Below are 144,179 nucleotides of genomic sequence, written 5' to 3' on the forward strand. Positions count from 1 at the left end.
CTGTGTGCTTGCGTGAACCGCCGCGTGTCTTAAATTTATTATATATTTATTGGGCTTTAATTTCCTGCCAGGCGAGCGCCTCTCTCTCTCTCTCTCTCTCTCTCCCCTCTGCCTGCCTGCCTGCATGCATGCAAACGGCAGTGCTGGCCGGAGCAGCAGCAACCGCAATTTGCGACCCCCCCTTTTTTTGCAAAGAGGAAGGGCTCTATCCTGCCCCTAAGCTAACGTAGGGAGACTATTTTAAGGGAAGAGAGGAGGAGGAAGAAGAGGAGGAGGGGAAAAAAGAAAAGAAAAGTAGGAGGGGAAGCAGAAGAAGAAGAAGAAGGGAGGAAGCTGAGCTGTTATTTTGGATTCCAAGAGGAGGGAAGGAGGAAGCGAGCGAGGGAGGGGAAGGCATCACCACCAGAACCACACCAACCCTAAAGCGGGGTGGGGGGTGGGGAGGAAAACAAAAAACAAACAAACCCCAAAGCGAGGAAGGACAACCCCAGAAAAGGACTCACTTTGCTTGATGACTCAACGCAACTAATAATCATTTGTCTCCTCTCTGGCGAATCCCTCGTGTTGCTGCTTCTGCTGCTGCTGCTCTCACTGCCTGGCTGAGGGAGAGATTGAAAGTGACACATCGGGCGCTGCTTGCTTGCTCGGCGGCCACCAGAGCACCGGCTCCTGCTGCCTCTTCTCCTCGTTCGGGATAGCTTCTCTCTCTCCCCTCTTTAGAGGCAGCCTCTCCACCCCCTTCCCCCCTCCCCTCTTTGATTTCTCTCCCCCCACCACCTTTTTTTTTTGCTGAAGGTGAGAGAAATTAGTGTTTCCCTCCCTCTCTTCCTCGTCGATCCCACGGCTCTCTCGCGTCTTCTTTCGCATTCACTTCAACCTCGGGTGCCCTTTCGGGAAGAGCTCTTTCCTCAAAGCACCCAAGCCGACTCTGGCGCAAGACGGCGAGGCATCCTGACCTGGGAGCGCAAGCCTCTCCCCAAAAACCGTCGGGACTTGAGGTGGCGGTGGGTTGGGGGAGGCGAAATAGACGAGAAGAGAATAATAACGTGCAGAGAGGAACCAAGAAAACTTTCCACCCTGGATTCTCTACTTTTGATCCATGGACAGAGCCCAACTCAGCCAAGTTACGGACAGACTATAAGCAGTAAGTACTCCAGGAAAGCTCTCCGATATTCGCGGTGGTTGTCCTGAAAGATTTCTCTTAAGCAGCTAGGTCAAAGCAAACAAAATAATTTACGGATGTCTCTAGCTGTGACTGAGGTGCTTTTGGCTGAAATGTTGCTATTCTACATTACACTCCCATTTGTTTGTTTCTGTGTGACTCCGCAAACTGTTCTAGCCGTGGCTTTTCTCTTTTTTGGTTTTTGCTGCGCTACGTTGTGTAATCAAGCTTGAAAACTCAATCTGCTTGAGATAGCAGTTCGGCACAAAATATCGAACCGACCTGCCAATGCACATTCTAGCAAAGGGGAAATCCCGGAGGATGCAGGGATTTGCTCCTTGCCGAGCAAATTTGTACTTTCATGTTCCTTTGCCTAAGAATAAACAAAACAAAGCGGGAAAGAAGCAGCAAATAATAGACTTAAGGCATCGATTTCTAAGTGTGTTTAAAAGCAGAGAGGAAGATGCCTGGCACAACGCAGTATTTTTTTTTTAAAAAAATGCTTTTTAAAAATTAAGTTTGGAAGTGGGGTTACATTTTTAAGTGTCCTTAGGTGTCAAAATAGGTCTGCCTGCTATTCCTTCCTAGTTCTCCCGGTACAGGACCCATTTTTAAATGTATTATTAGGTACCTAATTGAACCTCTTTACTGGTTCACACACCATCTGAAATGCATTAGTCTATTGAATACAGTACTGCGTACTCGCTTCTAAATAGATTTGTTTGCCCAAGCCCCTTGCTTTTCTAAATTGCACTCAACCCCAAAGACCGTAACCTGTAAATAGCTTCGGTACTAGCAATAGCTTGGTTTATAAAGCTGAAGTTGAATGAATGATCAACTTCCGTGACCCTTACTTGTTAGCTGCCGGCTTGCAAGCAGCAGCATCGGAAGCGTGTTCACAAGTCAGGTGCAAAAGCGAAGCCTTCTGGCTAAGGTCCTCCATGCTTATGCAGATCGTTTTAATTCTGGCTTGAAGTACTCTTCCTTTTTTAATGTATATGTGATTAATTGATACATTCAGTTTGCATACTTATGAAGTAGTACTGCTCATTTCTTTTCTCCCTCTTCTTCTCTCTTTCTAGGTCCTTGCTCATTTTATTGTGATCTGCCTGTGGGAACATTGTCTCCAACTCAAAGTAGTATGGACCGGAGAAGTGAGAGTCCCTGTCTAAGGGACAGCCCAGACAGAGGGAGCGGCAGCCCTGATGTCAAAGGTCCTCCCCCTGTGAAGGTGGCCAGACTTGAACAGAATGGCAGCCCTATGGGAGCCCGAGGGAGGCCCAATGGCTCTGTCACCAAATCAGTGGGAGGTAACAAAACTAGTAGAACTAATGTATACATAACAGGCTGACGGCTGTGTTACAATGGCACAGGGTGTCAGGGTTCAGGTTGGTGAAGCTTGAGTGTCTCTTGGTGTAGGGTTACAGGAAGAAAGTCAGTGGCAGACTGCTAATGTCCCTCTTGCTTCTTTCATCAGTAACCAACAGCCTCATTATGGTTAAACAGGAAAGTGGTTTATACAGAAGGTGGCATATTTTGGGCATGTTGCCACTGTGTATGAGGTGTTAGCTGGTTATGTCACTGTTAGAGTTCTTAGCTTTTCCTGGAAAGCTTAAAGGTGTTCCGTTCTCAGCCCCTGTGTTAGAAGGACAAATAAAATGTTTTGGGGTTTTTGTTTTTTGTTTTGCTTTTGTTCTGGGTTGCTTTCTAAATACTGTAGTGGCTTTTTTGCATTGTTACTGTATTTGGATCATGGGACAAAGATATTAGTTCTTTAACTCAATTAAAAAGGATCTTAATTATATCCCCAGTATTTTACAGTATAACTGGAAGCTAATTTATAATATTTTATAGAAGTTTTGGAATTGTAAAGTTAAACTTATCTTACTTGTATCTCAGAAAGCGGGTTTTTTTTAGTCTTGTAACGGGGAAAATCTAGTCATTTTCGTAGCTAAGAATGCATGGAGAAAAAGAATTCGTTCTTCAATAGTTTATGAATGGCGCGTTTCCAAATAGGAGTAAATTGCTGTACTATACACCTTATGAGTCTAGTTTATTTGCCGTACTGTTACAGTACCTATTACTAGTCTAGCTTATTTGAGGTTTATGGACTCTAGCTGAGTAGCTTAATGATGTTCTAGGGTTGTGATCCCAACATGCTTACTTGGAAGAAAACTTTACATAGCAATCAGTAGAATATAATACCAAGTAAATGTACAAGATAATAACTTTAAAGAATACTCTCCGAAACAAAATGATATATATTTTTCCTTTTATGGACGGTTGCTAGAGTGATTTTTTAAATGCACTGATAGAATTGTTGGACAGTGTATATATCATTTTTTTCTAGATACTCTTTCTTCCTTTTTCTGTGGTGTGATTTCAGTGTCTCAAGTAGATGACTTAAAATCCCAAACATGCAGCTGCTTAAAGATCTTTAGTTCTAAATGTCATGATTTCTCACTTCTTTTACCTTATCTTTGGACCCAGATATAAGTGCAGGATCTAATATTTCTGCACAGTTTCTAAAGAAGAAGAAATGCATATAAAACAGGTTGTTCTGCAAAATATGTTAACATATTATAATGCTTATGGTCAAAAATCTTATTGCATAGGAAGAAATGCAAGAAAACAGAGCATAATACCATCACACTGCTTTTAACTAAACATTTCTTGCCCAGTGGGATTAGTAATCGCCAAAGATTGTTAAGAAGCTGTAGCTTGAGGTTATCTTCTTCCCCTAAGTTAGTTATCTGTACATTCTAAGATAATCTTGAGTAAAGACAGCTAATAGTGGATGCAAAAGTTTAGACAAAGCTTAGAGAGTTGGTGAATGAATCTTTTTCTCACTGTTGCTCTTATCAATTTGTGTTTAATTAAATATTATGTTAGAAAGAAAGTTTAAAAAGTAATAATGGAGTACTTGTGGATTTACTGCTGACTAAATCTTTCTGTAAATCTTTCGAGATATGCCCTGCAATAGCAGGGGGCTATTTGAAGCATTATTGCTTTTTAAGAAATGGTTTGCGGGTTTGCGTTAATGTCTTTTGGGCTTCTAATTTACCCTGAGGTGTGTGTGGGAGGCTTATTTTTAAATTTTGGCCTATGTATGTTTCCAAATTGTTTCAGTGCTTTGCCACAAGAAGGTTACAACAGTTTGTGATATCAAACTGTTCAAACTGTAGACGTTCAGTCTTGTGATGTTGGATAGGGGATTTTATTCAGTTTTACATGAAGACTTTCATTACTCAAGGCCAGCTCCTAAGGGGTTATCTTTTTATGAACTGCTGATACATTTTTTCTGTTAACTTCTTATTTCATAAAGTTTCTTGTAGTCCTTGTTGGCTAGTGTTCCATTTTTATGTAAGAATGAATTTTTTTTATTTCTCAACTCAGCAATACATATTTTTAAAAGTAATTTTAAGTCCTACATCTTGGTATGGCAATGTTTGTTTTATATTGATCATCATTTTATATTAAACTCTTTTAGGATAACTAGCTTAACTGTCTCATGAAAGGCTTTTTGCTACAGCCCTTTATAAAACTATTTTAGAAAAAATTGACCACACTTTTCAGTACAAATCACAACATGGCTTTAAAAGATGTATTGCAATGGTATGAAAGTTGTACCTTTACTGTAACTGTAACACTCAAATATGATTTTTATAGAGGTGAAAATAGTTATACCAGAAAGGAAAACTAAGGCCATATGTAAAAATCTCTGGCCTATGAAAGTTAGTTAACAAGATAATATCTAGTTATGTTAATATTCAACATGTAGTATAGTTAAAAGACTTTCCAAGATTTTTCATCTATGGTGGGTTTGATATTTAATGAAAAGCTGAGGAAAGTTCCTGAATTTCACATTAAAAATAGCATGACTATAGAATCTTAGTTCTCTTGTGTCTCTTTGGGGGGAAAGTAGATAACACATGGATTATCACTATGTTCTATTTGATTAATGAGTTAAATGATCTGAAGACACAGCCAAGTGATGAACTTATATTGCTAGACTTATTATTTTTAGAATTCCTTATTCTTTATAATGATATCTCTAAGCAAAGGCAAAAACTGGTAAGGATATGCAATTGTACTTCACTGTTTTTTTGGGAGGGGAAGGCATGGTAAATGAGATTTTACGGGAAGTTGTTCTGAAACTAGTGGCATAATAGCTGTTCTAGAGTGAAACATTTTTTGACATTGGGAAGAGAGATAAAAGTCTTGAAAAATCCTAAACAAATGTTAAGCAGGGTGTGGTAGAAGTAAGTTTTCCTGGGGGCTTAAAAACCTTTTACTATTTACAGTGTTAATTTTAGTTGAAGTAGTCAGGGTTAACTTTTTTTGCCTTAGGTATTCTAGCACGTCCCGCAGTTACCTAAGTAGTCTGTTTTAAACATCTATGTAATAAAACAGAAGTGCTGTGATACTCATGATTGGCAGTTTTTATAGTGAGACTGTGGGAGAAAAAGGCGAATATCTCTTTAAAACACATATGACGCCTGGGAGAGAGGTTAAAGCAAGCAAGAGCTCTGTGGTGTTGACAGCTTTATATCCCTGCTGGGTAACATTCACTTACTAGAATTGGCGTCCCCTCTCAGTTAGTAATTCGCTCCATAAGGATTTTGAAAAAGGATGATTAATGGCCAGGAAACTCAGATTTGTAAAAATCCTGATTAAAATGTATCTGTGTTCACGATTCTTCAATTCTCATGTGTATTTACATTTTATTAGTCTTTAAGAGATGGAAAATCAGTCTGAAGAACTGAAGTAAAAACTGTGCTTAATAATTAAGGCTATGATCCTAACTTTACTGATTTAGAAGTGAGTTCTGTTAAAATCAGTGGGGGTTACTTAAGACAAATCTTCTATTTTGTCCTTTGGTGAAATAAACTGAAATATAGAATCCACTAGCGCCAAATGCTGATAGTATATAGTATATAATAGTAGGATATTTCACCTGTATCAATTGATTCCTATAGTGGTGGTAGAAGCTTGAAGTGCATCTTTTTTACAATGTTAATACTGATTAAAAAAACTATTAGAAATTTACCTAAATAGAAGTTGAGGGGCGGTTAATATTTTATTGGAAGACCAACCTTTTGTGATTTCTCAGTGGGCTATATAAAATAAATGATATCCTTTACAGTTTAAATGCTAAGAGAAATACTGTACACCTATTTTGATACAGCTGTTTTGATTCAGTTCCTGTCTTTTTGGAAGTTAAATATAGGTACACTTCTTAATCTGGTTCAGTGTTTATCAGATAATTATGTTTTAAAAAGCTAGCAGAATAATTTATAGCTAGGCCTTATTGGTGTTAACTCAGAATAAAAGTCCCAGTGCATTCAGTGGGAGTTACTTCAAGAGAAGTTTGAACATGGTTGCAGTGTTAGATACCAAACATGAAGCCCAGTCTTATGAATATTTCCTTAAGTGTCATTGAAGCCAGTGTTTCTTACATCCAAGTAGAATTACATCCTTTGTTTTCAGGCCTAGCATACTACTGTTGACAGCAGTAACATATAAGTAATTACTACTACTAGTAGAACCAGGTGTAGGAGTAGGTTGTGACCCTTTATTACTGTTGACAAATATAATGATGGGGAAATCAAGGTTAATGTTTGAAGCATTCATATAGAACACATTGATCAGAGCATTGATATAACTTGTGTGACAACTGTTAATGTGATTTACTGGTAGAGAATAATACTTTGTATTTCATTACTGTTCCTTCTATTCATTGTAACTGTGTGAGAGGTCTATTGCATTTCCTTATATTTCTAAAGGTTGAATATACCTTGATAATGAAAGCTAGTTCAAATGACAAAGACAGATTTACTCTTGCAGAAATCTGGATTACATGAATTTTATATAATATAACGTTTTTGGGTAATACACATTTTTTTTAAAAAATAGTGCATGTTAACATTTTAAAAAGTATTGATTCATATATATATATATATATATATATATATATATATATATATATATATATATGTTACAAAACTAAACCCTCTAAAGGGTATTGCTCTTTAGATAGTATAATGTGTTCTATACTTTTTTACATCCGTCTTTCTTTTAAACATGAACATTGCATACACTTGGTGTCACCTAGTATGCCATCTTCTTTCTCCCAGTGAGAGAATAGTTTTCTGTGATTTCTGTACTAATAGCAAATCTGTAGTTGATTTGGTTTCAAAATATTTGCAGCTCAACATCCACAGAAATATAAAATATCATCCAATGAGGAGTCATCTAGGATCATTTTGGAACATTTTACTTGCAATGTTCTTCATAAAGTTGTAACCATAAGAGATTTGAAACATTAGTATGTTTGCTTATACTTTGGGAAAATTGGATCAGATACTTACTTGGAAGTAAATCCCAGTGATTTCAATAGAATGTATGACTGTTAATGTTTTGAGAAACACAGTCATGTTTTGGATTTAGGTGCAGAGTAAATTGTCTAGTCAGGCTTTACATTGCTTGTCTATCTGCATGTGCATTAAATTCACGTGATTAGAAGTGTAGCTGAGTTGACTGGGAGAAGCATGCTTAGGATCAAGACCATTATAATATTTTTCCAAACTTCTCTGTTAATCAGAGCCCATTAACTCCTTTATTTCCCTAGAAAGTGAGCAGATCTGTAGGGTATTTTTGTATGGATAGCTGTAGGAAGAGGAGTAAGGAGTCCAAGTCTACTGTTCATGCATTCTGATGCTAACATCTATTTTAAGTTTAAATGATTTCTTAGTACATAGCAGTGGGGCTCTAGTGTCAGCAGAAGTACATGGAGTAGACTAACTCTGTGCCTTCCACTCTTGCACTAAAAAATTAACTCTATTAGTAGCTTATCTGCTGAAAAGTGGTCAATGTAGCCTATCTGTGTATACAATAAAGTATACAAAGGGTAACATTTTCTCCAATGCACATTAACGTGATAGTGGAATGCATTGTATCACCTGTGCAAGTACCGGTAATGTATTTTAATAATGCTTTATAAATCTTGATGTTAATTTTTTACACTGAAACTGTGCACTTAGAAGTTGGAGAAAAAAAGTGGTGCTTTGTAAAAGGTATACTGTATAATATTTTGACAGACCTATATTCTGTAGGACTTCAGAGCTGGGCAAAGTGCGACAGTAATGGCAATATAATGTAGAATGTATGCTGTTATAATTCTGAGCTAATTTATTGTTACCAAAGCAAGCCACAGAAAAAACCCCTGACGGTAGTATAGTAAGCATGAAAGTGCAACAATGAAACAATGCATCATCATTATTGTTAATGAAATTCATTTTCTCTTTGGGAATAACTGAAAATTATGTGGAATAAGTGAAAATTATTAGGAAAGCATTAGGCCATTATAACCGAAGACATTAAGTAGACTAATCTAGTTCCATATCATATGACGTTGGGTTACTCCTACGGATTATTTACCGGGTGCTTTTCAGTAACGGTCAACAGCATTTTAAGATTAAAATACCATCTTTTAGGGTACTAGGGCTCAGCTCTTGCCTGTCTAATGGTGCTTTACAATCCAAGATAGTGCTCAGCTGACACAACGTGTGTACAGTATGTGACAGCACCCTCTGAAAGAGAAAGTGCTCATTTGGCAACACAGAATATTAACTTTGAACTATAGTGTGTGCTTAGCTGCCCCCCCGATAAATGATGAATCAATCCTATGTTAATTGATTCCTACTGTATAAACTCCTCAGAAACAGATGCACTTTCATATGAAGACATTCTATAAGTGAAACTGTTTTAAGAGTTAAAGCCGCAGCTGACAAACATTTGAGAAACTAAAGATTTCAGAGAAATGTACTTAATTATCTCTCCCCTGCTGCATTTTCCCACCATATTTAAGTTGAGCATTCATCAGGGAGTATTAAGCATTGATCTTGTGTTTGTGAAGAATAAGTTTCAGTTAATTTGGAATGCAGAAAAAGAGGATCCGCATTGTGCAAGGCTTCCTCTATTATCATATCTTTTTAAAGATTAGCACTAATATTTTCTTTTAGGGCCTTCATTATGTCAAATGTATTAACAGTATCAATTATAAAATTAGTATATTTATGTCAATTTTGCAACAGTATTGGGGAAATAAGTTCAGTAGGCTTTCTATTCTCTAAACTTACTTTGATTGCTTTGAACGTATTGTCTCTGCTTGTTCATAGCAATGCATGAGTTGTCCAACAAATTGATTCCCCAAGTGATATAATATTTACTTTGTACCAAATAATTCCCCCCCCTCTATAACTTTTAATTTTTACAAGTGTTTGATGCAAAAATATTTAAGATTAAAAATTAATTTTGCTAATGAGACAAGTAGAGGATATTTTTAGAGGTGTTCTGCTCTTTAGGGATTTAACACAACTGTCTTACAGTAATGTCAATAATTTAATGAAAATCTGTGCAATCTTAGACACAAAAGCCGTAGAATATAAGTTACAGGTAGGTAGCCGTGTTGGTCTGGCGTAGTCGAAACAAAATAAAAAAATTCCTTCCAGTAGCACCTTAGAGACCAACTAAGTTCGTCATTGGTATGAGCTTTCGTGTGTCTGAAGAAGTGTGCATGCACATGAAAGCTCATCATACCAATGACAAACTTAGTTGGTCTCTAAGGTGCTACAGGAAGGAATTTTTTTTATTTTGTTTACAATATAAGGACTGTTTTACATGTAATGGGTTAGGGAAATGAATGAGTTTACCACATGTTTTAGTGAGTAAAAAGTAAAGTGCAAGGCAGCTGTGTGTGTATACACATGTGCATGTTCTGTGCAGAGCTACAGTTAGCATTGTGTGTTAGTGGTAGTGAAACTAATGTAGGCATTTTTCAAGTTATGGCATTCACTGGAAAAATGCAGTAAACTGGTTTGTGTACTGCTTTGAGATACAAACCATTTATTGGTGGATGTTTGATGCAGTTAGAATTGTTTACATGTCTCAATAAAAAATGAATTGGACCGTTTCCCCAGGTTTTAGGTTGTTAAAGATTGCTGTGCTGTTAGAAATTGATAATTCTATGTGTGTTCAGTAGGACTAGAAATATACTTGCTATCATATGACTTGCTTCTTTGCAGTTTATGAGCAGTCATTCATGCCTTTCAGTAGTTATTACTGAAACTGTGGTCAAATGTTCCTATGTTGTATCTAGAGATAGCAGGATTATGCATAATATAATATAATATTTACAACTGCACAAAATAGAATTTCAGTTAAAGATGAAACATACAAAAGGAGTCTTAGGGTGGTATCCAATAATGCACTTCCATTAGTACAATATTTCCCACTCATGCAGCACAACTTCCCCTCCCTCTCCACTACCCATGCACCCTTCCTAAATTTGGTACAAATTTAGGGAGTGCATAGAGCGGGGGAGTTTTGTTGAATAGACGAAAATCTATTTGCTAACAGAAGCACATTGATGCATTCTACTCCTTAAACAATAGCTGGTTGACATAATACATCACCCCCAATGATTCCAGATGTGAATCAGGTAGATATGGATATGGAAGACATTTGTTTTCCAGCAGTTTTTCTAACTGGTTTACTGCCCTGTTCCCATATTAGCCTGGTTTGCGTATAATGCTAAACCATGGTTTAGAGCAGGCATCCCCAAACTTCGGCACTCCAGATGTTTTGGACTACAATTCCCATCATCCCTGACCACTGGTCCTGTTAGCTAGGGATCATGGGAGTTGTAGGCCCAAACATCTGGAGGGCCGCAATTTGGGGATGCCTGGTTTAGAGTTATATATGCATAAGCAGGAAGGAACCTTGCTCTTGCATAGTTCCTCACTTCCTGCCTCCTGTGCAACTGCAAGAAGGACTTAACAGGTATTTAGTTTCAATTTTCAATTTATCCTGACTTGTGTCATATGTACCAGAGATAGTGGTTTAAAACAAACTCTACTTAGTTAAACAAGCCAGCTTCAAAACCCATAGTTCCAAGTTGGTTTGTTTTGATGCTGACCAGAATTTGTTTTAAACCATGAACGTTGGTTCCTCTGATATGACAAGCTAGGATTAGTGGAAAGTGAAACTAAACTCTGTTAAAGTCTTCTCCCAAGCTCAAGGGAGAAAGAAGGAAGAAAGCATTTGAGCCTGAGACTTTCCTTAGGTTCCTTCCTGATTGTGCAAGTGGTGCCAAGCTGTGGTCATTATGTTGATCCATGCAAATGTGCACCCATGGGCAGTCTGTGTACATGGAGAACAAATGTATTGTGTGAGCTAACTCTTAGTATCCACACCCATATTTTATATAATCATTCTGCATAGTAAAATTGGAGATGTATGGAGACTTCGATGAAAAGAAACTTGAGTCCTAGGAAATATGTTTAAGATCATAACCTACAACCGTATAGCTGGAAGTTAGTTACATTTAAAACAATGGAAATAGGTTCCCACATCACATTTTTAAAGATACAAGGTGTCATTGTTATCTGGCTAATATTTACTTGATACATGACACTGTTTCTTTGGTAAACAAATAAACTTGTTTTCAATAACTTGATTTGCAGTTTTTCATAACATGTAAGTGTTGGGCCTAGAAGCTACTTAGTTTAGCTCTAAGATATGTGGTTTAGGCTGCAAACCTATTCACATTTACGTAGGTGTAAGACACATTGAAATTAGTGTGGCATTAGTTCTGAGTTTATGTGGGCAGGATTGCACTGTTAGTTGGACTAATATTAGACAATATAATAAAAGTATTGTGAGAAAATTTTCTTTGTTGTTTAGCATATTTATTTGTCAATAGGTTTCTGGGTTTTTATTTCATTCCATGTAAAGGTATTTAGGATTATGTTTAGGATCTTCCTTTTAAAAGATAAATATTGCTGATGCAGTCATACTACAAATGAAGCATGCCCTTTGAATAACCTATATTTTAAAAAGGAAAATAAAATCATATTTTTATGTGATGTGCCTTTCCATTATTTATATGTTTCAACTGAATATGCATCTCTCTTAGATTTGCTATTTTGTATTTTATTGGCTATTAAGGAATAAAATTCTCACTTATGAGTTATGCATTACTTTGCAGTAAAAGGTGCCTTTCATAATGTCTTTTCCCAACTTACAAATAACTTTTTTGCCATAATACTCACATGCTAGCAGAGCAACATGATAGATGTCTCCTTAAGTGTCGTAGTAAAAGAAAATGACTTGAATTTTGAGGCTGTGGATAGTTTATGTTGTTTTGGACCAATTTCCCAAGCAGTGATCGAAAACAGATTACAATAACAATTATACAGTCAGAAGATGCAATATCCATTTCTGTTTTAATTGGGTGAAAGAATAATAAAAACATCATTAAGAAAAATGAGATGGACCTGTCACATAGTCTACCAATTTTTAGACTTTGAGAAAATACAGAGTAACTGAACTGATGTTTAGTTTACTTCATCTTGTTAGCTAAAATCTGTATTTATGGTAGAAAATATGTGACGTGCTCACAGACATGGACAAGTTTTTAGTAACTGCTGTTATTAAGATTTTAAAGTAGAGGTGAAATAATTGGGCTTATGCCTTTCACATTCAGTGAGAGGAAGCACTTCCTGTTGCCAGTTTAATTCCCCCTCCCCTTTGTTCATTACAACTTGATCCATTTGTTATCTGCCAGCTTTATGAAATGGAAGGAATATCTGAGTGGTGGAGACAGTGAAGTTTTCTTCCCAAAATGTTTGGATCCTAACTTTTGTTCCATGAATAGAAAATAATTCAAATTCATGGGACAGGGCTATTCTGCCTTACCCATCCCTCTGCAGACTCCAGGTCCCTGAAAATATGCTCCTGGTTGTTGGATGGTGCAGGATTTGGTGCAGCAAGCTACAGATGGATGGAGAGTTCATAAAAACGTATCCTTATTACACAAACAGAGGAGCAACTAGGATGTAAACTATTGTACACTATTCTTAGCTCTTTGTACTAATTCATGCAGGTACTTTTTGTGCTCCATCTCTCCACCCCACCACTGCAACCTTTCTCTCCACAAATGTACAGTGTGAAAGCTGTTGTCTGAGTGGACTCAGTTCCCAGTTTAGTGGGCTCAGTTCCCAGTTTAGTATGGTATTGCAAACTGTTGAAGTACTGAAGCTGCGCCTGCCTGTGGTGTAGCATTCAGCTGACCTCTTGACCAGTGACTACCTGCATTTTTCCTCTGTGGGGATAGAAGAAAAGCTCTCAAAGTGGTGGCTATAAACAAGTCCTGCATCTAGATCAACTGAATTAATAATAATTAGGCATAAAGTAAGTTCCCTGGCAAACTGTAAGCTTTGTTATGATGAAGTTATTTGCAAACTTCCCAGTAAAGTGGGTGTGCTTGCTTATTTCAGAGATTTCCAAACTTTTTATGTTGGTGAAACATTTTTAGACATGCATCATTTCATGACACAGTAATTCAGTTTTACTAGCAAATCGGAGGTTAAACTTACCCTTTTCCAGCCCCAGGAGGAGCATGGGGAGCATTCGCGCGACACACCTACACACTGCAGCCGACAGACAAACGTGTCTCGACAGACTGTTTGGAAAGCTTTGGCTTATTTGTTGGTTGAACTCTGTAAGCCCTTAAAACTGACATGATCCTCCCCAATCTCTTAAAAATAGTATTTGCCAAACTGTACACCAGAAAATTGTAATACGTGCAATATTCAGTTATGATGCAATAATTTACCAGTATCATACAGCATAACAAAAGTGTTGTGCTGGAAATAAAGGGTGATTATTTCTCATAAAATAGGGAAAATGAAAGATATTAAAGCTATCTTATTACTAACAGATTCTATTAATACCACATAAGGATGTAGTACATCTTGTACTTTATTGTACTTCATTATTCTAATACAAAATAAAAAGGCTCAGTTTCTCTATAAAGGTACAACTTGCTGCCTGCTTTCTCTGACTTTTGCTGTGTTTTAGTTTGGACATGCACACTGTATCCCAAATTCTTATAAACTATTAATCAATATCAGATCAATAGGGTTTGCTTTTCTCCTAACTAAGAGATTGCCATACATGTTGCTTTTGAGAGATGAGTCTTTTATATACCAATTCTATCCCTTTTGAGATTACAAGAGGATCATTTGGAATGTTATATCTAGTAGTATTTTGGATTTCTGTTATTTCCAAATTTCGATGTATTAGTCTAGGAGTATGTCCAAAAATGTAAAACATTGCCCTCAAAGCCCTAGAGTGTCAACATTTATCACTGACATTTGGGAATATTGTACTTAATTGTGTTGGTGTAAATACTAACTAAATAACAATGTGTAGAAATTCCCCTTAAAGTTTATAAGCATTTTCCCAAATCCATTTTCAGATTTCCTGTTGCATTTCTTTTGCAAGATCCCTTTTGTTTGATCTGAATTTATAGTTGGTTCCAAATTAGCTTGAATTTTATCCATACAACCTAATGCATTGTTTGATTGCCCAGAATTATTATTTCAAGTTCCGTGCAGTATCACAATAAACCCATATATTACTAATGATTGTATAATTATGTATTTGACTTGATATTGAAAGGTGAGGTATGTGTTGATTTCTTCCTGAATTGACTTTTAAGTGTTCCTGCCACTTAGAAAAATGGTGCCATGAGAGGGCAAGATTAGGAAGAAAGGAGCCTTCCCATTGGGGTGTTTAGACTGCAGAATATATGGTGGCTCAGAATATGATTTAGTGTAGCGTTCCTTGGTTCCTAGGCTGGCAAAGTATAGAACCATATTTTACTTGTGATCTAAAATGAGGCCTTTCAGAATACCAATTTCCTTGTACAGTAATCCAAGATCTTTATAGCACAGTTCAGGTGGAGACTAGGCAGAGATAAAAGCAGGTTGTATAGTATGAAGGTGATCTCATGGAACATTTATCCTTACATTTCAGGCTAGGAGCTTTTGGAGTCTAGAAACAGAATTGTTTAGTGTATTGTGCAGATGATTCAGATCATAATGGCAGTACTTTGTGAGCAAACTCGTCACAGTTAATTTGAGGATATTTCTACAAGCAACAGCATTATGCACATACCAGCAAACTGATTTTCTGAATGTTCATATACATATCGTAGTTCACAATATGTATGTTGCTGTTCATTCAGCTTGCATAGAACTGAACGATAATAATACTTTGAATCCTTTGATGAAAAGTTAACTAATAAACTTTTGTTTGCAAATTCAAGGACTCTCACAAGTTAAATGAACAAGGTGTGAAATGAATGTTATTAACATCTGTTGCTGCAAGACCATTACCTATAGGGAAAATAGGGTAATAGTCTTCGAAATTGATTATAGTAGCTGCCATATAATGTCTGGCTTTTTTATTTTTCATTTTGGGGAAGTAGACATAGAACATAGTGACTGATAGGCAAATACATGTATGTTTGGAGTAAAAAAACTTTTAAAATATAAATTCTTCAGGATCATGCTTGGCACCATAAATATGCAGAGCTAAGACTCACCTTGGTAAAGTATACAAGAGTGCCCCTGAGGATTTATTTTTTATATGCATTGGACTCAATAAACCTCTGTGCACCTGGAGGCTTTCTCCCTTCTTTTCCTGTTCTTGATATCTTCCCATGTTTTCCTTTTTCTCTGTTAGGTAAATATAACCTAGTTTACATATGTATAACTGAATTGTGCCAAGGCAGCCATAAGCTTGGGAGCAATGGTGAGAGGAGAGTAGGAAGAGATAAAGAATTACTGCCCAACCTAGGGCCAGACCCTGGTAACCATGCAGTTCAGATGGCTTAGAAGCAACTCAAGGGACAAAGCAAAATAATTAGTATTTGGAATATATTAATTGGGTTGGTTTATATGTAATGACAAAAGCACTTTGAGATTTTTTTCTTTAAAATATGAAGCGGTACTGTATAGAAATGAAATGGGGGGGGGGATTGTAGTATGGCATTAAGTGATCAAGCTCTATGCTTATGTGCTTCTTTCTTCCCTTGGATAGGTTGCCCAACTTTGGATGTAATGACAGACTCTGGTTTGACACTAAATTGGAAGGGAGGAGGGAGGGAGAGGGAGAAAATTGGAGTATGTGAAGAGAGAAGGGGACACATGTGCTAAGGCCAACGATGTGGGTTTTCTTGAAATTTTTGGATAGAAAAAAATGCCAGAAAACCTTTCTTTTCAAATTAACATAATTAATGTAATTTGCACCATAAGTTTTTTAGTTTGCATCAGAAATTTTTCTGATGCCCTAGAGCATGAACTAATTTAGCATGTTTATTTTACTTGTATTCAGTAAACAAAGCTAAAAACTTTGAAACTCGTTAAAGTTAAGAACATTGCTACTAACAATATACCACAGTTTCTATAGCCTACATATAGTAGGGGTATTTAAAATGAGAGCCATCATAGCAATCCACAGTTAAATGTAGAAGTTTGTAAATATGTCCTCTTTTTTCAAAGTATAGCAACCCTAACACTGGAAAATCTTCCACTCCACATTGCTGACTATAGCCTAATGATAAAGCTCTGTAGCCATCATGCTATGACTGTACCAACATGCTCCAAATCATGCTTTATTGTTGCATTTAAAATGGCCCACAGTGCTCTAAATTAATAGTGCTTCCCTTCATCACTTCACTTACCGGTACATTTCCTTCTCATGAGCCATATGCCTTCATTAGGTTCTATTTTACTGCTGGGTGCTATGTAGTCATTGGTCAAATACAATCAGGTATTTAAAGCAGGAGTGTTTTTAGAAGTCCTTAATTGTTTTTAAATATGTTTTTATTTTATTGTTACTTGTACTGTTTTACCACCATGTTTTGCCGTTGTGTGCTCTTTTGGAAAGAAAGACAGGATAGAAGTTTAATAAAAATAAAATAAAATACCCTTGGTTTTGGAGCCTGAACAAGCCCCCTCAGCTAAATTTTCTGCCTCCCACCCCAATTTTTGTGATAGTGGGAAAAGTTATATTTAAAAGTAGACATATTGGTAGGGTGTGCTAATCTCAGGGCCCCAATGCAGTTGTAAATCTCTCTTTCCCTCAGATTGATTGAGTAGAAAGGGGGCAATAGCCCCCTCAGCTGATTTGCACAGGATTGTGTCTCTGTGTGTATGTTTACCTGTGTATGTGTTTGTGTGTGACCATACCCACCCCTGGCATGTGGCACCCAGAGGGTTGGTCAAAGACTAATGTTGTTCTTAGACTAAAAAGGGTTAGCCACCACTGAGTTAAATCACCATTTAAAAATAATTATGACAAAGGATATGAGTTGCAAAACCAAATGAAGTTGATTGTTTTGGAACAATGAAATCAAATTTCTGTACTTTTGTAATCAACCATTATTTACATTTTTTGTAGCAAATAGAGCTTGGTTTTTATTAGAATGGTAGGAGATACTTAAACAGCTGCAATTTTATTTCAACTGAAATTCAGCTAACAAAGCACACAACATCCATAAAAGGCTTCAGTTTTTAAATGTGATGGTGTCTTAAGGCATAGAGCAGAGGGTGCCTGCTCCTAAACAAAGTGTGTATACATGTATACATACCCAGATTCCTGCAGGTATGGAAAGCAAGGGACCCTTAATCTTGCCTTTGTTGAGGTCATATCATGTTAAAAATAAATAATTAGACACCAATGATATGAGAGCATTATGACTAAGATAAAATACCACCAAACTACAGTACATCATGAGCAACACAATGCTCTTGGACTTGGGGTAGCAGGCCCACATGGAAGACAAGGATGAAAAGAATGTGTGGGGGGTGTTGTGTGTGAATTATGGGTTGGTGAAGAGGGGGATTTCCATTTCAATTGCTTTGGAAGGAGGAGCAGGGATGCTGGCTCTCCCTCTGACCTTGCTGCGGAGTTGAGAGGGCTTTGATCAGTGGAGTGGGGAAGCTGTTGCAGTCCTGTTGCCTGGAACCAGGTGCCACGTTTGCAGATGGGAGCAGACCCACCCACCCACTTGAAAACTCGACATTCCCACAAGGCAAGAGAGCCTCATGAGTGAACGTGTCATACCTTGTCTTTAAAAGCTTGGCAGGAGGGATGGGGAAACTTGGTGGGCCATCTTTGTCATTTCCCTTCAGTTTGGAACTTTCTGCCCTGCTCCTGAGTGCACTGTGTCTGCTGCTGAGCTTGTGCCATCACTTGCCTGAATAAAGATCTATTTGTTTTGCTCTTTCAGGTAAAACACCTGTGTCTGGATTTGTTGGGTGGGAGCCAGGACCTAGTATTTGTCTGGGGAGTTTGGTAGTTCAGTCCCCCAGATTCTCTACTTGTTGTTGGACTACAGCTCCTATCCTCCCTGACCATTGGCCATGCAGGCTGGAGATGTTGGGAATTTTAGTCCAACAATACATGGAGTGCCAAAGGTTTTTTTCCCAACCCTGCAATATAATATATTGTATAGTAGAAAAATCTGCTAATAATAATAATTCACTAAACTTGCTTTTTAAAATCAACAGGGTATTCTAGTCTCTTAAGATGTGGATAGTTTCTTCACTTTTCTTTCTTTCGGAAAAAGCTTTTACTGTAAACTTACATATGATGACATCCTAATATTTCAGTACAAGGTCTATTTGTAGTTGCACTTTTAAGACATTGTAACATGACCATTAAAATTAATTGTGGGTAGAATCTGGCATAGAAATTGGCATTTAAAAATTATAGCTGTGCAGGGAATTCTCTTTAATTCTCTCACCCTGAACCATTTTTTTAAATGCCATGGGCATCAAAAGCACTAGTATATATTAAATAGGAGGTTTTATAAAAACATCTAAGGTACGGTACTAGTTCTAAAATGGCGTCACTCTTTTGAAGTGAAATATTAGTATATTTTCCATTAGTTCATGTTATTATATATAGTAGTGTGGGATATTTGTAAAACAACAAATGAAATGGCTAAGTTGTATTAAGAAATAACTAATGTTATGTTATGTTATGTTATGTTATGTTATGTTATGTTATGTTTTTAACATGCATTTTTTCAGGGCCATAGCCTTCCTTTGCATGTGGAGACCCTCTATCCCAGGCCTAGAAATAAATTCAGACATGACTCGTATTTTTGGTTTGGTTTTTGGCAGAATTTAGGCCACAACTTTATTGATTACAAATCAAATGAGTGGTTGCATAGGCTCTGGTTCGACTAGCTACCTAGGGTAGCACTGACTCAGGGCACACCTGGAGTCAGCAGCCAGGTACACACCTGGGGCGGGGTTAACCGATTGGCGTGCGCCAGCCGGACCCTGATTCCCCCACGTGTGCCCAGAACACTGGATTAGGGCACCCCTGCTTGGGGGGATACCAACCATCGGTCCATGGATTCCCTTAAGAGGAATACCTGAATATATAATTATAGGATGGTAAGGGATCATACCGCCCTATCAGCATGAACCAGAGCCTATCTGCCAACCTTACAAGTTGTGACAATTTGCTATGCGGCAGGTGAAACCCAAATGGCAACAGCCAATCAGCCAAGTGGGGAAAATTCTTGTCGTGCCCCTGCAGCAATGGCAGACGACACACGACGGCATAGCAAGGTCAAGCGAAAGCCCTAAAATTAGGGAGCGGTGGTCGGGTGTTCTCAACCGGAGAAGGAGGGTCTCTACGGTGAGCTCAGCATTTAAGTACTGGTCCATCTGACTCTTTGATTGGCAAGCCCTCAGCCCAATTGCACCCTGTCAGATGGACCACCAATAGGGTGTTGTGGCTGCTCCAATTGTCCCGCCCCAACACCTAGACCTGGGACCCACCGCAACACGTGCCCTCTCTTGCAGGGAGGACCTGATTTAACATAAATGGAGAAGTTGGGTTTGACAGGGTTTTTTTTTTCCTGGTAAGGAATTACATTTTCAGAGGAAAATAAAGATAGTAGCAATATGTATGCTATTTTTTCTTTATAATGATGTTTTTTATCCAAAGGTGTAGCACAGTTGATTGTAAGGCTTCTGTTAGCAGAATGGGGTGGCATGCAATTTTTAGCAATTTCCTCTGTCCCCAGATTCTGTTTTACAGCATCTTGCAACCCTCTGGAGTTGGTGAGGGAAGTGTGGAGGGCTGCAGGTGGGAGACATATTGCTGAATATTGCTTCCATCTCTGTTCCGCTGATGGAAGTCATAATATCAATTGAGTGGAAACATTGGATATACAGTATTTTCCTGTGTGTGTGTGTGTGTGAGAGAGAGAGAGAGAGAGAGAGAGAGAGAGAGAGAGGAGAATGAATGGGTGAGGGGAAGGAAGAGAGTGAGCTAGTAAGATTTTTTGCACTAGTCATATGGAAAAAATCATGAGTGTGTGTTTTCTCAGATACTAAAGTACCAGTATGTGTTGGACAGTACAGTATCTTAAAGAGCAGCAACTTTTCAGTTTGTGAACCATTTGTCTATGAACTTGCTTTTTTAAAAGAGCTATGGCTTGCCTCTGAGGCTGATTAGCTTGAAACAGCTGAACATTGCCTTGCTTTTGATCAGGGATGAAATAATTAGGAAAACTGAGACTATCATTTATAGTGTTGTCACTTTCTTAGTATGCAGTGCTATGCATGACTGTCTACTTGTGTGTGGACAATGCAACTGTGACCTTGAGGCAATACCTCTTCTCCATTTGGCTCTTACAGGTTCTTTGCTTTTATCTTTTATCTTTGTGGTAGAAAATATGTGAATCTTAATAATAATAGAAGATAAGTTAATCATTTGACACTGAATTTTCTCTTTATACAGTACTAGGAAATAGTGTTTTTTCTCTAACAAGTGCCATCCTGTTGTCTTACCTTTTTTGTCCATTTTTTTGGGTACTTACTGAGTTGTTTTTGGTTTTTATTTGCTTTTGCAGGGAAAAAAAACAAAGGGGGAAAAAGCAAATCCCATCGGATAAATGAGCTTTACTTCCAGGTTTATAGGTCTGCAATATCAGGCTACTGGACAAAATGAATTATTACTTGCCTTGGATTTTGGCTGCTTCTCATAACTACGCATACACTAAAGATACTAGAAAGAAAAATATTCCCCCCATTTCAGTTATATTAAAGTTACAATTGTAGACTCACTTATTAACAAGTCCCACTAAATGAATTGTGGCTTAATTCTGAGTAAACATGTACAGAATTGCACTGAAAGTGTATTTTTTTTAAAAAAAGAGTAAAACCTGAATATAGCCAGCTACATTAATGTCTATATTTCTCATCTCTTCCAACTAAAGCCATGACCTCTCTGTCAAACCCATTGGACTCTATGGATACAACACCTAGACACATAGACACATTGCTCAATCATTTCTCCATCTCCACCTTTGACCTATATGTATGCAGTGAGAATGACAGGCTCTAAGGGTGTATTGAGAAGTTTCTATATGCCCTCTATTGCCCCCTCCAGCCCTCTTATCTACTTAGTGCATGTTATTCAGTTCTTTATCCTCTTTTACCCTCTCTGATTCTGGCTTAGACACCAGATGACTACCGTATATACTTTTTCAGAAGTAAACAGGAATATCAGCATTTCCTGAGATACGGAGCCTGTTGTATCCCCTTTATTCCTATGCTCTCCCAATCTACCTTTGACTTGTTGATTATGTTTTTGTGTTGGCTTTTATAGACAGAAGAGTCTTTAGAAAACACATAGCATTTGTTTCAACTTGAAACTTGTTCAAATAATATGACAACCATATTAATTTGCCAATTGATAAATAAGTTGTTCATATTACAGATGATTGACCCAAATAATTTTGTAATATATGGCTGTTGTGTAGTGCAGTCCTATCCATGACTACTCAGAAGTATGCTATGTTGAGTTCAGTGGGCCTAATGTGGGATGGTACCCCTAATGTCATGTGTCAAAAGTGGACCAGCATTGCAGTGGACTGCTAGTATAATCTCTGGCTGTTGTATTTCTAGAGTGTTATTGGCTGAGGGAGCCGGTGTACAGCTTCCAGGTCATGTGGCCAGCATGAGAAAGCCGCTTCTGGCGAACCAGAGCAGCGAACGGAAATGCCGTTTACCTTCCCGCTTGGAGCAGTACCTATTTATCTACTTGCATTTTGATGTGCTTTCAAGCTGCTAGGTTGGCAGGAGCTGGGACCAAGCAATGGGAGCTCCCCCCGTCACAAGGATTCGAACTGCCAACCTTCTGATCAGCAAGCCCTAGGCTCTGTGGTTTAACCCACAGCACCACCTGCGTCCCTAGAGAAAAGGGTAGCTGTGATTTAATGGAAAACACATGATTTTGACCTTCATAATTCCTATGAGAAAAATGATAAGGAATGATAACTTAATAGATCACAGGAGTGGGTGCCCGGCCCCTTCATGGGAAATTTTGTTGGTGCTCAGGCACTCAGGCACTCAGGGCTCCTGGGAGTTGGAAAGCTTTTGGGCAATCATTTAAGGAAGCCACACTGGTGGTGGTGGTGGTGGTGTTAGTTGAGGCATGTTCAGGTTCTGCTTCTATTCCAAACTGAGACCCTGTTACAAATTCTTGTTGTTAACATCTCCTCTCTTTAGGCAAACATTTGCACTGCTGTATTTGTCTTAAATTTATCATACATTGGTATTAAACATAATTTTAGAATTGGGTACAAGTGTGTGTGTGTGTGTGCGCGCGCGCACGCACGCATTGCCTAATTAGTTGCTCTGCTTGTGAGGTTCTCAAATCAGCATTGTGAGCATCTCCATTCCAATTGAAGGTAGCATCTCATGGATCAATACTTTTCACTGGCCATTTTAATAGCATGAAGCTATATCTTCATGCAACAGAAGTAAGGGAGCCATTGACCAAACTTCATAACACATGGCTGAAAATTTCTGAAACTGACCAGTGTTTGTGATAAACCACAGCAAGTTCATGTAGCTCATAGTTATTCTGTTCTGGGGACTTCTATAAGCTTGGCCTTGTGTACTTGAAAAACCACCTGGTTCCATATAAGCCTACTTGACTGTTCAGATCCTCTTGGAAGGTGCTCCTCAGAGTGTCTCTGTCTTTTTGAAGGTGGCAATGTAGTCTTCTCAGTTGTTGTACCTTCTTATCTTTGTAACTTCCCACCCCTGTTGGTTTGTTAAGTGCCCACCCTAGCTGCTTCTAACCAACAGTTTAAAACATTTCTATTCTTTCTAGATTTTAATGGAATTTGATCTTATGGCTGTTTGAACTGATTTCTTGTTTATTGTTCTTCTTTAGTATAATTTTAATAGATATGTATAAAATGTTTTATCTGCCTTGGGAGTCCTTGACTGAGAGGTGGGATAAGACTATTTCAGTTTGGTGATGAACACTAGCTTAGATTGCTTTTTTAAATGGTTAGAGAAAATCCATAGATATTATGTCTGCTAGCGAAATGGAAACTCCAATGTTAAGAGGCAGTGCACTTCTGAAACCTCAGTGCTTCTGGGTGTACAGCAAGGGAGGGCTGTTTCTTTAGGACTTGCTTGTAGGCCTCCCAAAGGCATCTAGGATCCTGGATTACCTGGAGCTTTGGTCTGATACAATAGCTATGGTCTCTAATTGTGGATTCAACCATCTTTCCCCCTCCAGGTTTGATGATTCCTGTCTTTTGTGTGGTGGAGCAGCTGGACACTTCTCTCGAATATGATAATCGAGAAGAACATGCAGAGTTTGTTCTGGTTCGCAAAGATGTGCTTTTTAGTCAGCTGGTGGAGACAGCACTCCTGGCTCTTGGATATTCTCACAGCTCTGCTGCTCAGGCACAAGGTACTGCATAAAAGTATTTGATTGTTTGGTCACTAGCATGCAGTAAGTTCTTCCATAGTCTCAGAATGTATTCTAAAGGCAAATAAGGAAGCTAATAGTAAACCTAAAAACCTGCTTAAACGGAGGAAATCCCACTGAACAAAAGCCACTTTTCTCCTTTTTGCTGCTGTGCAAAACTGAGCAATGCCAGCTTTTAGTTTAGTTTGTCATCTGAACCCAGGCTCATGCTTAAGCTCCCTGCATTCTAACCATGAACTGTTAACCAACGTTTGTTCTTGGTTACAACATGTGGTTAGTTTGGAGAGGGCATAACCATGGGCCCAGGCTAAGTCAAATCTTGGCTTAGCTGGTGGTGGCAGCAAAAAGGACTGGAATGAATAAAGTCACTGTGAGCATCTCTTCAGGAGTCCACACATGCACTCTAAGCCAAAGTTTGGCTTTACAGTATATGATATGTAGACCAAGCCATTAGCAGATGTTCGTGATAAATATAAAGACTTTATAATAACATAAATTTATTCCTTCAATAGAAACGTTATAGCTAATTGTTTCCTAACAATTAGTGAGACAAATTAGTGAGGCAAAGGAAATCTACTTCAGTTGACTGGTTAGATTTAGATTATAAAAATACTAGATTTGAGCGACCTTTCTATGAAGGAAAAAATGAGTAAGAAACAAAGCCAAACTTTGAAACTTACAGTCCAGAACTGAATATATTAATTGTTGTAACAGATGAATGTTTTGAACCTTATGTGTTATGCAGATTGACGTGCCTTTTGTTTTCAGCGTATGCATTTACCTGGAGAGAAGCTGAACATTCCCTTACAATTTTAGATGTCTTTCTTTCTTTCTTTCTTTCTTTCTTTCTTTCTTTCTTTCTTTCTTTCTTTCTTTCTTTCTTTCTTTCTTCTCTCTCTCTCTCTCTCTCTCTCTCTCTCTCTCTCTCTCTCTCTCTCTCTCTCTCTCTCTCTCTCATCTGTCACCCAGTTAAACAAATCTTGGTTGTTCACAACTGATTAAATTTTCATAAATTGAATGAGTGAAAACAATTACAAGAAGCATACTTAGTTTTTAGATGATGTATAGATGTATATGTGTATTATAGCCGGCATCCTATTAGAAAAGGCATTGCCTTCCATGAGTGAGAAAAGTGAGAAAAGTGAGAAAATGTTTATTTTAATCCGTAGCTTTAGAAATACTTTAATATATATGGTATTTTTAAAGTCTGCTACCCAATTTATTCACAGTACCTTTTTTGTAGACCATAGGTACTGTTTATTCATCCCTGTTTAGGGAAGCTTTTAATGTTTGATGGATTTCTGTATTTTAATATTTTGTTGGAAGCCGCCCAGAGTGGCTGGGGGAACCTGGCCAGATGGGCGGGGTATAAATAATAAATTATTATTATTATTATTATTATTATTATTATTATTATTATTAATTTATTATTATTTATTTACTTACTTATTTATTTATTATTATTATTATAAATGATTAATCATTTAACAGTATAATCCTTTACATCTTTATTTGGCGGTAAGTCCCATTTTGTCCAATGGGACTTACTCTACTTTTTAGGATTGAAGCTCTAACCAGCATCACCCCACCCTAAAAAGAAGTTGCTGAAATAATTTATCTCTGCATTTTAGTAGATTATTTATAAAGGAGTGGAATGATACTTCTTGAGTCAAGAAAAATCATTGGTCTTTGCTTTTTTTGATAAATAATTTGGATGGTTTGCACAGTTATACTAATTTAAGGCTGTGATTCTAAGCATGTTTACTTGCAAATTAATTTCACTTAATTCAGTAGGAATTGCTGCTTAGCAAAGCTGGTTAGACTTGGACTACAAGTGGTTTATAAATAGTTTTGGGGCACAAACTAGTATTTTCATTATTTACTTTAAAAATGCACCTGAGAAATTTGGATATATTCTGTAAGAGTTTTGGTTGCCAATAAAATCTAGCTATTCTGGAAAATGGACTACTAATAAAACAGAATTTGAATGATTTTATAAAAATCAAAGCAGTGTGATAAAGAATATGAATCATCACCAGCTTTATGAGCGAGCTTAAGGGTCTAACTGGAAATAAAGCATATGTGTAGTAATAGTCTAGCAATGTTGCACTCAGTTACCAAACATGAAAAAGCAAGGAAAGTGTTTTAAAAGAACCACTTCATGCCATTTTAAGGACATTTCTTTTTGAATATAAAGGTCACTATATCCCACTGCTTCTGTCATGCTGAACCAGCTTCCTCTTTGACAGCACTATCCATCTTGGTTAACACAGTTGCTTAACATGTTGTGAGCTAACATGTGGAACATTCTGAATTAAGCAGCCAAGGCATCATTCTTGGCATCTACAAAGGGAAGGAGATCCCAGGAAAGGGTGCTTTATGGAGGCATGCAGCTTCATTCACTGACCCACACACTTGCTGAGCATTTCACTAGGGGAAGTATATGGGAACTCATGTGGAGGAAGAGAGATTGACTCAAATAGGCTACTGCCTGTTTCATCCTTAGGAAACAGTAGCTAGGCCAACAGGTTAAACATTTATTTTCTTGGCTTGCATATTTTGTATCTGTCATGGTCCAGAGACTGCTCTGTGTTAATCCAGATGCTTCTACGCACATTGGAGTTACTTAAAAAAAATACTTGGAGGTAAGGCTAAGTGCTACATTTTATTCTGGGGCCTAACATTAGTAGTTGCCACCACATCACACTTTTAAAAGCACTTTACTTCTAGGCATCCTCTGTGAAGCAGCTGCTTTGAGTTTCTGCAGAATTTGCTTACCATATAAGCTGACTTTCCAATTCACCATTTATCTGTAAATGGACTGTATGCTATTTTTTCCATGGATAAATGCCTTTCAAAATTTCAGTACCTTTTTTTGAATGAGGTGTGGAGTTGAGAGAATAGAAACTCAGGTGATATGACTGAGCTGCTGGGTTAAGAAGGGAAGATATTTCAGTTTTGATACTTGGTTTGTGGTCATAGGCAAACTGCTTGTCTCAATCTTTCCCAGAAGGCAGTTTCTGGTAGGCCAGTGCCAAACACCTCTCTGGGAAGTTTACAAGCAGTCTCAATAGACAGGGGAGAGGATCCAATAGTTAGCTTGGCAGTGTGAGTGAGACTGGCACCTTCACCTCTTGGAGGGGTGTCCTGATTCCCCCCCCCTACTTGCCTGCAGGTAAAGGATAATAATAGCTATTCAGACAGTACTAATGGGAATGTTTAAGGTCAGGTGTCTGATGTTTCTATCTAGATAGAAATTAAAATGTGGATTAAAATGACTCAATGAAGAGTTTTTGCTGTCCCAAGCAATTGCGTCTATCTCTGTAGGGAAGTCTGCTTCACATATTATGAAATTCCTGGATGGAAGACACATCTGAATAGGAATTATCATTACATTCATGCAGGCTGTCACATACAAAGGTCATACAGGGTGAGTCCTTTAAAAGAAGCCCCATGCATACAGAGTACACTTGTTCCATGGGGCCTCTTTTAAAAGATTAACCCTGTATATGCGAGTAGTACATACAGCTGTTGAGAACGTCTTGCAGGGTACACACTGAATACATAATAAATCCCCTGCTTCTCCCCTGAGAAGAGGGGCTGCAGTGGTTGTCCATGGAGCTGTGTACTCTGGTCCACGAAGCTTTGCATGTAGAATCAGGCTTTCAAGGACATGGGTGGATCAGAAGTGAGAGGGCATAAACTGGATAATAATAATAATAATAATAATAATAATAATAATATATTATTTATACCCCGCCCATCTGGCTGGGTTTCCCCAGCCACTCTGGGCGTCTTCCAACCGAATATTAAAAACAGTACAGCATCAAACATTAAAAACTTCACCCCAATACACACCCCAATGTGCATTTGAGTGCTGATGCTCTCTAATCACATTACAGTTTTTTCAATGGATAGACATCTCTGCTTGGATGCATATTTAGATATGCATCCAGTTTTAGCCTGTTCCTGATCCAGCTAAAGAGATCAGCACTTGGATGTCCATTTCCAATGCAGATCTCCTTCGTTGGACTGGAGGGAGGTGTGGGGTAAAGAAGGAAGCTGAAAGGGGATTAATGCATCTTCCTTGTGACCTGGCTTACTTTTCCCTAATTGTGTGGGTTTTTTTATGTGTTCACATTTATAAATAGAAAGGCAATATTTTAAAATTAAAATTAAGAAACAGAAGGAAACATTGTATTTTGATATACCAGATTTTCCATTCATTTGCCGCATTTTAATAGTTAGGGGGTAGGGAGATAGGTTGTAATGTAATAATATAAGAAGATATGAGCAAAATAAACCATGAAATGTTTTCATCGGGCTACATTTGTATATTTTATTTTTTCGATTATTTTGTATGTCTTTGTTATATTCTCCTTCCTCCCAGTGTTAGGGTGAAGGGTTAAACTTCACACAATCTTCCTTTGCATCCTCTTATAGCTGCTTAGGAAAAATGCCCTGAACTGGCATGGGAACCACAGTTTGTTACAATCCAGCCCAGGAATGGGGAGCCTGTGTCCCTCCAAGATGTTCTTGGACTACAGCTTCTATATACCTGATAATTGGCCATGCTGTCTAGGGCTGTTGGAGTTCTACAACAGCTGGAGAGCCACAGTTCCCCCACCCCACCCCAATCTAGCGATAGCAAAGACCTCAATGTTTTTGGATAATTGTTCATGTACAGCAAAGAGAATCTGAGAGACTGAGAATTAGTCTGAAAAAAAATGTATGAGTGCTTCGGCATACTGCAGTCATTTTTATTTACACAATAACACTACGACCGGAGTGTGGATAATGAAATTGTATCTCAAGTGGCATCTGAAAGACTAATCCACGAAAGCCTATGACATTATAACTTTGTTAGAGTTCACTTCATCAAATGCAAATGAAGTCTAGTCTATGAAAGCTCTTGCCATAATAAACTTTGCTCTCTGGAAATTATATCTCAAGCGTCAACCATGTAATGCAAGCAGTTGATAGAGCAGGGATTCCCCCCCCCCAATCAACAAGGGTACTGTTGTTAAATCCCTTTATTTTTGTTTATACTGTTTTCATTTTAGTATCAAATGAACACTGATTGAAAAGTCACCTTTATTAACACCCTGTCTAGTCAAGTAATGGTTTAAAAACACTATCACTCTTCAATAGCAAAAAAAAAATTCCTTCCAGTAGCACCTTAGAGACCAACTAAGTTTGTCATTGGTATGAGCACGGCAGATCAACACGGCTACCTATCTGTAACTCTTCAATAGCACATACACCCATTTCTATTTTCCAGCACAACCAGAGTTGCTGATGGTCAAACAAAGGTAGAAAATTATTTCAGGAAAAAAATCATAGAGCCATTTATAAACAATCTCATAAGTTCCCAATCAGCCTCATTGAATGTTGCAGGTGTCCTTGTATCTATTTTACTGCGAGATTATACTTGACACCTATGTATTTGTTGGTACGGAAGAGAAAATTTTTAGTTGTGACTTTTTCTTTATCATAAAATCAGTTTGTAATGTTAAAACAAATTCTTGTTGAAGTAACTTTGATTATTCATGTGCTGTTTACAAGATCCTTGTTATAGCCCCAACCATTGGCCAGCTACTTCAGGAGCTTGTGTCCCTCTTCCTTCCCCATTCCCTTTCCTTTTGGATTGCATGTTTATTAGACTATGACCCTGCTGGTAGGAACTATCTTATCTTCTAATATATGTACACTGCTTAGACAATTTTGGGCCTTTTTATAAACATAGTAATAGACGATACTTAAGTTAAATTTATTATTTAATAATTATAAAGTTTTCTCAACTAAGAAATTTCCCCCCCTATCCTGCATACACCTGAGTAGTATAAGTAATTCACACTGCAATCTTATTTAGAAGCGAGCTGCATTGACCTCAGTGGGACTTGATCCCAGCCAGATAAGTATGGTATGTATAGGATTATAGTCTCACAATAAACCTGCAATTTATGTGTGATTGACTTACATGATTGTAGCTTTGTACGGGTGGTGAATGAATGAATGAATGAATGAATAAATAAATAAATAAATGGAGAGCTGAGGGAAACAGTTGGAGGGGGCTGTCAAAGATCTTGTGTGAACTTCCCAGAGTTCAGTAAGGAAGGTGGAGGGCTTAAAAAGTTCTTTATGCACTAGCTTTTCCTACTGCAGAGTTTTTAAATTCTCCTCCACCTTGCTTACAGGGCACTGGGAAGGTCACATAAGCTTCTTGAAGGCTGTGGGATGCTCCTGTGGGTCTTCCAGAGGCCTTCTGCAACCTTCCCAGAGCTCAGCAAAAAGAGGGATAGCCATGTGGGGGTGGTTCCAGGGGTCCTTCTGACTGCAATTTTGCCTTTGCACATGCCCATGGAACCCCTGTGTAGGTTGCGGGGCTCTTGTATTTGTGTTTGAGCAGCTTAAAGCAGAGCAACTGGCAGGCAATCAACCCATGCTTTTCTTTTCCACTTGGCTTCTCTGCTGTAGCAAAACAGTATATAGTTCACTCACTATATATTTATGTTGGGTAGGTTCTTACTATAAACTTAAACACAATTTTTGTGAAGTCTGCTCAACTGATTCATATGAAATTTATTGACAAGCATGTTTTAAAAAACACTTACCACTACCCACTACCTCTGCAAACGGATGCATTAATTGACATTGGTAATAATGCACCCTGGATGGAAGGTGTCAAGTGGGTAATTGGTTTAAAATTACAATACTAATACTAATAAATTTCTGATATAATCCATGAAATGAACCTTGTGTATTTGATCTTAACAATAGGCACTATAGCTTTTTTTGGGGGGGGGGAATGAGAGATTTTCATGCTGATCTTGTGCTGAACACCAGATTAGTATATTAAATACATACATATTTAAAATGCATTTCCCTGACAGAATGCTTAAAAATAGTTGGATGGCTTAGAATTTTAAGATAAACTTAAGGCTTACTACTTTAAATATATTTGTACACTTGGAAAAAGGTTGGTCTCGCACTGGGGAAAATAATGTTTTAATACTGTTCAGCCACCATATTTTCTACTCATTATGTTTTCATGTTAATTGTACATTATTCTTACTCAAATGAGTTCAGAGAAGTTTTAACATAGTAGTTTGGCCAGGGCCAGCATGTTGCTATATAATTTTAAGCTCTAAAGTTTTGTAAGTGTACTATAATTTTAAGTGATGGTGTGTGTTAGTTTTGTCAGTTATCTCTAACCATTTTTTTGTACGTGTGAGGTTGAAAGAGAATGTGGGTGCCATTCATGACTCTATGTTTCCCCTATTTTAAGACACCGTCTTATATTTATTTTACTCAAAAAAATAAGCCTATGGCCTATGGCTTATTTTCGGGGGGTGTCTTTTTTATTATTATTAAGCAATCTACATTTGGACCTCTTGGTGTGAGATTGACAGCCCCGGCGTTGAGGGTGGTGGTGTGGAAGCGGAGGCACCTTATTCCCTAAATGTATGGATTTGACAAGCTCTGGCCTTTTGAACATAAGCTTTTTTTTGTGTGTGTACATAACCCTCTGGAAAGTGGGGCTTCTGCTGCCTCTTCCTCCTAGATGCAGAGATATCCCGGGGACTTGAAAGGAAGCTGGTGGACTCAGGGGAGGGAGAGGAAGGGCGAGCGCCGCGGGAACGGACAGGGAGGGGTCACGTGTGTCGCATACCTTTTCACTGGCTACGTGCCCGGCAAGCGCGGCCAGAGCCAGGAGTGCACACAGCGCCACCTGTGCTCCTCCCGGGGCCACCATGCCCAACTCCCGTGCCCAGCCAACCCAGAGACCCTCCCCTTATCGCCGCCGACACCGCGGGGCATTCCTTTCCCGAAAAGGAATGCTGCAGCAGCCGCCGCCGCCAGTTCCGGGCGCCTGCCTCCTCCTGCCGTGCCTGGCATTGCTGCTGCTGGGTCCCACTGGCTCGGGGCGCTCGGCGCTCTCTTCCGCACGGCACTGCTGGGTGCTTTGTCGGCCCCGAGCCAGCAGGACCCAGCAGCAGCAACGCCAGCCACGGCAGGAGGAGGCAGGTGCCCGGAACTGGCTGCTGCAATGCCAACAAAGCGCCCAGCAATGCCGCGCGGAAGAGAGTGCCAAGTGTCCCGAGCCAGTGGGACTCAGCCACTGCAGCAGCAGCCGCCATTTCTGGCTGCCTGCCTTCTCCTGCCGCGGCCGGCCTTGCTGCTGCTGGGTCCCGCTGGCTCCTACTCGTGCGCCTATCACTATGTCTTATTTTTGGGGTATGGCTTATATTGCACGAATGCTTAAAAACCCTGCTATGGCTTATTTTATGACTATGCCTTAAAATAAGGGAAACACGGTAGCTTTGTCCCCCCCCCTTGCATATTTTGTTTTTGTAATATATTAACTGCATAAACATGGTTGGCAGAGTTCTCCTTCAGCTCCAGATAAAAATCATTAGTGGACTAAGTAGTAGATACTTCCTACTTACATTCCTAATGGAAACCCATGCTAAAAATGTTGTTCATCCCAACAACCGTTAACAGGGTGTTGTCTTTCCAAGTCTGTAGCTTTTCAGCACCCTGAATTGTGTGAATTGTGTGAAATACTTGTGAGAGAAACGGTGAGGGAAAATGTTTATTTTAAACACTATCTGGCAGAGATCAAATTCTGGGCAAAGAGGGCTTGCCAAGTAGCAAACTGAGTACCATAACAGGGAAAATCTTAAATTTTTACTATTACTTAAATTTTTTAATACTTGAAATAAATTATTAATCTATACACTGTTTAGTGAAAGTAAAATTGTTGTTTTAGCAAGCAGTTTCAATTCAACAGCCCCCCTCGCATGCAAGTCATGTGCTTTTAGTGTTTCATCCTTATAAATAAATAGGTAATTTGGCAGTAACTTGTAATGTCGTTACAGTAAGAGTGGCATTTAAAAACATTATTTGTGAAGCATTTTGAGATTCTGGTTAAAAAACAACAACATGCATCTGGTGAAGTGGACTCTAGTCCACAAAAGTTTATGCCATAATAAAAGTTGTTCCAATTTAGAGCTAAAGATAAGGTTTTCCCTGGGAAGGGAGCGGGGCAGGGGGAAAACCACCCAGACTGTCCCTAGAAAGCATGGGTCAAGTGGAAAACCACTTGGACCAGCACTTTCTAAGCATGGGATAAGTAGAAGTGTAGGTGAGCCCCAATCCTGCAATCCAAACCCCTTTGCTCCGGGATGGGTGTGTGTTGGATTGGGTGGCAATTAGCCTGTGGAAAACCCCTAAATGGGGTGTTCTGGGAGAGAATCTGAGCCAGTCCAGGGTCCACTGGATGCTCAGCAGGCCCCACTGTCATCACTAGATAGTACTAGGCCTGAAATAGGAGCATGCTCCACCCATGCCTTTTGCCCCATTCTGTATTGGTGATGGGGCTACAGATGTGATTATTTGGCTCCTGATTTATTGACATGTATCTATAGAACACAACTTATTAAAACATGCTTTCTGTTTTCAGCTTTGTATTCTTTAGGTGTACACTTATAAGTGTGGTGTGTAATGTAGTCTTGTGATTGTCCTTTTGTACAGACTCCCCACCCCTCACAATCCCCAGAGAACTGAATTATTGTGTGGGTCTAAAGGACCATGTTCAGCAAAACAAGTAGAGTAGTATCTTGGACGTTTAAAAAATGCAAGTATTTAGCAGAAGACTTTCAAATGGTTCATAAATAGGCAGCTTTGATTCACTTTGTTTAATTTCTTAACAAGATGATTATAGGGAAAAGTCACTATGGACTTGAAAAGTCATGTGACTTTATGATGCTATATGATGTCAGTACACCGGAATGCCTGGCTTTCTAAAATTTGAGGGAGACCACCTCTGTAACTCTCATATGAAGAATAGAGCATTTATTCATGTATTCTAAACAGCAGCACAAAATATTCCACAATCCTTAAAATGGGACCACATGATTGCTTATGGATAAGCAGCGCAAAGCATCACCAAGGCAGATATAGCGGTTTATAGAATCACATTTATTTTGCTTATGATACATTTTTAGGATACAAGTATTAGGGTGGGTTTTTTTTTTGCTAACTCTTTCTGTAGGGAGTGACTGAAGATAAGTGTGAAGAACTTGTTGCAACAACAAATGCAATATGTAATTTCTTTCACCCTGAAACTCCATTGTAGATAAGGAGTAGCTTCACAATTGGGTTTGCAGGATTTTTGTGAATGACTGAAGAGAAGCCAAACAGTGCTTTGTTTATAAAGCTCAAATAGTTGACTTCATCAATACTGGGCTATTTGAATGATGGGAGGGAGGAGGAAAAAGCAAACTGAGACACTAGTTCTTGTAATGACCAGCTGGAATGAAAAGAGTTCAAGGAGAAGAGGAGCAAAAAGGTCCTGGTCTCTCAGCACAGCTGATGGAGAGGCTCTGCAGTCACATCTCTCCCTTTGCTATAGCCAGATGGATATGCTCATTCATATCTCCAGAATTCTCCCCCCCCCACCTTTTGTTATTACTCCAAATATGTTGTTAATGGATGCATTGCCCATTTCATCCATTCTTCATTGCATGGGGACATTTCTCATCAACTAAATGGTCATGATTTCAAATAAAATGCCTTGGATTGATTGTATTAACATCTGAGTTCAGATGCATATGAGCAAAAGAAAAAAAATGTCCTTCGGGATTTTGGAGCAATGAAGTCTCCTTCTTTAGTATTTTTCTACAACATATGCCTTCCTGTTAGAAGTGATTACTTGGAGGGTAAGGTGTGTGTGTGTGTATGTTTAATTTATATGTCATGAAGTTGTAGTTTGCGGAGGAGAAAAGCATTTTAAAGAAGTACTTTTTTTGAATGGCAGCCAATTCAATTTGGAATATTGCTTATTACAATTAACCAGACAGATTCTGCTTGTTTCTTTGTCACTGAATCTTGCCCCTCCCAGAGTTGGAATTTTGGTGTTCTCTGTTTAAGCTAGATGCAGACCAGATCCATATGTGAGTTAGAGCAAAGATCTCCCTCTTTATACCAGAGCTTAAAATTTTCCTTTCCGCGGCCCATCCCCCAGGGGCATCCATATCCATCTCTTACTTTCCTAGCAATTTTCAACCATTATTTAGAAAAGATTGATTTCAATGATACATTTTAATGAAATTTACCATTTGTACTTCAAATGCTTGCTTGCTTCCCACAAGCATCTGGTTGGCTATTGTGAGCACTGGATGCTGCAGTAGATGAGTCATTGACCTGATCCAGCAGGCCCCTTCTTATGTTCTTACATATTCCTGACCAAATGTGCATATGAATTGCTAATGTTTTTAGTTTAAATTAAATGCACATTTTAACAATAGTTTTTGTTTAATTAATTAATTGTATATATTTTACCCTGCCATTTTGAAAAAGAATGTTTTTGAGGTGGCTTAAAAATAGTAAAAGTAAATATTAACAGACTAATCCTAACTGGGGCCAGTGACAATCATAGCAGTGGAGTCATCACTGCATCCAAATCCCTGTCATCCTCCTGCCAGTAGAGCAGAAGTTAGAGGGATAGTTTTACGTCAGTTTTTGTGGCGCCAGCTCCAGGATGGGCACAGCTGAAGCCCTACAGATCCAAAGCCTCTGGCACCCTGTCCCCAAATAACCGACTATGGGGCTTTGCATAGGTTATTGCTGGTGGGAGGACTACCAACAGTAGCTTGCTACCCACTTGTGTAGAGTTTTGACTTTCACCTCAGTGGACTGCACCCCCCCACCAATGGAGGCTGGTAAGGAGGCAACTGTGCTCAGTGGCGGAGCTTCATGCGTGGTGCGTGTCCTGGGGTGGGAGGCACGTTCTGGAGGTGGGGTGCCCAGCATGGGCGGGTGGGGCAGCCGTGATGGAACCCCACTCGGATTGCGCTGCCGGGGCGGTGCACTTCCCCCGCACTCCTCTTCCTCCGCCAGTGACTGTGCTGTTTTCTAATCTTCCTCCGCTGTCTCTAGCATCATCAATATTAGTGGAGTAGGATTTCAGCCTAAAACATCCAATAAACCACTGCAAAATAAAACACCAGGAAGGCATTAAAAATTGCAACAAGGCATTTAAACTTGGAGTATACAATTTAAAAGAGATAAAATCAATCTGCCAAATCTCAAATTCTAAAGTGGCAACCAATAAAATTAAAGATACATTATGAATTTTTAAAACCAGCTTGAATAATATAATTTATATTTGCATGGACTCAGGAGTAGGAAATATTATTTATATTTGCATGGACTCAGGAGTAGGAAATGGGTGTATGGAACAATATGGAGCCTTCCAAAGATGGGGTGCCACTATGGAGAAGGCTTGCTTTACTGTCATTGTCTGGCTAACCTCCACAGGTAGTGGTACCTTGCATAATGGGTGGGGTCATATTGGAAAAAGGGACCTTGAGGTGTCTTGGTTTCAGATTGTGTACAGCTTTATAGTCAAATACCAACATTTTGAATTGTGCCCAGAAATGCATGGGAAACCAGTGTGATTCTTGTAAAAGTGGTGAGATTGCTCTATGTAACCCAAGTCTCAAAATAGAGTCTGAAATATTATTTGTGTTGTCTCTATATCTTGGCCAATATTTTGACTATTCTTTGGGGACAAAACCTTTGAAATTAAATAACTGCTCCTAAAATAAACAGCTTCAGAAAGCTTTATTTAATTCTTGGACTAATTGTGTTCTCTTCATAGAGTATTTATTAATTCAGTCTAGTTACTTAGATTAGATTAATTTAATATAATCTCTGAGTTAGGGCTCTGTCATAATATTTCCCAAATGTGAAGCGGCATCTATTACATGAGACTAATCTTCATGCAACAAAATGCAAAACTTCTATATAAAGTTACATGGCACTGAACTGAGACTGATAGTATACATTGGTTGAAGGGGATGGTGGAAAAGAATGCAATCTTCTATACATGCCTACTCAGGAGTAAGCACCATTGAGTTTACTATTGGCTAAATGCATATTTGATTGCAATGTAAGCCATATATCAGTGCAACTGTGAAAGATAAAAGCAGCAATGTTAAGCACTTCCCATTCCTATGTGGAGATTTCAAGAATTGAGTGGAAGACCTTCTGTATGATCTGTGGTCCTACGTGTTATATATGTTCACATAATATTAACATGAGTAGGCTACTCTGTTCTCTTCAGCTTTGTGTTACTGTCAAATGAGCATTTTCTTTAAATAAAGGAAATACAGCTATGTGGGAACTACATGCAAACCAGAACTCAGCTTTCTTACTGCTTCAGAACTAGTTATACCACAGCAGAACTGTGTTGGGTTCCTCAGCAGGCTGTTCATTCAGCTCATGGGTCAATTTGTGTGGGATTGTGGGAATATTCCACTCTGTTAATGACTTGGAGACATTGCAGCTTGCATAGCTGAGCCAGTTTTTCTGTAGCTTTCTTCTACCTAGGGGTAACAGCTATATTAGGACATTTCTTTGAAGTGGAAAGTCAGTGAGACCACAATCAGACTATTCCTCAGAACTTACAACAGAACCTCTCTTGCATGGACTGACAAAGTTGTCTAGGATGAGAAGGTTTTGGTTCTGCTCAAGGCTCATTGTTTACAATAGGAAGGGAGGAGGTGTCAAAGGAGAATCACATGCCTATGCCTGCACACACCCCTCTGCAGTATTACAATCATGATAAACATCATCTTAACATTTGCTGCTTTGATTATGATCCACAAATGTGTCTGTAATACTCCCCTTTAGCACATCAGCTGCCTGCTGGCCTGTATCTATGTGTGTCATTATTTAAATTGTGATCCATTAATAAAAGAGAAAAGACAGAGAAGGAAACTATTTTGTAGTTGCGCTGACCAGTTTGAGCAATATGGCAAGCCCTTTGCTTATTGTTTGCATTTAAATCTCTTCTAAAGTTTATAACATGATAACTTGACATGCCGACATATCTTGGCAATCTTTAGCCAGTTTGGCAGCAATTCTATCTTTTATTGAAATTTTGATCAGAAATGAACTCCGACAGGATTCTTTTAGAAGACAAAAAACAAATGTTAAGTTTGGGATGCTTAACCAAGTGAAGGGCCTAGTTTATTGATTCATAATAAAACTGATGGTTCTAGCTGGAGAATGACCTGTTTTTAATCCTTAGAATTTAAGTTCTACTCAATAATATTGAGCCTAGATATATAAAAGTATACTTTAGAACAGCGATTTAGTGATTGGAAGAGAACCAAAGTTCCCAGTCCAACAAAGCTAAAAGTATCCAGGAAATGAATGCTAAATACTTATCCTGTAACTGAAGGTCACCCTTCTGTTCTGTTCATAAATTGAAGCCTCTGAGTCAAGCACATTGGTTAAAGTGTAATTCACTATGTGTGGTTTTCCAGGTGATTTGTAGGTGCATATGTCACTGTTATCACATTGTTTATTCCTGTTTGTACACTAAATTATTTATTATAGTAGACCTGAGGCTTATGTGGTGAATGTGGGGTGGGGACGGCTCCTTTTGTATTGACATTATCATAGTAATTTGCAGCACACAATAAACATAATCATAAATCAATGCATTGGTGAGCATAATGCTTTCCTTGGAGAGAAATTATGAGGTTTAATTAATTAATGTTGGTAAAGTGTTTTGAGATCCTCTGTTCCAAAGCAGTCTGGAACAGCAAAGCGTTGTTGAAGTAAAACCCTATAATCTATTCTTACCTTATCATCAGGGCCGGCCCTATGATAAGACAAAGTGAGGCAGCTGCCTCTGGTGGCAGATGCTGAGGTGCAGAGAGGGGACAGAGCTATGAGTGCCATGTAGCCTGCCTGGTACCTCCTGCTCCCCTTAAGTACAGTAGAAGATACTGTCCTACTTTCACCAGTATTGCAGTAAGATTTCAACAGTGAAATTGGCTTTTGTACATGCTGGGGGAGGCTGCCATCTTGTCCTTTGCCTCAGGTAGCAAAATATATTGAGCTGGCCCTGCTTATCATGCAGACAGTGCCATATGCAGAATTATAAAGTGCAGATACTTCGTAGCATTCATTCAGTTGCTACACAAGTGCTAAACTCTATCGGGTGCCTTGCTGAGAAATAGTGGCACTTTAAGTGCAGCGAGAACCTTTGTGGCAGTTCATGAGTGTAGGGGAAGGAAGTTGATACTAACCCTTGCTTTCCTGATCAGCAACACTGAGCCAGGTAGTATAGATTTATTATTTGCTATGCATTTTATAGTATGCAATCAACCTGCTAGAACTGTGAGCCCCTTAACTGATATAATGAACATTAGTTAGTTTTTGTACCATTTGGTGTAGTACTGCCATGTAGTGGCTGCTGGTTATATTGTTGATATTGTTGACATGTGATTCTATTAGAATCAGAGGTGCCATCTTGCACCTAAGATTGGGGGGCCCTGGCATGTGATGTTGCATCATTGGGAGGAGGCTGAGCACGGAGCTCAGCGTGGAGTGGCTTCCTCTCTCATGCTCGGGAGAAGCTGGCATAAGAGTATTATCTTAAAGATGTCAAAATAAAACATTACAAAGGCGATCAACTACAGAGTATCCTATCTACATTATCTATAGAAGCAACAACACTTTTTGGGGTGTTCAGGTTATTACAGAAAGCATAATCTTCTTTTGTAGCATATCTAAAGTAAGAGCCATGTAATTGAATGCTGCACTTACTGAACCACATTTATTTTATGTTATTTATGTATTTATTTATGGATTCCATTTTACAGCAAACACATTCAAAACTTAGTTCCCCAAAGAGAATTTAATATTAATCTTAAGAACTTTCACAGGTATGGTACTTTTGCAAGGGAAACATAACAACATAATCAATGGGAACACTTAAAATGAAGTGTACTACTATGACTTAAGCAAATGTTTAAAACAGAGTAGACTACCCTAAACTTGTACAACTGTAGGATACAATCTGCTTATCTTTCAAATTTGAAATGGAAAGAGGTGCTAAAATATCGTTTGTACATTCTTCTGCTATGATAAAGTCTTAGACTGAGGACATGCAATCGTCTGCTATTTTATGAGAATCATTTGCAGTAATGAGTGGCCTGTGATGATTAAGAAGTATTTGAAATTCATTGATAAACTTGTATCTGTTGCTTGAGTATGCTGATACTACTATTCTAATTTCAGACCTGTTCTTCACATAGGTCAGGAAAGCAGGTATTTTATTTGTATTTATTTAATTAAAATATTTGTACCCTGTCTTTCAATTCCATAAGAAACCCTAAAGGCAGCTAGCCACAAAATTTGAAAAATAATGTGTCAGCAAAATAAATCCAGAATGGAGAATCACCATTACAGTATACTGTTCATCAATCAGATCTACAGAGAATGGCAGAAAATGAATTCGATCAAAAGGCTTGCAAAACAAAAAGCTATTTACAGCATGCTGGAATCTCAGTAAAGATGAGGCAAATCAGGTCTCATGAGGAAGGGAGCTACACAATCTGGGTATCTCAACTGAAACAGCGTATAGCAGAAAGGCTGAAAACCAGCTTTAAGGCTAGCTTAATTTCGTAATTCTTACAGGTTTAGTATGATTTGGACCAAAATATGCAAACATGCACACATACCATATCACATGTTGTGATAGGAGTAAAGTTTGAATGACGGGAGTTTGGAAAATGAACATCTCAAGAAACGGCCCCTCTCCATTGCAAGTTGTGCCTGGTCACTTGGAGTTTGTCGTCCTTGCAATGGAGTTTGCTGCTGTTCTTCTTGCCAGTCCCTTGCCCACTTCATAAGTACTAAAAAGTCTTACATTGGAGAGGTGGAGGGGTTCCCTAGTAAGAAGGAGGGCAAAGCCTTCACAGCTCTCTGCTTAACTGGAGATCCCCATGTCCAGGAACATGATTTCCTGCCAGAGAGCATGCATTTGTACTTTCCTTAGCCTTCCAGGGCCAAGTAAACTATTGTCCCATGATACAGGAAACCTATGATGGGTGGTTTTAGAAGCATCACTTCTAGTAAAGAAGAGGGCTAGCAAATCCTTTTCTGACTCAAGCAGGTGATGCCTCCTGTTGATGACTGCCTCTTTCTTCTCAAAAGCAAGGGTATTTTTGTGCCTGAAAAGGTTATAGGGTGGGGGAAAACATTCCTAACCCTCATATTTTTTTCTCGCTCTTCTTGTGAGCACTTGAAAGGTCTGTCAGATACTTAAAAAGATCTGCAAGGAAAGCCTGTAAACCATAACTGAAAATCAGTGAGCTAATCACATAGCACTGGCTGAAGGAATAGTATGCATTTTCAGTACAGTAACAAAGAGAGAGGACTTGGAGCAGGTGTTAATGTGCAAAAAGCACTGAGCGTTATGGTAACACCTGTGTTTCTGTACTGTTAGCCAATACAATTTCTTCTTCATTTGTAAGGAAGAAGAGGAAATTCTGTCTTAAAGCACTGGTAGCAACAGAAACTAGCATTATGTCTTCTGCATTGCTTTTGTGCTAATTTCATAAAACAGTTCTTAGTTCTGAAACGTTCACTGTTTGTTTCCTCCCCAGTGTTGTTGCTTTAAACTTTATGGATAATATTGCCACAGAAATTTCTTTTATTGACTTAAGAGAAAAGCCCATTGAGTCATATAACCACAGAGGCTCTACATACTGTATTATTATCCACATGCACTATGTATTTTAAATATAGGAAGTCAGGTGTCTTCCAGCACTACACAGTTTTATGATTCTTTGTAGAACTTTTTAAAAGATTGTGTTGCTTACTCTAGCAAACATAAAAAGTAAAACAGCTCGAATAATTAGGAAGTCAATTAGTTGGCATACGGTATATAATGTAGCAAGTGCATAGATATGTCACTCTCTTGGTTCTATCTTATTTTAAATGTAGTGTACTCTTTTATTACAGAATATGTTATTGTTTCTTCTGTCCTGTTAAAAGTCAAGATCAAACCTATATTTTACCCAGTAAAGTATATGGATTTATTTCAAGCTGAACTTTATAATTCCAATAAGAAATTGAAACCTTCAATTTATCTATGCACTTGTCTTATCCTATTTTTTAATTTGGTTGTATAGGCTATGTCCCATATTCTTTTTTAAAATGATTTTTTGTTAAAAGTTTTCAAAATAAAGTACAATAAAAGACAAACTAATCTGGAGAAAATAAGAAAGAAGCAAGAATAAGAAAAAAGAAGAAAATAAAAAGAAGTAATAAAATAAAATAAAATAAATACAAGGCCCTCTATCACAATTATATCTTAACCCTTATTCTACACACAGAAGAGTGAACCCTCCCAGCTCTTACCTGGGAGCTTCCCCCTCTTCCCCCAGCATCCCATTCTAGAGATCCTCTCTCCCCTGCTCCTTATGCAGGGCCCTTCATCTACTATGCTCCATATTCTTATTGGCCATGCACCAGTTGAGGGTGGGTACATCTTTAAGACATCTTTACTAGGTAATATTCCCTTCAGATATCCAAGTGTATTGCTAAGGGATCGTTAGATAGGTGGCAGACAATACCATAAGTTCTTGATCTTTGGTCAGGTCCATTTCCCTCCCCCCCAAACATTCATCTTTATTAACATATATTCATCTTGCTTGATTATTACCTACTAGAATAAGAAAGTACTCTGTAATCTATCCTTAGGATAATATTTTATTCTTTGCTAATTATACTATTTTAAATGTGCATTTTATATTTGACTTTCTTTAGTAATGTTTTCTTTTGAAATCTTTAAGATGATTTTTTTTGTTAACTTTGCTGCACTCTGTAGTTGACCTCTTTAGTAATGCTTTACAGTATTTTGAAATCTTTAAGATAATATTTTAGCTCCCTGTTAATTATGTTGCTTTGAACATATACTTTGTATTTGCCTTTCTTCAGTAACATTTTATTCTGGGTTGTTTTATTTGATGTTTTAATGTAGGTTGTGAACCACGTTGAAATTTTTTTCTTAAAAATTTAAAGTGGTATAGAAATGAAATGACCTGATGATGATGATGATGATGATGATGATAATAATAATAATTAGTATAGACCCTTAGCAGTCATAAATGAAGCATATACGCATATTACGTTATTACAGTTGTGCTTTATGTATTTCTTACTGCCCTAACAAGATACAAAGGACTTTCTTCCACAGTCATATTGAGTTATGAAAATGCTATAGTTGTCTGTAGTCCAGACCTTTAACATGTACAGAGCAGACCACATGTCAATACTCACCAAGATGGCTTTCTTATTTACTTGGCAGATCTTCCTCAGTCTCATAGTGTAAACAATGTACTTGGGAAAATTAGGTATGAAAACACTGGAGGGTCCTCAGTGACAAGTGTTTCATCTAAGTAGAAAGGGCTCTTGTATCACTTTTTTTTTTTGGTCCTCAAAGTAGGTCAATATGGAACATTTGCAAGTGGCACTGTGCTGGCTGTTTTTTGGGTGCTGGGTAGGAAGAGAAGCTAAAAGCCAGTTTGAGGATTCTTTCACCTGTATGTGAATAAGTGATGCGCTAGGAAATTGTGCCCTTTAAGAAAAGCAGGCTTTATGTTGGCAAATGGAATATGGTATAAAGAGCCAGCTCAGAAGACATACGGTATTGTGAATGAGTTTTGTGTGTTATTGTGCAGGATCAGAGTCTAGGCACTATTTATACTATAGCATATTCAGCACCAGATTGTGAAACCTTAGTACTGTACTGGAACAGTGGCATGATTTTAATGTTTTTGTTCCCTTTATGCCTGTTTTAAACACTTTATGTCAAGCAAGATACTTGTTTTTCTTCTCCTTGGCAGTCCTTCCAGGAGTGTTTTGACCCTCAAATACCAAGGAGTTTATTCCAAAGCATTTTGTTATGAGGTGTCTGTTAATTTAGCCTTCTATGTCAATGGAATGTGCTGAACTAAATCCCAGTTTTGTTCTTCTTAATTTTGTTGTTTCTGAAATGTCATAATTAGCAACCTTTTGTTCCAGTTTTATACAGGAGCGAGTAAAAACATTCCTGAACTATTAACATTTTACTGATCTCTCCCCAGAATCTTAGTGCTGGCCATCGCAACTGGGATGCTTTTAGTTTTTTTTCTGGTTGTGAGGCAGATTGACTACTATTGGGTTGAATAAGGAGGGCTACTGCTCCCTGCTTGCACTAGTCTGTCTCTGATTAACAGAGGCATGAAGCAGAATTGGTACTGGAGCAACAGGGACCAGTATTTGAGTTTGTGGCTGTTTCTGATGGCATTGTTATACACACATTTTTCTTTTTTTCTTTTACCCACTTAAGTCTACAGAGTCTAACATGTCTAAAGTGATATCCCGATTTCTTGAGGAGGAAAAATCAGGATATCACTTTAGACATGGTCCAGACCTAAGTGGGTAAGTGAGATGTGTGGGGTAAGGTCTGTAATTAATTGGGAGAAGGAAACTTTATGTGTATGAGCTAGAACTAGTGTAATCAAAATCTTGGGCTCATGTATTTTCCATTCCCTCTTTGTCCCACATGGCTGGGGAAGAAAGACTTCTGCAGCATTTACTTTCAGTTTCGAAGTATCTTGGCTTAGCATTGCATATGAACTAGAGCAGGGGTCAGCAAACTTTTTCAGCAGGGGGCCGGTCCAATGTCCCTCAGACCTTGTGGGGGACCGGACTATAGTTTGGAAAAAAATGAACGAATTCCTTTGCCCCACAAATAACCTGATATGCATTCTAAATAAAAGGACACATTCTACTCATGTAAAAAAACACCAGACAGGCCCCACAAATAACCCAGAGATGCATTTTAAATAAAAGGACACATTCTACTCATGTAAAAACATGCTGATTCCCGGACCGTCCGCGGGCCAGATTTAGGTGATTGGACCGCATCTGGCCCCCGGGCCTTAGTTTGGGGACCCCTGAACTAGAGACTGTGGTTTAACATAAACTTTGGCCAGTTTCTAAACAGGCCATCTACAAACCATGGCTTTTGAAATTTGTTTAACTAGCCAGATTTTGTTTGAATCTTTAATCTTTGGTTTGTTTGTAATGACAGGCCAGGATACTTTGAAAATGGAAGTGAACATTGCAGGGATATATGGATCTACACATGAAGATAGATCTACAGATTAACTAACTAACTTTCTGCTGACCAGGCAGGAGAGGGGGAAGCTAGTGCACGAGCCCAGGGCTTCACTCTGGCTTGTTCTAGCTTAGGCATCCCCAGACTTCGGCCCTCCAGATGTTTTGGACTACAATTCCCATCATCCCTGACCACTGGTCCTGTTAGCTAGGGATCATGGGAGTTGTAGGCCAAAACATCTGGAGGGCCGCAGTTTGGGGATGCCTCATGCATAGTTAGCATTATATGCAAACCAGCCCGATATAGTAATAAGCCTCAACTCCCAGAACAAATAATTGGATGACTTGGTAAACTGCAAATATACATTCATTTGTGTGTTCCATTCTTTCATTTCAGGTATAATCAAACTCGGGAAGTGGAATCCTCTTCCGCTCAGTTATGTAACAGATACACCTGATGCTACAGTTGCTGACATGTTACAAGATGTCTATCATGTTGTGACATTGAAAATTCAATTACAAAGGTGGGTATTTCTGAGCATCTGCCTTCCTCTGAGCTGCTCTGCCGATCACAGCATTACTACTGAGATTAGCACATCCTGTCTTCATTAATTTCTGGGCTTTTGTTGAAATGCAAAACAAAATGCAGGAAGAGTGGCTCACCTGGCAGCTTTTCCTGGCCAATGTTCTAACTGTTTTGATATGATATTGGAGTACAGACAAGCTCAGTCAATCATTTAAAGAGCTTTTCCTCTAAACAGTTCCCAGTTTAATAGTTCCTCAAGGCCTGGTCAAATACTTAGCACATTATATTAGTCAAATAAATCCTTTTGCTGTTTCTTAGACTTATTCAGAAATTCAGAGTTCGAATTTGGACTGTAAGACTTGAGTCATGTTGTCTTTTGCTGAAAGCACAATGGCAGAGAGCTAGCAATCAGAGGTAGGGAATGTGATAAGTAATTGTTCCAAGTTCAGGCTACAGTCCTGCATTCAGTTATCTTTGCTTAATCCTATTCAGTTCAGAATGTAGCAGGAGGAAATAGCTACACCATGGGAGGGAATGCTCACATTAAAAGCCTGAAAGACACAAGCATGGGATTCTAACTTGTGTCTTGCGTCACAGAGCTTTATAGCTCTTGCATGTAAAGAGCAGCGATCCTTGCAGGTGATGTTTTCCATCTGTTTTAGTCTTTTGTTCTCTGTTTTCACAGTTGTTCAAAGCTGGAAGACTTGCCAGCAGAGCAGTGGAACCATGCCACAGTCCGCAATGCCTTAAAGGAGTTGCTCAAAGAGATGAATCAGAGCACGTTAGCCAAAGAATGCCCTCTCTCTCAGGTCAGTGCTTCTATCAGTGGCAGAGGTACTCATCTTTATGAAATCCTAAATTTGTATCACAACACACACAGATACATTTCAGGGGGAGGGGATATTGCATCCTAAAAACAGAGGAGAATCTAAGTTGCAGGGATTGTTAAGGACAGGACCATAGCCAGGTGTGGTGGTGGAGTGAAAAGAGTATAAGCTGGAAGATAATTGCTCTCATCACTGTTATTTGGACTCCATCCCATGTTTGGATTTGAAGCATGTGTTGCCTGTTTTGCCTTTAACCTTTCTTCCTGCTTGTTGTGTTCTTAACCTCATCCCAAGCAGCCAGCATGTGCCTAGTTATCTTTGATATCGACATTATGGTCTAAGATATGCGATATAAAACTTCAAATAAAATGTGTAAGTTAGCATTGTCAGTGTTTATAAATTAAAATCAAATCACAAATATATTGTCTCTCATACACTATGCACTGATTCACCAAGATTAAAAACATTCCAGTTTGGATTGTAAACAATGTATATGTGGCAATAGTTGTAGACAGGATTAGTAAAATAGAGGCTTTTGTGATTTTGCGGCTGCCAAGGGGGGAGGGAAAGGGAAAGGCAGTAGGGTACAAATGCACTGGAAGGAGCACCAGATTGGCTTCTCCAGCTCATTAGCCTTGTCCTACTAGGACTAATCTTGGAAACAAAGTTGGGTCAAGCAAAGGCTACATTCTAACAGGTAAGATCAGGCAAATCCGAAGGTCAAAGTTCGCAAGGCAAACAAGTAGGGTGGGTAGCACACTAGATAATTGAGTAGAGCCCAGGCTGGAAGTTAGACAAAGCAGGGTTGAATGTGGCTTCTGTGTATAGCAAACCCCGACTGAACCTCAAATAGGACCGTGGTTCCTCTGAGCAGCTAAGCTCCACTCCTGATAAGCAGATCTAGTCTACAGTGGTACCTTGGGTTACAGATGATTCAGGTTACAGACGCTTCAGGTTACAGACTCCACTACCCCAGAAATAGTACCTCGGGTTAAGAACTTTACTTCAGGATGAGAACAGAAATCGTGCGGTGGCAGCGGGAGGCCTGATTAGCTAAAGTGGTACCTTAGGTTAAGAACAGTTTCAGGTTAAGAACGGACCTCCAGAACGAATTAAGTTCTGAGGGTATGACTGTTCTGAGGACAAATTATTTCCTGGTCCAACATGTCCTCAGTATCCATGAGGATTAAGGGCCAGGGCCCTGAGTCACGATACAAGGTATGACACGATCCACTTAGCGCCTCTGAAGTAGAATTCAGTGTTGTGTTTATGAGAATCACCTTTTTGTTCACAGTTGAATCTGAATTCTTTAACAATGCAGAATGAAACACAGTTCCCAGATGTTATCACTAAAGACAAGGTAGATCAGCTGCATATTGTATCAATTCAGCACAAAATAGAGTAAACAAGTAAAGTAGTGTAGATTATTTTTTTTCTTCAAATGTTTTTATTGCTTTTATGAAAACAAATATATAAACAACAAATAACACACACACAAAAAGAAAACACAACATTACAAACAAAAACAAGAACATATAAAAGAAAATATACGTTTCACAATTTTCCATCCTTTCTAATCATTTTGGGGTGACTTCCTCATATCCCCCCATACTGCGCTTCACTGTATTTCAACTTTAGCAATTTCTATTTCCTAACTTTTAAAACATATTATATATTTATCTATACTTATTTTACTCTGGTTTCTCTTCAGATCATATAAATCTTTCGCCTTTTAACAAGTACAGTAGTGCAGATTAGCCCTGTCCCATCCTGTGGAACTAAGCATACACTGTGAAGGATTTATATACAGTTTGTAACAATGGCCCTGATGAAGGCACTCTTTTTGTTTTACAATGTTAGTTTCCCCTTCCCACTTCTTTGTTGTGACTCATGTAGTGCAAAAATTGGGATGTTTTTGATAAGCTGTCTGTTGCCATCATTTGACTCTGCCTCTAACACAATCCCTTCTCCCAAATCAGTTTTAAGAAAATATTGTGCCAAATGTGAAATGTCATTACAAACCCCTTGTGATTAATATATTATTGACAGCAGCAAATTACAGAGCTGTCTCCTAGGAGTGAAACTGCAGAGTAAATGCTGCTGTTTATTAATGTGCTCACAATGCATCAAGTATTCCTCTGTAGAGAAGTGAAAGGAGGCAGCACAGGGAGTCCCTTTCCCACTGGTGACAGTTTTCTATCTCTTGTTCTAGTGCATGAGCTTTACTTCCAGTTCAGATGGGGATTCAGATTACCATTAAAGGGAAAAAAAAGTGAACTCTTGGTTTGCTTTTTTTAATAAACCCTCTCCATTAGATGTATTTTGTATCTGTAGCTTGGCTGTTCTTAGTTTTAGGCTGTTAATAGAGCCACAGGAAATCACCTTAACCAAGGATGGAATTGTATTATCCAGCCGTGTCCTGCTTACTAAAAACTGTGTAAATTACTTCAAACTTGTTCACATGGTTTGCTTTCCTCCAAAGAGTTAATTCTTTTGAAGAGCAGGGTATAAATACCTAACTACATTTTAAACAATTAAAAAATACCCTGTTTCTCATATTTTAAGACATACCCATAAAATAAGCCATAGCAGGATTTTTAAGCATTCAAGGAATATAAGCCATACTCCGAAAATAAGACATAGTGATAGGCGCAGCAGCAATGCCGGCCACGGCAGGAGGAGGAGGAAAAAAATAAGACATCCCTTGAAAATAAGCCATAGTGTGTTTTTTTGAGGAAAAAATAAATATAAGACATGTCTTATAATATGAGAAACACGGTAAATAAAGCTTGCAGCTTTTGTTCTAAGGAACTCTGACTGAGGATTCAGCTAGATGTAATGGCTAATTTTTAGCTCCAATGACTGCCTTGTTCATGTATAAAGGGGAAGGTGTGTATGTACAGTAGATATAGTTTTACAGCAATAGGGGTGTGTGCCTTAATTTCTTGTGGTTCATCAGCCAAACTCATATTTTGCCCATCCTGGTAAATGAGCGAGGCTGTGATGCCTATGGTGATGGACCAGAAAGAAGTGGGGATGGAAAACATTCAGTTGCCACCACCCACATCTGCATTTGCATGATAAAATAAAACAGCTACTCATATATTTGTAGATATGTATACAAAGTAAACTTTGTGCCTTGTTGACACTAAGATCAGGCTGTATATTACAAATTTACCACTATTATAGTAGGTAGTGGCTTGGAAATTATGTAATGTGTGGGACTGGCTAAGAGCTTTGAAGCAGCTTACTGATAAATACTGATTCAGTTAATTAATAGTCAGATGTCATACCTGTGATCTCTGGAACCTAGGGCTAGCCTTCCCACGAGATAATGTGAAACAAAGCAATTATTGAGAGGAGACATCACTTTTCTCCCTCAAATCTTCATTTAATATCACCACAAAGTAGCATGTCTAAAGGGAGTAGGGTGTTCTTTTTCTAACTTTTGCTTCAGGTGTGAACATTTCTTAGATGATAATGGCAGAACCCCAACTTTCATCATTCAGAGAAATCATTTTTCAAAAGATACTCCACTTTGTGAGGGAGATAAAACATCCACAGCCTTGATTCAGATAATATAACCATGATTTAGAATGGCAGTGAAAAAGCCACAGTGAGTTTTTCCAGTTCTACTTATCTATATCTTATGTGTGAGAGGATGGGGGTAAAGCTTCTGCTTTCACTTTAGAACAAGCTACAGTTTTATGTTACGTTCTTGTATAAACATCGTTTTCTCTAACTAAAGGTAACTCTTTACAATGTCAGACCACAATATGACACAACTTCTTTTAAATAACTGGTTGAAACAAATCACAGTTCCCTGAGTGTTCACTTAATGTAGAATTGTGATTTGTCAGTGTAGCTACAGGCTTCATCTAGTTCACATGTGATCAGCTCGACTGAACCGTAGTATTCACAAGTTACTATCTGAACTCCTGAGCTTGAACACTTAGACCTGCTACTTCTCTGGCATTTCAGTTCCAGTGTAGAGTTCTCCCAAAATCCTCTAATAGAAGAAGCTTGAACCTGTCTACAGCTTTGTATCTACATGGATTTGTGGTCAAACAGGCCACTGAGTGGCATCTCTTCTCTCTTGTGTAATCTTATCTTATTTCTTTTAAAATATCAAGCTAAATTCACTAGTCTTAATATATTGTGTTTTTGTGTGCATGTTTTTCAAGTTCTGCTATCACAGCAACTGCACACGTTGGCTCTCCTTATTACTTGTCCTAGAAGCTTATCAAGGCTTCTCTGTAAATAATAACAATAACTATGGGCCTCTAAATACTGTTGTAAACAAGTTACAGCTATTTAATTTCAGCTCTGCTAAGTATACAAATGATACTAAGATTCTGTCCTCAAATGGTACTAGAGTGGTTTAACCCTCTTGCCAGGGAACTCTGGGAACTGTATCTCTCTGAGGTGAATAGGGGTTTCCTAAAACTCAGCACCCTTACAAGCTACACTTCGCAGCAGTCTCTGGGGGAAGCTATGATGCTGCTTTAAATGTATAGCACAGGTGTGGCCTTAGATTACCCCATCTCCATCCTGAGGTTTGTAGTCACAGCAAGTGCAAATACAGGTTTATCATGTTCCTGTGGGCTGCCATGTGTAGCTGGTGGCCCGTATTTCCCTTAGTCAGGGCATGCATTGTGCTGGCCTGTTGTGCAGAATATTTAACTTAATAAAAACTTATGTTTTCCATAAAGAGCCTCTTTTCCTTAGTTGTCTGGGGGTGGGGTTATAACCTGCTGTCCTAATCCTTGCCTGCCTTGTGGAAACTTATGCACAGCACATTGTAAGGACAGCAGACATAAGACAACTTCCCCTCATCATTCATTGTCTATGCCTTTTTTGTTCTTCACTCCCACTCCCATACATAGAAGCACCACCTCTCTTTGTGTGTGCGTTACACTAGATGACCTGCTAGATAAACCTAAGTGTGTGCCTATGACTAACCATGTTGTCTGAATGTTGGGAATATGTCCATGCTAAGAAAGGTTTCATTTTAAGAGCTGGAGAAGAGATTAGCAGGGCTGGTCCCCATTCTGTGGCTGTGGAAGTGCTGCCTGGGAGGTGGAGTTGGTGGTGGCAGTGCTAAAGATGCCTTTATGAAGATTAGAGGGTAAGCAGGGGAAAGTGTTTGCAGCTGAGCCGAATCAAAAATTTCAGAGACAACTGCTACATTTAAAGTAGTGAATTAACATCTGCTCACATACTGACACTCTCTGAGAGGCCAAAAACTTTCTGAGGGTGCTGTTGTGGCTAGTCCGAAAATTTCAAACTGGATATTTTACTGGAACACCCTCCCTGGGGTGAGGGTGATCTGGATTGGAACCTTGAGTTTAAATACCCCACTTTCCCAAGCTGTTTTTCCCAGATCTATTTATCTTCATTGGGGGGGGGGGAACTACAGATCCATAGGACTGAGAATCGTAATGTTGAATATATTGGATTTCTTGCTTTGATAATCCTTTTGAATATGGTTCTTACTTTTGTACTGTAAAGCACAATTATGCCAGAATCTAGACTTTGGAAATTAGGAACAATTAATAAGGAGTGAGGTAGATCCTTTTGAATATGGTGCTTACTTTTGTACTGTAAATCACAATTATGCCAGAATCTTGACTTTGGAAATTAGGAACAGTTCATAAGGAGTGAGGTAGGTCCATGGTAGATATATGAAGAACCCATTGTGTTGTGTTAAGAAGTGAAATCAATTACGTTGAAAAGACACAAAATAACACAAGCAAAAAAAGCAGAGACATCACCTTGCCGACAAAGGTCCGTATAGTTAAAGCTATGGTTTTCCCAGTAGTGATGTATGGAAGTGAGAGCTGGACCATAAAGAAGGCTGATCGCCGAAGAATTGATGCTTTTGAATTATGGTGCTGGAGGAGACTCTTGAGAGTCCCATGGACTGCAAGAAGATCAAACCTATCCATTCTTAAGGAAATCAGCCCTGAGTGCTCCCTGGAAGGACAGATCGTGAAGCTGAGGCTCCAATACTTTGGCCACCTCATGAGAAGAGAAGAATCCTCGGAAAATACCCTGATGTTGGGAAAGATTGAGGGCACAAGGAGAAGGGGACGACAGAGGACGAGATGGTTGGACAGTGTTCTCGAAGCTACGAACATGAGTCTGACCAAACTGCGGGACGCAGTGCAAGACAGGAGTGCCTGGCGTGCTATGGTCCATGGGGCTACGAAGAGTCGGACACGACTAAACGACTAAACAACAACAAACACAAGCAAATCTAATTTTTCCAAAACTACCCCTCATGGTTTAAGACCAACATTTCCTGATCACTCAGAATCTATAGACAGCTATTAACACAGGTTAATTCTGTGTCCAGGGTGGCTGTCTACCAGCTCCACCTGGTACGCAGGCTGAGACCCTACCTGCCCGCAGACTGTCTCACCAGAGTGGTGCATACTCTAGTTATCTCCTGCTTGGACTACTGCAATGTGCTCTACATGGGGCTACCTTTGAAGGTGACCCGGAAACTGCAATTAATCCAGAATGCGGCAGCTAGACTGGTGACTGGGAGCGGCCGCTGAGACCGCCTACATTGGCTCCCAGTACGTTTCTGAGCACAATTCAAAGTGTTGGTGCTGACCTTTAAAGCCCTAAACAGCCTCGGTCTTATATACCTGAAGGAGCGTCTCCACCCCCATTGTTCAGCCCGGACACTGAGATCCAGCGCCGAGGGCCTTCTGGCGGTTCCCTCACTGCGAGAAGCAAAGCTACAGGGAACCAGGCAGAGGGCCTTCTTGGTAGTGGCGTCCGCCCTGTGGAACGCCCTTCCATCGGAGGTCAATGAGATAAACAACTACCTGACATTTAGAAAACACCTAAAGGCAGCCCTGTTTATGGAAGTTTTTAATCTGTGATATTTTAATGTACTTTGGTATCTGTTGGAAGCCGCCCAGAGTGGCGGGGGAAACCCAGCCAGATGGGTGGGGTATAAATAAAATAATAATAATAATTAATAATAATAATACCACGTTATCATTTTAGGGATTGTGCCATAGCATTTCAATACATTTTATATATTTAGGGGAAATGGTAATAAATTGTGTTTTTTATGTGAGCTGGGTAGAATTTTGATGATTGGAAGATATAATATGTTCTGAAATAAATAAAATGAATAAAAATATACTCCATAAAAGCAGAAGAGCAACAGAAGAGCAGAGCCTGTTTATCACCCTCTGTTCTGTGCGATCAGATGCAAACTAGTGGTGTGTACTGAAATGGTAAAAAGATCTAGCACCTAGTGTCAGTTTCAAGTGGTCCAAAAGTACCCTTTGTTTCAAATCCATATGCTTGTTTGATATTCTACTATTTTTAGTTTCATCTATTCACAGTAGCACTGTAATTTGTCTCCTGTGTGGATTTTCATACAAGGATTAATGGCACGTTTCTATAAATTATATTAATTTAACTTATTTGCCTAACTGTTGTTCTGTAGCAAGTAGCACGAATGTTCCCAGATTCTTGGCTGTGTGGTCTTTGTTGCAGTTGGAAGCAGAAGAGAAACATCTGAAAAGCATTATTTGGATTATGCATGCTGGAGCACTAATCTTACCTTTAGGATCCGGTTCCTAAATCACAACTCATCTTACCCTTTGTATTCCCTATTGTGACAGTGCTTCTAGTTATGCTTTTAGTAAGAGGATTCTTTTTATAATACCCAGTATAAATTAAAGTGACAAGTGGATCTAAACTGGAGACATAAGTCTTAAGTCATACGGGATCTTTCCCCCATAATTAATAATGAAGGTAATTACATCTAGTGATACAAAATAGAAGATAAAGCCAATTTTGAGAGCTATGAAGTAGGGTTTATGGAGTGCCGTTCAGTTTAAGAATTAAGATTTGATGGGTTGAGTCTGCACTTATATATCATTTTCTTTTGAAAGGATTTTGATTGTTTTCTTTGTGGAAACACTTTTTCTTTCTCTCTCTGCTTCCAGAGTATGATATCATCCATTGTAAATAGCACATACTATGCCAATGTGTCAGCAACCAAGTGCCAGGAATTTGGGAGATGGTATAAAAAGTACAAGAAGATTAAAGGTAAAAAAATTATAGCTACCATTCATTGCCATACTTCTGAACAGGTTTCAAATGCTTGAAATTTATTGTGAAATGATGAAGTGACCCAAAGGTGGGTTTGTATACAATATTATCAATATTTTTAAGATACAAAGACTTTCTTTGGTTTAAGCAGACAGTGTATGAATTTGAACAAATTCTTTAAATGTTTTGTCTCAAGGTAAAAAAAAAGAATACTTGAATATATATATGCAATTAACTAAAAAAGAATCAAAGGAACTGCACAGCTTCAAGGCCGTTTAGTGAATCTCTTTCTCTTATAAGAGAAAAGGGGATGGTTTTCCCATTCCATTGGACTGTTGTGTAACAGCATCTTCAATCATGCTGGAAAGCCTTCCCATATGGAATTCTCAGACTTTCCACTACAACCACTAAGTGGGCTTCCACTTTCTTAGCATTCAGTTTTTTAAAGCACTATCTCTCTCTCTCTCTTTCTTTTTAGTTAGTAAGTGTACAGTTAAATTGTTGAGTGCAGTGAAAGCAGAATGAGACCTTGATTTCATTCAAAAGGTCAAGGATGTAAGCCCGAATAATTTTCTGGATAATTGTGTGTGTGCGCTGTTCAAGAGATTCAGCCTGTTTATAGTTGCTCAGAAGTGTGTGTCTGTATGTGTATGCTTGAGGAGGAAGGGAAGGTGAAGGTATGTGTGAAATAAACAAAAGCTGCTCTAAAATGGCTCAAGTGGTGTTGATGCATCAGCTAAACGTGGGAGGTAAAACAACAATAAAAAATCACAGGTATAGTGTACATGAAAAATAGACAAATACAGAACTTTATTATGGTCATCTAAAACCATCTCAAAGGATGATTTTGGCATTTAAAAAATTTCACATTTCTCAATTTCTTATGATTTTAATTTCCCCTTCATAACCAAATGTTTAGAAATAAGAATTTATTTCATGTGTGAGATTAGTGATTGTTTATAAACTTCAATCTCAACACATTCCTTGAAATTTAAAAAAGGGGGCCTAGGGATTTTGAATCTGGTCAACAAGATTACCAAGTTTTCAGGGTCAATCCAGTTGAGGCAGCAAAAAAGCAATTCTAATTTACTATTGTAAATGGGAAGTAGAAGAGGGTTTCAAAATTATTTTATTGGCATTGCAGTTGAACATGATCTGCTGTGTGAAATGTGTTTCTTATTTATGTACTAATGTCTCTTTTAATAAAGCAGTGGGAACTAACTGGTTCCTTCTTAATCAAAACCATGATTTCCTAAACATAAGCTATGTGATTCTGTTACAAGTTGCCACATATAGATCTCTTTGGTCAACCTTTCCCCCTCCCACTCCATCGAAATAAACAAACAGTAAAATAATTATACATACTGGAAGATCAAAGTAAATATGACTAATGCACAGCAAAAAATTTAAAAACTCTCTGAAAGAAGAAAAGCATTAGGTTGCAGAACATATACTTAACATTTAAACAAATATAAGAAACCGAACAATCAATAATTTGATATCATTAGCAACAGATGTAAAAGCTTTATGCAAAGAGAACTTGAAATAAACATGCTCGCTGTATAGTTTGTGAAACCCATTACAAATGCAGCAGAACTATTTAGGCTTGAAATATTTTAAGGTTTTCACACAGCTCATGGCTATGTGTCTTTACGCCATGTATATTTGATTTTTGGAGTTTGATTAGCTGCATCTGCATCTTCATGTAAAGTTCTAAAAAGAAGCTTGGGTACAGTTGTCTATGAAAAAGCCATGGGTTTTTGTGTGTTTGGAATTACTTGCTGTGCAAGATGCACAGGAGAAATTGAATGTACACAATCTTGCCACTTTCAGTTGTAAGCCTCTTTCCTTTTTTACCTTTCTTCCTTTCCTCTCTGTCGTATTTTTACCTTTTAGATTGTGAGTCTGCAAGATGAGCTTGTGGTTGTTGGTGTTGTTCTTATTGTTACTATTATTGTACCTATAATAGTATTATGCTAACAACAGTCATTGAATTCCTTTTGGGCTATGTGTGCCATGTAATTATGAGAATTTGTATAACCTTCCTCATGTATGCTTTTCTGTTCAGATGAAAAAAAGAAGCCAATTGAAGCCTCACTTGTAAATAAACCTTAAGTCAACAGTCGGCATAAACAACAGCTTTGGAAATAGTGTGATAGATACCCTTGTTCTTTTTCTGCCTTCTAATGTAATTCACCATTTATGACTGATCTCCATGACAAAATAGGATGGGTGCAGTTTAGAAAGAGTACTCTTTTATTTAGCTGTATGCTGCTCAATTTCAAAATACAGTTGATGACCATTCTTGCGGAGGTTCCTTTTCCAGTTCCTGTGTGTGTCGGTGGAGTGCATATAAGCGTTCACCACCCAGTTATGCGCCACTATGCCCCTGTCACACCCTTTTCATGACATGTTGAGTGGCGTTTTTGGGTCCCTTCCAGATTTGGTTCATGTTTGTGTGTGCACGATCACCTTTTAGACACGTGTTAATCAGTCTTTTCCTGTGTAAATAACGAGACAGCATTCCGCCCCCCGTACACAGTGCCCTGGACAGTTTTGATAGGCAGTTAAATGGCTAAATATGTAAAGTGCAATTGTTAAACCAGCCTGAACAAATTAATATTAATATGAATATTTTCTGTACCTCTCCAGTACAGGGGAGATACTTTAGCATGCCTCAGAGACATTACAAAGACATATCTTAAGTTTATAAATCAGAAGTCCATGGTCAATTTTGGAGTAAGCATATAATAAAGGAGAGGCCAACCCAAGCTGTTTCAGATGTGTGGAGAAAGTGAAGACACACACTCTCTCTGTGTGTGTCTGTCTGTCTGTCTGTCTGTCTGTCTGTCTGTCTGGCTCTCTCTCTCTCTCTCTCATACCTGTGGGCACCCAAGGAAGCTGAATGTTGGACGATTCAGGAGAGACAAAAGAAAGTACTTCTTCACACTGTGCATAGCTCTCTAAATCTGTTAAAGGAAATACAGGGTGAGTCCTTTAAAAGAGCCCCGTGAATACAGAGTACACATGTTCCACGGGGCTAAAAGACTCACCCTGTATAATCTGTCTCTCTGACTCAGTCTCTCTGCTGATCTTTGACTGTTCGACTGCCCTCAACTTTTCAGTAGTTTTGCACATGTATCTGAATGTATTATTCAACCTTGAAAATGTATTTCCTAAAAGTAATGTGCCCAAGTATTGCCTGCAGAATTGGGCATAGGTTCCTTGATATATCTGCTAACATTTTTGCAGCTGCTTCTCAAATATCAAAGATTTTGAAATTACCCCCTTGCTCATAATTGGGTTAAGTGGGTTGTGATGAAAAGAAATAAGTAATTAAGATAATCACAGTTTTTAAATAAGTTACCACATGAAACGCACCTCCCAGGCTATAGAGTAATTCTGTGAAGTAGAGCCTAGTAATTATGTAGTTTGTGTAGCAGCATACCCCAGACTGCAGCAAAACTGCCTCCTTGAGGCTGGTAGTGGTATTGTGACCTCGTAAACCCATTATACCAGTGGCCAAACACATGGGTTCAAAACCTATAACCTGGACAGAACCCTAAGGTATTGCCTTTTTCTATACCTATGTTATGTGAAACTTACAGCTTTATAAATGCTGCTATGTGGCCACCTTTTATGTGGTTGATCAGTGGATAAGTATTTCTTTGATAAAACATTCAATTGCAGATGTGGCAATCTCACTTCCTGTTTAGTATGGCTCTGTTAAACCTTGGTGGGTTGACTGTCCGAAGTCCACAGGTTTAAATACATATATGCCATTGTAACAATGTAGAATATGATCTGGGCTATTAGAAAGTGACATAGTCTGCCAACAGGTTGGAAAACCTATTGGTAACGACATTTTCCATGCATTGGGGAAAGCTTTAAAAGGCTGGAAGTGTGTTTCTGGTGTGGGGGTGCAAAAAATGGCCCTGATAATGAGGGAAATGTATAGTACTGAATACTAGCCGGATAATGTGTGCACTACCGGTATTGCTTTAAGAGTTGGCAATGAAAAGGTTAATGGCCTAGCAACATTTCCATTTCAAAACGTTATTTTTATAGGGGTATATAACTTGGCTCAAAAACTGGGTCTGTGTGGAAACTTGGCAAGAATAGCATCAACCAAGAAATGTATTTTCAGTTTTGCAAACTTTGAAATATATTTGGCTGCATTAATTAACAGATTTAGGTCTCTATTTTTAAGATTCTTAAATACTAATTAGTAAAGAAGGCCAATCTTTACATTGGGGCAAACTTTTCTTGATTTTACAACTGTATCAATGCAGGCATAATTTTGCTCTCCATATACTTTTTTGAAATAAAACAAAATATCAGGTGTTTAATTTTATAGTAGTTTTGATAGAACTAAAAAAATGAAACAAAATAACCCTCTAAAGAAAATACCTCACTGTTCACAAGTACCCTGTCAAATCTGGCTATAATTCAGTAGAGGGCTTGAAAGTTTCTTAGAGCTAATTCGGATGTTACACATTAGCAGGGATTAAGATGCGAGAACGACTTGCACTTTTGAATTCTTACTTAAAATGTTTTATCTAAAGTACTGAGACGACAGGGTGTACGTTCCACATTTCACTTTGAGTTGCCTAACTCTGTGCTGTGTAGTTGGATTCATCTGTGTATTATAGAATACGGAACTACTCATATATTTCTGCATGGGAGATAGAATGATCTAGCTAAAAAATCATTTCCCCCATGAAGAAGATACTACTGAATATTTGAAGTGGTCTGATTTTTATTGGTGTATTGATTTTATTCATATTTTGTGTTGTAAATTGTTCTAATACTATGAATTGCTTCAAGAGTTTATTGAGGAGTGTTAGGCTAGTTGAAGAAATAATAAAGCAACAGCAAGAAGTGGGAAGATAGGAGAGCAGAAGATTGCCATACTTTTCCTTCCCATGTGATGCTGCTATGCATAGCTAATCTAACAGACATGTATGGGGATGACTGCATGTGACCGGATGTATATGCCCATGCAAATATGCATGGAAGTCATATTGTGTGATTCTGATTGCCTCTGCACCATGCAGCTAGAGATGTCCATCCCTCCCCCTCTTCCTGAAAACAGGGCTTGAGGGTGCACATTGCACTCTGGGGCACTGCATGTGATTTTTCCTGGTGTGTGTGTCTTTCCTAGCTGTGTCCCAATCTTGCAGGAATATAGCACAAACAAACTGGAGCAGTGACTCTAGTTATGGAATTCAATATTTTGTTGCTTATATCCTTTTCCTATAGTGTTTACTGCATGCAAAAGTTATGGAGGTAGACATTACTAATTTTATTTCAGCATAGAATATTGTGTCATTAGCTGATTTGGCATTAAACTGGTTGGAATTGCTGGTTGTGTTCCTATGTGTTCCACTCAACTTATGACATAATTATGTTATTTTATTTTTTTGAACAGTGGAACGAGTTGAAAGAGACAACCTCTCAGAATATTGTGTTCTTGGCCAGCGTCCCATGCACTTACCAAATATCAACCAGCTGGCAACCTTGGGCAAAACAAATGAACAGTCTCCTCACGGTCAAATTCACCACAGCACTCCGATCAGAAACCAAGTGCCAACTTTGCAGCCAATCATGAGCCCTGGTCTTCTTACACCTCAACTCAGTCCACAACTTGTCAGGCAACAGATAGCAATGGCCCACTTGATAAACCAGCAGATTGCAGTAAGCCGGCTATTGGCTCATCAACACCCGCAGGCTATTAACCAACAGTTTCTAAACCATCCGCCCATCCCTAGAACAGTCAAACCAGAGCCAACAAATTCATCAGTGGAAGTCTCTCCAGATATCTACCAGCAAGTCAGGGATGAGTTGAAGAGGGCCAGTGTATCCCAAGCTGTCTTTGCAAGAGTGGCTTTCAATCGCACCCAGGTATCACATTTTTATTTCATTTTCTTATTCCAGTCCAAAATTGGGACATGGTTACATTTTAACAAGGATTGGTTGCATGTCATTATAAGAAGCTCATCTAGGAAATAATGTGTTCCCTTACAACAGTTGTTACACATAGGCTTTCAAAATTATCATTTTTTTATTGAAAGGTTTTCATGGAATACAAGGGTATATTTAACATCTCTAATTTCAATTCATAGAGTCCTTTCTACAGGTCAGTTACATTTGGGGTGAGACACTGCTGTCATTGGCCTTGTGAGGTTGCGGGGGGGAGAGAAAGAAGTGGGGGGAAATGATCTTTTATTCTTTTGCACAGTGTATTTGTGGAGCATTTGTGTCAGTATCACGAGGCTAGGTTCTTGAATGTTTACTTAAAGCCTGATCTAGATGATTATGGGAGTGTAGGAAGAGAACCTCCAGATTTCCTACATCCTTTCTCTCCAGCATGGCAGTTATCCCAAAAGAATCTATCTGTGTACTTCTGTCCTTGTCTGTTTGGTTCTTAGTACAGACAACAAGAACTCAAGGACAGTCCTGATCTTCAACCAATACCTCCTCAGGCTGCAATAGTTTGCTTGCCTGCTTACTCTTTTAAATTGTTAGATGTTTTGAGATACGTTAATTTTTCAGTACAGTACTTCACTTTCAAGTAAACATGCTGTTATAGAATATTATGGCCAGGGTATGAGTAAATAAAGGGTGGACGAAGTGAAACTGCTTGATCCTTTCCCCTCTGGCCCATTTCAGCTGAAAAATGTCCTTCCCAAACTGCTTTTTAAAGATGCATCGTTCCCATATATTTCCACTCGGCAATTTGAGGGAGGTGATTTGGAGCTCGGAGTGGGGAGCATAGCTGCCAAGTTATCCCTTTTTTTAAGGGATTTTCCCTTATGCTGAATAGGCTTCCTCGCGAGAAAAGGGAAAACTTGGCAGCTATGGTGGGGAGCAGGGAAAACAATTAAAAAGCCTGTTTTCATGTGCCCTTCTTCTGCTCATACCCAACCTACCTAGTCTGCTAAAGAAAACAAAAGGTAAAAAAAAAAAATCACGGAGGAGGAAATCACAGAATTTTAGGGTTGAACTATATGTGACATGCATATGTGTGTTTAAAAGTGACAGTTTTGTGAGGTGGCAATTTGCAATAGAGAACTGAAGAGGAAGGGAGGCACAACTCTTTCTGCTGCCTACTATTTCTCCATTCCAGATCATTATGCTCCTCCTTACCATGGGCTTCTTTGTATGCCTGTGAGAGATGAAATGTGTCTGGAGCTATTTGTTTATTTGGAGATCTTCGGGTCAATCCAGAATAAAAGTGGCAGACAGGGAAGTGTAAGCATGTATATTAGGGATGGCTAACCTATGGGGCAGATCTGTGCCCCCCACCTACACAAAGTTTTTTCTAACCTCCCAAGGTCGCCCTGCCAACAATTTGCTGCTCATAATTTTTTTTCATTGACTGATCCATGGTTCTGTGTTCACACATTGCCCAAAGGTGGCAAAAAGTTGTTGTCAGTGGTAGTAGCACCACATCATGTAAGCTGCCTGCCACTTTCTTAAACATGAATGCTTCCGTAGTGTAGTGCTCGAAAAAACTTCATTTTCCGCACTTCCTGTTGCTTTGTTTATGAGAACAATATTTATTGCCTCTTCTCTGTGGGCCACGTCCCATTGCAGTGCTGTACAAACTTTTTTGAAAGAGAGCCAGATTTTTTGAAGTGAAGGGCCGTGAGGGCCGTCCAAAGGGCCAACCGAGCTTTTTTTAGGTTGAAGTTGTTGAGGTTTTTTTTTAGGATTTTACCCCAGGAAATAAACTGCCACAGGGGCCGGATTAAACTGATCGGCAGGCCGGATTAGACGCCTGAAACGGACTTTGGACATGCCTGGCCTTACCTTGGCCAATAAAGTAAATGTGGCTGGAGAGGGTGCAGCATTGAGATGGGAAGAAGCCTATCTAGAGAGGCTGTTGCTGTTTGCCAGTACAGTGGTGCCTCACTAGACGAATTTAATTCGTTCCACGGGTCTATTCTTATAACGAAAAATTTGTCTAGCGAATCCCATAGGAATGCATTGAATATTTTTTTTAAAAAAATTGCCCATAGGAACGCATTAATTGAATTTCAATGCATTCCTATTGGAAACCGCGATTCGCTAGACGAATTTTTCGTAAAACGAATTTGTCTAGCAAGGCAACCTCTGCTAGAAAAATCCTTTCTTTAAGCGAAAATTTTGTCTTACGGGGCGTTTGTTAAGCGAGGTACCACTGTACTTCTGAGGGAAAGAAAGACAGTGGTGGCCCAACACCATGAAAACCAGTGAGTTAAAAGTGGGGTGTGGGAATGGCAGGTGACAGTGGAGTCAGCCAAGATGATGATGTTGAACTACAACTCCCATTAGACTCCAGCTAGCATGACCAGTGGTCAGGGATGATGTGATTTGGTTACTTCTGATGTAATAATATATACTTCTAAGGCATGTACATGAAACATGTCCCAGCCTTGCAGTGCACTATATAAATGCTGTTATTTCATGGTGAAATAGCAATCTTATTCCAAAATACTTTATCCCTGAATAAATTGTGTGTGTGTCCAACATTTATGTCTATATTTGTGTGTATGCATAAAAATGGCTGCAGTTCCAGGCAGTCATATAGAACAGCATATCTCAGCTCCATCCTTGCACCTTAGAGCATTGCAAGTGTAGGCCAGGAGTAGTAGCAAAGATGGCAATACTGTCTACTTTTTAAGAATCTCCTGGAGGTCTGCTCCACACACAGTACAGACCAGTTGTCTGTTCTAGTGGATTAATGATTTTTTTGGCACTACCATGCTGAAAATGCCATGTTATGTGGGAACTAATTAACGTTCGCAGCATACTTTTATTACTTCCTTTCTGCTATTAAATTTATAAGATGGCTACAGCCAGCAGAAACATTCACTTTGAATCAAAATGACTGAATTTTTAAGGTTAGCCTTGAGGATATCAAATAAAAATTATAGTGGAATGCATGAGTATTTCCTTTTTAAAATGCTGCTTTTAATTTGGAAAAGGATTTCATCCCTCTGGGACTCTAACCTGTTTTGTTTGTATATGTATATGTATATGTATGCTCAGTATAATAAACATAGACAGTATTGACACAGTAACATATTTTGAACTTGAGGAAGAGGTCAACCGTAATATTGGCTTTGTAGTTTTTCTACTAGTGTTAATGAATAAAACACTATATTTTAGCAAATTTGTTAAATTTGTAATGATAGTACCCAAGCCTACAGTGAAACAAACAAAAGCTATTCCCAGGGTCAAAAGCTTCTGGGTGAAATTTATTTATTTACAGTACTGTATTCATTTTATATCCCATCCTGCCTCCCGAAGGACACCAGGCAAATTTCACTAGATAGTATGTGGAGTGTAGAATTGGAATTAGTGAAACAGTGAAATGTCAAATATTCAGAAGAGTGGTAAAATAAGCATTGCTACAATTTCCCCAAGAAAGTATGTATGCACTGTGCTGATCTATAATATTTAAAGTGGGTATCACTCTTCTTGCTACGTGACTGAACTCTGTAACTATTAAATACTCCACCAGCGCATTAACATTAAGTGTTCAGTGACAGCTCAACATTTTTGAATCTTATTTCAGGTATAACTTTGGTCCACTTACTTGAGTGCTGTTTCTCTTCCTTATTGTTTGGGTTCTTATTCCCTCTGTATTTATCTCATGAAATAATCTGAGGTGCAGGGGTTGACCTTTATTTGAGAGTTTACATGAGCTGGAAGGGCAATGACTTTCTAAATTTAGTTAATGAGCATGTGTATTATATATGCAAGGCCCCAGTTTCAATCATTGTTATTTCCAGATAAAAGCTTTCAGATGGCTGCCACTAACAAATTTGCTCACAGTGGGCTAGGTTCAGATGATCATTTCTCATCAGCCACTTTGATCCTCCCTTTGTGAAAATGAAAAATCGGGAAATCTTCCCAATAACTATGGTGAATGGCTTCAGAACAAGTCAGAATATGAAGCCATGCTTTGAAGTTGGCTTCATATCTTGGCTTGTTCTGAAGCTATTCAACATAATTTTTAAAAGCAAGGAACAATAGTTAATGCAGCCTTCCTAGTTTGTTCACTTGCTCAAAGGTGCTTTGTGTGCAGCCAAAAGCTTGTTCAGAGCTCTACTTCTTAAGCCAGTTTATTTATTTCATAAAATTTATATACCACTTGGCTGGGGGTGAGGGGTGGAAAGAGCCCCTCAAAGTGGTTTACAAAGAGAAGAGAGAAAAAAGAGCCAAAAGAATGATAACCTAAACAGCTGATATTTGTTTCAATGTGGGTAGCGTGCCTAGAAGATGGGAACTTGAGTTAACAGTATATCTGGCAGAGTAGCAGAGAACTCCATATATGACATATTCAGTTTGAGACCTTGATAGGCTGTTAGAATATGATGTTTGCAGATGCAGTATTAAACGGGATGAGAGGAATTGTGATAGAAATATGGGTTGGGGAATAAATATGGCCACTGGAGCCATGGGAATTAACAATCATATCTAGAGAGAAGGATGAAAAGTAAGGAGCAAAGGCTAATTTGCAAACTCACCCTACTTATATCTCTATCAAGTATATATTAAGTACTAAATTTTACCTTCAAAATACATATTTATTCATTTTTTTTAAAAAAACCCTTTCAGTAAACTAGCTAATAGAATTTATTAATCCCTAAATGATAGGCTAGTATTTAATCCTTATATAGTGAGTGGTGTGTTGTACATTAACCTGCAATTAAGTCCAGCTTCATAAAATATGTACTGTGGGGCTTGTTTAATAGATAAACTATTCTCTAATTTATTTTAAAGTCCAATGACCTACATACTTGGAGGCTGAAAAACCCCTTTTACTAACATTATTTCTCCCTTGAGATCTTCCATCCAAGTAAATCTGTTAAATGAAGTAGAGGAAGCTTTGATCCAAACTAGGCTAAATCCATTGGAACAAATTGCTGACACACATGTGTATTGGGGAAAGGGAGAAATCTCAAAATGAATCTTGAAATGTGGTTAGATCTCACCCTAGATGCAGTGCAGGGACCTGTTATGTACCCTTTTGTCCATGGTGTTTCCCCCTTCCCCTTGATCACAGACAATATAAGGAGGCATGTAGCCAGTTTCTGGATACTTTGGTATTGTAACTATATCAGAAGGACCTGCCCATTTCCTCATGAACCTGCCCAAATACTAGACGACTGGAGAAAAGGTCATCACAGTTGTAGTACTCTAGAGAGGCTTGTTGGATGCCAAATCTCCTTTTTTTGGCATCTGGGGATGGCATTAAAAACAACAATGGCTCTGTTATACATTAGATCTGTTTTTAATGCTGCTGTTTTAGCTTGCCCTGCTGCTTTTAGTAATATTCTCTACTGTTGGTATGCATTGATTCTTGTTCGTAAACTGTTCAGGGAGTTGTACAATGGGATTTTTTTTCTAAATAAGTCCACCGAGCATACAAACTAAATAGTTCTTTGTATTAATCTAATGCAAATTGCCTTGGGGGATCATTTGAAGGCAGAGTTTTAATTTTATGAATGAATGAATGAATAAATAAATAAATAAATAAAATTTGGGGGGAGCTCTGCTCTCATTACTTATTAATGGAATTTCAGATAACTGATAAAATTACTACTACTCAAAATTACTTTCTGTTGCTTCCCCATTTCAGCTTTCTATTGAACTCACTATGTTTTTCAACAGTGGTTGGATTTCTCAGCTCCAGGTGGCACTTAACATTTCCCACCTCAAAAGGCTATACTAATGCTGTGATGGAGACATGGAGACAGAGGAACAAGGTCCAGCCACTTTTGATTGACGGAATTTGTGTGGAGAGGGTAACAACATTTAGATTTCTAGGCAATTGAGTTACAGGAGGATCTGTCCTGGAGTGTTAATACAAGGGGGCTTGTGAAGAAGGCGCAGCAGAGACTGTATTTTTTTTGAGAATTTTAAGGAAAAACCATCTTCCACAAAAGCTGCTGCTTGCCTTCTATCACTGTGCCATACAGAGTGTGCTCACGTACGGTTTATGTGTGTGGTACGGAAGCTGTACTTCTCAGGATAGAGCAGGGCTGTGCAGAATTATTAAAACAGCAGAAAGCATTATTGGCTGCTCACTCTCCACCTTAGAACAAATCTACACCACCAGGTGCCATAGAAAAGCACTAGACATATCAAGAGATCCAACGCACCCTGGTCACCATTTCTTTGAGCTCCTGCCATCGGGACGGAGATATAGAACAATGCAGGCAAGAACGAGTCGTCTCAGGGACAGTTTCTTCTCTAGAGCGATTTTGGCCTTAAATGGAAAGCCTGGACTTTGAAGTCATCTTATTTTACTTGTTCTTTTGTATTATATTTACTGTTTTTAACTAGGTTTTGTAATTTTGGATTATGCGGAATGCTTTGTCTGAGTGGATGTAGCAACCGAGTAATTTCGTTGTTCCCGCAAGGGGACAATGACAATAAAGATATCTTACCTTATCTAGGAACTGGGCTCACATTGCATCCGGAACAAAATGTTCCCTTAGTTTAATGAGCAGGGAAACCCCACACACTGTAAGTGATAAGTATCCTGAAATGCCCACCCAATTAAGAAACGTGTGTGTACAAGATAAGCTTTCCCCCTCATGGCCAATGGCAGCACCCACTATGGGGAGGCAGCTGCTGCTGACAGCCCAGTATTGGGGGTGGGGGACTTGTTCTTAAGCAGGACTGACACTTGCTCCCCAGCTTGGATTTATCACATGGCAGCAGCAGTCAATGTTCTGTTGTGAGGAAATGGTACCCTGGACAGCTCCAGAGAAGGTTGAGGCTTCATGAGAGTGGAGCTCAAGTGTTGCTTCAGCAGGAGTCGGCCTCAGGCTGAGCCTTAAATAGGAGCTGCAGCTTTGTCTCAATAGCTAGATCACTGAGAGGAGCCTCTTCACATAAAGGGAGTGGCAGCTTGTTCTAGCAGTTGTTTACTCAATGTCAGAGGAGGACAGCATCACATACTTGGGCTGGAGGGGTACTGGCACCACAGGGTTTTCTTGCAGACATGAGTGTGTTTTTAGTTGTATCTGTTTAACCCCAAGCTGTGAGCTGTCTTGGGTCCTGCACAGGGAGAAACGCAGGATATAAACAAATAAAGAAGTGATTCTGGTTGGCCAGGTGCCCTGTGGGACCTTTCCTCTCCCAATCTGAATCCCCAGCCTTATCCCCTGAAGAAAGGGAGTGTGAACTTAAGGTCATGATAGGCGGAAAGCTGCTATGTTGATGTTCCCTGGAGTGACATGATGTCGGTTTATTGTGGGAGTGTGTAAATATCATAATTATCCTTACTCCTACTTCCTTTATTTAAGCACTATAACATCTTGTTGTTACATTGTGAAATAATTGGGAGCCAGGAATCCTAGATGTCCTGGGTGATCTACCCAGAGATCTACCAGTAGGTCACAATTGGAGTGTGCCAGAAATGGCTATATCAGGTTAAAAAATGCTTGTTTAGAAAATCATCATACCACAAGTAAAATTTATGTGTGAGCGAATCCTTATAATGGATTACCAGGGATACTGGTAATTTATCAAGCCTCTATATATTTGTGTGTGAGAGTGTTTTTTTTTTAAAGAGTGCCCTTTTTGTGAAATTGGGCCCGGTAGCCAGATTTGCTTAGCTAGTTGGATGATTAGACAATGCTTGTTTTATACAACAAACACAGAAAATGGGAATATCTATGGAGCTAAATATTTTTCTTATTGATAAAATTTGTCTTTTGCTTATATAGGTGGAATAGATACTGGCCATCAGAATGGAGAATTGTTGAAAACATTATCTTTTAGGGTCCACACTTTATTTCCAGTTGCTTTGTGACATGCAATAATTTTAATTAGCAGCTGTCACCCACTTACTGTTTGAATCCTTTTTTTGTTACAGTATATCTTCCCTTCCCATTGAAATTTGAATGGAAACACATTTTAAAATTTGACAATGAGAAAGATACATTTTTCGGATCTGTAGGCTGGTTTCTGTTTGTGGGCTCTAAATCACTTGTTAGGTGCTCTTGTATGCCTATCATCTCTTTTCAAAAGAATCACAACAATGGCAGCAAAGAGAAGATTAGAAATACGAGGACAAAGTATAAAATAACTGGAAGCAAGAAATATTGCAAAAATAGATTTTTTAAAATATTGTGAATATATATATATATTTTTCAAATGAAAGGTCACTTTCTATACATTTTCAGAATAAGAATGTATGAATATGAATCTCATGCTAAAGTTGAAGTGATATAGTGGATTCATACTGTATACAAAGGGAAGATGCCATTGGGCAAAACGGGCAAAAAGACTAGTGACTTGATCAGAAATGTCTTTTTTTTTTAGCTCATTGGAAGCCAAATATTATCTGACCTTTGTCTTGTCTGCTTGAAGAAGGGCAAGATAATATTTTATTTTTTTCTGTATTTTTAGGGGTCTGAATCTGCTCTGTATGAACTCATGAGCAGAGGGGGAGGGGATCTGTGCCTTGTCAGAGTGGAGTAGAGCTCCCATGAGGTCTGACAGCGCAGATCGGAGACCACACAGCACATCTCATTGCACTTTGTGACTCAGGCATAAAACAACAAGACTGCATAAAGTGCATACAGTATTGTGCTTTACCACAGGAAATTTTGGGCTCATTCTCTAACTATAAGGAAAATGCAAGGATGGGGTGGATGAAGGGTATAGCTTTGCAGAAGCAAAACTCACAGTGCATAAAAGAAACATCGGAGTGGGGACAAAAAAACCTCTTTTGTGACTAACACATCTTGTTTTCAATCAAAGGAAAAAAATTCCCATGGAATCACAGTGATTGGGGAGTGGGATAAATAAATATAAACAAAAGCACATGCAAGAAAGCAAATCCCTTTTTTTATTATAACCCCCCTCCTCAACTCAAAATCAGTTTTAAAGGTGCATAGCAAAAAGTCTGTGGACCCGTGCGCAGTTTGCCAAGTTTGCTACACAGGGGCACCACTCTCTTGTCTGAAAATTTCAGACCAATTTCCCACAAAATACTAAGTGAGCTTAAGTGATTCTTTTTTTATATTCCCCCAACTGCAACAGCTGTTTTTGTAGGAACTACTGTGGCCATGCTTCTGAAATTTGGTAGGGTTCAAGCCTTCAGAAAGGGTGATTATTACTGCACCCCCCAAAAAATCTCTTTCCTCAAGGTAAAATTAAAAATACACATTTTCCTAAAATATTCAAGGGATTCAACATTGTGCTGTAATGAATGTCCCATCAGCTCAAGCACTTCAGCTTGCCAGGTCGAATGAGCCCCTTTTCTTCCCTGTCACACCCTGTTCTGGGGGTTCTCTGTACCTGCTGAACCAATTTGGAGGGTGTGCAGGGGGAGGAGCGGCGGAGGAGCCCCATTGCACAACCTGAAGCTCTCATGCAGGACACGGGCTGATTGGACTCATTAGGTGAATCTTGTGAAAGGTGTCAGGTCCACTACCCTCTGGCTGTATTTGCCTGTAATTTGGTGGGCTTAATCCAATTTGGAGGGACTGCCATGCCTGCAAAGTCCACCCATTTCTAAATTTACAACCATTATTTTTATTCCCTGTAACAGTGATTGTTAGGAAACAGAGCTTTGTTTTTAACAAAGCTGCTTCAGACTCAAAACATGAATTGAATCAAACAGACTACAGAGTGGCTCGGAACAGATTGGACTGCTTCCTAAAGTGACAGATATAAACCCAGTTTGTAGCTGCTTTACACCTCTAGTACTTTTAAAAATAAAATAAAATGAAATATACACTATAGTTATTGTACAATATGTCTCTTACAAAAGCCATTTTCTGTAGCTAATTTTGCGCAATTTTCTGACTGCCTGAAACTTTTTTCATGCTGAGTTCTTTGTGGCACAAGGGTGGATGGAAAGGGTGTATGAATTCAATAGGACTTATTCTCAGGAAATTGGAGATAGGATAGCAGCCTTTTAAGTTGTTAGAATTAAAAGACTACAAGTAGTAAAGGTAAAAGGTAACGGGTAAAGGACCCCTGGACAGTTAGGCCTTCTGAACACGGCCTTCTGCTTTTCCCCCAGCTCATAAATGTATTCTGGTTCTTGAAAGCAAATGTGTTGCAAGAAATTTGGATATCAAAATATGTTGCTTCCTTTGTGACATTGTTCAAAATGGCCTACTTTATTAAATACAATACTTAGCAGTTGCATGTGGTTTATTTTGCTCTTTCCTCACAATTCCCCTGAGTTCCACAAGCACACACTGCCCTTCCTAAAAAGAGATACTGTAATAAAAAGAGACTTTATTAAGCTAATGCAATAGCAGCATTTTCTTTGAGGAGTAAAACATTTCATTTTTAATAATAAAAATTGAATTCCCATCATTGCACACTGTATACATTTTATTCAAATCAGCCTGAATGCTGCCGTTCCAAGGCTAAGAAGAGATCTCCTGAGATATATATACGTTAAGCATTAGTTAAATTAGTTTTAAGATTCAGACTCAAACCAATATGTGATAATGAATTAAAGTTTAAAGTAATACCAGTATTGAAAATGAGGACATGTTGTGAGACATAATGGTCATAATAGTAACTCCATAACAGTTACAGAATTATCTATTTTATTATATAAGATCAGAGACTAGTCCTTTAAATATGGGTGTTGTGAAAATGGCAATGAGCTAGACACGAGTGCTTTCTATAGCTAAATGCTAAAAGGGACCCCTGACCATTAGGTCCAGTCACGGACGACTCTGGGGTTGGGGCGCTCATCTCGCTTTACTGGCCAAGGGAGCCAGTGTACATGTGGCCAGCATGACTAAGCCGCTTCTGGCGAACCAGAGCAGTGCACAGAAACGCCATTTACCTTCCCGCTGGAGCGGTACCTATTTATCTACTTGCACTTCATGCTTTCGAACTGCTAGGTTGGCAGGAGCAGGGATTGAGCAACGGGAACTCACCCCCGTTGCGGGGATTCAAACCACCGACCTTCTGATCGGCAAGCCATAGGCTCTGTGGTTTTAACCCACAGTGCCACCCGCGTCCCTTAGTTAATGCTAGCAACATCTTAATTGTGTTGAATGTATTGAAATAGCTGAAACCCAGCATTTTTGTCGCATATCCAAACAGACCTGAAAACATAGAAATCAAAATGGAAAATAAGAGAAATGATCTTACCGAATCCCCCCCTCCATGCACACTGAAATTTCAAATGGTGTTTCTTTATTTGATTCTAAATGATTTTTCAGTAAATCATCTTTGCATTTCCTGTTCACAAGACTAGGAATGTCTTATTTTTGAATGTAATTGAAGTTCTTATCCCTATTTTGATATTAGCCCTGGGACAGTACTGGGGGACTGCAGTTAGCTCTTCACATGTTACAGCAACACCATGAAAGTAGTGGTCAAAGGCCAGCATCCTAAATTATTTGGTGTCATCAGTAAACTTGGCCACCTTGTCGCTTGCCCCCCACTCTAGATAATTTATGAGCAACTTGAAAATTACTCGTTCTAAATCAGATTCGTTTGAAACCCCACTGATTACATCACCCAGTTGCAAGAGCTGTCAGTTTATTCCTACTCTCTTCTTGTCTTTTAACCAGCTACCAATCTATAAGGGGACTTCTAAGTTCCCATGACTTCTAAGTTCGCTCCTGCGTTTTTGGTGAGGGTCTGTGTCATAAGCTTTTTGAAAGGTCCAGTATACAATGTCTACCAGATCAATCCACATGACACTGTCAAAGAACACTAAACAATTAGTGAGACAGTACTTACTCCTGCAGAAGCCGTGTTGATTCTTTTTCAGCAAGCCTTATCCTTTTGTATGCATGACAATTTTATTGTTGTTACTTTCCACCAATTTCCCTGGAACAGACAGTTTTCTGTCTCCCTTCTCGATCCCTTTAAAAATTTATGGCATATTGGCTGCTTTTCAATCTTCAGGTACAGACTGATTTTAGGGACAAGTTGCATATTTTTATTCCAAAGGCCAGCAATTTCAAGTTCGAAGTGCTTCAAGAACTGTTGAGAGGTTACCAATTGGATCTCATGATTTGTTCATTTTTAATTTGTCAGTAAGACTTAAATCGTTATCTCCTGTCACAGCTATTTGCCTCAGTTCTTCACATTCCCTTCTTGAAAATGTTGGTCTCTATGTGGTTGTGAGCAGCTGCTACAACAGTGATGTGGGATGAACCCATGGAAAATCAGCTCCCACAATTCTGCTGTAATGTGTAAATTTATGCCATTAATGGTTCGATTGTGAGAACATTCTGTGTAACAACTGAAAGTGATAATATAAACTTATTACCACTTTTGGTTGTTACAGATTGAACCTCACAATTGAACCATTAATGATTATTTTGAGGTTTTGTTAGCAGGAGCAACTACCGGTAAATTGTTTGTTGTGAATATGTTACATATTGTAAAATGTAAAACCCCAAATACCTGGCATTTTGAAGACTCATTGTAAAAGTTTAGAATTCCAGATTTAAAAAATACGCTTAAATTATAGACTATAATAATAGTTTAAAACAGGCATCCCCAAACTTCGGCCCTCCAGATGTTTTGGACTACAATTCCCATCTTCCCCGACCACTGGTCCTGTTAACTAGGTATCATGGGAGTTGTAGGCCAAAACATCTGGAGGGCCGCAGTTTGGGGATGCCTGGTTTAAAATATATTTGAATTACAGCTGTTTTCTCTCTACTGTTTTTTAAAAGTTCTTTATTGATGGCATGTATAATTTTTGAAGAAAGCGCAGCAATTGGTACAGGTTTCAAATGTAACAAGCTGTTGTGACACCTAATGTTGACTGCACAGCTTTGTTTATAAGCAAATCCTATATGTAGCACACTCTTTTTTTAAATTCCCTCACCCTCATTTTTAAAACACTTTTAAAAAAAACAGTCATGTTGAGGTTGGAAGGCAGTTCCTGTCCAGATAGCCATTTTATGAGTTGTCTCCCTGAGACCAGATAAATATTTGAGGGGAAAAATATGGTTACAGGTTTAGGTCTATACCAGGGGTCTGCAACCTTTAAGACAAAAAGAGCCACTTGGACCCGTTTCCGAAGAAAAAAAATAAACTGGGAGCCGCAAAACAGGGACATAATTAGAAATCAGAGGGCCCCATAGCAAAATTTGCTATGCCCAATAATCAATGCCCCAAAATGCCATAGAAAATTAATCAGGGCCCCAGTGTACCATAAATCATAATCAGTGCCTGATGTAAATAATAATTAATAATGAGGGCCCAATGTCATCCTCGTCATTATAAAAATAACTTTGAGTTCGGGCTGCCTTGATTACTGGGAATGGGCAAAACTCTGACTCCCTTATTAGGACACCTGTATGGTTTCATGTGTGTTGCTCCCATCAAGTGAACTTATAAAATTTCCTCATATTGAATCAACCCATTAATACATCTACCTCAATCTCCTGACCAGGCCGGCAGGAGGCCACAGGCAGGCCGCAGGCAGGAGCAGCAGCAGCAAACACGCGCTCCGAGCCTGCAAGCCTTTTCTGCTGCTGGGCGGGAAGAAGCGTGCCCGTTTTAAAAAATAAATAACTCCGCCCCGCCCCCCCAGTGAGCCTATTGGCTGCAGAAATGCGGTGGGGAGGGGCTGATGCAGGGATGGGGCCGACCACGCTCCCCGGGCTGCTAACGTCACCTTGCGTCCTTTTTGCACAGCGCACGCGCACAGCAGAGTTGTGGACTCCGGCGGGCGCCGTGCGGGGCGCACAGCGTGCCGCCGGAGCTGTGTGCTCCGGCGGCGGTGGGCACCGCACGAGTGTCTGGCGGCCGTGGTGGGCGCCCCCGCATGGCTCAGGCGGCGCATGGCTTGGACGCCTCCTCCCCTCGTATTCGCTCCGGAGCCGCAGCAAAGGTGTAAAAGAGCCACATGCGGCTCCGGAGCCGCAGGTTGCAGACCCCTGGTCTATACAGTAGAATTTGGGGCAGTGATCCTTTGCCCAGTTTTTTATGTCTGATGATCTTAAACTTGCATAACTGCATGCATAATTGGAGCTCTAGAGTTGCATGGCTATTACTGTATAATTTGTGCCCCCCCCCCTTTTTAAGGAAATGCTCTGTTGGTATGAGCTAATTTAGCCAATGGAATTTTATAGCAAATTACAAATGTTGTGGGTTTTCTCCTCCTGCTTGTCCTCTGTAGCAGAAACATGCTTTGCAGAAATGAAAACAATCTCCAGCTATCTTCAGGCATTTCTCTAAAATAGCATCACTACAGTTTGTCTGGCTGGGCCAGTTCCCTTACCACACACCTGGTGTATATCACTTTAAAAATAAATTATGCCTCATTAAATTACAATTAAATGAAATCATGATCGTTTGTTTTTCTTGAAGGAAGATGCTTTGCATATTGAAAGCCTAATTTGTTGCAGGTGAGAAAAAGCTGAACAGATTATTTAGCATCACTTTATTCTTTTTTTTGTAATCCCGATTGTTGGTTAGTATTTGTATATACCATTTCAGAACTATATGAACATAAATGATAAGTGCTCTCATGATATTTTGTTTTACTGACTTCATTATCTATTTGCCATGGGTTATCAGCATAGTCTGTCAGTACAATCTATTTTCAACCTTGCAATGAAATAGATTTCATTTTTATGACATTAATTTTGCATGAAAAAAATACTGTAGTCACATTCAACTACATCCTAGTCTGAATCATTTGGGGTTCTTCTGCATATCTCTCTTACTCTTGAAAATGTAACATGGGAAAGAGTTGAAAATAATAATAATAATAATAATAATAATAATAATAATAATAATAATAATGGGGAAATGCTTCTTCTGGTTCCACTGGATCCTTTAGGGAACATAGGCCAGCAGCCCTGACCTTTCCTCCAAACACCCCATTTCAGGTGCTTATGCTGGCTAGCTCTGGAAGTACCTCCCACTTGATTGAAGTGTATGACAAGCCTCTACAGCCACAGAACCTTCCTCCATCAACAGCTCCTCTCCACTGGCATAGCCAATGGAGCGGGACTCACTGTTCATCCTATGACACATGTATACACCAAAATTTGGAGGTTTGGATTGCTCCGTAAGCAAACCAATGTGCTAATAAATAATTAAGTTAAAATTTATTTGCCATTTTCTTAAGTACGAAACAAAGTGACCGAGACTAATAAAAATTGAGGGATTTCTGAATGCTCTGGGATTTCTGTTCTGACTCATCACCAGGATGGTTAACTAGGATACTACTCTTCTGCTGGGCTTCATACCTGTGTCCTGGCCTCCAAAATGCTGTGGGCTACTTAGCCCTCTAAGTCCAGAAAGGATGGGTGGGGGTATCATGCGCCTTAACTCTGTATGATGCTGACCTAGCTTGAGAAACATAGAAAAGCATAGTAAAGAAGAGGCTGCAGATATACTTTCTCTTTCCCTATTGGCTTTAAAATACAAAAAATGGAACATAAGCAGTCATTGTTGAAAATATTACTAGAAGAAAAGGGAAGGTGTTGAGGATGGGAGTAGATTGCCCATGGAAGGGAGGATGAGGAACATTAGGAAAGCAGTGATTGGGTGTCTCTTGTCTGATCAATTATTTGTAAAGCTACTGTAGTTTTTAACTAGGTATATTGTGACTTTCTAGGAAGAAACTTTTCATAATTTTGTAGTAAGCTGGTAATCATCTGTTCTCCTATGCAAAGACATAAAGCGTATGGCGGCGTATTGTTTCAAAGCAATATTTGAAATTACTTAGTGATCAGTATTATATCCCAATTATTGTCAGGATGCTGTCCGCCGCTCCCGGCTGGTTGCCCAGGAAAGTATAAAGACAAGGAACAGTTTCTTACCGTCCTTTTTATTTCAATCTTTACAGAGAGAGGCTATAGAATACAGCCTCTTGGATAATGGCATGGTCCCGAGTGAATACCCACCCCCCTGTCTCTCCCATTTCCTTATTCGTCATTCTCATTGTCTCCTCTATGGGTGCTGCTACGTGCCCTCTGTCTTTGAGCTCTTTGCTCTCCTACTTTGAGGGCTTGCCAGGTTTGGGAGATGGAGGGTCTGGAGTACTTTCTATTGACAATGTGTCAGCTGGGTGTTTCTGGCTCTCCCATGATTTTCCCAACTTTTCCTCTCATCTGCCTCTGAGATGTTACCTCCCTCAAACCCCTATTGTAAATCTATACAGTGGTACCTCTGGTTACGAACTTAATTTATTCCGTAGGTTCCATTCTTAACCTGAAACCGTTCTTAACCGGAGGTACCACTTTAGCTAATGGGGCCTCCCGCTGCCACCGCACCACTGGTGCACAATTTCTGTTCTCATCCTGGGGCAAAGTTCTTAACGCAAGGTACTACTTCCGGGTTAGCGGAGTCTGTAACCTGAAGTGTTTGTAACCCAATGTGTTTGTAACCCAAGGTACCACTGTACTATATTCTTCTTCCTCTTGCCTGGAAGGGTCAGGATGGGGAGGGGGTCTCCACCATTTCTCCTCTGCCCAGTCCCTGACAACTGCTTAGGACCATCTTATGTTCTATGCCCTTGTTAGCTTTCTGCGGGCCTAACTACATGCTATACGAATAACTGAACCTCTGGCTTCTTTCATGTAAAAAAAAAGCTTGATGTATTTGATGAATATGGACATTGCCATATCTTGGCTTTCTAAATGAGGCAGCAAGCAATTTTCAAATTATTAATTTCTAAGATGAAGTATCTTGAGAATTTCTCATATTTGCAGCATTTTCTCCCATTAGAAAGAATTGACAGGTTTGCAGTGAATGAACTGTAACATCCAAACTCTGCCAAACATTTTTCTTCATAAGTCTCCTGTGCTGTTTAAATGTCTGAACTAAATTTACCAAACTTGGCAGATTCCTGAAGATGAACAGGGCTGCCAAGTGTTTCCAGCCTGAAGCAGTAAGAGTGAGAGCACTAATAGTTCTTAAAATAGTTGCAGGAGACACCTGGCTATAATGGTAGTTTTACATTGACCCACCTGCCTCTTTGGCACCTCTTTGTTCAGGTTGATCTTAACTATATGATAGAATCTGAACAGAAATGCTCCTAAATAAACCACAGTCCCAAGAAAACAAGGTTTATTTCTACAAAACATTCCCTGTACTTCTAACATCTCATGAAGGGTCTCAGTATTGCAACCTGGCTGGTTACAATAAACACATTTTTAAAAAGACTTGGCCTTTTTTTAATTTTTTGAACCAGGGATTGCTATCAGAGATTCTGCGTAAAGAAGAAGACCCTAGAACAGCTTCCCAGTCCCTCCTGGTAAATCTGAGGGCAATGCAGAATTTCCTCAACCTGCCTGAGACAGAACGAGATCGTATATATCAGGATGAGAGAGAGAGGAGTATGAACCCCAATGTGAGCATGGTGTCTTCAGCTGCCAGCAGTCCAAGTTCCTCCAGAACCCCCCAGGTAAGGTGCAACCCTATTCTAATTGCTTTCACAATTGTCCCGTTATCCAGAAACAGACGGGCAGGCATCATTTGAGATGACCTGTTAGGATTTTCCCATCTGGTATTCAGTGCACTTGAGTGCTTCTTGGAACCTTGATTTTTTAGGGTTTGGAGTTGAGCTAACAGGATCGTGTTATCTTCTGGCAATACTTTGTAGACGAAACTAGTTAGTATTTAATGCTGCAAATATAAAGAATGAGCATTCAATGAACTACATGAAAGAATTCAAATACGGGGCAGGTTGTGCACATCAACTGTGATTGAAAGCATGACAACACTGAAGTGCATGTGGAGGCCCATGGAAATGAGGGTAACTCCAGTCTCTTCAGTGATAGAAAATGCTCCTCATACACTTCCCCCCTGTATGCCTGAAGGAGAACTAGGCAGTCACTGCATCCTCTGAACTGTGCTGTAGCCTGTGAGCATCATAGCTTTTCCATTAAGTGTCTATGATTTTACTCCATGATTGCCATACTGATTGGAATGTCATCCAGTTCTTCTTCTAACTAATGACAAGCCAGGATTTAAGCAGCCAGCAGAGGCCCTTTTTTGAGATATAATGAAGGATTTGTTGAGGTGATTGCAACCAGTTGGTAGCAAAATGCATTTAGAAAATACAGCTCATCCAGAACACAACAACTGTTTGCTGTGATTTGCCATAGCTTTTGAGAGCTTTCACTGGGCTTTAGCTGTTTCCTGGGCATAATTCAAAGTGAAGGTGCTTTAATACCCTAAATGGTTTGCGTCCAGGGTTCCTAAAGGACTGTGTACACTTACATGAACCTGACAATGTGCTGAGATCATCACCAGAGCTGAGGTCGAACAACTACCAGTAGGTCTTAATGCAGTAGTGTAGCTGGAGTGGGGGGGGGCACCCCTGGTGGCACTTAACTTTGGGCGGCACCGGTGCATGCTAGAGCCCAAAGTGGTCCGCAAGTCTAGGCACCCCAGAATCTGGTGCAAAGCAGAGGGTGGCTGAGAGGGACTGGCCCAGGTTCCAGTGAATGTTATCTGCATCAGGGAAATAGATTCCATCAATATGCTTGTTGAAGGGATCAGACCTTTTCCTGTGGCCTCGTTGGCCTAATCTCCATGCTACATTGTGACCTCTCTCTCTGCTGGCTTCACAGCAAGAGTGGAAGCATTTTGTTTCCAACAGTCCCTCTGCCAGAGAAAAATCACCCCCCCTCCTCAATTCACTGATGCCTTGAGATCCTTATAGTATCTAACAAGAACAAGTTTCACAACTTTCAGGATGGTTTACAATTAAAAGATTATATATGTTCTCAGTGCCTCCCTGCCTCCCACAATCTATGCCGGAGTGAGAGCCAGGTACTAAGACAAACTGTGAGTGAAGCCCATTCGCCCCTGTCCCTGGGGGGAATTTGCAAGGATAATTACCCTCAATCATCATCGTTTTTCCTTCGCCAACGATCTCCCGCTGTTGTGGGTGCTGCCTCCATTAAGGCAGTGTGAAACCGGAAGCCTAACTTCTGAGACCCTTCAATTGATATTGTTATAATGAGGCTATTATTGGATTGTAATTGAAAACTTATAAAAATTATTATATATGTGTGTGTTTGTGTGTTTTTGTGCGTGTGTGTGCGTGTGTGTGCGTGTGTGTATACAAACCAGTATAATTGCTAAAAAAGCAGAGTGATTCTTTTTTAAAACAATCAGTTGTGTGTGTATGTAATTGTAATTGTGAAAGGCCTGTGGCAATAAACAATAAACAAAAAACATTTGCTTGTTGCTAGAATGCCCTAGGATTAGTTCCCAGGCTGCCCTCCTTGGCAGACCATGCCACAGAAAGGGTGCCACACCTGTATTAGCTCTTTCACCTTAACACTGAAAAAGAGGGCACCCTTGAAGGGTCTCAGAAGTTAATCTTAACATCTGAGAATGTTCATGTGCAAGTAAAGAGTAGATTGCATCCAAGGTAGCCAAGTGAAGGAGCTCCTCCTGCTTTATCTGGAGGAGTGTACTCTATATAGAAGATAGCTCACCCAGGAAAAATGTAATTTGTCAGCACTAGTAGTATGCCTTAACTGAAATAGGGGGAAATTCCTAAATTATAAAGTGCTATAAAATGCATATGTGATTTCTACCCAAGACTTGTCACTTAGAAGGGACATATTGATGCTAGGAGACTGCCTTCAAAAACAGCCAAAATGGGTAGACAAGAGAAAATGTATTACAAATTAAAGACAAATTTGTTCTGTGCCAAAGTTAATCCTATATACAAAATGCTGTTTCCATAGATACCAATCTGTGATATGATTTTGCAGTGTGGTGGGTAATCTGAGAATGTATCAAAAAATACAATAAATACTCCCATTGTATTCCCTGTTGTTTTAGTTGTTATCCTTAGTTTGTAGCTTTACATTGATAAACTATTATTTTGAGATGTGTCCTTAATATTACGTGGCCAAACTAATCCAGTAAAAGAGTCCAGGGGTATTGAACATGAAAAGATTTGAATGCTGCTTTATTTATTCTGTGGTAGATTTATTTAGTTAATTCCTATATTCTACACATTTATTTAGTTCTGTCATTTTTCTGTTTGAAAAAATGGCAACAAAACTTCATGAAAAGAGCATTTAAAAATTAACAATTATAAAAATACAAATCAAAACTCATAAAGAAACAAGAAAGTTAAGTAGCAGCCCCAGCAAACTCTTGTTTGCATACTGTGCCAGAATTTTTTTAAACACTAAGCTAAACCATGGCTTAGCACACACAAACTAATGTACAGATTCTCTCAGAGTGAAGATCATGGCTACTGTGCTCTTTGCCCAGTCCTGTTGCTGATATCCTGACCAGCACTAAGCCATGTTTGCTATCATGTTGCAGCTGAATCTGTTCCCCAGACAAACCACATGCAACATATGAAGAAGACTAGGTTTACAGCTCATGTAATGTAATGCCAAACCAAACCAAACCATGGCGTAGCCCTGGGTAGCTGCAGTATTCACTCTGGGAACTCATTCAGGGCATGTGGAAAACTGGGTCGCAGTCTCTATGCCAGAAAGAGAAATAAATAAAACATATTTGTATTGTCTGTTGAAAACTGAGCAGAGAATGGAAACCAGGCAGGCATCTTTCAGGAGTTAATCTTAGTGTCACAACAAAGAAGATTTGATCTGTATACCCACCCACTTTACTGCTGATGGTGGGATTACAATTATACTTCCAAAATTGCACGCAACTCCAAATTGAAGGAACACATCTTGCATTTTTGTAGGCAATATAGGTCTACCTCTGTTGAGACCTTTCCCCTCTGCTTTGCAGAGGAAGGAACTGCAGCTGAAAGGTAGACGAAGACCCAGAGGACTGGATAAAATCTGGCTGTGTACTACATGTGGGCTGAGGGGAGCACCTCTGGGTTAAACATACCCAGGCTGTTTTAAGGTGCCAGCCTGGGAGAAATGACATCACAGTCTTTTTCTATATACACGTTAGCTTAATTTAATGTTTCAGTTCCATAAAAAGCTTGCTAGATCAGTGCCCTAGATTGCTGCTGTGTGATAACTGCTGTTAGATAGAATAGCCTGTGCAATAGAATCATTACTAGATACATAGGTTACTGGGCAGTTTCAGTGATGTACTTGTACTGTTGAAACTATCAGCCAGTCTGAACAAGTTTTCAGCTGGTTTCTGGTTTTGGGGTAATGACCTTTCCCCCTCCATTCCTAACCTCTACCGGTAGTTCTCTCTCTGATGGCTTAGTAAGTGGAAGTGCCAATATTCTCTGTTTATTGTCCTTCATTTGTCACAGAAGTTGATTGGAAGTCATTCAATTAAAAGGAGTGCACTGGAATATGCAGAACTGCAATATGAGTTTAGGAGACCAAGGGCAGCACACCACACATACTGTGAAGCTTGGTGTTATGAATTTTTGTTCATTCTCACTGATTTCCTAGGTGAAATTAGGTGACTATCTGGGCAGCATAATGATGGGAAACCATACATACTCATATGACATACATATAGCTTTAATAAAGGATGAGAGAGACTTGAGGGAGTGCATTAAATTGAGTAATAATTTATTATTTAGAGACCTCTATGCATTTACTCATTTTTTCTGGAAGAATTGGCTCTTCCTCCAAGGTATGCAGTTTTATGGGGAGAAAAAGCAAAAGTCCAAATACCCATGTATGTATTATATTGTATTTTCTGGCTAGCCCCATCAAGTGACTGTTTGGGATTTAATTCTTCTGCTTTGTAACCTTTCAGTTTTTCGGTATATGTGCTTCTGTGTGTGTTGAGTGCGAGAGAGAGAGCTCTGTGTGTGAAGAGAGGGGGGAAGGGAGGGAGAAGGAGAGAGGACTGTGAACGTCCTATAGGAATGCACTGCAATTATTTCCAATCACAATTAACCTGATTAGAATAATGGACAGGAAGTGTCCCTCTGTAGCTAATGCAGTTTGGCATCAGCTGACTGAAATCCTTTGATAATTTCTGCACAGATGGCTGGGCTGAAAGCAGCACTTTTTTAATTATTATTTTCATGGTCTCTCGGTAGGCCAAAACCTCGACTCCGACAACAGACCTCCCCATTAAGGTGGACGGAGCCAACATCAACATCACAGCTGCCATTTATGACGAGATCCAACAGGAGATGAAAAGGGCCAAGGTGTCTCAGGCTCTGTTTGCCAAAGTGGCTGCCAATAAAAGTCAGGTGAGTAGAGGGTTCTTTTTGAAAGAGCGGAGAAAGGTTCAACGTTGAAATTGGACCCATCCCTCCCCCTATCATTAAAGTATATCTGTTGCAGCAGTAGTAACAACATTAATGATCCCTGGAGAATCCATTGCACTTTGTCTTTTTGCTCCTAAATAATTTCTTTCTGCCTCTTTAAAGTGAATGGATAGCAAAGACAAATCAAATTTTCTTCCTTTAACTGAAAAGTAAAAAACAGAAACGGCACCATAAACTGCTTCCCTGCCCTCCACCTGGTGCAGCAAATCAAGAACCCCTGAAATTATAGTGTTGTACACATTTAACAGATTTGATTCCTTAAAAATTGTTTGATTCCTTACAATTGTCTTATGGGAAGCCAACAGAAACCCACAGATTGATTGATCACTGTATTCCTTGTAGTGTAAAAAAATATGAAATGAAACCATTATGAAATGTTGAGAGTAATTCTGTTACCATCATTCATAGAAATATTGAATTTATTCTAATGTGTTACATGGATTTGTATATGAGGAGGATCCAAATCTTTCTCATGTTCATTTTCTTCCTCCTCTTCTAAATCATCATGTCTCCTGTTGCACCACTTGTTTTCAGTGGAGCCTGTGGGCTAATGCTCACAGAAAAGGCAAGAGCCCAGGCACAATATGAAATACATAAAAGGAAAATGCCATGGAGCCCTACACTGTTAAATGAATAAAAATCTCATGTACCACATGGCAAAATATAATGAGACTGGAGCTGTTAAACGAATAAAGCTGTTAAAAGCATAATGCCACTTGGCACAACTACTGTGCATTTAACGGTTTTCCACTGTGTAATAAATGACATATGTGGTAAAAGTGCAGTAAATATAAAAACTGCACACAATTGATTTTGCAAACGTGCCCTTCGTCCTTGCCTGCATACAAATACCAAAGATGTGTGTGCACTGCGGCCAAGGCTGGATAGTCCTTAATCAGGACCCTTTTAGTACAAACCGAATTACCAGGCTCTTTCTGAGGTTTGGCTCCAAAATGCCTGCAAGCTTCCTGTCATTTTACACAGAAGAGTCTTGAAATAGAAAGACTGTGAGCCACCCAAAATAATTTGGGTGGCTCACTAGCTTCCGTCTGTGCCAATTTGAATGTAGAAATTCCAAAGGAGCCGGCCACCATCTACTCTCTCTAGAGCTAGAATGCATTAAATGTTCTTGCTGTGAGCTCATATAGAAACTCCAGAGAGGTTTTCTTAAAAAAAAAAGCAGGAAGGGTTTAAAATGTGTGAAAGTGACATTTGCTGTGGCTGTGCCCAGTAATACTTCATGCATAAGCATTTTTGAGCATGTGCTCCTTTTGTTTCACAGGTCTAGTGGGTAGCACTGATTACTCTGTGATGCCTTAATATTAACAGTTATATTGAAGGTACTTGGACTTTCTGTTTACAGTAGGTATAGGAAATTTGTTCAGCCCTGGTAACCACATCAAAAAATATACTATGAGTTTGAAGTTGCTGTTTAGTATAATTTGCATATCATGTACATTTTCATGAACATTTTCAAACCATAGCTGGTTGCCATGGTGCCATTGTACAACTTGAGTTCTGGGGAGGCTAAGACAGAGTTTGAGAACCAGTGGCACTTCCACTTTCTTATAGGGTCATCATCAGCATCCATCTGTTAATATAAAGTTTGTAACAACCATACAGGTATATGGGTGAGAGAAATATTAATCTCTGGAAAATTGATAAGATCCAACTTAATGCAGAAGCATGCCTAAAAGTACCTAGTAAGCCTCTAAATAAATTCCTACTGAGAGCCAGAACTCATAAGTACATAAGAACATAGCAGTTTGAAAGCATACCAGTCTGAGCAGATAAATAGGTACCACTGAGATGGGAAGGTAAATGGCGTTTCCGTGTGCTCTGGCATGGTGTCCCATTGCACCAGAAGCAGTTTAGTCATGCTGGCCACATGGCCTGAAGTGAGATGAGTGCTGCACCCCATAGAGGCCTTAACTGGACTTAACCTTCCAGGAGTCCTTTATCTTCCAGGCGCCCTTTACCTTTACCTTACCTAGGTATCTATCTTCCCCACCATCTGTAGGCATGGCTGCCCACTGTCTATCACATTATATCACATGACTTGTTCCTTCCCACATGTTTTGAAATTAAACTGTGCAGGGTGTATGGTACTTTGAAGCCCAGATAATAAGCTGATTGTCTGGGCTTCACAGCACCACACAGGGTTCTATGAAAGCACTGATGATCAGCTCTACATGTATTCAATTCTTTCTCATTTTTGCCAGACATGCAGGGACATGTGCATATGGAAGGCCATGAGATAGGACTGAAATGCACGGCCTGCTTCCCCTCCGGGTTATAACAGGATAACAATAAAGGTCTACCATCAGATTGGGTGTGACCACCATATGTTGCTGGGTGCAGAGCACATTGGGGGCTGATGCAAGGGAAGGAGGGGTCCAAGTGCGTGGCTGGAGGTGGATGCATAGCCTTCCCTTCTGGCCACGTATTTCCTGGCAGGAAGCCAGGCACTCTCCCGGCCAGTCAGGCGGTGCCTGTGGGCCGGGCAGGGGGCAAGACCTGGGCAGGTACTGGGACTGTCACCTTCCTTTGAAGGGGTGCGGCGCCCAGTGCCCAGCCTCTTGTCCTGCATGGATCTGATCATCACTGGATCACCTGCCCTCCTGCCCCTTTTATATTTGTATGTGTGCTTCAGCCTGATGGTGAGCAAGCTGAACTGTGTATGGGCATTGCTATGGATTACTCAGTTGCTGCATTTGGGGCCAGGGGGGAGTTTTTTCCTGCAGACAGACTGACACATCTACAGATTTTTGCCTGCTTCATAGCAAACACCACAACTTGGGCGGTTAAGGCATTGGGTTGTTTCCTTTTAACACCAGGGTACCCCGTTAAAGTGGCAGAGCTGTCTGGGAGCCCAAACAGGGGGCCATAGCACCCCTTCCGTGAGGAGGCACTGGCAGGAAAGTCACACTTGACCCATGTCCAGGGGCAGCCTTCATGCCAGGGCCAATCCATCCCAGGTTCAACCTGCAGGTGGTCTGGTTGAAGGTGGATGCTTACCCAGTGCCTTTTGCCATTGACTTACATATGTAATCAACAAATCTGTGGCCTAATTTAACCCAGCCAATGGTCTCCTGTCTTGTTTCTATTGTCAATCCCCATTGGCACACAGTGTTCCATATGTGCCTGGGTCATGCAAATAGTTTGTTCCTTTCTAATTCAGGACATAGCTGGATTTTAGCTGCACTGTATGCATATTTCATGTACGGAAGATCAAGCAGGGAGGGGGAGCCACAGCTGACTTTCAAAAATTGTGCTATAGCTTCAGAGGATTCTCATAACTTGCCATATTTCAAAAAGTGAAAATCTGGACACAACGGTTTTGAGCTTGTGTGTGTGTGTGCGCGCACGCGCAAAATCTCAAAAAAATAAAGGAAGGGTGGGGAAAGAGTTTTTGAGCTATTTTTAATGACATTTGCCAAAATCTATACTTCCGACATGGACTGCCATGCATATGGATTTTCCTGGACATTTCAGCGATTTTCCCCTGGAAGCTTTTTAAGAGGGCCAAATACCAGCTATGTCTGGGAAATTCCAGATGTATGGCAACCCTACTCATTCACATGAGTCTCATCAGGTGGGCAGTTCCTTCTCAATGTCAGTTACTGCTCTTGCCCTCAAAGAGTATATCCACTAAATCACAGTGTGATGAGAACTTAAAATGGGCAGTCTCTCATGATGATTCATATCATATGGCTATGGCTGTCATCTACATCCTTAACTAGAACAAGAAGATAAAGTAAAGAATTCAAGGATTAGTTTGGCGGAACTGGTGATTAAACTCCCACAAACATTACAGTAGAGAATGTTGCAGTTCAAAGGTAATAGGAATAATAGAGCAAAGCCAGCTTGTCAAGGTTTCATTAAGCTTCATGGCAGAACTTGCCATTATAGCCAGTTTTCTAGCCATTCAGGTTTCTTCACTGGGTTATTTTAAATAATAACGAGCTTTATTTTAATCAAGATTATTTTAATCAAGAAAAGAACAAGTTCAGAAACCTGACTCATTTTCTACTGCTGTAGATTCCCAATCACATGAAGAGAGTTAATCACTACTGAACATTTGTTTTAAAGACCTTTGCATGGGTACAATTAGAAAGTAATCTTTATGTGGTTAATAGCATAATTTTAGTCTCTTTAAAAACATACATCACACATTGCCTTTTTTGTCACAGATGCTGACATTTTCTGCACTGAAGATGTGGGTGAGGAAATATCCTTTTACATATATTTGAGTAGGGATTTTTTTGAATCATTTTCACTAAAATCTCTTCATTTGCCTACTCACGTATTTGCTGGTATCCCTGCAAAATGTCAGTGCAGATACATTCAATTCCTTAAAAAAAAATAAGAATATGAAATGAACCAAGCTGCTGCTCAAGGCCAGTTAATTGACTTAGGTTGCAATCCTAACTCCACTTATTTCTTTTTAAAATTATACCCTGCTATTCACCATATAGGTCTCAGAGTGCCTTGTAACAATAAAATATACAATATACAAAATTTAAAACATTAATTAAATCTCTTAAATTTAACATCTCATTAATGTAAAATCTCATTTTTATTTTTAAATGTAGAACATCTGAAAAGCTTTCAGGGGGTAAAAGCCTCCTGCACTAAAAGTTTTGACCAGGCCTTTGAAACTCAGTAGGAATGTTGCCTAACTTTCTGTGAGAGGGAGTTCTATAGCAGGGGTCAGCAAGGTTTACCTCACCTGGGCCAGTTTACTCCAGTGAAGATCCCTCTGTGGGTTGGATCGCGCGTGCGCGCCTGCAATTTCCAGCTTCTGGGCAGACACGATTTCCAGTGCTGCGGAAGCGAGTCCCCATGCAGGGACTCGCCAAGCGGGCGGCTTGGTTTGGTGGTGGCTCGTGGGCCGCTTAAACGACCCCCATGGGCCGCTTGTGGCCTATGGGCCTTAGGTTGCCGACCCCTGTTCTATACAGTTGGGCCCGTATCACTGAAAGCACAACTCCTTGTTGACATGCGCTGTGCTTCTGGCCCATAGGGAACCACTATTATTGCTCCCCTGACAATCTCACTGATTGATTTGGGGTGTACAGGGTAAATTGGTTGTTAAGGTATCCTGGGCCCAAGCAATTCAGGGCTCTGTACACTAGCACAAGAACCTTAAACCTGCCTTGGTAGAAGACAGGAAGCCAGTGCAGGCCTTCTGACACTAGTGTCATGTGTTGGAGTTTGGTTGTTCTCTGGAAGTAAGCTCCATTAAATTTATTAGGAGTGACTTTTGAGTAGACATGGTTAGGGTTAAGACACTTTCTTCCATGCAGATGTCAGTGCTTGAGTGGTGGTAAGTATAATTTCAATATACATTACCCTGGGCAGCTTATTCCCTGCTTCCATTATGAACATTAGTACATGGATAGAACATTGTCAGTGGTCTTAAAATCAATGCCCTTCAGCATTCTAAATAACACAGCAGTTACTGTAATAAAATCTAGCTTTCTTCTGCCAATAATTCTAGTCTCAGTGTGTTTGAACATACAAAGTTCAAATCATTTCTGTATCTCTCTTGTGCTACTTACATTAATATGTGAAATATATATTTTTATCTAGAGGCATTTGTGATTCATATGAGCATCCTGATCAATGTCTTTCAAACACCTCCTCTGCTGTCTGCTCCACTTGGTCAAAATTTGGTTTCTTGTGTGAAAAAGCTGTCAACCTAGCAGAGCACTTTTAGGATGCATGTGTGGAACAGGGTCCTTGAACCACCCGTCCTTTTTGTCTCAATCTTTTTGGCATCACTGGCAAAGTTTTGTGTTTTATCTCTTTGATGCCCCCCACAAATGCAGGAAGAGATACCTTTTATTGCTCCTCTTTCCTGAGTTCAGCGGAAAGACTTGGGTGGGGAGTTCTGTGTCAATGCTCACTGCACTACCTTTCCAAGCCCTGGATACTGGATCAAAGCAGGCATGACTTGTAGTCCTCAGAAGCATTTGGAGCAATGCCGTCACCTCCACCAGCTCTTTGGCAACCTCTGTTTTGTGTTATTGAGGACCCTTCTGGCTCACTACACTTTAGCTGAAAGCAATGCACTGAGTTTCATCTACACCCACCCACAAAAATTTACCTTCCTTGGCTGATGCTTCAGGGCATAGCAGTGTACCCTCGCATCACAACCCAACAAGCTTAAGGAAGAAAAGATGGTACTTCTCACAAAGAAGTACCCACACAAGGAGAAGCAAAAGGAAACCTGTTCTTATTGTGCTTTCGCACCATGCGTTTAATTCAAAAAGCAGGAAATCCGCATAAGCTAATATTGGGACTGTGATTTCCAGGACACAGAAAATGAATGTTTGGATATGCCCTAATACATAATGAATAAACCTACAAGGCAAGAGTACCTGATCCTGTTCTGTTCACATGGAATATTTTGTTGAGTTTCTTTATGTATGAATCCTTTTAACAGCTGTTTTGATAGATTTTTTTGGTTGACCGCTACTGCTGGACTAAATATGACCATAGCTGCCAAGTTTTCCCTTTTCTCACGAGGAAGCCTATTCAGCATAAGGGAATTTCCCTTAAAAAAGGGATAACTTGGCAGCTATGAATATGACAAAAGTAAAAAGGTCAGCTGGCTAAACAGGATCAATGATAAGTATGGGAATGAGCTTCATTTCTTTCTTCATCTACCTCCCTTTTCCTCTAGGGAGTTCCTTGTACATCATGCCTGAAATGCTTTTGTTTATTGAGCAGCCAAAAGTTTAGTTACCCTGAGACTCCAGTAACTAGTTGGAATCCAGGAGTATACCCAGACTACCATCCTGTTCCTTCACGGGGAGGCAACCTCTCCCAGGACGGGTTGTGCACCTAATTCCTGGACACAGGAACCATCAATCTGCAGCACTTATGTCTAATCAGGATACAGCCCAGTTTATTAGCCCCCACATGATAGACACATGACAATAGAGCACACCCTTTACAGCAATCTTGAAGTTTTTTACTGGACTTATTTGCATAGGAGAGATGCTGAGTGATGGAACTGGGCCACTAAGGGATCAAGTATGTTTAAGAGTGGGATGTCTAATAACAGCCTGATTCTACATACAGTAACCTGTCTTCCCTAAAACAATGTCACCAGGAACATAAGCCAAAAGCCTGAAATCAACATGAATGCCTCCATTCCAGAGAAGTTCTGTATCAGCATTTCTTGCATGGAAACAATTCTCTTGGAATGCTCAATAAAACACACATGGACTCCCTCTGCTATCACCTCCCTGAATAAAAAAAAACCCCACAACTTGAGGGTTTAAACAAAAAGAAAAAAGAAAAGGGAGATTTATTTATTAATAATTCATGAGTTCTCATCGAACATGCACGAAGCAACGGTGCTATTCAATAGAGAATACTGTCATCTGTCACTGTTTTATTTGACATTTACACTTTTTTTTTTGCTTGGTGCTGCAAAACTTTCTTGGATGGCATGCTAAGATTATTTAAATAGAAAACAACAGCAGCAGCAGAGTGCACACACTTTCTTACCTGGTGGTTTCTGTTTGTTTGGGCATTATGTATGCTGATTAGATGGGACTTGTGGTAGCATAGGGTTCTCTCAAATATTAGCCACATTGAGACCTAAAATTGTTGTTCAGTAGAGCTAAATATATAGTCCTGAATGGATCAGTGAAAGACAGTTTGGGTAAATAGATGGAGGGCGAGGACAACAGTGACTAAAATATTTGTTGTAGATAAGTGTACAAGTAGGCTGTGAAACAGAGAGAAAACAAGTAATAGCTGTTGTGAAAGAAACTGACACAAATGAATTGCCAATGCTGATGCCAAATAAATATTTATAAATGGCATCAGAGGGAGGCCCAGTAGTATAAAATTGCAAGCATGAAGAGGGCATTTAGCACAATGACATTACTGAGTTAGGAAGGCTTAGCAATTTCTTGCTAATATTAGACTCATGAAAATCTTTCTGCTCTGTAGGTTAGTTATTATTTATAAAAATCGCAGAACCAGCTGATACATTCATAAGCTAATTATTGTAGCAGCTGGGTATACATGGTGTCTGAGGCTGTGAAGTATCACAGATTTCTTGGGACCTGCTGTGGTGTGTGTGCCATAGGAGGCTAGATCCCTTAATCTGATCAGCCAAGCAAAGAGTTTCTGGGGAAACTGGATTAATATTTCCCTAAATAACAGGAATGTGATTCACCTTCAGAACTGAGCTCTGCTAAACATGCCATTAGCTTACGTCCACTGGGGAATTGAGACGTTCTCAGGTGTCCTAAGGATGGGATCTTTGCCTGATAGCTTCCCTTGCCAGAAATTAATTTGGTTTGCTCATATCTGCACACATGGTCACACTGCAGTCTAGTTTTCTCCTTAATAGCTCCACGGTCAAGACCTTGCAAGTTGCTTGGCAAATTGAGCACTATGCTTCCTAAAGACTAATGGCAGAGAGCACATAGTCCATAATGAGGCCTATAGTGTCAGGCTAAGTGACTGTAATGAGTGCAGATTATAGCAGTGCTTATCAATCAAATGCAGCTGACTGTTGTGTGAGACATTCCAAGATCACAAGCAAAAATGGTAGCAGTAAGTTGTCACGGGTCTCTTTTCAAACGGAACCTTCTCTTACTATAACTGCCTGCTCTGACAGATCAGTAGGTTTTTGGGTTTGGATCACTCAGAACCATAGCTGCCAAGTTTTCCCTTTTCTCGCGAGGAAGCCTATTCAGCATAAGGGAAAATCCCTTTAAAAAAAGGGGTAACTTGGCAGCTATGCTCAGAACGTTGACTTTGAACAGGTGTGAGATTTTACTTACCCTTTAAAAAGTTTCTTTAAGGTTGTAAGTCTCTCTTACAGTTTCCCTTGGGAAGTTTTAACCATACCTGCTTTAAACATATGAAAGTGTGCAGTTGGAGACTTACTCTGATCAGTAAAATGGATGGAGAAATAGCAGCTTATCCCCCCACCACAGATGGTTTATTTTACATTTCAAAAATTATTTCCTTCGTACTGCAGAACCCCTGAGAAAACACTTTAGAGCCGAGAGTTTTGTTCTTGTTTGTTTGTTTGTTTTAAATTATTATTAAAGAGGGACACAGGTTTTGGGGGTGTGGGCAAGAGAATATTTGTGGAAAATCAGCCACCACCTGATTCTATGGTTAGCAACATACCAACTAAAATACCAAATGCAGATATTTATTCCAAGCAAATAATTAGATATCTCCTTTTCATACCCCCCCCCAGCAGCTTATTGCAAGAAAAGATCGGGTCTGCACAAATGTGGCCTCTCACTTGTAAAAACAAGGCAGTGTTGTGTTACAGATTAGTTTATAAATCCCCAGTGGCTTCACAGTTCAGTGCCTACAGCTGCTGCAGATGGGCCTGGGTTTTTGTCTCTTCGCTGTGCTGCAGCCGGCAGTTGAAGGAGAAAATGGAATGATCAGGTTATTAACATGTAGGCCGTGAGGAAGAGGCTGCACAATGAGAACAGCTGGTGTTGCTGTCTTGGCTGATGCAGCGGAGATAATCAAATCTTGCCTCCCCCCCTTTCCTTTTCCTTTTTTTTGGGGGGGGGGGTAAAGGCAGAAGATACAAACAACGATGTGATATCATATGAGGTCTTTTTAATAGCACCTTGCATCAGGTTGTTACACCAAATCTTTCAATTCCTTTTCTGGCTTGTGAAAAGCCTTTCTATTCAGGTCCCTTCATACACAGTTTTGAAGAAATACATATTTAATCTTAAGAAAACAAGATCTAGCTTGAAATATTAAATTGACACAACCCCATTGAAATTGCTCAGGCCCCATGGATTTCAACAGGATGGAGATATGGTTAGTTCAGTGTTTAGACAATCCAGACAATCACTTGCGATGATGAGCTATAGAACTGTCAAAATATTTTACTTAATGAAAGGTAGGAAATGCATGTATTGTATGTTGCTTCATTATTACATTGATTTTACTCTCATAAAGCCACAAGAAAGGGATGATTCAGTCATTGCTATGCAAGGTTGCCTACAGGTGTTAACAAAGATTTTTTTTGCACCAAAGTTTACAGATGTTCTGTGTATTTAAAACCATTCAATATAATTGCACTTTCTCTATACATGTAAGTGGATAAAGGTGAGAAAGTTTGTCACCTATTAACAAGTACTGTCTTTCTGCCCTATGGGTTACATTAATAATTTCTTATAATGGTATTGGTATTTTGTCTATCTTGAGAGACAATGGAGTGCAGCTCCGGGGTCAAACTGACTCGATGGGTCACATGCTTAGGCAGTGTGTATGGAGGTCCTAGGCTGCCCAGAAAACAATACCCCCCTCAACTTCACTGATGTGGTCAAAAAGAAAACAGAGCAATACATTTGACACCAGCTTGGCTGAAGGAGCTGCTGGAAGGAGGCATACAAGGTGCCATCCAACCATCTTAGGGACTCTACTCCTTAGCCTTTTCTTCTGTCGAAGATATCTCACAAGACAGCGGAGGTTTAGAATCAAAACTTTCCTTCTCCTAGATGGGCTACCTTCCCAGATTGATGAACCCCACCTGCCCCTCTACAGCAGGCATAGGCAAACTCAGCCTTCCAGATGTTTTGGGACTACAACTCCCATCATCCCTAGCTAACAGGACCAGTGGTCAGGGATGATGGGAATTGTAGTCTCAAAGCATCTGGAGGGCTGAATTTGCCTATGCCTGCTCTACAGCATATGCAGGAACTGCCTTCTTGACTGTTAGACCCTTAGTTGGTCTTGTCCTCTCAATCCACCAGAGCCCGTCTTCGCATGCAGAGGAAGTCTCTAACGCACTGAAGAAGAGTTTGGATTTGATATCCTGCTTTATCACTACATGCATGGAAATGCCACAAGCTGCCTCTGTTGTCCAGTAGAGCAAGAATAAGGGCTCCCATCTGGGTCAAAACTGAAATGTCCTGAACTATTAGAAAAAGGTCAAAAATTGCCATTTGAGAACATATCACAAGTGCACTATATGTATGTTCTAGGTAACTTGGAGGATGTTATGCAGCAGGATTATCATTACCAAACTGGTGAATCAGTTTGTAATGATTCTGAGCACTACAATATAAGCTATGCTAAATAGGTAGCAAGTATTGGAGGTGTCACCTGTGATAAATCATAGTAGCACAATAAAATAAAAAGTCCCTTCAACCATTATGTTGTTCACCAGTTTACTAGTACTTAAAACGTCAGTTATTTTGACTTTCCACTGCAGGGTTGGCTGTGTGAGCTGCTCCGTTGGAAGGAAAACCCAAGTCCAGAGAACCGTACACTTTGGGAAAATCTGTGCACCATCCGGCGCTTCCTGAATCTTCCGCAGCATGAGAGGGATGTGATCTATGAAGAGGAATCCAGGCATCATCACAGTGAACGTATGCAGCATGTAGTCCAACTTACCCCTGAGCCTGTGCAGGTCAGTGCTATGTCCATTTTAAAATGATTCTTTGTCCCATGCCAACTAGTAAAAGAATGAAAACACAAATGGTTCCAAGCATCTTCCAGATCTAGAACCACAAAACTTCCAGGGTCTTTTTCAGTGAAGAGATTCCTGGATTGCCTTAGGGATCAAGATAGTGATATAAGAAGCAGGTGTGTGTGTTCTATTTCAAAGAGAACTAGCTTGAGAGTACAATATTTAGAGTGATGTCTTTGCATTGCTACCTGGGTCGCTGTCCAGTCTCTTTTTTATGTATTCTTCTGGCACAATCATTAGTCTAATGATTAGAAAGTGGCACTGTTCCCTCTTATATTTTCCAATTCAGTTTCCAAGTTTTGAAATCACCATGCAGTAGGAGCAGGGTAGGTGATGGGATGTGAAGACGTTTGTCTTCCTCCGCTTCCTCCTCCCTTTTCTCTTTAAAGAAATATATAGTTTTATGAAATTCTATGTTTTTCAGACATGTATAGAAAGGGTCGATAAGGTGTCTGTTTCTTTAACCAATATTTAATCACAGATGGCTACTAAATAGAAATTTGATTTCAAATAAAAAATTACCTGTCTTGAAAGTAGGCTCCAGTAACCTATGTAGGTGGTCTTTTGGTGCTAGTGTTTTTTTTAATGGTTGACCTTGATAATTTAGCCTACTTTTGAAACTCTTCAAGCACATTACTTTTCTGCATAGTGTGTGTAGTTTCAAGTGACACGTTACACTGCATTGCAATGTGATGTATTTGTATTTGTCAGCAAGTTACAAAGCCTTGAATTAATTATTTATTACAATCAAAATATGAAAAATGAAGAAAAATAACTGGAACCAGCTGGCAGCTATAAATAGCAAAACTCTGGAGACTCTCCAACACAGTTGAAACATTCGATCTGTGTTTTGGGGATGCTGCACTTAAGGTATTGTTGTGCTTATCTGATAAGCCTCCTGTGTTCTGTTAACCTGATGCTAAATCGCAATATTGGTTTGGCAGTGACAATCTCTATTACACAATTAACCAGAAATAATCGGTGACAACCAGTATCAAATGCACAAAATTGATGCCCATTTAATCCAACTATTTTCTTTGTTCAAGCTAATATTAATTCTTCCCAAATGTTGCTGTGCTTAGATTGTTCTGTCATTGGGATGCATGAATTTTCAGTAACTGCTGTACTGTTAAAGGAGTCCATTAAGCAACATGTCTTATTAATATGCAGAGATGTTTTGTCTTTACCCTTCTTTTCTTCATATACTTGCAGTAATCAAAATTTTAGAAAGTATGTGGAGTTGTTTTATTTTAATTGATATCACAATGCAAGTTGAATAATGAATGCCAAAGATGAGTTTGAAATCCATTTTGATCCCTTACCTGGTGAGGAGGAAGACTGCTGCAATAAATGATAAAGTTAGTATAACAGCAACAATTGCAATCAATGTATGTTTTGTGTCTTTCATCCTCTAATAACGTTTGCCTTTCCTGGTTTCAAGCATCTTAGAACTTTCTTAATTGAGATCATCTAACATTCTAAAGGGATGAATAATATCACTGAGAAGGAGCAACACACCCTTTCCTCTATCATGATTTATTTTCAATCAAATTACATTTTTAAAGCAGTGTGTAAGATGTCCAGTCTACAAAGCACATAAGGCAGGTGGGCAAAATGTAGTTATGTTGAAAATAATATTTTACTTGGTAATAGCTAACATTAGTCATACAGTGGTACCTCGGGTTAAGAACTTAATTCGTTCTGGTGGTCCGTTCTTAACCTGAAACTGTTCTTAACCTGAGGTACCACTTTAGCTAATGGGGCCTCCCTCTGCCACCATGCTGGCGCCACACGATTTCTGTTCTCATCCTGAAGCAAAGTTCTTAACCCGAGGTACTATTTCTGGGTTAGTGGAGTCTGTAACCTGAAGCACCTGTAACCTGAGGTACCACTGTACTCAGAATTGACTCGCTGAAGAAAATGGACTTAAGTAAGTAATCCAGGGACGCAGGTGGCGCTGTGGGTTAAACCACAGAGCCTAGGGCTTGCCGATCAGAAGGTCGGCAGTTTGAATCCATGTGACGGGGTGAGCTCCCGTTCCTCGACCCTGCTCCTGCTAACCTAGCAGTTCGAAAGCACATCAAAATGCAAGTAGATAAATAGGAACCGCTGCAGCGGGAAGGTAAACAGCGTTACTGTGCACTGCTCTGGTTCGCCAGAAGCGGCTTAGTCATGCTGGCCACATGACCCAGAAGCTGTCTGCAGACAAACGCCAGCTCCCTTGGCCAGTAAAGCGAGATGAGCGCTGCAATCCCAGAGTCATCCATGACTGGACCTAATGGTCAGGGGTCCCTTTACCTTTAACTTAAATCCATTTATTTCAATGTGCCTAAGTATGACTTTGTTTATTTGTTTTAAAAACTTTTATCCTGCCATTTATCCAAAGACATGGACAGGTTGCAACAATAAAACAGACAAAAACAATAACTTTTGCTCTTTAGACCTGGAAAGCTACAGAAGTCTCAGCATGTGTTCATTTGTATTAGAATTGTAAAATACTTTTTAAAAGTACAATGCAGGAAACTATTATATAGTTAAAACTTAGATGGAAAGCCTAGGCAACAGATTAAGTTCTAATTAAAGGCAGAGTACATTTAGTTTAATGTTGTCTAATATTTTCCAGTATGTATGACTCATTCTTGAGGGTTAAGGAGATATAAATATCCTTTTCCCCAAAGGACCGTCCTGTTGTAAGTTCCAACTTGCCCAGCATGACCCCTACCTTTAAAAAGTAATTCATTTGCCTTCCCAAATTTTTGTTTGATTAGTAATATGCAACCAAAGTACATTGTCAATATTGGTTACAGTATTCATGCCACTTAATTGAATGGTCCATCTTAAAGCTTTTGAGAGAGGGCATTTGAGGTCTCAAAAAATAAAGCTATTTTAATGAAAGTGTGTGTAAAATTAAGTCAAATGCTTGAAGTGAAATCGTTGCCTCCTGAGTTGTCATCTTTTTGAAAACTGATGCCTCACCACTTGGAGAATGTGTGGCTATGCACTGTGGTTTTAGTTTTAATGAATGTTTGACCACTTTACTATTTAATAAGCTCTATTTGGACGTTTCATGACAGTTTATAGAAGCTTAGAACCCTAGTTCCTAAAAGCTTTGCACGCATTTTGACAAAAACCAATAAGCTACACACAACAGGCAACGAGGCCTTTTATATTTGAATCTAAAATATCCAGTAGAGTTTCTTATGATAGATAGTTATTACAATTGCAGTGGAAAGCCACTGAAATTTTACTGTTGAGGCCAAACCTACCTATCACGCAATTTCAGCTGTTTTTGTTTAACATTCATGCCTCGTGTGGCTAGAACATGCTTCAGATTTTTATTAAGACTTACATTTGCAGCTCCCATTATAATCATAGTATAACTTATATTGGGAAGAGGAGAAACTTTCTTAGTTATGTATTACACTATATCACTTAATTATTAGAAAGTATCTCAGATTGTTTTGCCAGTTTTGAACTATGGTGCTATGGTCTATGGGGTCACGAAGAGTCGGACGCGACTAAACGACTAAACAACAACAACAACAACCATATGCTATTTGCAGCTTACATGGGCAACTGCATTTTCAGCCGTTTCAATTTCCAAACAACATAGAAACTAATTTCGGGGGGGGGGGGGGGAAATGCCAGAGCTGAAGCTGTCCAGCTCAGATCATATACTCTAATGACTGAATATTAATTGATCAGAATCTTCCATATGAATGGAAACAAGATGAGTAAATCAGAAAACTAACATCAAAAATTATGCATGATTTTTGTTATGCTCCTTAGCACAATGCATAAACACAGAATGAGCTGCTGTCTTTGGGTTGCATGGATCTGCTCTAACAACAAAAAGGAGTAATACACCTGTTAGACACAGTTTCTGGGATGAGGGCGGAAAGTATTGAGCACAGCGGAAGGCACAAAGTAGTATGTTTTCTGGGCCAGATCAACCATTTTGTTGAAAGACACTGTATGTTAATAATAATAATAATAATAATAATAATAATAATAATAATAATTCTTTATTATTTATACCCCACCCATCTGGCTGGGTGGCTTACAGCATACCGGTATCTAAAAACATAAAACATGTTGAATCTACTCCATATAAAATCTGTGTTCCTAGTTAGTAGAATGAGTTGACTGAAGTGTAGTAGCTGCTCGGTTGTTAATAATCTGATAAGCATGTTGGAAAGGCTTATTTATATTTGTGGAAGTTTATTACTGTCAGTTCTAGGCCCAGTTCAAAGTGCTAGTTTTAATTTTTAAAACCCTAAAGGGCCTATGACCAAGATATCTCAGGAATCACTTCAACCTGTATCACAAATAATATCCATAGCAGAGTGTGTCATCAGGTGTTCCCTTCCTATTGACTCCAATGGGGCACAGCTCAGTGGTGAAGCATCCACTTTGCATGCAGCAGATCTCATGTTTAATCCCTGGCTTCTCCAGGTAGAGCTGGGAGAGTTCCCTGCCTGCACATGGAGAGCGGCTGCCAGTCAGTGTAGACCAGGCATAGGCAACCTTGGCTCTCCAGATGTTTTGGAACTACAACTCCCATGATCCCTGAGCACTGCCCCTGTTAGCTAGGGATCATGGGAGTTGTAGCTCCAAAACATCTGGAGAGCCAAGGTTGCCTATGCCTGGTGTAGACCAGTGTTTCTCAACCTTTTTTGGGCCACGGCACACTATGTTCTATGAAAAAAATCATGCGGCACACCAACTCTGTGCCGCCCTATATTTAGTTTGTCTATAGCCCCTGCTTTTTGCCCAAACAGGCCCCATCCACCACCCAGCTGAAGTTCCCAAGCTGCTTGAAACCCACAAACGTTACAATCCGTCCCTAGTCCAACATTTACTCGCAAGTAAACCTCGCGCTCAGTTCGGTGGGCCTCAGTCCCCGCCGCCCAAGCAAGCATCGGAATTCAACCTGGCGACGCAAAGCTAGGCATTTCTACTCGGAAGGAAGCACCGCTGAGTTTTAGTGGGGCTTGCTACCTGGCTAGTGGCTGCAACCAGATTGCAGTTTAAATCGGATTTGCGTGTGCAAGCCGGTTCCGCGGAGGCCATTGGGACGTTTCTTCTCAAATAATTGGGATTCGGCACATCTTAGGACACATTTACACGGGAGGAAGAAAATCCCAAGGGAAGCTGGCGCGACCTCAGCCTGTAATTTGCCGCGACGTGCGGCAACGAGAAGAGCGATTTGCATTGTCACGTGCCTGGCGGCCGCCAATAGTCCAGGAGTCAGTGACGTGACAATGCAAATCGCCCTTCTCGTCGCGGCACACCAGCCAGCGTCTCGCGGCACACTGGTGTGCCGCGGAACAGCGGTTGAGAAACGCTGGTGTAGACAATACTGAGCTAGATGGACCAATGTTACGACTGGTGTAAGGCAGCGTCCTATGTTCCTGTGGAGGGAAATGACTATGCCATCCTCAGCTGAAAGAGTCTTTTTGGGAGTATATTGGGGAAACAAGGGGGCTTAGATCACTGAGAAGGTGCTCCCCCCCCCTGCAGTGGCAGAACACCATCCACAGCTGCTGAACTTTCAGTGGACATACAATAAGGTTTCTTCTGATCACTTTAGGATTGCTCTATAACGCTGTAGTCCTATACACATTGGGCATAAGTCCCACTGAATTCAGTGGGGTGTACTTCTGAGAAGAAATGTATTGGATTGCATTGCACCAAGAACAGACATGGAGAAATTTCCACATCGCCTTTAAAATATGTGTATAGACAGCCCACCAGCAGTTAAGTGCTAAGTAATTATTACTATTTATTATTTATTTTCCTTCCTACAAGCGGAAATAATTTTGTTTCATTTTGAAAGTGAAAAATGTTTTCCCTGTCACATTTGAAATTTTAATAGTCCTCAATAAATAAAATCATATCTAATAACATAACTGGTTTCACTTGGCACTGTGATCTAGATGCATTGCAGTTCTGGAAGCATAAATAGTTACAGCCTTCTAAAGCCCAGTTCCTATTTGCTAAATATACTTGGCTTGCTTTAAATTCCTCTGTGTGCAGTCATTAATACAATCCTCTTTGACAGCATTTAATTAAAGTGCTTTTCTCTATTCAATTCATTAAAAGTTTTCTTTATATAATACTTTTTTTAGACACTTGAATGCTAAGGATTTGAAGTCCTCTCTAAATAATTTCTCACTGTTTGTTGTAAATCGTTAATTAAATTTAACTTAGTGTCTGCTTGATGTTGGTAGGGGAAATGAAAAATCAGTGCCTTTTTATTAGACAAACTTTTTATTTGTGAAAGTGATAACAAGTGTGCTCCTGGCATTGAGCAAACGGGACAGATTAGGGATTCCGCTGGTTTACCGCCCGCTTTGCTGCCCAGCAGTCTCCCTGCCTGAGCTGACAGCTGGTCTCAGAGGCAGTGTTGAGGATTCCCAGCCTGCTGGTTTTGGGGGACTTCAGCATCCATGCCGAGGTGACTGGCTCTAGGGTGGCTCAGGACTTCATGGCTGCTGTGATGACCGTGGGGCTGTCCCAACATGTCACCAGCCCAATGCAAGTGGCAGGCTACACTCTGGACCTTGTTTTCTCTACTGGGCAGGAAGAAGGTGATCTGAAAGTGAGGGATATTGACATCCGTTCCTTGTCACGGCATAGCTGCCAAGTTTTCCCTTTTCTCGCGAGGAAGCCTATTCAGCATAAGGGAAAATCCCTGTAAAAAAGGGATAACTTGGCAGCTATGTGTCACGGTCAGATCACTTCCTGCTGAGATTTAGACTTTCAGCACCTTTTCCCCACTGCAGAGGCAGAGGACCTATTAGAATGGTCTGCCCTCGGAGGCTGTTTGATCCAAAGGGTCTACTGATGGCTTTGGGTGATTTTCTGGCCTGACTGCACTAGCTGTCAGTTAGTTTCTGGACCCAATTCAAAGTGCTGGTTTTGACCTATAAACTTTAAATGGTTCAGGACTGCATACCTCAAGGACTGACCCAAACTCTGCAGTCATCGTCTGAGGCCCATTTCTGTGTGCCTCCTCCATGAAAGGTCAGGGTGGCAACACAAGAACAGTCCTTTTCTGTGGTGGCTCCCCACTTGTGTCTTCTCACAGAAGCTCACTTGGCGCCTTAGTTACATATCTTTAGGTGACAGATGAAAACATTTCTCTGTAACCAGGCCTTGGGTTGATTAACATTCTATGTCCATTTAAATGTGCTTGTTTTAAATGTGTTTTTGTAGGGGTTATTGGCTTGTTTTTGTTTTATTATGTATTTTATGTTCTCATTTTGTATTTTTATGTTGTGAACCACCCTGTGATCTTTGGATAAAGGGTGGTGTACAAATTTAGTTGATGATGATGGTGGTGGTGGTGATGATGATAATAATAATAATAATAATGATGATGATGATGATGTATGCAAGTGTTTGACTTACACAAACCTTTGTCACACTAAAAGAGCTAACAGAGAAAGGTTTGTTTGTTTGTTTATGGGTATATTGATAGCCTGAATCCAAAGAGACTTTTCAGAAATGGAAGCAGGTGTAGCAAGTATGGCAGTGTTATTCAGGATAACTTGAAGTGGTGCAATCTATGTAGCTTCATCCCACTTGTCATTTAACAAAATCCCAGCCTTCCCTAACTGTTCAAAAAGCTGGGTTGAACTAAAGTGGTGGAGCCAGGAGCAGTTTGATGGCAATCAGGATCCAAGCATGTCTCTTCAGTGAAGAATCTGCAGCACAGGGCAGTGGCAATTTATGTGGCAGCACTAGTTTACTAACTGAAGCATCAGCTTACTAAACACACAGTTATGCTATAAGAAGTGTTTGCACAACTTGTTCTCTGTTTTGGGGAAAAAACTATTATGAATTCAAATTCCCTACGAACATCTTAAACATATGATTGCTCTTATGCACCTAATACACCAGAGGGGAAACTGTCAGGCTGACAGAAATTATTATAAGCGAAACCTACTTGTTTGTGAATTAAAAATGTCCATGTGCAATGATTTGTGATCTTGAGGACTGCTGGCAGCATTCATAAACCAGCAGTTATGGCATTTTGTGTGGTATGTTAGGTATATTGCACACAATGCTCAGTATGTTCAGTTTAGGTGCATTCTGAATAAGTTATCAAAGGTGCTGGATATCATTTTTGGAAATCTACAACATATTTTAAAGGAAAACAATCACAATACCATAATCATATGTTGAGCAAGGTGAATTATTATTCTGCATACTAAATTAGGACAGATATCTAAAGTAAATTTAGGCTTTATGTAAATTATACAAAGATTTTAGGAAATAGTCCTAATCAGATCATTTGGTCTGTGTATTTCAATTTCTGAAGTGTGTTTCACATTGTTCATTATTTTTTCATGTTTTAATAACCCAAAGAACTAATTTACATTAATTGTGAGGATTTTCATAATTTCATCATGGGCCTTAATATGTGAGGATTTGTTGGGCAAATGGGGGGAGGGGGATAGTTCACTATTAATACATTATTGACAGCTTAATGTCTTGGCACCTAGTCAGCCCATAAGGTATAATAAACAGGAAGCTGCCTGATGTGAGAGCAGTCAATAGTATATTCAATCAGAACCTTTCAGTTAATTGCTAGTTGACCTCAGAGATTTCCTTTAGTAAAATACTTTCCTTAGTTTAGACCTAGAAGAATCAGTAGGGAATTTAATACTTTGCTGAGATGTGAGAGAGTAGAGTTTAGTGTTTTGATTCATAGTCATGAAATACCTATAGAACAATAATTTCACAAGCTTTGAAAATATAGCACACCTATAGCCTTTTTCAGTGCCTGCTGTTATGTGTCAGGTATTGAGACATGCCAAAAAGGTAGATGGAAAAAGCCACAAATGACCTAAGACTGGAGAGGATTTATGCTGGAAAGGGGAGCTGAAACAGGACTATACTGGGCAGGCAAGGGGACAAGGTAAGATTCAACATCATTCAAGGGAGTAAGACAAAGCAGGCAAGCAATGGAATGAAAAGCAAGGAGCTGAGAAACAATGGGTGCTAAAGGCAGGGCTCTCAATTAAATTGCAATGCAAATCCTTTTCCTGCAAGTTCGAGAGGCGATTCAGAATACTGAGGATATAGTCCAAGGAATTAAGGGAATACAAAGTTGTTGAGTCTAGGCACTAAGAAGACTGCATATAGAATAAAAGGCCAGGGCTTTGTTTTGTTTGAGGCAGAAAATATAAATAGCAAACCAAGTAAATAAATGACCATCTGATGCTCATATACAACAAACATCTTATTTTATGGTAATGCATTGGGAATAATTCTGCCAGTTGTGTCTTCTCCAGGCACTCTGGATTGGAATTCTTAAGGGGAGTAGTGTGGACCAAAAAGAAGCATGGTGGTGGCAGTGCATATATCGATTTTAATGCCTAGATGATTGTTTGAATTTAAGTTTCTACCTATATGCACAAATGGTGCATGAAACAAATCCCCAAATATATCAGCACCACTTCCCTCCACATTTTGTTAGAGAACCTAATTTGATCCATGGTAGCATTTCAAGCAGAATTTTTGATACAAAATAGGGAGACTCTCAAGGTAAAGTCTGTGTGAATATGTGCACATTCTTATTTTCTGTCAAATTGTTGGCATCAATAGAAATGAGGCAGGCAAATAACTACATTGAAAGGATGGTGGTTGATTCATGTGCATTTTGTGTAGTGGCTCATTTGGCCCAGGGAAGGAGAAGGAATGGGGAAATGATTAAGTACAGGAGGCAGAAAGTGGCTGCATGTAGACAAAGAAGTGCTTGATAACATAAATATGTTGTCCAAGAGCCAGTATTTTTATGTTTAGTTCAGATCTAACTATTCATAAGTTATGAGTTCAGCATGCACAAGAAACAAAGTCTGTGGCTGCCTAGTGTTTTAAGTACTCTACTTAGCTTCTCTAATTTTGGGGGCTGCATATCTTAATATGATCTAGATAATCTACAAAGGCAGGCAGGCAGGAAGCCACAAGGGCAATTCCTGACCCTGACTAACATTAAACCATCTGCTCACTTGGGACAGGGAGGCTGCATGGGGAAATTTGTAAGAAATAAATCTACAATCAGTCTTCTCCTTCCATTCCTTCCCTACCCCCCCCCCCTGGTGTGTGTGTGTGTGTGAGAGAGAGAGAGAGAGAGAGAGAGAGAGAGAGAGAGAGGGAGGGAGGGAGGGAGGGAGGGAGGGAGGGAGGGAGATTTTGATCACCACTACTAGTTCCAAAATGGGTTTCTTTATGAGACTGAGTGATTCAACAACTAGGCTAGCCTCATTTATTGTTCATTCACCTAGGAAATTTCTAACTTGGACGAATATATTTTTGTGATACATGAGGAACATGGATGCAACACATTCATTATGCTTGACACCTGTAAACCACCCAAGATCTATGCTAATCCCTTTGCTTGTTCAAACCGCATTTGAGGATTAACACCATGGTTTAACAGGGATTCCTACAAATATCTGAACCACTTTTTATCCTTTTTCTGGTTCTGGTTCCTGTTCTAGGTTTATTTGAAATAGTGCATGAAGACGGTGCTTTCGTACCATCTATATAATCTAGAATAGTGTTAATAAAAATATTAGTGCTATTTTTCCAAGCATCATTTCTTATTATAAAGAACAAGTCATAGTGAAATTACTCAGAACCATAACTCAGAACTCAACTTATATAAACGCAAGAGAACATGTGCTCAAGTCATGGCTTTCCACTTTATTGAGGAACAAATGCATAGTTGTTACTCAGCTGTTGAGGAGATCAGCTCACTCATCTGCAACAAAGAAATGGCATATTCCTAGCATTTAGACTGCAATGTGTGTCCACTGAGAATATAGGGTGATTTTACCAGCAAGCCTGGCTATGGAGGATTAAAATGTTAGATATCCGAAAGTGTATTGAGTAGCTTGGGGAGCCCATGACTAGCACTCCCAACACAATTTTCTATAAACTGTCTTATAGTTTTACAAAAATGATGAGAGGAAAACACAAGATTCAGAAATGGGCAACCAAAATGATCAAGGGAATGGAGCGATATCCTGTGAAGAAAGGTTGCAGTGCTTGGGAATAGAGAAAAGGCAAGTAAGAGGTGACATGATAGAAAAGTTTATAAAATTATACATGGCATGGAGAAATGGTTAGAGAATTTTTTTCTCCATCTCTGGAGGCAGTCGTGCTTCTGAATGCCTGTTGCCGGAAGCCACAGGAGAGCAGGGTGCTCTTGGGTTCAGATCCTGCTTGCAAGTAGGTTGCCTACTGTGAGAACAGGATGCTGGAGTAGATGGGCCATTGGCTGGATTCAGCAGGCTCTTCTTAAGCATACTGCTTAATTGTAACAAACAATGAGGCAGATAGATAGAGACAAGACAGAACTTTGATCCTGCAGACATTTTAATGTAGCGTAATGAAATCAATCAAGCAGATAAACTGAAGATAAATCTTTGCTCATAAGGTGTTTTGTTTATCTCTATGCATTTGAAAAATGAAGTGATGAAAGTGATACCTTCATTAGAAAATGGCAGAAATTAGTCACATTCAGTCTGAATATCAATAGTTTCCTGTGGTAGTATCTTAACTGATTCCCTTTTATTTTCTTTCTGGACATATGAAGCTGCCTTTTATCAAGTCAAACTATGTATTCACCCCTACAGATGTTGTCTACTCTGTTGCCCCTTTCAATACACATTTCAATATAAATACATTGAAACAGATCTCAACTTAAGAAGTTTGTTGAAAGAGGACAACAGAGATAGCACCTGTCTAACACTGAGTGAACAGGAATTCCAGCAAGTTATATGATTTGACTGACGGCGGCTCTCCGAAATCTCAAGCTGTCTATCATTATCTGCTATGTGGCAATTGAATTGGAAATACTGGGGACGTGGGACCATCTCCATACAAAGGATGTGCTCTGCCACTAAGCTAAGACCTTTCTCCTCCAGCCTTTGTAATGCTTTTTAATTCTTTGTAATGCTTTTTAATTCATTTATTATGGTCATTTAGCTAGTGCTCTTAGAAAAATTAATTTAGTGCCTAAAAGTCATGCAGGTACATTTAATACTGTTCCTTATTAAAATTCTCAGAAAAATAGGAACATTTTCAGATAATTGTCATTTTTTAAAAAGGCTCAAAAGAGATATTTCAGCCTTGATGAAATTAAGTTCAATGTATATCACACCTTGGTAGTTCAATTATCTGTGATACCAGTGTTTACTTCATGAAGCAATTATTAAACCCTTAAAAAAAGGCAATACATGAAAAATGCCAGTAGCATTTTGGTTACAATATTAAAGGAAGCTAGATGAAAGTGAACATATATATATATCCATGTAAGACTTCCTACCATTTTGCACGCTCATATTGATTTCTTTTGACATGGTCTTCATTTATTGAGTACTATTTTTTTTAAACTCCCCTGTCCATAACTGTACATGCTGTGAGCAATTGTAAAAGGAAGCCAAAGTATATTAAACCTGCCTGAAGTCAAAATGTAATCTAACACCTGTAGTCTGTTATTTGTCATCACTTCATAGACAGTTTTTTGGGGTGTGTATGTGTGGGGTTTTTTTTTGTAATAACAGTTTGAATTTTCCTCAGCTTGTAACCTTAGGATACTCTGCAGTCCAAGAAAAGTGATGGAACTAAATCACAGTATTTAATGGAGTTTTATTGCATCAAGGTGCTAAATCACGGCTCCAAACAAACTCAAAGAAAATACTTCTTTTGGAGCTCTGTAATGTAGTGCTGCACTGTTTAGCTAAAGGACACAAATACCTTTCACAGCAAAATAAAATAAAGTCTTAACCACTGTTTTGAAAGGAAAAACAAGCACAGGTGCAAATTGTAACTTCTGCTACAGTTTCTCATGTAGACATTCCTAGCAGCTAGTAAAGGTTCTTGGCAGAAAATTCTATCTAATTAACACTCTTGCCAACAGGACGCCCAGACTAAGATTGTGTTGAAAGGTGCCGTTTATTTACCCAAGCTTTGTTGTTATTGTTGTGCTCTTCTCTATATAAATTGGAGGCTGTAGAACGGTATGGTACAGTTCTCTATGGGTACATTTATTGCATCTGCAAACATCTGCTTCAAAAATGTAACACAGGGCAAGGGCATCCTTCAGCATAAACATACACTTTCAAAGTGCAGCATTTAAAATGAGGTTCTAGAGATTTAATACACTCTACATCTGAGACACCTGAATGAGACATTGAAAAGTAGTGAATATATGAACAGTTGATGGGTATTTGACATTGGGAGATGTCATTTTGTCCAGTGATTTTTAAAGAAACTCAGTGCTGTTAAACCGGTGACAGCTTTAGGCTGAATATTTTCTGCTGTAAGCAAAGTTACTAGGAGTGTATTATGAAACGTTTCTGTAAAACAGTTAAAGGAATGGCAGGATCATTCTTATGTCGCATCAGAAGGGTCATTATTCTCCCTCCCCGAAATGTGCTGGGTTTCTCTTCCCTGACCACTAGGAAAGAGCAAGGCAGAACCACAGTTTCTGCTGCTTCAGGTGAAATGCCACTGTTGGCAAATGAATGGTTCACTCTTGCCACCCTTCTTGGCTGCAGCTGTTAAAACCAAGGGTGGCCCATGCATGAGGCAAGGTGAAGCCATTTGCCTCAGGCAGCAGAGCTGCCTTCCACCCTCTCTTTGTTTTGATTATTGATGTAAACCTCTAATAAATTTTGTATAGTTAAGTTTTTACCTCTGTCTTCAGTACATTGTATTTTATTTTATTGCTATGGCTAGTGGTTGATGCAAAAAATAAATAAATACTTCTGATTCTGATTCTCCCTGCCCCTGCCGTGTTGCTGCCAGCTCAACCGGGGTTTCCCATACCACTGACACAGTGCTGTTGTCCTTGGTGCTGCACCCTTACTGCTGCTGCTGTGTTGTGACAGCAGTGCGGGTGCAGGCAAGGGTACAATTGTGGTTATTGGGCTGGCAGCAGCACGGGCAGAGGCCTAGATCTGGGGTGGGGAGCAGTGGCAGGCTGGGGCATTTTACTTGCAGGGGCAGAGTCAAACGTCTTGGGCCGGCCCTGGTTCAGACTCATTACAAGAATTCCACAAATTGTTAAATCATGGGGGCCACTTCACATGAGACTCTTTCCCTACATCCTGTTTCATGCCCAACACACACAAACAAGGGCTCTTGCATTTTAGTAAAACACCAGGTCTTTATTGAGGCAGACAAAACGTTCAGGAGTCATGATTCAGGAGTTCAGGAATCCTGCAAGACATTCAGAACTGGATGGAAGCAAGAAAGATCTCCAAACAGTTACCATGCCCTGTCCTTCAACTTAAGGGGAAGGTGTGATGTACTCACTCACAAGACGTGCTTGCTCTGTGAGAATGATGGAGTTGCAAATGTGTGCTCCTCTGGGATGGGTCTGCTCCCATCTGTGGAAATGGAGCCTGGTTCTAGAAATTTCTGGATTTCAGTAATTTAAGCCTATTGATTTCTATGAGTTTACTCTGAGTATTGCTAATGTTGGCTTTCACTCTGTGAATAGCTGACTATTGCACCCAGGGCCAAATCCACTAGGGGTGGGGAGCCACCGATTGGTTCTTCTTCACCTAGTGTGGCTTAACCTCATTTAATTTAACTTTATGGAGTTTCCAGTTTTTTAAAAAGCTCAGTGGTCTTCAACTTATCTTCCTCCATCCATACCTTTTAATGCAGAAATGTAGCAGAAGCTTTTACCATCAAAGAGTGATGAGAAAAGGTTTCACCGTTCCACATATCAGGCAGTATAATTAAAACAAAAAACAAAAACACCAGCCCTACACCAAAAACTCTCGGTTGGCTACTGCAAGCAGTGGAAAATCAATAGTGGAAGGCACACTGATGTTCAGAGCAGCTGGTCCACTATTAACTGATATTCTGACTGAGGAGGCTTTGATCAGTTTTCTAGCAACTCCAGAGTTCTCTGGAATACAGTTTGAAACCTCTGTCGTAGCTTATTACAAGTAATACAGATCATTCCCTTAATGATATACTACATTATATATTTTCCTAAACTTAATCATTCCATATCATACTTCCTCCCCTGCAGGCGTGTACTATTATTTTTTACACATGGTTCCCAGCTGGATTTCATTGTGGCCTTCAAAACATATTGCAATGTTGTGTGATTTAATAGGAGTCACTTATCTTTTCAAAGTCAACTTTCATCATATTAGATATCTGTATGTTTTCTATCTGAATAGACTAATACCTCAGAAAAGTGAAAATGTAATACCTATGAAAAGTAGTTTCCTCCCACAAAAAAAAACAAAACGGTCTTGTGCTTTAGCTTTCTTATACAAATGTAGATCCATTTTCAACATTAAAGTGAATATGCATTAGAGAAAGCAGAAACATTTGAGACCTGTGGCTAGAGAACAAAACATGTTTCAGTTCTGATTTGCAAGGAGATGGGAACTGATTTGGGGAAGAAATAGGAAGTCAGTTCCAGATGGTCAAAATTGAAGTGAAGACTTGCTTGTGCTAATGGCAAAGTGAAGGGAGGAGTAAAAGCAGAGAACGGGATCACTCAAAGTCAAATTTCTGCTATGATCCTGAGCACAGTTTCTTGGAAGTTAAGACATTTGACTTATTTCTTAGGAACAATGTTTATGACAAGAGACTCTTCACAGAACTCTGCCATTTTCAGTTAAGATGTTGCTTCTACAAGCTGCATGAGATGTGGCTTATTTGTTAACTGACATTAAGCCAGAGTACCCTGACTTGGACATCCCAAGGATCTTTGTCTTATTGCAAGCATGAGAAGATTGCCTAGTTCTGAGGCTCATGGTTTATGAAGGCTGGAGTACTTGTCTGATTTGGGTGTAATCTTATATGCAGTTGGATTAGGGCCCTATACCAATTGGCCACCTGTTCTTCAGATAAAGTTAAAAGGACAGTCTAGGTAACAAAGAATTGGGTTCATTTTCCTCTTTAAAATGTTTTATACCCTCTAGTTGCAACACTGAATATGGTTCCATAGAACTGCAGAATGAGCACCTCTTCAACAAACCAGCGTGTTGTTTTGAAACCGATTTCATCTCAAATTAAACATTTTAATGTCTTAGGTGTATTGTTTTACAGATCCCAAGTATTTCATACTTGTCAGCTTGGCTTGATTCTGTTTTTCTTAGTTCCACTTAACTGAAATTAAACAGATAGCCTTTCTTCTCTTAATAATAATAATACCTTTATTGTCATTGTACAACCTGTGTACAATGAAATTAAACGTATTGTGATGTACTGTGGTTGCTGCAGTTCTTTCAACCCCCTCTGGCAAATGCTTTGTACAAGAAGCTTTGTTCAAGAAGCTTTGTACATGCGCCTTTTTAAAGTGCCCGTGTTTTCAGGATGGTTTCCCACATGAAATTTCCCCTCCTGAGAGTTAAATGCAACACCAGAGATTTATCTGGCTGTGAGTATATGAGCCAACAGAGCTATCACTCAAGAGAACACACAAGACAGATATCAGTAGAGCTTTGCCTATTGACACCTGCAAAGGAGCAGCAACTCTGTTGATAGGGGGCTGTTGTATGATTGCATTCTTTCCCTTCTAGTACATATAGTCAGTCGCGGGGTTACTAAACTGACTTGGTAGAGAACCAATGCCAGCTCCTCATCATCATGCAAATAGACTCCAGACCTAATTTACACTGGTTGCTGCTATCTGTTGGGTTGGTGGGAATGGGGTTCATACTGCTCCTCTCCTTTGCTGTGTTGCAGTACCCCTAGGGCTAAATATACAAGCACTTACATCAAGCCGAGAAACTAGTCTGAAAGCAAAGCAAAAACAAAAGAAATATCAAAAAGGAACATCTTGTGGAGGCCTGGAACAATGCTCCTTTTGATAAGAGAAAGAAGTTGATATTTCTCATTTTGACTAGTTGCTCTCGCATTGTGTTTTTCCCCCCTGAGCCAATTTATTTATAGCAAATAATTGCAACATTCCTTTCTGCAGAAGGGCTAGAGTATGTTTGTTTAAGACACGCAGATCACCAGAGCAAACATTGGCCTTTATGATGAGCAATTGAAGACCTACCGTGTAGCTGCTTAATGAAGTTAGGGAATTGAATGGCTGGACTTCTCACTTCTCTTTTGCCGATGGCAGCATGCTGCGTAGGGCCACGCATCCGTGTCATCATTGAAAAGTTATGCAGCAAGAGTGCCAGTAACATTTATTTCAACTCATTACATTCTCTAGCCCCACAAGTTTTTTATTGCTTAGGACATCAGCCACCTTCCATCATAATAGAAGAAGAAATATATTTCTTGAATCTTCCTAGGCTGATAATTGAGGATAAGACTTTCACTTCATCTACTCATATTTTCTCCTGGTTCAGGTGTATGCACACACATGTGTACTCTGCCTTACAAATGGTTCCATGTTTCTCCTCTTTAACAGTTCTGGTCTTCCGGGATCTAAAATCCTCATCTAATTTGCTCTGTGAGTTTAAGTTTAAAGAGAATTATGGAAGCTTTAGTAAACCATTATTTGGAGCTACCTGTATTTGCAATGTTTACATAGAAGTTGATTAAACACCCTATACGTATGTAACTTCTGTCTCATGTAGAGATGCAGAGATAAAGAACAAATATTTTAGTGAAATAACTAGGTTCTTCAAATAGTGGGATTTTAGGAGCTTTAGATATGCCATCTTTTAAGTCGGTAATAAATTACTGTACATGTTCCTAATAAAATTTCACCCCATCATCCAAAAATGTATTTCTTTTTAGTGGTTTTTTAGGAAATAGTTTTGAACTATTTTTGAACAGTTTTTAGTACAGTATTGCTATGCAGATACTGCTATGGAATCCTCATGCAACATGTTGCAAACTTGCATTATACAGAAGAGATTGAGAATAAAAAAGCTGAAGCACAGATTTATGGACTTTTGGTAGTGTTGTGTATATTTTTTTCTTTGTATTTGGTTTCAAATTATTGACAAGCTGGTTAAATATATTGACAGTATATTTAAATAAATGTAATAATCATAATTAGTAATGCATTAATGCTGTTACACAGGCATTTGGTGTCATGGCAGACTTACTTTAAATAGGTATGCTTTTTTCATTTTTCAGGTGCTTCATAGACAGCAATCCCAACCAGCAAAGGAAAATTCACCTCCGAGAGAAGAGGCCCCGCCTCCACCTACAGAGGACACGTGTACCAAAAAAACAAGATCTCGTACTAAAATTTCTTTAGAGGCTTTGGGCATCCTTCAAAGTTTCATCCATGATGTTGGCCTCTATCCAGATCAGGAGGCCATCCACACTTTATCTGCTCAGTTGGATCTGCCTAAACACACCATCATCAAATTCTTCCAGAACCAGCGTTACCATGTAAAGCATCATGGGAAGCTAAAAGAGCACATGGGCACTGTGGTAGATGTGGCAGAATACAAAGACGAGGAGCTACTGACTGAGTCAGAGGAGAATGACAGTGAGGAGGGCTCTGAGGAAATGTACAAAGTGGAAACTGAAGAAGAGAATCCTGAAAAAAACAAGGCAACTGCTTCAGAAACTGACCAGAGATAATGTGAAAACATCACAGGAAAAGCAATACATTGATCCATTTTTTTTTTTTGCTTTTTAAAAAAGTTTTTTTTAAGTGCGCATAAAGTTGGTGGTTTTTTTTCCAGTGCGCATAGAGTATGTGCAAACCGAACTATTATTTTGCATAGCCCAATCAGACATTCCCTTATAAAAGGCACTTGAGTGTTACACTTTTATGTTTGACTGAGACAATGTTAATTGTAATTCACGTATGATTACATCAGCGTTAACCTTGCACTTATGAAAGGACCTTCTAGCAAGTTACAGGAAGAAATAGACCTATGAAATCAATGAAGGAAATGATAACGGCATATATATATATATATATATATATATATATATATATATAAAATCTCCCCACATATATGAAATTTGCATGGGACATAACTTTACAATCTGAAAGTATAGACTGTGAAATGAGCTCGTTAAAATATGAGTCTTGTTTATGTATTAAAAAAACCACTTCACAATGAGTTGCTTTGGCTTTTAGATAAACTGCTGCCTGCTCTCAGGGTGTGGTTACTATTTTGAAATACCTATTTATTTTCTATGTTTATCCCTGTTATATATATATTTTAAATTCTTACTATGGCTTCCACTTTGGCAGCTTGATGGGGAATTTTTGAGGTATGCATTTAAAAAACCTAGAGCAGCACTGCCAAAAAAATAAAAGTGAAGGAGAGGGAGAGAGAAAAGGGGGGGGACAAAATCAGGGCACCTTAACAAATGAAATCCCAAACCAAGTAGTAACTTTAAAAAAACTTTAGTATATGATGCACATTTGAAGTCACAGAGCATGTTTTGTCCTTTATCATTTCTGTAGCAACCAGATGGATTTTCATGGACTTTTCAGTGGGAAAAAAAATCAGCGACAGTAGACTTTGTCTACTAAAGCAGTCTTCATGAAAAGTTGCTTTTAAGAGATTTAATGTGTGGAATTTTACATTGAGCCACATTTTATAGTGGTGTTATGTGTTTTGGAGGCGCAAACCATCTACACTGTTGCTGTGCAACTTCTGTCAATTTAAGTGGGGCTTGTGCAGCTGTGGTTCTTGTTCCTTTGCTCCTCTAGTGTTCGTCTGATATCAATGTTTGGAAATTTACTCATTATATATATGCTCAAATTGCTTTTCAACAAAGCTTTCACAAATGAAATCATGACTATATCACATCTATCACTCTGGGCAAGTCTGACTGGTTCTTAAATCAGTCAGAGGGTCTGATGGTTCTCTGGTGCTGAATTTCCTTCTGTATTTCCTTTATCCTCTCTTCCCCCCCCCCCCATCTAGAGTCTTAAAGCTCATTATCTCAAGGAGACTAAACACTTTCAGCAAACACTCTTCCAAGGTATGGGCTTCATGTGGTGCATGGCAGACTTGGTGGGAACACATTTTCTGAACTTGCTGCAGTTCTAGGCAGTAAGAGTAAACCAAGCAATTTCCGTGTAGTCACTTAACTTGTCATAAACTGAAACCTTTTCCCAGTGACCTAGCATAGCAATTCCATTACATAAAGCAGAACTAATGCTGACTGACTCTTCAATAGTACAAGCATTAAAGCTGCAATTTACTATAGTTTCCGACAGGTTTTTGAAGTCGTGGTTTGGTAGTGACACCAGCAGTGTTGCTGTTCCTCCATATATATATATATATTTTTAAAGGATATTTTGACTTTCTTCTGTGTCTGGGTTGCTATTTGGACTCTTAAACCCATTGGTAGGCTTCCTTTTGACATGTGCTTTGTAACTCTTAACAAAGACCTCATGCGATATCACTTGGAAAGCTATTTTATGTTTCTTGCACAGACATTGTAATATATAACTGTTAATACTATTTATATATTTGAAAGGTATAAAAGGCAGGCATTAAAAGAATTCTCTGTATAGGTAGTTACCAAGAATGTAACAACATACAGGGAGAAGACATGTTGCAATACAAGCTAATTCTAGCTACTCAGTAACCTCCAGAGTTTTTAAAGGGACTTTTCCAAAATCAATATTTGACACCCACAACGTATCTGTATGCATTTCATATATCATTGAAAAACAATATTGGCTTGCTAACTTGAACTTTTCCTCCTTTATTTCTGTAGTATGCTGCAGCTTTAATCAGAAATTCAGTAGCCGCTGCTTTACGTTCTCTTTTGAGTTACGATACTCTTTTTAAACTGTTATCAGAAGCTCTTGCTGAAATCACTACGTGTATGTAATACTGGTCTATCTCTCATAAGGTTATTCATCTCTTTGATGGCATCAGCATTGGTTTCTTTTTAAAAACACTTCAACCTAAATAAATAAATAGTAGGTATTTCCCCCCCAATGCTGAGTCTTGCCTTCCTGCCCCCAACACTGCCAATTTTTGCAGTGGTTCTTCTAAGTGAATCTGTGGGCATTTTCGCCTGTGGTCTTGCCAGATCTTTGCGAATTACAATGCATATATGTCTATTTATTCAATATTCATCATATAATATCTATTTGGAAAAAGATTTTTTTTCTCGTAGTGCCTCTTAACAAAGCACAATTTTCCGCCTTTTTGTGAAATAAGAGAAAAAAGAAAAAAAAAGTGTTATTGCGGTATCAACAATGTGAATGAGGATTAACATATTGTAAATGTTCTTTTTCCATGTAAATCAACTTGATCTTTGTTATCACTAAGTGATAATTAAATTTTAACTTATGTGCATTGTTAGTCTGTTAGAATTTTTTGGTTGTTGAAATAAAACACATTCAGTAAATGACATACCCATTTGCAATGTCATTCTTTGGGGCCCTCTGTTTTCCTTCCCCTCTCCCTGAATTGATATGAAACATAAATCCCTTTCTTGTATTAGAAATGTGTTCTAGGCAAGTAGAGTTTTACCCTGCCTGTGTTATCTTGCAAACTGCTTTTAAAGTTTCACATGTTTAAAAAACGGGTTTGAATTTGCAGAGGTGGGCTGGGGGAGTAAGCGTTCCTCTGGACATGCAGAGGCTAAATCCTTTAGGTTAGCTTAACGACTCAAAGTTGAACTCAATAGAAATTAACAGCTTATACAAATGGGAATGTTTTGTTGTGCTTAAATGGTAAATATTTTATTCCCTACCTGAAATGCATGCAATGCAAATGGATATATTTGCTCAGACAAATGTGGGTGAAGGTGGAAAGTAAATTTAGCTGCCTCTTAGCAAATCAGATTGCAGAAAATGCAAATTTTCTGTTTACAGTTTAAAACATACATTCCCCGGACTTTAAAAAAAACCAAAAACATTTCCAGCAGAAATATCTCACTAAAGTATACCCTCTATGGAATGCTAGAAAGAATGAGGTAACTAAAATTTGGAGAGAATATTCCTTTTGCCTCAAAGTCTTAAACACAGACTACTTCTTTAATTTGAGTCCAGTCCTTGGAAGACAAATTATATTATTAATACTCTCAGCCTAGCTGATGTGGTCCAAAGGAAAGCAGCGCATGTGTCGGGTACCAGCTTGGCTGCAGGAGTGGCCAGAAGGAGACATACAAGACGCTATCCAACCATTTTAGGGACTTCACACCAGATTTGTGTAGCCTTTTCTTCTACCAAAGATATCCCGCAAGGCAGCAGAAGTTTAAGGTGAGAGTTTTCCTTCTCCTGGAGTTTTCCTTCTCCTTCCCAGGTTGATGAGTCCCACCTGTCCCTCACTTTGCTCTACAGCACGTGCAGAAAACTCCCTCTTCACCATTGGACCCACTATGGATCTCATCTGCTCAATCCCCCGGAGCCTGTCCAGGATGTTTTGCAGTTCAAAAGCACGTAAAAGTGCAAGTAGATAAATAGGTACCGCTCCGGTGGGGAAGTAAACGGCGTTTCCGTGTGCTGCTCTGGTTCGCCAGAAGCGGCTTAGTCATGCTGGCCACATGACCCGGAAGCTGTCTGCGGACAAACGCCAGCTCCCTCAGCCTATAGAGCGAGATGAGCGCCACAACCCCAGAGTCGTCCGCGACTCGACCTAGTGGTCAGGGGTACCTTTACCTTTACCTATGACAGTTATACTCGTATATTACTGCTAGCATTACCAAATATCCTAATATCCATAAAGGCAGTTCCTTGTATTCCTTTTCTCTGTTGCACAAAGTGCTCCCAGGGCTAAGATTACAGTCATTCATTTATTTGAAAAACACATTTCTAAGCTGCTTTTCCTCCATCTGGATTCTGGGGCGATAAACAGTCATCATGAATAAAATTAAACATGCCACAAACACAGTAAAATATAAGTAACAAATAATGATAAATACAGTGAAAGGCAATAACAACAACAATCTTAGAACTGGCTAATAGAAGTCTTTTCTGTTCATTCTTGCCTTCTACTAGTCCTGCAAGAAAATCCAAGAAAATTTCCCCCCTCCCTCACTGAGTTCATACCCTCCTACGTTTCTCTGATGGAAGGTAAATGGTGTTTCTCTGTGTTGCTCTGTTCGCCAGAAGTGGCTTAGTCATGCTGGCCACATGCTGGCCACGCCAGCTCCCTTAGTCAGCAAAGCGAGATGAGCAGCGCAACCCCAGAGTCTGGACCTTTGCCTATTCAATAATAAGCATAATAATTTTATTTTTTATACCCCACCCATCTGACTGGCTTCCCCCAGCCACTCTGGGCAGCTTCCAACGTATATAAAAGCATAAAGGTAAAGGGACCCCTGACCATTAGGTCCAGTCGTGACCGACTCTGGGGTTGCGCGCTCATCTCGCATTATTGGCCAAGGGAGCCGACGTACAGCTTCCAGGTCATGTGGCCAGCATGACAAAGCCGCTTCTGGCAAACCAGAGCAGCACATGGAAACGCCGTTTACCTTCCCGCTGTAGCGGTTCCTATTTATCTACTTGCATTTTGATGTGCTTTCGAACTGCTAGGTTGGCAGGAGCTGGGACCAAGCAATGGGAGCTCACCCCGTCACAGGGATTCGAACTGCCGACCTTCTGATCAGCAAGCCCTAGGCTCAGTGGTTTAACCACAGCGCCAATATAAAAGCATTATAAAATATTAAACATTTTAAAACTTCCCAATGCAGGTCTGCCTTCAGATGTCTTCTAAAAATTGTATAGTTACAGTACTTATCTACTTGGCTCGGGGCTCGCATAACTCCATACCCTCCAACATTTCTCCCATGAAAATAGGGCCGTCCTAAGGAAAAGCGGGTGGCGCTGTGGGTTAAACCAGAGAGCCTAGAGGTTGCTAATCAGAAGGTCGGCGGTTCGAATCCCCACGACGGGGTGCGCTCCCTTTGCTCGGTCCCAGCTCCTGCCAACCTAGCAGTTCGAAAGCACGTCAAAGTGCAAGTAGATAAATACGTACCGCTACAGCGGGAAGGTAAACGGCATTTCTGTGTGCTGCTCTGGTTCGCCAGAAGCGGCTTTGTCATGCTGGCCACATGACCTGGAAGCTGTACGCCGAATCCCTCGGCCAATAACACGAGATGAGCACCACAACCCCAGAGTTGGTCATGACTAGACCTAATGGTCAGGGGTCCCTTTACCTTTAAGGAAGAGCGGGACATTCTGGGGTCAAATCAGAAAACAGGATGGCTTCTGTAAATCCAGGGCTGTCCCCGGAAAATAGGGACACTTGGAGGGTCTGTGAGTTCCTTAACAGGGGCAAGAGTTGTCCTGTCGCAAAAGCATTTTCCCTTAGAGCTGAAATGACATTTCCCTTCTCCCACATGGGGATTCTACTCCAAATGGCTGATGATACACATCTTTGCCGCATCAGAACAGGCAAATTTGAATTTAAAATGAGACTCCTAAGGCCTCTTTACGTTTTGCATGTCTCAGGCTTATGTCCGTCTGTCCCCTCAATACATGGATACAGGCTCTTCGGTAAACCACTTGATACAGCTCAAATTTGATTGACATTTGCCCTCCCCCCAGATGCTGTTGGACTCCAACTCCCATCAGTCCCAGTCAGTCCCAGTCATGTCTCAGAGTAGCAGGAGAAATTTCTAGGAATCTCCACCACTTCCAATTTTCCTGTGTGTGTGTGTGTGTGTGTGTGCACGCAATGCGGTATCAGGGAGAGGAGCAGACTCATGACAAAGTTATCCAATTCTCTGCATAGTGAGAAGATGTAGCTGCATTTATTTATACCCTGCCTTTTTCCTTGACAAGGCAACTTACAGATAAAAACAGCAACTGCTACAAACATAGGAAAAACCAACCATTAAAGTACAATAAAACATTGCTAGAATGGAAACTATATGCATATATATATAGTGTACACACACACACACACACACACACACACACACACTTATACATATATAAAATCAGCTTAAAACATACCAGCACCAGCCCTTTAATTAAAAGCAGTCGGTTCTCAAAAGCCTTTTGGAACAAGAAAGTCTTCACCTGCCAGACGGAAGAATAGGAAAGAGGGAGCCAGTCTAGCTTCTCAAGGGAGGGAGTTTCACAGTCTGGGAGAAGTTCCAGGTACAACACCAGAATGTTTACTTACTTTCCTTTAAATCAAAGAACAATGAAGACTTAGGCTCCGATCCTAAACACACTTTCCTGGGATGAAGCATCGCTGAATTCATTGGGACTTACGTCTAAGTGAACACACCTAGGATTGCCTGGTCTGCAACGTTTAGGAAAAGAGAATAGTGGAAGGAAACAAGCACTCTTGCAGCAGAGCCCCCTAACCTTGCATGAATTCCCTAGAGAGCAATTTGCATCGCACCCAAGTTTCAGCAAATTCTAGGCTTCCTGTTTCCGGTGCGCCAGGAATGGAGTCTCTCCCACGGGAGAGAGACGCTGATAATTAGATAATGATGGGGGGATTTTATTATCTGCATTCCTCTTCTCACCTGCAGTTTACCTGGTGGTCTGGCGCTCGCTTCCCCATGGAATATGAGGGCAGGCAAAGGCACTGTGTTCTTTTTTTAATTGTAGTAAACTACAGGCGCGTGCTAGAGATGATAAGAAACTGCGAAAAAGAGCCCAGCTACAAGGATTTAAAAGGTTTAGATTGAGAGGGGATTTCATTCGGTGAAAGAGACGATGGGAAAGGGGAGCCCACAGTTTACTTATATCAAAGTTTTTCTCTACATTTATGACATGGCAATCCTCCCCAGAATGCAAGCTGCTTCCTCCTCCTCCTCCTCCTCCTCTTCTTCAATCTGTACAAGTGAGAAAGGAAAAAAATTGGAAGTGATGCAGTGACTTTTGGAAACAGTGAGATAACCACTTCTCCCGTGGCATGACAGGGACCATCAATAATTGTAGGAATGAAGGCTATAACACTACATATGGATGGGAAAACATCATGGTAGAAACTGTCACACGCAGGAAGGAATAAGGATTACAGCTAAAGTTCCTCACTTGAAACTTTATAATTGATCTAATATACTAACACGAATAGATATCACAAGATTATTATATTTGAATGGAATGGAAATTATTAAAATTTTGCAATGCAGAAAAAATGTAGAAGAATGAACTCATCAACTCTGGTATGCAAGGGGGGCAGTTTAATCAAATTATATAATTGGACATTTGTATAATTGGCATTAATAATTGTATTACAGTGGTACCTTGGGTTAAGAACCTACCGGTAATTCATTTTGGAGGTCCGTTCTTAACCTGAAACTGTTCTTAACCTGAGGTACCACTTTAGCTAATGGGGCCTCCCACTGCCGCCCCGCCGCCGCCGCACAATTTCTGTTCTCATCCTGAAGCAAAGTTCTTAACCCGAGGTATTATTTCTGGGTGAGCAGAGTCTGGGTTAGCAGAGTCTGTAACCTGAAGCGTCAGTAACCCGAGGTACCACTGTAATTGGATAAAATTGGTATTGTTATAATGAGGCTGCTATTGGAATGATACTGAAAAAATCATATATCTATATCTATCTATATCTATATCATCTATATCTATATGAGAGAAGTTTCAGCAAATTCTAGCTTGAAACTCCAAATTCCCCCTCCCAGATGCTGAATAAGCTGTTTTTCTGGCCCTCTCCTTTGAGTTCCCAAGGTGGCACCTTCTGAAGGCAGAGTTCCAAGTCCAATGTAACAACCCCAATTCATTAATATAAGGACTGTTAAGGTTCTTTCCTTAAAGCCCTTGGTACTTTATCCTTCACAGATCTGCAGTTCCCGGCAGCCTTAGCAAACTACAGTTTATTTCGGGTGTGGCTGGGTGCCTTGGATGAATTGTATGGTGTGTATGCAGCGAAAGGTTCACAGCAGCACTCAAAAGTTAACTAGCCTCAAGCAGTCTATGCTAAGAGGATTTGTTGCACCTATTTGTAACAACCAAGGAAGGAAAGGGAGGAAGAGAAAGCAGTTGTTCCAAGAAGCAATCAAATGTGACCTGGAATTCAAAGGGGTCTTGCTCTCTTACTGTCCCTATGCCTGCAGATTTGCTCTGATTTCTGGGTGGGCTGACTCAGACTTGAGAACAATCATCTTACCGGCCCATGCTTGGTTCATTTATTTATTACAATTGCCACGAAATGCCAATCAAACAGATACAATTTTCAAGCAGCCCATCTTCTTTCCCATTGCTGATTTCTATGGGATTTCAAGGAGATCCTTACCTTTTGCAAAACAGGAATGTCAACACATCAACATCTCAGTTTGAGGAAGAACTAACACACCTAGTTGAGAATAAATACAGTGCTTTTTTCTGGGGGTACACAACGGTACGCATACCCCTAAACATTTTGTTAATCTGATGGGAGAAGAAACTAATTTTTTTTTAAAAAAGTAGTTTTTTCTCTAGCACGGTGAATTGTCAGTTCCGTTGCTACCCTCATTTGAATTATAAAATGGTGATTTTCTTGAGTCAAAATGAGAGTACCCATAAACATTTTTTTAAAGTAAAAAGCACTGAATAAATACATAAGGGGTGGTAGGAGTATGATCACCACAGTTTTCTGGTGCCACAGTTTTAATGGCCCAGGAAAGAACTGCCAACTCACCAACACTGAACCTCTTTATAAATTTCAAGCAATCTAGAGGAATAGCTGCTTTGAATTTATTGCATTTCAGATTTCACTGAAGAGGAGCAGGTTTGTACAGGAAAGCGCTCTGGGGAAAAAAAACATATGGGTACTTCTTACAAATCTTCAAAAAATGATAATTTGGTAGCTACTATGGCAGAAATATTTTTATTAATCATGCTTCTATTTCACCATACTTTACCTGCTGCTGTTGTGTCTTGTCAAACATATTTAAATCTCGGAGACATATGTATTTCCATTTTAAATTGAATGTGAGTGGGAAAAATAAACAGAGAACTGTTTTGTTAATTATGGTCGTGAACATACTGTCTTTTTTTTTTTTTACCTACAATTCATTATTAGCTTTGTGCTACTTTCCCAAACACAAAGAGGAAGAGACCGAAACACTCTGGCTCGATCAGGTTGGAATTTTTTTTTTGTGTTTCAAAGTGGCTTTAAAAATAATAACAACCATCTTACAATAAACCTCCCATTTCCATTTAGAATAGCACACAACAGTGTTGGCAATGTAGTTTATTTCAGAACAAAGGTAAAACCCAAGTCTGTTATAACACAAGTCAAGGAAGAAACAGGTGATAGAATTTTAGGAGAAGGCAGGAGTTATGAAAGCTTGTTGATGCAAAATTTATAGTAACATGAGATAAGTGAATTCAGAATACATTTTGGTTTCCGCTGATGCGGATTCCTGTGTTCCCAAATTGAGATATTTCCGTTGTTCATAGACAGCAGTGTTAATCTAGGGGTGGTCTGTTAGTTTGCATTTCTTAGTGCAGAAAGCATTGATCTGATGTAGAGAGATCTTTCCTATTCTAATTATTCAAGACGGTTCTAGAAGCTTCTTTGCGTACACACGCGCTAAATCCTGTCTGGGGTGCCTACCCTCTTCCCCAATAAAGAGTCAAGAGTCAAGAGTATGGATTAAAATTGGCCACAACTTTATTGAATTCAAAAGTGGGAAACTTGGCCCAGGCCTTGGCAGGTAACCCTCTCAGCCCCTCTGGCTGAGGATATGCAGGTTGACGAGGCCAGAAAGAGGGGACTGTAAAGCGCAAACTTACACAGCATGCCCTCCTCTAACCCCGTCCAGGAGTTTGACCTCAGAGCCGCTGCTCCAGGGCCAGGGACTCCCGATTTTTGCCCTTTTTCGATGGGCCCCTGCATCGCCGCCGCATGGAGATAGACAAAAGGAAACCTTGCCAAGGCCTAACACCGCCAAAGTTGTGACGAATTGCTGCGGGGAAGGCGAAACCTGCCAATGCAGGGAAAATTCCTTCCCGGTCCTGAATACAGCAACCAACTATGCCGCAGCAGTGCCCGCTAACCTGTAATGCAAAACGTTATGCTGTAAAGAAACGCCGTTAGCCTGATGACCGCTGCCTTAGGAAGGAATTTTTGGAAAGAAGAAAGTTAAAGGAAACACTGTTCACCTGGTGATAGCTGACCTAGGAAGGAAATTTCAAATTAAGCAGGTTAAATGAGGGAGGGCGGGTGGGTGACTCGAGCAGGAAGAAAGTACAAAGAGGCTTCTCCACGGTGCTCCTGCCTCTTTTCTTTGGCCTTACTTCGCCCGCCCCCCGGCCAGGTGTCCTTTGTCCTGGCTGGCCGGGTGGCAGGTCATAGGCCAACTCGCCAGGTGGGTGTCACCAGCCAGGTAAGCCCCGCACGGTGTCGCAAACCTCGCCCACCTGAGGGGAGGGGTGAGGGCTGATATTGTGTGAAAGAAACAAGCAGAAGCTTCATGATGTTTGGGTTATTCCTTCAGAGAAGCTGAGTCCAGCTGAGTTAATCTGGTTCTGTTATCTCTTATGTCAAGGTCATGTTGACTATAATAGTAAGGCTAGAAGGAGCCTAGGTTTCTCTCTCTCTCTCTCTTGTGTGGTGTTCTGTACATAGTATCCTTAGTGTTAAGGTTTAGACTTATTATAAGTTATTGTAAGTTTATGTTAAGTCTGCTGCAACTGGCTTTCTTATGGACAGTGCCAATCCTGATTGCATTGGATTTGTGACCATTATGCTCATTTGTCTTCAGTAACATTACAACTCTGCTAGATGAAATACAATTGCCTCTGGTCTATTTTTTTGGGAATCCTGCAACATGTTTAAATTTTTTACTCTGCTACCTTATACATTGGAATCTACTCTGGATCAATATTGAGTAGAATTCCATGGCATGCTCAAGGATTCATTTCTTTAATTTGCTGTTTATGCCAGCCAGTCAGTTGGATTCACACTTCCCAGACAAGTATATGGATCGGAATTAAGTTATCCCTTCATTTTCACACTTGTTAGAATTTTGCAATATGATTCCTGGCACACAAAAATATATCATGTGCATAGGTAATATGTATTTTAGTTTGAAATGTGAGTGAAGCCATGCATTTTATGATAAAGATGTGTACGAAAATGTAATTCGTAGGATAAAAGGTGTACCAAAAATTGTGAAGTTTCGTATGGTTTAGAAGTGCTGCAGAATAATGCAGAATGGATTTATGTGACAACCAATAGGGAAAGCCATTGGTTAAGCCAATGGAGCAATTTGGCCATAGCTAAGAGTAAAGATGGACATGAATATGGCGAGGGCCCTTCCCAATGAAGCTCCCTGCTATTACATCCACCTTCACCCTCATTTTAGGCTCACGGCTTTAGCTTTGGCCCACTCTGCTGTCCTGTGGAGTCAGTCCAGCTGAACATAGTGGGCCTTGCATAATTAGGACGGTGCGATGAGACATGAAGCCTGACTTTAGGTGTCTCAAGGCTGCTCATGTTTCAACTCAGCCCCATTCAAATGGCGCAAAACCTACATTCCCCCTCCTTAGAGATGGTATCTGAAGTGTAGTTGGGTTCCCACGAGGCAAGACACAGTGATAACAGCAAGAACCTTTATTGAATCAACAGAACTAGACAACAGGGGCAAAGCAACTGCTTATATACGTTTCTGGAAGCCTAGGCCACTCCCACTCCCAATGTGATTGGCTGTCTAAACTTCCAAGCTGCGAATTATAGCAGAGTTTAAGGGCCAGTGGCAGAGGCCCAAATCCTGAAATGTTCTGTGATTGGATATCATGCATCAAATCAGAACAGAGGAGCTCAGAATCCTTAGTCCAGACTCAAGCTCAGGCAAACACAGACCACTGAATATGTAACAGTATCACTCACGACACATGCCAGATAAAGCATAGGCTGATCTATATTCAGGTAGGTTGGTCTGCGCTTGAGTCTGGACCTGGTGAATAGAGATATTGGATTCTAGTCTCATTACACATGCTAAAGCTATTTTTGGTCATCTGCAAACCCTTGCTTTTTCCTGTAGGACTAATAACAGTCGTTAACAGTCATCAACAGCAAAATAAAAAAATTCCTTCAGTGGCACCTTAAAGACCAACTAAGTTTATATTTTGGTATGAGCTTTCGTGTGCATGCACACTTCTTCAGATACACTAGAAACAGAAGTGTCAGACCCTATATATATACAGAGGGTGGTGGGGGGTGGGTGGGAATGGGAGATGGGCTGATGGGAGTGGTAAACCTGTAGATGGGTGTTAATGGCTGCTGATGGCTGCAATTAGTCCTGGGCTGAGGTGCTAAAGAAAGCCTGATCATGCATAATGAGATAAGAATCCGATATCTCTATTCATCCCAGGTGCTTCCATGGTTTTAAGCTTGGTAATGATTTCCAATTCAGCAACTTCCCTTTCCAGTCTGTTCCTGAAATTTCTCTGTAATAAAACAGCTGCTTTGAGATCTTGTATAGAATGTCTTGGGAGATTGAAGTGTTCTCCTACTGGTTTTTCAGTCTTATGGTTCCTGATGTCAGATTTATGTCCATTTATCCTTTGGCGTAGGGTTTGGCCTGTTTGTCCAATATAGAGAGCTGAAGGGCACCGTTGGCATTTGATGGCATACACAATGTTAGAAGATGAGCAATTAAATAGTCCTGAGATGGTATGTTGGATGTTGTTGGGGCCAGTAATGATGTTGTCCGGGTGTATGTGGCAGCAAAGTTGGCATCTGGGTTTATTGCAGGCTCTGGTACCAGTGTCCATAAGACTGAAAAACCAGTAGGAGAACACTCCCATCAGCCCATCTCCCATTCCCACCCACCCCCACCACCCTCTGTATATATATATAGGGTCTGACACTTCTGTTTCTAGTGTATCTGAAGAAGTGTGCATGCACACGAAAGCTCATACCAAAATATAAACTTAGTTGGTCTTTAAGGTGCCACTGAAGGAATTTTTTTATTTTGCTTCGACTCAGACCAACACGGCTACCCACCTGTAACTAGTCATCAACAGGTTTACCATACCAATTGAGTCAATCACCCATCTCCTACTACCCTTCTTAGAAAAAACCCACCCACCCCCCGCTATATACAAGGGTCTGGTGACTTCTGTCTCAGTATATCTGAAGAAGTGTGCATGCACACAAAAGCTTATACCCAGAACAAACTTAGTTGGTCTCTAGGGTGCTACTGGACAATTTTTTTATTTCTTTATTTATCTCGTGCTGATCTATATGTGACTCAAAATGACATTTAAAAGAAAAGAAGAAATGGGGAAAGTTAAGCTCCTTCAGAGCAGTCGTATCTTAACATTTTTTATAAAAAAAAAAACCTACCAGCAGCAGCACAGTATTCTGATTTTGTTTACACACATCAGCAGCACTCATTATTGTGTGGACAGGTGAACTCCCCCCAACCCCAGGCAACCCCCCCAAGTGGAATAATGACTCAAGACAACGTTCTATGGGATTAAAATTGGCCACAACTTTATTAAGTTCCAGGTGTAGGGAGACCCTGGCTCAGGCATTGGGCGTTTATCCTTCCCAGTCCCCAGCCAGGGATCTGGGGGACATCGGGGTTATCCAGAATGTGTGGGGATTGGGTTGGCTCTGGAGAACATATGTTCAAGCAGAGAGGCCCCCCCCCACATTTTGCCGCTGCCGCAGGGAAGAGCAATGACAAGCTCTCGGTGTATGGCCAATGCCTCCCCCCTCAAGACCCCTTTAACGGGGGGGGGGAACCTGGGGTCACTGCCGCAAGGGGGCGTGGGTCACTGCTTCACGCCCCCCCATTTAGGAATATAGACTAAAGGATTCCATCTAGGACCTGAAACTGCCAAAGCTGTGATATTTTGCTACGGGGAAGGCAAAACCCGCCAATGCAGGAAAATTCCTTTCCAGCCCTTCAGCAACGACCCTGTGTGTACCTGTGGAGAAGAGGTTAGCCCAGGGGTCAGCAAACTTTTTCAGCAGGGGGCCGGTCCACTGTCCCTCAGACCTTGTGGGGGTCGGGCAATATTTTGAAAAAAAATATGAACTAATTCCTATGCCCCACAAATAACCCAGAGACGCATTTTAAATAAAAGGACACATTCTACTCATGTAAAAACACCAGACAGGCCCCACAAATAACCCAGAGATGCTTTTAAATAATAGGACACATTCTACTCATGTAAAAACATGCTGATTCCCGGACCTTCCGGGGGCCAGATTTAGAAGGTGATTGGGCCGCATCCGGCCCCCGGGCCTTAGTTTGGGGACCCCTGGGCTAGCCTGAAAAAGAAGACTTAACTGAGGGAGGGCAGGGTGGGAGAAGCTCCTTCAGTTGTGTGGGCAGGGTGGTCCCTCCCCTTACCTGGCCGATCCCCTGGCAACGCCTCCCCAGGTGGGATTGGGTGATTGGCTGAGGTAGGCGGAGACCTCCATGTATCCAACCTGGAGAGAATGAAGCCAGCCCAAACTACCAGGAGCCGCATTGGGATCTGGGGCATAGCTGCCAAGTCTCCCGTATTCCCCGGGAAACCCCCGTTTTTCCAGCCGCTACCAGCTGGAAAAACGGATTTTTTTGTTTCCCCCCGGTTTACTTACCGCCTGGGGGAGGCTCCTTCTGCGCATGTCTGGAGTCTCTGGACATGCGCAGAAGTGATTTCTGGCACGGCGGCCATTTTGGAACTGGGTGGAGCATGCTCAGAAGCGACTTTCGATGCTGTTCTGCCCAGTTCCAAAATGGCCGCAGCGCTACTTCCAGTCTGACGATCCCTTATTTTTCCGGCAGGAACTTGGCAGGTATGATCTGGGAGGCTGTGCGCGACCACGCAAAATGCGCCCCCCATTTGATGTGGGGCGCGGTTGTTTTGGGAGTGACTCTGTTAAAAAGAGGGGAAGATTTCATTGCCTCTCTGCCCTCCCCGCCCCGGCCCCTTAAGCCGTAATGCAATTTTCTTGCCGCATTAGCTGCAGCCCCTGAAGATCTCTCGAAGTTGCATCAGTCCTACAGGTTATTCTGTGTGGCTTCACAAACGTCAGGAAGAACTCCATCTCTGTAACTGGAAAAGGAGAAGAGAAGAAAAGGCTCGCTGAGAGCTTTGGCCTACAAAGCCCATGGCTGACTGTGCCTCCTTCCAACAAATGCGTCCTCAGCTGAAGTTGGGTTTCCTGTGTGTGGTCATGAATGGACCTTGCAGACCCAGCAGCCGGCAAGTGGGTGATTGACAGAGAGAACTCTGTGTTCCTGCTTCCCTTCTGCCGCCTGATGCTCTGTGCTGCTGCCACCGCCTGCATTTCAAAGAGTGGATGACTCTGCCACAGAAAAGGCAGCGAGACCTTTCAGAGCGAAAAAGCTGACATTTGCTTGCCAGCCAGCCTAAGCACAGGAAGCAATTCACTGGGGGCAAAAGATGGAAGCATCCTTATGTGTGAAATCCTACAATGAATTAGGATGCTGTTAAACTGCTGTTCTTCTTTCGGCTGCTCGCCAGAAGGTATGTCTGAATTACAGTGAGTCTGCAACATGCCATGTGACCTCTGAGCCAAGGAGATAAGTAACTACAGTGGGACCTTGATTCTCAAACTTAATCCGTTCCGGAAGTCTGTTCCAAAACCAAAGAGTTCCAAAACCAAGGTGCGCTTTCCCATAGAAAGTAATGCAAAACGGATTAATCCATTCTAGACTTTTAAAAACAACCCCTTAAAAAAGCAATTTGACATGTATTTTACTATCTAACAGGACCATTGATCCATAAAATGAAAGCAATAATCAATATACTGTACTATAAAATAAATAAAACAGTATTGTAGATGATAAAAATAAAAAAGTTTTTTTTCGTTACCTGCACTGATGATATTCATTGTTTGGATGGTGGACTTTTATCCACTTCCCCAGTCACACAGTCAATCAATCAATCAATCAATCAATCAATAGCTGAACTGGGATCCACACAATCACAAAAACAAATTAACTGCAAAAGCCTCAAAACAAAAAAACGCAAAATAAATAGCGAAAACAAAAGCACCAAATATAATCTCCAAATATCACCTCAGAACACTGCAATCGGAAACGGAAGGCTTGAATTACAACCGGGGGGGGGGCACACAAATTAGCAGCGTAACAGGAAACAGGGGGGGGGGGCTCAAAACGGAGCACGTCCAGGTTCCGAAAAAAGGTTCGAAAACCGGAACACCTATTTCTGATTTTGTGGCGTTCGGGTTCCAAGTTGTTCGTGAACTAAGCTGTTCGAAAACCGAGGTACCACTGTATATAGAAGACAGCTGAAGGCAGCCCTGTTTAAGGACATTTTCAATGTTTAATGTTTTATTCTCTTTTTATATGTGTTGGAAGGCACCCAGAGTGGCTGGGGCAACCCAGATTGGTGGGGTATTATTATTATTATTGAATAGGACGTCCCTATTTTCACCAGAGAAATCGTGGAGGGAATGTTGGCAACGTTGTGTGTGAACTTGACTGAGAAGGGCCAAGCAGACTTGTAGCGATTTGAGTGGAAGCTGTTTCCCATTTCCCTCCTTTTGATCACTGGTGCTCATTCTTCTTTCCCCACACGCCAGACACCTCTTTACATTTCTGGCAAGCAACGGGGATGGCATTATAAGAACAGTGGCACTCCTCGTCCAGAAACATGTGAAAGCAATCTCGTTTGCCTTTCGCACCACGCCAGTAGCAAACAGGAGACAAAGCTAGGGAATGCCACCAGATTGACCTGGGAAGCTGGAAGTAGGCACAGAAAGTCAGAAAGGAATCCCTTTAGGCTGAAGTTGGTGGTGGCACTCTGCCAGGCTGCAGGGAACGTCTCTTCTCATTTTTACAATTGCTGGAGAGGAGGTTGGAAGGGGAGCTATGTGAGCTGTGCACCAAAGGGCCTTATCTGAAATCAGAATACCTTATGCAGATGAAGGCTCTTTGCATATTTGGGGTTGTTTTGCTAATTCTACTTCCCACCAAAGAATGCTGACTTATGTATGGACTGTTGCCGGGGGGGGGGGGGCTGGGACAAGGGCAACTTTGGCTCAAAGCCATGCTTAAAAAAATGTAGCCTCCAGTGGCAGCCAGAGAGCAGAGGCTGAAGGGTAAAGCAGGACATGGTGGCACTGAAACGGGGGTAGCATACCCTTCAACATTTCTCTGAAGAAAATAGGGACACCATAGTCAACAACAACAACAACAAATTTTACTAATTCTCCCCCACCCATCTGACTGGGTTGCCCCAGCCACTCTGGGAGGCACCCAACATATATAAAAACATAAACAAACATTAAAATACTGGGCTGCCTTCAGATGGTTCGGGGGTCGGATAACTCCATACCCTCCAACATTTCTCCAATGAAAATAGGGCCGTCCTAAAAAGTGGGACATTCTGGGATCAAATCAGAACCTGGGACAGCTTCTGTAAGTCCAGGACTGTCCCTGTAAAATAGGACAGGGGCGTAGCGTCTTTGATCACTGCCCGTGGTGCGCGCAGGCACTGGAGGCAAGTGGTGCATGCCAGGGGGGGTTGGCACACTCACCTTCTGGACCCCACTGTTTCCACACTGTGGCTGGCTCCCAGTGTTGGGCTGCTGTGCAAGGTAGCTCCTTTGCGTGGCAGATCCCAGTGTTGAAGAGGGGCACCACTGCGGCCTCTCTGACACTTCCACCCCGGGTCACCTGGGGGGGGGGGCGGGGGGAGCTGTGGCTGATCCTAGCACTGGGCTGCCTTGTGAGGAAGATGCCTCTGTAGCTCCCTTGCGTGCTAGATCCCAGCATCAGAGAGGGGTGGCAACACAGCCCTCACTTCTCCACTGCTTCTGCCTCCGATGCTTCTGTCTGGCTGAAGACCGTGCCCTCCCCTTCCCTCTCAGCTGGCCCAGGTAAGGTAAAGTTAAAGGACCCCTGGATGGTTAAGTCCAGTCAAAAGCAACTATGGGGTTGTGGCGCTCATTTTGCTTTCAGGCCGAGGGAGCTGGTGTTTGTCCATAGTTTTCTGGGTCATGTGGCCAGCAGGACTAAACCGCTACTGGTGCACGGAGGACCGTGACAGAAGTCAGAGCGCATGGAAACCCCGTTTACCTTCCCGCTGGAGCGGTACCTATTTATCTACTTGCACTAGTGTGCTTTCGAACTGCTAGGTTGGCAGGAGGTAGGACAGAGCAACAGGAGCTCACCCCGTCGTGGGGATTTGAACCGCCGACCTTCCAATCAGCAAGCCCAAGAGTGGTTTAGACCACAGTGCCACCCACGTCCCCTGCTGGCCCAGGGGTGGCGCTAATGAGAAGGAGCTGCTGCTGCTGCCGTCCCAGCCCTGAAGGCTGGGCCTGGGTGTCCTTCCCTTGATGAGGGAACCTGTTGTCGGGGCGCCCCTCAAAAAAATTGCCCAGGGCAATGGTGTGACACTTGAAATAAGGACACTTGGAGGGTCTAGAACAGGCATCCCCAAACTTTGGCCCTCCAGATGTTTTGGACTACAGTTCGCATCATCCCTGACCACTGGTCCTGTTAGCTAGGGATCATGGGAGTTGTAGGCTAAAACATCTGGAGGGCTGCACTTTGGGGATGCCTGGTCTAGAAAGAGGTGGGAGAAGAATTTATTACCCTACCTAATTCTTCCTTCCTTCCTTCCTCTCTCTGATTTTGGGGAGATCCATGCCACATCAAAAAGCCAGTGATGTCCACTGTCCTACCTCTCCCTTGATTACAGAGAAGGAAATTGCCTTTGGAAGAGGCCAGCCTTCCTTCAGGTCTACGCTCTTCCCCACTCCTGTAGGAACCATGCAGAAGTGTCGCAGCTCATTAAAACAATAAAGGAATGTGATGGAACACAGGGCAAAGGAGGCGTTGTGTTAGATCCCTTAGGAAACCTCCTCGAAACACAACAAAGGGAAAACAAAATGCCCCATGGAAACGACGCTCGGAAAGGCCTCAAACAAATAACAGCAAGGAAGCTGTAGGCGTCCTTATTAATCCCTGGCTGGCTTGGAGAGCCACTTTGAAACTTTCCTCTAAATACAGATTGCAGACCAAAGAGGGCCTGTCAGAGCCGTCAATAAAAGAGGATATAAACCATAGGACAATTATGCCATATGGCAGGCTGCTTGCTCCATCCAATGAGCCTCGTTGTAACATGGATGCATTAAGAACATTCCCCTGTCCTGCTTAACCACTGGCACCAGCTATTTCTACTGGAAGGCTGGAGGGCAGCCTCTGTTGCCAACCCCTATTTGTGGTGCACAGCCAAAGAGCCTGCAATGTAGCTCCTACGATGCAATCAAGGGGAGCCGAGACACCCGCGATATTACTCATGCGGCGGTTTGCCTTGGAGTGTCACAATTTGCAATTCAGGACCTGTTCTGAATCGCAGCAGCTTGGAAGGGGTGGGCCATTGCATTACGCAAGGACAGCCTTGCTGTGGAACGAACCGCAGCTCAAAGGTAGAGCGGGTGCTGTTCAAAAGGTTCAGTTTGAGGCATCCCCAGGCAGAGCTGGGACCCTGAACCTCGTTTCTGGACCTTCGGATTGGACTTTGTACTTTTGGGGCTTGGCATACTGACTTGCTGCCAGGTAGGCCAGGGGTTCAGGATATTCTTGTTGAATACTATGGGTCTCTGTGGGGTCTGAGTGTCCCTGGACCTACGTTTCTCCATTACTTTTCATAAGAGGGTAGAACGGATAGAAAAATAACAAGATCTTTACGGATATCCTTCAAGTTAACCTTTATCCACATGAAAACAACAGGAAGTGTAGGAAGCAGGACTGTTGCCCCAGGAATCCATTTTGCAGATGGTAAAAAGCCCCCCCCCCAGTAGTGATGTATGGAAGTGAGAGCTGGACCATAAAGAAGGCTGATCGCCGAAGAATTGATGCTTTTGAATTATGGTGCTGGAGGATCAAACCTATCCATTCTGAAGGAAATCAGCCCCGAGTGCTCACTGGAAGGACAGATCGTGAAGCTGAGGCTCCAATACTTTGGCCACCTCATGAGAAGAGAAGAATCCTTGGAAAAGACCCTGATGTTGGGAAAGATTGAGGGCACAAGGAGAAGGGGGCGACAGAGGATGAGATGGCTGGACAGTGTTCTCGAAGCCATGAACGTGAGTCTGACCAAATTGCGGGAAGCAGTGGAAGACAGAAGTGCCTGGCATGTTCTGGTCCATGGGGTCACAAAGAGTCGGACATGACTAAACAACAAAAAGTGGGGACATCTGGGAACCTTTTCAGATAACAACAATTGTTGAAAGACATCTACAGCCTTATCATTAGCAGTGACAGTCCTTCCCTTCCCTCTTTCTTTTAATTTAATATTTGCCACTGTCTGAGGTAGTTTCTCTGGCTCAGGCAATGGAGTTCCTCTTGGCAGCTGACGGACCATTTCTTTGGGGTGTTTTTTTGCATTGCATTGTATTTTTATATTGTGATTTTATTCTGTGAACTGCCCTGAGACCTGTGGGTATAGGGAAGTATGCAGGAGAGAGAGAGAGAGAGAGAGAGAGAGAGAGAGAGAGAGAGAGAGAGAGAGAAAGAAAGAAAGAAAGAAAGAAAGAAAGAAAGAAAGAAAGAAAGAAAGAAAGGGAGAGTGTAATTACAGTTTTGCTTACAGTTTGGGAGCTCCTTGCTCATTTTAATTTCTTCCCACCCCAAGACAAAAAGAAAAGCATGACCTGAAAGTTTTCTAGGGGAAAACTATCAGCTCAGCTGCAAAAGCAAGAAAATTGAATTACTATTACTACTACTTCTACTATTAACAACATATATCCCCAGCTGTCATCATTGTGGCCTGGGGACCTGGGAATGTGTGGAGGTTTATCTGCATGCACCTTGTGGCAGAGGGAACCGGGGGCGCTAAGTGATTGCAATTAGTTTTTACCAGGCATCTTATCACAAAGCATGTTGATGCTGGTTGACTTTATGGAGAACTAAACCAAACCGTTTTATTTCCAGTCTATCCCTCATGCATTGATCTAAACCCTCATCTCAGATGGATCAATGTCCATTTGAAAAATCAACATTCCAGTGTGGCTGAGAATGGTAAATGTTTCATTGCAGGTTAAAATCAATTAGATACGCCCCACCCTCGCCCCCAATACGAAATGTCATCCCTCCCCACTGAGGGTCGAAACTTTTGAGTTCTTAAAGAGCTCCCTCTCCCTCTCTGTGTATAATATATCTGCATATCTATCTGTGGAAGACTGGCAAAACATTTTCTGCTTTGACACTAATTGATGGCATGAACAAAATCATAACACTGCTATAACGGAAGGTGCGTTTTGAGGTCTGTTCTGAATCATATTTCCAAGAGGAAAGCCGCTGTACTCAAACGCCGGACTTCCCTGATAGAACGTGATAGTGTCTATGTCAGAAAATGCAGATGAAAAATGCAGATTGAACACGCTTTCCTTCTTCCAGGGTGAGATGGTTATTTTGATGTGGAGCCTGTTCCATTTTGGTCAACTCTCCTGATTATGCTGCAGCTCTCCTGAGCTAAAATGGAAACGCAGGCGATCTCCACTATAGAATGATATGTTAAGCATCACCCTCCTCTTTTTCATTACTAAAATGCTTTCATGAGCAAAGCCAAGAATACGTTTTTAAAACTTGTGAGTACAAGTAATGAGGCACGTAACACACACATTATTATTATTATTTGTAATCCCCGGACATGTGAGGATCCAGTGTTGCCTCTGTTACCACCTCAGTGGAGAAAAATCTGCTTCGCTGGTAATGGGTAGGCAATTTGTCATGGACAGACTGGACACACAGGAGTGGTGGGAGACATCAGCTGGGGGAACCCCAAGGGAACGAAGGCCCAGAGCCTGAGGAGTGGTGGTGGGTCAGAAGGAGAAGAGGGAGGAGATGTCGGAAGAGGTAATAGGGTTCAGTGAACAAAGAGAGTCTGTGGCAAGGAGAAGTTCAAAAGCAGAGGTGGGAGCAGGAGAGGTCAAGAGGCAAAGATGAATCTGACTGGTGAAGAATCTAGGGGGTCTCCTCCTCCTCCTCCTGCGACTAGCTCCCCTCTCCCCTGGTCTCCCATAATCAGAAGAGGTATGAAGAGGGAGGAGCAGAGACAGGAGTGTTGGTGGAGTCTCAGATTGCTTGGAAAGGAACCAGGGGAGGAGGAGACTTAGACAACTGCGGAAAGGCAGGGACCTTCAGTCTCCACAACTACCTCATAGGGGAAGACCTGCTGAGAAGAGTTGGCAGGCTCATTAGGCCTAGCGCTCCTGAGCAGACCTTGTTTCTCCTAATAAAGAGAGAACTTCATGTGATTTATTCCTGACACAACTGATGCCACAGACTGTGCCAGGAACACGGGACCTGTGGCCGTTGTTGGATGGCAGCTCTCTTAGAATTGGAAGGACGGGACCCTGAGGATCATCTAGTCCAAATCCCTGCAGTGCAGAAATATTTAGCTGGCCCTTACAGGGAATGAACCTGCAACCTTGGCATTATCAGCACCATGCTCTAACCAGCTGAGCTAACCAGGTTTGTCACTCATCTCTGACCATTGGCCATGCTGGCTACGACTTCTGGGAGCTAGTGTCCCTCAACACTGGAGGGAGCATGGATTCCCCATCCTTTTTCAGAGCAACACACCATCCTGACTGCCTTGCCAGTGGTACTCTGTCCTCTTAGGTAAAGGTAAAGGGACCCCTGACGATTAGGTCCAGTCATGGACGACTCTGGGGTTGCGGCACTCATCTCGCTTTACTGGCCAAGGGAGCTGGCATGCAGCTTCCGGGTCATGTGGCCAGCATGACTAAACCACTTCTGGTGAACCAGAGCAGCACACAGAAATGCCATTTACCTTCCCGCCGGAGCGGTACCTATTTATCTACTTGCATTTGACGTGCTTTCAAACTGCTAGGTTGACAGAAGCTGGGACCGAGCAACGGGAGCTCACCCCGTCACGGGGATTCGAACTGCCAACCTTCTGATTGGCAAGCCCTAGGCTCTGATGTGCAATTCACATGCACAAAAGTATCAGCCATGCACAATGCGATTGCATGTGACATTGAATCCACGCAGACAACCATTTTGCCAGACACATTTGATCACACAGCTGCAGTTAAGGCATATGGTAAAGGCCGCCTTATTGCTCGGCAGGACAGTGCAGGTAACCAAGCGCTCGTGAGGCAACAGAGCTCGCCCCCAGGTAGTTCAATCAGCTGTATGGGCAACCAACCAATAATTTAAGCATCTCTTGTTAAGCAAAGTGAGGCCTATAATGATAGCAGCTGTACCGGGCTGTGTTCTCTCATATCTTCGGGAAAGCGACTGTCCGTTTCTTTTCAAAGTGCTGCTGATTCTTATAAACATGAACAAATGTGGAGATTGCTATAAGAGACAAGTCACGGAGGGACAAATGAGACCCCTTTCTTAGAACTGGGTTGCAAATGAATTCCTATAAAGCTGAGAAATGAGGAGACTTAAAGTTCAGAACCGGGGGGGGGGGGGCGCGAGAACCCATTCCCTGCCAACACTTCACCTGCCAACAGCAATTTCTCCCAAACCCGTTTTCTCTCAGTTGGGGGAAGAATTCACCAACCACATCCTGCTTTTTCCATCTGTATTTTAAGACGACTGCACTCTAACAGACAAAGCTTTGCTGCTGCCCGCATATCATGAGAGCTGTTATGTGCAAGTGGAAGTATGCTCAGTCTGTGGGGCGATGTTTGTGGTAGGGATGCACAAACTGGGAGTAGCCGCCGAAGCCATATAACATCGGTCCCGAAGGATCTTCATTGGCTCCCAGTATGTTTCCGAGCACAATTCAAAGTGTTGGTGCTGACCTTTAAAGCCCTAAATGGCCTCGGCCCAGTATACCTGAAGGAGCGTCTCCACCCCCGTCATTCTGCCCGGACACTGAGGTCCAGCGCCGAGGGCCTTCTGGCAGTTCCCTCGCTGCAAGAAGCCAAGTTACAGGGAACCAGGCAGAGGGCCTTCTTGGTAGTGGCACCCGCCCTGTGGAACGCCCTCCCACCAGATGTCAAAGAGAAAAACAACTACCAGACTTTTAGAAGACATCTGTTTAGGGAAGTTTTTAATGTTTGATACTGTATTGTTTTTAATATTCGGTTGGAATAATATAAATAATAAATGATGATGATGATTTCTCCCTGTTTCTCATTTTTCTTCCGTTTGCCACATTTCTGCGTCGGCTTGCAATTTGAAAATGAAACAAATGTCCTCATGATGATTAATCAGCATTTTAGTGTGCATTTCTTTTAATCTGTAATTTTGGCAAGCAAATTCCCCCCTAATATAATTTATTGGTATGCTAAGATTTGCTAATACGTGCATTTTTATGCACACGCGTTTGGGCACTAATCTGCATATTCTTTTGCAAATGGTCTTTGTCTGGGGAACTGCAGTGCACAATGGAGGGGAATCATGTATGTATTGCCTCGGGAAACGCAACTCTGAATTAGGCAGGTTAAACAAAATTTCTCCCTTTTCCCTAGCTGGTGCTGAAGAACCACCACCCGACTGCCTAAAGAGGCAAGAATTTCTAAGGGGGACTCGCTTTCGGTAGCTCTTTGGTATGTGTAACAATGCCAGCCAGAGAGACCTTTGTGCCAAGCAGTTTCGGAGGCCAATGTCAAATCCATAAAGGCTGCAGCTGGCTTCAATTTTTTTGCTGGAGCTTTGCCTCCTGTCTCTGATATTAATGAAAGTGCTTCGTCACCGTGACTCCATCCCGGGCGAAGACCCTGTCTGTTCTAGCTTTGCCATGCTCTGAGTCTGCAGTCCTATGCACATTTACCCCGGGGTAAGTCCCACTGGACCTGATGGGATGAAATATCTCCTTCTGAGGAAGCCTGTGTGAGGATGCAAGTGGACCTGGGATCACAGTTGCCAAGTCTCCCGTTTTTCGCGGGAAACCCCCGTTTTTAAAGCCGTTTCCCGCTGATATCCCGAATGGCGAAATATCCCGTAATTTCCCCGGGTTTTCAAAGCAGCTCCCGCCGGCCAGGGAAGCTCCTTCTGCGCATGTCTGGACATGTGCAGACTGATTTCGGGTGCCGCTCTGCCCATGTCTGGGCACTGAAAATCGGGCAGCGCCGGCACCGGAAGTCACTTCTACGCATGTCTGGACATGCGTAGAAGCGACTTCCGGTGCCACGCTGCTGCTGATCCCGGATTTTTCAATCCGGGAGTTGACGGGTATGCCTGGGATTAAAGCACAGAACTGCTCCTGGTACATGTTCAGAGGTCACCTCAACTGGGAGCTCTCTTGATGGCAACGTCATACCCTCCAACATTTCTCTGACGAAAACAGGGACACCCTATAACTCAGACGCAAATTCCCAGGTGTCAAAAAAGGTTATTTATGTGTGCTGGATTTGGGTTTGATGAGGCCCTAAGCTATTGGAGGTAATGGGGCCCTTTATATGTCCAGCTGTCCTTTGTCAACAACAAATTGTCGCTGTTTTTTTGTGTTGAATATATGCTGTATGGTGATTTATGGACCTAATAGGTACCTAAAGCCATTTGCACATAACAAATAGGAGCCTACACAACACAAAACACTGTTGCTGTTTGTAGGTTTTATTTTATTTGTTTTTTATCTTATATTTGGGAAATGTACATCCAGGTTTTTTCCTTTAATTTTTTGGGGGGCTCCCAAGAGAGTGGGGTCCTAAGCTATAGCTTGTTTAGCTTATACATAAATCTGGCACTGGCCACCATGACAGCCCAAGTTTTGTTAGCCCAAAAATGGAAAACGAGCGAAGCCCCAACTAAAGAAGAATGGCAACGTTTTACAACGTTATTCTGTAATGTACCTCCCCCCCTTTTCTATTCTTTATTTCTACCCCCTTTCTTTCCCCCCCTTTTTTTCTTTTTCATCTTACTTTTACGTTCCCTTTATGGGGTAATTCTTTCCTTTTCTTTTCTCTCTTTTTCCTTTCTTTTTTTCTCTTCTTCACGAAAACTGATGTATGGTAATTCTGAACAATTGTCTAAGGCAGGCACCCCCAAACTTTGGCCCTCCAGATGTTTTGGACTACAATTCCCATCTTCCCCAACCACTGGTCCTGTTAGCTAGGGATCATGGGAGTTGTAGGCCAAAACATCTGGAGGGCCGCAGTTTGGGGATGCCTGGTCTATGGCATATCTTGTTGGTATGTTGTTTTTTAAATTAGATTATGTATGTTTTCAATTGAATATGTATATACTTTTATTTGAATTTATTAATAAAGGGTTTTTAAAATCTTAAAATTAAAAAATAAAATAAAATAAGGCAACGTAAAATGACATATAGAATAAGAGAGCAAGAAGAACATTTGTTTAAAGAATGTTGATTGAATATATGGGGGGAAATTGCATACGTTTGAAAGCAGTGGCAGCATTAAGATAAATTCAACTGTGTAAATAAGTTTTGATGGATGTAATAATGGAATACTGAATGGTTTAGTTTATACAAAATATGCAGGGATTTATGTTATGCAAAATGAATCATGGAAAGAGAAGAATGGAAGGCATTGATATTTTAAGGTTGGTTAAATGAATATTCTAAAATGTAAAACAGAAAATGTAATAAAAAATTTAGGGGAGAAAATAGGGACATCCTAAATACTAATACTAATACTACTAATAATAATATACCCGACCTATCTAACTGGATTGCCCCATCCACTCTAGGTGGCTTCCAAAATATATAAAAATATAATAAAACATTAAACAAAATATATAAAAATATAATAAAACATTAAACATTAAAACACTTCCTTATACAGGGCTGCCTTCAGCTGTCTTCTTCTCCTTGGCTCAGGGGTCGCATAACTCCGTTACCCTCCAACATTTCTTCTATGAAAATTGGAAAAGCGGGACGTTTTGGGATCAAATCAGAAAGCTGGACAGCTTCTGTAAATCCGGGAGTGTCCCTGGAAAATAAGGACACTTGGAGGGTCTGCTATGGGTGAGTTATTACAAGCTTGATCCAGAAATATCCTTGTTTTGTAAGGTCCACAATTTCCATAATCCCTGATCAGTCACTATGGTGGGCCTCCCTTGTCTTAAAGGCAAACTCATTTATTACAGCTGTATCAGTGTATATGGAACTAAGTAAGATGGTTATCCTGGCAGCTGTTGTCTTAACCTGAGCTCTCCCTCTCTGCCACCAAGTTTCTCTCTCTTCCTAACCCTCTTCCTTAGTTCCATATACATGGGTACAATGGCACAATCTTTCATCTATTCCATGCTGGAAAGCCAGCATGGTGTAGTGGTTGGAGTGATGGATTAGGACCTGGGAGGCCTGAGTTCAAATCCCTACTCAGCCATGAGGCTCCCTGGGTGACCTTGGACCAGCCACCATCTCTCAGCCTCACGGGAGACCCATGTACAGGTGGGTTTTGCATGCAATACCTGAAGAGCCTGTGAAAATGCATGCTACGGTATTAGACTTTAAGGTGCTTCAAGTTGCTTTGTTGTTTTTTGCAGCAACAGACGGTTAAGGCTGCCCTCTGAAAGCATGTAACAAGAAGCATGTTGCCGTTCTTTGTGTGTTTGTGCTGTGCAATTCTCTGAAAACAGATACACATTTGCCTCTGAAGGAAGATGTAATTAACCTGTTTCAGGGGACTGTCTGCTCATGTCTGTCATAATAATAATAATAATAATAATAATAATAATAATAATAATAATTTATTTATATCCCGCCCATCTGGCTGGGTTTCCCCAGCCAGTCTGGGCGGCTTCCAACAAAATATTAAAATACAATAATTCATCAACTATTAAAAGCTTCCCTAAACAAGGCTCCCTTCAGATGTCTTCTAAAAGTCAGATAGTTGTTTGTTTCCTTGACATCTGATAGGAGGGCTTTCCACAGGGCGGGTGCCACTACTGAGAAGGCCCTCTGCCTGGTTCCCTGTAACTTCGCTTCTCGCAGTGAGGGAACCGCCATTCTCTGCATAGTATGGCTGCTTAGGCTTTTTTTTTTTTTGCATGCATGCATGCAGTAATACCGTGGGGTTTTTTACATGTCGAAAGTGAGCAGAGGATTTGTTTTCATTCTCCCCATAGAGGAAGATTTAGTGGGGCTGGTGCACTGATCGGGATCAAAAATTAAGCCTCTGCCTCATTTTCTCACTGATGAAGTGGTATTTTTTTGCAGGCAAAATAGATTCCCCAGAGGCCAATTCTATTGGTGGAATTGAGTCATTTCATTCCCTGTATATATTTAACAACATACGCCACTAACTGTTAAGTCACCTTTTCCAGTACTTTCAAGCGTGGCTTTCTTAGTTTTTTCTTTGCATGACACCATCACAACCTTAACATGCCCCCCGACAAAAATAGTTTTGTATTATCCAATAATAAAAACAGCTACAAATAGCTAGAGACTATTTGGCACGGGGCAGCTAACTACTTCTCAGCCTCAGTCCTCTTTCTGTGAAATGGAAATAATTGCACAGTGAGGCTGGGGAACAGGGAAATGAGCTGAGCTGCCCTATACTTTTAAGGACTGGATCAGGGGTCAGCAAACTTTTTCAGCAAGGGGCCGGTCCACTGTTCCTCAGACCTTGTGGGAGGCTGGACTATATTTTGAAAAATAATAATAATAAATGAACAAATTCATATGCTCCACAAATAACCCAGAGATGCATTTTACATAGCTGCCAAGTATCCCGTATCCGCCGGGAAAACCCCTTTTTTCTTACCGTTTCCCGGCGGTCTCCCGTTTGGTGAAAAATCCCGGTATTGTCCGTTAAATTGGCTTCTGCCCGGCGGCCATTTTTCTCGTGCCGCTTTGCCCTTCTATGGGTACCAGAAAATGGCGCCGCCGGCGCCGGAAGTCGCTTCCGCGCATGACCGGAAGTTGCGTGACGCGACTTCCGGTGGCGGTTTGCCCTTCTATGGGCATCAGAAAATGGCGGCGCCGGCGCCGTAAGTCGCTTTTACGTGTTTCCGGTCATGCGTGGAAGCGACTTCCGGCACTGGCGCCGCCATTTTTTTGTGCCCATAGAAGGGCGCCGCGTCACGCAACTTCCGGTCATGCGCGCGCTGCCGATCCCGGATCTTTACGACCCGGACTTGGCAGCTATGGCATTTTAAATAAAAGCATACATTCTACTCATGTAAAAATACGCTGATTCCTGGACCGTCCATGGGCCGGCTTGAGAAGGCGATTGGGGCGGATCCAGCCCCCGGGCCTTAGTTTTCCTACTCATGGACTGGATTGTATATGCTGGATTGCTGTCATAAAAACTGTCTTCACTGCAAATGATACTGTGTGCATCTTGCCCATTTAGGCTGCCAGAGAGCAAAAGAGTCGCGCCCATAAGCCAAGTGTTGTTGCCGAGGTCCACATCCTGTAAAACTTTACATGTGTTTGAGTTAGAATTGGGAAATGTGCTTTTTCCAGGCCTGAACCTGGAACCCAAGCCCCCCCCCTGCCTGTGTGTTCTGTGACTGGACCATTACTGCCTCCACCCCCCAAGTTTTATTCTGTGGCCTTGGCTGCCTGCGCACGCCTCACCTTCCCTGCCCTTGTCATCCTCTGTGCTAAATATATTAGTGCAAGGCTGAAAGTAATAACAATAAAAGGGAAGACAAGGTGGAGAAAATATTAGGGAGCATATTAAGAAATTGACCCAGTTCTCTTTGATATTTAATAAACGGAGAGTTCCTCCGAACAGTAGAATCCATTCAGCTAATTGGTTATTGGCTTTTCCCCGAGTAAATATATCCACCTTAATCCTACCAGGTTCAGGAGACCCTAATCTGGTCAATGAGCCTTTGGTGATGAATGGAAATTCTTAATTCATTTTAACTGGCTTTTTTTTTAAGACTTCAAAAAAGATTTTCCAGCTTTTCCTTTCCTGTTTTGTCCTGCTTTTGAATTTTCCAGACTCGGAGCTGCTCAAATATAAGAGTACATTAATGTGACACTAGTCCTCTTTGGAGTGTTACTCACCAAACAGAGGACTCTGATGCAATGAGGCCAGGTATTTAGCCCTACCCCCAACAGTGTGACACAGCAGCGAAAAAGGCTAATGCTATTCTAGGCTGCATCAACAGAAGTACAGTGTCACGGTCAAGGGAAGTAATTGTACCACTCTATTCTGCCTTGATCAGACCACACCTGGAATACTGTGTCCAGTTCCAGGTGCCACAATTTAAGAAGGATGTTGACAAGCAGGAACGGGCGCAGAGGAGGGCAACCAAGGTGCAGAGGCAGTTTTAGGGTAGTGCGTCTTGTTCGGCCTCGCTGGCAGGGGGAACCACAACGATGATGTAGAATGGAATTCCCCCCCCCTTGAATTTTAGCATTGTGCAGGGCATTGCTGATATCTGAGAGCCCAAAGTCCGCCACTGCAAGATGCTAAAGGGCCAGGAAACCAAGTGAAATATACTCAGAGTCGAGAGTGAATTTCATGCTATTTATTCCACTTGTAGTAGCAACAGAAGAAGAAGAAGAAGAAGAAGAAGAAGAAGAAGAAGAAGAAGAAGAAGAAGAAGAGGAAGAAGAAGAAGAAGAAGAAGAGAAGAATGGCTCTTTTCCCCAAATGTCTGCTTATATACATTATTTACACAATGGGCCTTGCGTGATTGGCTACTTCAGGGCTGCACTTGTAGGCCCTTGTACTTGCCTGTTGCGGATTCACTTCATCCAGGAGCCTGATTGGCTGCTCCTGCAGGCCAATCAGAGTGCTGATTCACTTCCACCTGGAGCTGGATTGGGTGGCTCCTGCGGACCAATCAGACTGCTGCATTCTGGATCCTATTGTTCTAGGATTCAGCTCAGTACACAACACCAAGCCTTATGAGGAACGATTGAGGGAGTTGGATACGTTTAGCCCGAGAAAGTATAGAGACAGAGAGGAGACATGATAGCCATCTTCAAAAAAGACTAAAGGGCTGTCACATGGAGGATGGAGCAAGCTTGTTTTCTCCTGCTCTGGAGGGTAGGGCTGGGACCAATGGCTTCAAATTACATGAAAGGAGATTACGACTCAACATCAGGAAGAACTTTATGACATGAAGAGCTCTTTGACACCAGAACGGACTCCCTCTGAAAGTGGTGGGTTCTCCTTCCTTGGAGATTTTTAAGCAGAGGTTGGATGGCCATCTGTCACATGATTCTGTGATTTTATGATTCTGTTTCTAGGGTTCAGATGTTTAGCTCTTCCAACTGCAATAGCAGCCTGCCTGTGGCATTGGGATTCTTCATTCTTCATTCAGCCCAAGTGTTTGTTTGTTTGTTTGTTTGTTTAAAAAACCTTCTTACGAAGTTAGTGATGGAGTGCTTAAACGCAGCAGTTTCTGTGAGGCTTCTCGGGAGTGAGGAAAGATATGCAAAAGTTATTTGTGGCCCATCCATCTGGAAACCTGGGCTCCTCCCTCTCAAGCAGTGAGTCATTTCCCCTCTCTCTTAAAAAATGTTCCTTTTCCATTTAGCTTATGATTAACTGATACCTCACCCACAACAAAGTAGTTTCTGAGGCAATATG

At 40.6% G+C, this 144,179-nt stretch overlaps 1 protein-coding gene across 2 annotated transcripts; it reads left to right on the top strand.

Moving 5' to 3' along the window:
* Nucleotides 1–573: 573 nt before the first annotated feature.
* SATB2 (SATB homeobox 2) lies at nt 574–115,229 on the top strand. 2 transcript variants are annotated; one of them, XM_035136780.3, is made up of 11 exons: nt 727–1,144; nt 2,245–2,472; nt 23,642–23,818; nt 45,210–45,336; nt 46,024–46,147; nt 54,145–54,247; nt 59,682–60,154; nt 77,415–77,627; nt 82,194–82,349; nt 93,661–93,858; nt 112,018–112,780. In XM_035136780.3, exons 2-11 carry the CDS (start codon nt 2,304–2,306, stop codon nt 112,471–112,473), a joined length of 2,196 nt encoding a protein of 731 aa, XP_034992671.1. In that variant the 5' UTR covers nt 727–1,144; nt 2,245–2,303; the 3' UTR covers nt 112,474–112,780. The 2 variants fall into 2 exon arrangements, with proteins under 2 accessions (XP_088532794.1, XP_034992671.1); XM_088676668.1 differs by lacking the exon at nt 77,415–77,627 and having other exon boundaries at nt 574–1,144; nt 112,018–115,229.
* Nucleotides 115,230–144,179: the final 28,950 nt, after the last annotated feature.

This window comes from Zootoca vivipara, chromosome 1, assembly GCF_965207765.1.
Source record: "Zootoca vivipara chromosome 1, rZooViv2.hap1.1, whole genome shotgun sequence".
NCBI classification, from domain to species: domain Eukaryota; kingdom Metazoa; phylum Chordata; class Lepidosauria; order Squamata; family Lacertidae; genus Zootoca; species Zootoca vivipara.

Excerpts from the sequence above, each read along its gene's own strand:
- SATB2 (XM_035136780.3), top strand. The coding sequence starts at position 2,304 with ATGGACCGGAGAAGTGAGAGTCCCTGTCTAAGGGACAGCCCAGACAGA. Across the intron at positions 23,819-45,209 it reads CTCTGCTGCTCAGGCACAAG|GTATAATCAAACTCGGGAAG; the intron begins GTACTGCATAAA and ends CTTTCATTTCAG. Across the intron at positions 82,350-93,660 it reads TGGCTGCCAATAAAAGTCAG|GGTTGGCTGTGTGAGCTGCT; the intron begins GTGAGTAGAGGG and ends TTTCCACTGCAG.